This window comes from Accipiter gentilis, chromosome 4 (genome assembly GCF_929443795.1).
Source record: "Accipiter gentilis chromosome 4, bAccGen1.1, whole genome shotgun sequence".
Lineage (NCBI taxonomy): Eukaryota > Metazoa > Chordata > Aves > Accipitriformes > Accipitridae > Astur > Astur gentilis.
In genome coordinates this window covers 19,216,863-19,358,027 of record NC_064883.1, presented here as the reverse complement: position 1 = coordinate 19,358,027, position 141,165 = coordinate 19,216,863, and the positions used below count along the sequence as shown (strand labels likewise).

General features: G+C 38.4%; 3 protein-coding genes across 10 annotated transcripts; 2 read left to right on the top strand and 1 right to left on the bottom strand.

Annotated features, from left to right (window-relative positions):
* Positions 1-21,521: 21,521 nt before the first annotated feature.
* MIOS (meiosis regulator for oocyte development) lies at positions 21,522-35,741 on the top strand. Of its 5 annotated transcripts, none has more exons than XM_049799049.1 (11): positions 21,522-21,625; positions 22,635-24,001; positions 24,210-24,308; positions 25,247-25,504; positions 27,340-27,509; positions 28,877-28,942; positions 29,586-29,744; positions 30,505-30,657; positions 32,003-32,207; positions 33,318-33,447; positions 33,691-35,741. In XM_049799049.1, the coding sequence occupies exons 2-11, from the start codon at positions 22,705-22,707 to the stop codon at positions 33,785-33,787; spliced, it is 2,634 nt and encodes an 877-aa protein (XP_049655006.1). In that variant the 5' UTR covers positions 21,522-21,625; positions 22,635-22,704; the 3' UTR covers positions 33,788-35,741. The 5 variants fall into 5 exon arrangements, with proteins under 5 accessions (XP_049655006.1, XP_049655008.1, XP_049655009.1 ...); XM_049799051.1 differs by having other exon boundaries at positions 21,522-21,629; XM_049799052.1 differs by lacking the exons at positions 33,318-33,447; positions 33,691-35,741 and adding an exon at positions 30,081-30,100 and having other exon boundaries at positions 32,003-32,142.
* A 27-nt stretch (positions 35,742-35,768) lies between these two features.
* Positions 35,769-42,071, bottom strand: RPA3 (replication protein A3). Its single transcript, XM_049799070.1, has 4 exons — positions 41,816-42,071; positions 41,402-41,476; positions 39,195-39,303; positions 35,769-38,697 (listed from the first exon to the last, which is right to left on the bottom strand). The coding sequence occupies exons 1-4, from the start codon at positions 41,912-41,914 to the stop codon at positions 38,615-38,617; spliced, it is 366 nt and encodes a 121-aa protein (XP_049655027.1). The 5' UTR covers positions 41,915-42,071; the 3' UTR covers positions 35,769-38,614.
* On the top strand, positions 42,017-127,162 carry UMAD1 (UBAP1-MVB12-associated (UMA) domain containing 1). 4 transcript variants are annotated; one of them, XM_049799065.1, is made up of 6 exons: positions 42,033-42,049; positions 42,328-42,379; positions 47,432-47,649; positions 49,968-50,085; positions 107,116-107,189; positions 125,211-127,159. In XM_049799065.1, the coding sequence occupies exons 4-6, from the start codon at positions 50,004-50,006 to the stop codon at positions 125,466-125,468; spliced, it is 414 nt and encodes a 137-aa protein (XP_049655022.1). In that variant the 5' UTR covers positions 42,033-42,049; positions 42,328-42,379; positions 47,432-47,649; positions 49,968-50,003; the 3' UTR covers positions 125,469-127,159. The 4 variants fall into 4 exon arrangements, with proteins under 4 accessions (XP_049655025.1, XP_049655022.1, XP_049655024.1 ...); XM_049799067.1 differs by lacking the exon at positions 42,328-42,379 and having other exon boundaries at positions 42,038-42,049; XM_049799068.1 differs by lacking the exons at positions 42,328-42,379; positions 47,432-47,649 and having other exon boundaries at positions 42,017-42,049.
* Positions 127,163-141,165: the final 14,003 nt, after the last annotated feature.

Sequence of the window (141,165 nt, the reverse complement as noted above, 5' to 3'; positions counted from 1 at the left end):
TTTCCCTAAGGAAGACTAAACAAAGTGGGGAAAACTTTTTTTCCCTCCTGCAGAATCCTGACAGACTCTTTTCTAACCTAAGTGAATTTCATGCAGTCAGCCTTGGAGTTCTTTGGCTACTTTCTACCGGATTTAAAACAGAAATACTAAGTCTGTGCACCTTTAATAAGAAACAGGAGCCATGTTGCACCAATGCAGCACTTGGTGGCATCTACCATCGCCACTCCCTGACAGGCACACACATGGCAAAGAGACATCAGCCCTTACTTGAGTTTCCTCCACTGGCTGCTCAGTCCACACGAACTCGTGAACTTGGCAATCTGAGCCCAAGGCTGCAAACCAGACACATCATTTGCTACCTCTTACCAGAACAGAGGGAAAAGATGTGGGTGGCTGGTAGGTGTAGTGGGAGCAGTGAGGACAGGGAAGGGGAATCAAGACAAGAAACTTAAGTAATGTGGGAAGGGAGCAGAAGTACTGCAAAAGAGGACTCCAAGCACTGGAGGAGTACCTGGGTGCAATGCAATAAAGAGAAGTGTCAGGAAATCTGAGGTTACTGTTTTATGGCTGGGAGTGTAGGGGGATGTAGGATCCAAAGAAAACCAGTGTTAGTCACACTGTTTATCAAACAACTTGCTGTACTGGAAGGCAGATTTCATAAATCCGGATACAAATGTTATATTCTTCTTGAAGGAAGTTAAAACAGTTATGAGCAGGGAGGGGAAGAAGCAATCCATTGAGGAGAGTAACATTCTAAAATTCAAATTACCTTCAAATTCTGCAGTATGAAAAACTACAAGGAAGAAGAATGAATGAAATCCTCATTTTTTTATTTTTGGTACAGTTACAGATGCTAATAGTGATGTAGTTGTATGTCTTACAGGATTGATACAAAATTGTAATTTGATACTCAACAATAACAGAGATTCGTTATTATTAAGCAGGCATTCTTCACTGCAGCGCTGGGCAGCACTGGGGATATCTCTGCCACAAGTGCTCCTCTCAATGTATAAAACATACAGTATTTACACTTTTCAAGGATGCTGACAGCACAATCCAGTAACTTTTTACTTCTATACAATTCTCCTTATCTTGCCACATATATCTTCTCTCGACATCCTGTTTTCAGTTAGTATTTGACAGAATGATTCTTTAAAACACAGAAAGTTACAAGGTCAAGCAGTTTCCGGACAAAGTATGCACACACAGCTGGATCTGAGGGAAACAATATGTTGGCAATCAACATGTACACCCATTTTGAGCTAAGTTGGGGTTTTTAACTCTATCATTCCCCTCTTTTTTTCAAAATTTGAAAATTAGTTTATAAATTTTCATACTTAATTAGTTCTGGCATTGTTCACAATCTGCAATTGGTATTATGAATTTTATATCATACAGAACAATTATATAAAGTCATGACTATTACCACTATTATTAAAATGATAAACAGAGATGTATTAAATAATTTAGAACTTGTTCTGCCAATGGACAGTGTCTCACATGTTCTTATTGTGAGAATAACTGAGGACATATATTAAATAAGTGTTTCACCATAATCCAAAGCTTGACATACAGAATAATTATTAAAGTAAAACACAATACAGTGAGTATTAATAAAACAATAACTGGGTGAAGCATCTTGTTAAAGGTGCCAGTAGCAGTTGGTGATAACCCAAAAACAGTGTCTCACCATCTGTGTTCTCTGTCTTTTTAATTTTTTTTCCACCAGCTGATGTAATTCTTCTGCATTGTGACAGTAACTGAAGTTATTTGTCCATTTTCTCGAACTTGCTCCAACAACCGTTTTAGGTATTCATGTTGTAAGAGTCTTTTCACCAAGGTGAGATTCATTCCAATAGGAACAGGTAATATATCTCACAATAAAGTATAATTAGACTGTGGTAATTGATAAGTTGTGACAGGAGTGGCATTTTCCTTAATGTTAATAAAGTTACAAACACAAATGTTAAGAGCGATTACTGGTATCTATAGTTGTATGATCTATAGACATAGAGTCACAAGAGGTTTTTATACAAACACATCCTTTATCAATATACACAAGTACTGTTTCTGGAGTTTCGTTAGAATATATTTTAAAATGACAAACGTTTTGTTCTGTATCAAGGCAAATGTCTTGGGCCTTGATGGTATTGTTGTCACAGATGAACTCTTGTTGTTTTCACACAGTACCTATATCAATATTCACAGTTTGCCATTTGCTTCTGTTTTACTTGCTCCGTACTCTATGCTCTGTAGGGTAGAGTATAGTTCCAAGCTGATTCACTCTCAGTGTAATGATTGGGTGTATAGCGTATATCAAAGCGCTGCATATTGTCAGCACAAAAGCTGTGGCTTTATCATCAGTGGGGTCATAAGTAAAATTGACTAGATATCACCAGGACTGAATTTTTTTTTTCAAATTCAGTCGTATTATTTCAAATTACTTTCCCAATTTCAGCAGGTAAGGTGTTTTCTTCACCCTCCTGTATAATTGCATTTATCATTGATTGTATCTACAGCCGAGTTTGGATATAGCTAAGGGCTAGAGAGACATGACTTTGGATTGTGCTAAGTGCATCTGCAATCAGCTGGTGGTTCTTTTTGTTTATCTATCTTCACTGAGGTAATATATCTGATAATAGCCATTGGTTAGTTCCTGGAGCTAAAAGGGAGGATTCCAAAGGGGGTTTCAATCCACTTAGGTCACTGGTCACTGTGGTCTCCCAGTCCCATTCTAATGACACCAGTTACGTCTCTCCTTGATCATCCTGGAGAGGTGAGGGATCGACTATGTAACCGTGTTAAGCATCCTGTGTAGGAAGTACCCAGGAAAGGTGAGCATGTAGGCCTAATTGCAGAAATGTTAGTCTGCATAGTTTCCTCCACCCGTTTGAGGGAATATGATGGATTAAGCAACACTTGCTGTCGTCCTATACTTTTAATTATGTAAGGGTCGATGTTGCATTTTCTCTACCTGGCCACTTGCTTATGGTCGGTATGGGGCGTGTAATTTTCAGTTAGTACCCAAAAATTTAACTACACTGGAGATAAAATGTGGATCTCAATCTGATGATATTATGTTTGGAGTTCTAAATCTTGGGATTATTTAATTCAGTAATATCTTGGTTACTTCACGAGTTTTATTTGTTTTACAAAGAAATGCTTCAGGCCAACCTGAAAAGGTGTCAGTTAACACTAAAAGGTATCGGTACCCCCCTTTTCTAGGCAGCTCTGAAAAAATCTATCTGCCATATTTTTCCTGGCATATTCCCTTTCTCTATGCTTCCACATGTTATTTTATTCTCAGTTTTGGGGTTATTTTTCAAGCATATTTTATATCTTTCTGTTACTGATTTTATAGTCTGCATCAAATTCCTAGCAACTATTTGCCTGGACAAGAATGCATATAATGTTCTAGTTCCTCAATGTGTTTTATTATGTTTTATCCTTATCAAATGCCATAATGTATTAAATGGCACTACTATTCTTTTTTCTGTTAAAATTGCCCATCCCTTGATGTAAATTTTCGTCTTTTATTTCTCTATTAATCTCAAATCCTTTTCATCGTATTTTGCCTGTTCAGGTAGTGGCAATTTCTTTTCTGGGATTAGACTCAAGGTTATATCTGTTTCAGCCACCCTTCTCGCTTCCTGATCTGTAAGTCGATTACCTTGTTCTTGGGCAGAATTATTTCACTGATGTCCTCTGCAGTGCATAACTGCGACTGTTGAAGCTAACTGTACTGTGTCCAAGAGTTTTAGTATCACTTCTGCATGCTTGATGTTTTTCCCTTGCCCATTTAAAAGTCCTCTTTCTTTCCAAATTGCTCAATGGGCATGGACCACCCTGAAGGCATACTTAAGAGTCTCTCCATACGTTCACCTTTTCCCCTTTTTCCAATTCTAATGCTCTGGTCAGGGCTATGATTTCGGCTCACTGCGCCAAGGTATCTTTGGGAAGCTGCTTAGCTTCAATTTTCTCTTTTTCTATCATGACTGCATATTCAGCCAGTTTCTTTCCATTCTCCACAAAACCGCTTCTGTCTGTGTATAAGTTCATATTTACCTCTTCAAGAGGTTCTTCTTTTAAGTCTATTTGACTGGCACACACTGTCTCAATGGTTCATATGTAGTCATGAGTTGTTGGTTCAAAGTTCTGTTTCTTACTTAAAAAGGATGTAGGGTTATTGATACTTGTTGTCACTATATCAACATCATCTTGCTCTGTAAGGGTAGCCTGATATTTCGAGAACCGTGAGGGTGACAACCAATGCCCTCCCTTTTGTTCCAAGACCGTTGCTACGGCATGTGTTGTATAAACAGTTAATCTCTGTCCTAAGGTAAACTTCCGTGCTTCCTGTATAAGAAGTACTGTAGCAGCAATAGCTCGGATGCATCTCGGCCACTCTTTGCTTACTTCATCTAATTGCTTAGAGAAGTAGGCCACTGCCCTCTTGTGGGGTCCTAATTTCTGAGCCAAAACCCCCAATGCCACTCCTTGTCGTTCATAACAGTAGAGTCAAAAGGGTTTCATCAAATCAGGCAGTCCTAGAGCAGGTGCTCTCATTAGTTCGAATTTCAGCTCTTTAAATGTGTTTCCGGCCTTATGTGTCCATTTCAAATATTTATTTTCTTTTATAAGCTGGTATAATGGTTTTACTAATAGTCCATAATTCAGTATCCCTAATCGACACCACCCTGCCATTCCCAAAAAGGTTCGTAATTATTTTATTGTCTTAGGTGCTGGCGTCTGGCATATAGCCTCTTTCCTTTCATTCCCCAGTCATTGTTGTCCTTGTGATATTTTAAATCCTAGATAGACCATTTCTTTCTTCAAAATCTGGGCTTTCTCCAATGAGACTTGATACCCATTGGTCCCCAGAAAATTCACTAAAATCACAGTCCAATTTTTATATACCTCTTGGTCTTCAATCACAATCAGGATATCATCTACATATTGTAACAGAATTCCTTTTTCCTTCTGGTCTCATCCACATTTCCAAGTCTTTTGCTAATTGATTTCTAAATATTGTGGGGCTGTTCTTGAATCCTTGCAGCAACACAGTCCATGTTAATTGAATTTTTCTCCCTGTATCGGGGTTTTCCCATTCAAAAGGACATAATTTCTGACTCTCAGGTGTAAGAGGAAGGCAGAAAAAGGCATCTTTAAGGTCTAATACAATAAATCATTCAAGATTCTCTCTCAGGTTCGTTAACAAAGTACAGGGATTTGCCACTACTGGATGCAGGTCCTCTACTACTTGGCTTATTGTTCTTAGATCTTGAACTAACTTAGAGGTTTTACCATCCAGCTTCTTTATCGGCAATATAGGGGTGTTGTATTCAGATGAGTATTCTATTAATAATCCATAATTAATTAAATTCTTAATTATGCTTTTAATCACTTTTCTGTCTTCTAATTCCAAAGGATATTGTTTAACTCTCACTGGAGCTGTCCCTTCTTTTGGTTGTATTATTGAAATTTCAGCATTTTTAGCTTTGCCTGGTATTACTGAAGCCCATACCCACGGTATTATCTGATTTATTATTTCTTCCATTATTTCCTCCTTTGGTACCTCAGGTACAGTTAATGCTAGACTCAGAATTTTTACATGTTTTTCTTTGGGTACCCTAAATTCAATATTCCCATCAAATTTAATTTCTGCATTTAACTGTTCCAATAAATCCCCACCTACTAACAGTCTCGGAGTATCCAGTAGGTAGAGAAACTGGTGGATACCCATACTTTTCCCAATTTTATAAGTCAAGGGTTTCAAGAAGTGAGCAGTTTCTGACTGTGCTGTAGCTCCCACTACATCAGTTGTTTGACCACTAATAGGATATAGTGCTTGATTTAAAACTGAGATTGCAGCTCCAGTATGAATCAGAAATTCCAAAGTTGGTCCTTACTTCCCCAGGTGAAATTCTACCAAGGGTTCTGCTGGGGGAGAATCGCTTGGTCCCTGTCATTGATTCTCCACATTTGCAATTGTAAGTGGGGTACCAACACCCTTCCTTAACTTAGGGCAATCTTGTTTCTAATGCCCACATTCCTGACAATAAGCACACTGATTCTCTGCTAGGGCTACATTTCTAGGAGGTGGTGGGTTTCTTATTTCATTTCTACCTCCTGGTCTCCCAAGTGAATGCCTTTGTTCTGTGTTTTTCATATTGCCTGGATTCCCATTAGCCTGTAATACAGCTATCGTAGCATGGGCAATTGCTCTTTTTATTGATCGTTCCTTCCAGGAATCACGATTTCAATATACCTGCTAGGCTACCTCTAACATCTTTTCTGTATCTCTGGCTCCCTGTAGTTTCTGTAGCTTTTGCCTAATATCATCAGCTGATTGCCCCAGGAAGAGATAAATCAACTGACCTCTCCCTTCATTAGATTCAGGACTCATAGTGGTATGCTTTTGCATATTTTCCTTTAATCGATTCAAGAAGTTCATAGGGACTCCTTCCTATCTTGCTTAATTTCATACAATTTAGACCAATTCACAGATTTGGGGATGGCATTCTTGATTCCATACAGTATTCATTTTCAATATTGTTTCAACATAGCTCTGGGCCCATCTTCATTTGGATTCCACCTAGGATCCATCAAGGGAACACGGTGATCTAACCATCCCTGGAGAGTTCCAGCAGTTATCAGGGCTTCTACCTGAGATCTTGCCGATTTCAAAATCAGTTGCTTTTCAGAGTTGTTAAACACCATCTCTAACATTGTGTCTACATCCCCCCAGTCTGAATCTTGTGTCTTAACCATTATCTCAAAAGCCTTTGCAACATTTTCAGGATCATCCCTATAACTTCCCACACTTGTTCTTCAATTCTCAAGATCAGCCATGGTGAAGGGGACCTTTATCTTGACTGGTCCTTGATTTTCCATAGCCTATCTTAAAGGGGCCTGGATTACTGGTCCAGCCCGTGTCTTAGTCTGTCCTGTAACAGGGCTAAACCCTTCTGCCTCTTCTCCCCAACTTGGGCCTTCAGCAACATTCTCATTCTCTCCCGCGTCTCCAATCCTATCTCTAGAGGGTATTAAGTCCTCCCTGTTTTCTAATTTGAGATACAGTTGTCCTATGCTGCAGGCCAAACAGCATCTTTTCATTCTGATTTTTTTTCTGATCCTTTTCTAATGCTAATATCAATAGGTCTGATGGGGCCAGATTCATTCCACAGTCCTTTTGCTATTCAGGATGGTTTCAAAGAATGAAAAACATATCTGCATGTATTACTTCATCCCATTTTCCTCCTCGCCTCAAAAATAACATTAATTGTAAAAGAGTATTGTAATTCAAAGTTCCATTCAAAGGCCACTTTTCACCATAATCCAGTTTATAGAGTGGCCACCACTGGTTACAGTATTCTATCAAAGTTCTCTTATTTGCATTGCCTCCCAGAGTTCCTCCAAGATCTTTCCAATCCAACACACCGAAGGGGGCTCTTTTTCAAAATGCCTCCTGGTTGATTTCCCATTTTAACAAATATGAAGGCACTTAAATACCCAACAAATTACAGTAACAACAATTATCACAATTCCCAAAACAATAGCCAGAACAGTGAATTCAATCATTCAAAATCAAAAGCAATTGCTTAAAACCCAAAGCACACAAGTGCACTAGTACGCATAATATTGAGAACCAACCAACCAAATGCTACCAGCAGAACTCTCACGAGCTGCAACTTACATATAGCTCAAATTATTCAGAAACAAACAGACAAATGCTACCAGCGGAACTCTCATGAGTTGTGACTTATGTATAGCCCGAATGAATGGTCCCCAAATCTGAAAAGAATGCCTTTCTTACCAGTGGTCCGTGTCTGTCCCCGCAGTAGATCTCCGAATCGGTGACTCCCTCCAGAAATTATTCTGGGGCTGGCTAAGGGAGTCCCCGACTTGGTATTCCCTGCAGCCAAACAGAGACTGCCCCATCTGGGTCACCAAAACTGGTGCAAAATCGTTACTCAATACTCAACAATAACAGAGATTTGTTATTATTAAGCAGGCATTCTTCACTGCAGCGCTGGGCAGCACTGGGGATATCTCTGCCACAAGTGCTCCTCTCAATGTATAAAACATACAGTATTTACACTTTTCAAGGATGCTGACAGCACAATCCAGTAACTTTTTACTTCTATACAATTCTCCTTATCTTGCCACATATATCTTCTCTCGACATCCTGTTTTTAGTTAATATTTGACAGAATGATTCTTTAAAATACAGAAAGTTACAAGGTCAAGCAGTTTCTGGACAAAGTATGCACACACAGCTGGATCTGAGGGAAACAATATGTTGGCAATCAACACATACACCCATTTTGAGCTAAGTTGGGGTTTTTAACTCTATCAGGATAGAGTTTCTCCTAAATCAGACAGTTATTGCAATGTTTGATCTCCCTGGCCACAGACACTGAAGCAAGTGGTATTTTACAAACCACTGCCATGATAAAATGGTGTAGATAATCACATTTCCCTGCCTCTTTTCAGTTCCCTTGTAGAAAACCACACGGAAACCATGCCTGCTTTGCTTTTCATTTGGTGTTTAAATAACAGCAATGGAATATGCTAACTAGGAGCTTTTAAGTAAGCAGAGTATATTGAGCTTTTATGTAAGCAGAGTATATTTCCTGCTGTTTTCATTAATTTTTTGGTGAAGGGGAAAGAATAGGGGGAAAAAGAATAGGGCATCACTGACCAGTGAGCATAAAAAGTCTCTGCCTTTATTCAGGTTAGTAGAAGCAATCTTCATCCATCCCGGGAGCAAAGTCTCCCCTATTTCTAGACCAAACACTTCCTTAAGTACCCTCTTTCTGCTTCTCCAAGGGCAGATCCCTTTTTAAAAAGACATTCAGCTAGAAATCACACCTTTGCAAACACCCATAATCTAGTCATGTGTGATGTGAGCCACAAGGGTGAGATCTACATACTAAGTAACTTAGTAAGGTCTTAGCTCTTAGCAAAGATGGAGATACTGCTAATCTGGTTGTGTGCTGGTTTTGGCTGTGGTAGAGTTAATTTTTCTTGATAGTAGCTGATATGGGTCTATGTTTTGGATTTCTGCTGAACACAGTGTTGATTGATAACACAGAGATGTTTTCATTATTGCTGAGAAGTGCTTATACAAAGTCAAGGCCTTTTCTGCTTCTCACTCCGCCCCACCAGCGAGGAGGCTGGGGGTGCACAAGAAGTTGGGAGGGGACACACCTGGGACAGCTGAACCCAACTGACCAAAGCGATATCCCATACCATATGACACCATGCTCAGCAATAAAACTAGGGGGAAGGTTGGCCAGGGGGCTGCTTCTCTGTGACTAGCTGGGCATCAGTCAATTGGTGGTGAGCAATTATTTTCATTTGCATCACTTGCCTTTCTGGGGTTTTATTTCTCTCCCTTTGTTATCTTCCTTTTTGTTACAACATATTACTACTCCTCCTCCTCCTCCTATTATTGTTATTATTTTATTTCAATTATTAAACTGCTCTTATCTCAACCCAAGAGTTTTCTCACTTTTACCCTTCCAATTCTCTTCTCCACATCCTGCCGAGGGTGGGGGTAGTGAGCAAGTGGCTGTGTGGTGCTTAATTACCAGCTGGGGTTAAACCATGACAGGTTGCATGGGAGAGCTGTCCATCCGCCATATGATTGTACACAGTACCATTCCTACACAGAATTGTCAGTCTGTGCATGCTCTGTTAACATGAAAAGTACTGGAGGAACGTGCTGCTACAAGAAAAAAATCATACATGCCACCACCACTCACAATCTTTCCCTACTGCAACCGAGGAAGAATTAGCTGTCCCAGTAGCTGCAGCCTGCTCCTGAAAGGCCCCCTTCCTAGATGCCTCTACATCATCTTCTGTCAGATGATGGATGAGCATGTGTCACCTCCACTGAGATTAATTTTCTTCATTAAATAAATGTTGCCTTCATCATACAAACTGAGACTAAAGAGTTTCAATGGAATACAATCTTTTACACTAAATATCTGTTAATGCTATATATAAATGATAATTACTGGCAGCATCCAGCATCTTTTGGATCAGACACAATGGTGACGATTAAGCATTTCACTAGTAACAAATTAGTCACATGGATCACTCATACTGTTTACATACTTTTTCTCACCTTTATGCATGTTTAGATCAAGACTTGTAAACAGCCTTTCCATCTAGAAACAGATCGTCAGCTACAGAAGAATGCTCTTTCCAGCAATTGTCAAGGTTTATCTCCACTATATGCCAAACCAGAACTGAGTGAATGGATTTCCAGCTGTGTTCAAAGGTTTCTCACTTTTTTTGGACCTACAAACGTGACTCATCTGGCAGAGATCAGAAAATGTTAACATTTATGATTTTTAGACATAACAATTTGACTGGTTAAATACACATTTGTAGATCTCAAAAACATTCAGTATTCAGACAGCAATGGCGTCAAGTTTGGTGGTATTTCTCTGACTAGAAAATCTGTAGATCTGTTACATGTTGTGTGTAACTGGTCTCTGGAAACAGCCTAAGCTGCTTTTCACTACTTACTGTGCTTTGGAAGTACAATAAGGATCTTGACAGTTTTGTCACAGCATTGTAGATTTACAATTCAGAGCTTTATTTTTTCACTAGTCTTGCCAGTACGTAGTTGCATAGCTTTATATTCACTTAGAAATCAAATCTGATGGAAGTAATGCCTCCAGATTTACAGCATTGTTTTTAACACTACTAATACTTCTTGCTAAGCTGTTTAGTACAGCAGTGTTTCAATGGATGCTCCAAACCACATGCTCTCAACCAGATGCTCAGTACATCCAGCTAACAGGACTACTGAATCTGTCTAAATGCACTCATTACATGACCATACTAAAGCTCTGGTCTGCAATACAAAGTTTCATCTGTAAAACTCATGTTATGTTGCTATTGAATTTCGAGTTAAAAAGCCTTTAGTTCCTGCATTCATGCTAACTCACCTCTTCTATTGGAAAATATCAGGTATCAGCTTTCTTTTCTGGTACAATACCTATACTCCTTGAATACTTCCTGCTATTCTCATCACTGCAGCTCAAAAATGGTAAAGAAGAAATAAAATTAAACATACAGAGCTGACAAAGATAAGACATAGCTTCTATATGAAGACAGACAAAGTAAATTATGATTCTGTAACTTGGAAAGACACAACTGAATGCAAATGGAATACAGATCTATGAAAGTATGAAACAAGATGACTATTCTATAATACATGAATATAATATATCAAAGGACTTACACTGGGGAGTAGTTTGGTTGAGGATATTAACCAAAATTGACTGCTCTAAATTTACTTCCCCCCTCACCCCACCCCCCCCAGTATGCTCTTCCCTCAATAAGAATTACAATAGTTACTATAAAGAATAGTAGATTTTTTTTCTGCCTAGGAGACATAGCTAATGGATGCAATTTGAAGTACATATTTTAACCAGTTTTTAAAACCCTGTTCCAAACACTACATATCTCTTAATTCAGTGCCATTTTTATTCATGTTATGTAAGCAAGCCATGATTATTTCCCTTTTTAAAATCAGATTGCAATAAATGTATCAAAAGGATCATTTAGTTGCTGAATTCAATTTATGTAAGCTATAAAGATATTTATGCTACCTAAGTCCTGCCCTCTGGTGTGTCTACATGATAATGCATAATAATAGTATTTCATACTAGGTAACTCATTCAGCATTTAATCAGGACACAGCTAGTAAATAAGGCTACTGTCTGGGCAAAACATTTGTCTCCTTGTAAGAGAAGGTGGAAGCTAAAGACTAAGATATTAAAAAACTAAGATACAATGTTTCAAGGAGGGAGGATATGTCATGGAAGAACTGGTTTTACTCCTTAGTTCCTATCTGATCCTCAGAAACTAAATACTCATTTCACACATTCCTGTCTTTTAGATACCCAGACTGGGGGCTCCAGTACCTGACACATGGATCTTCTGAGCACTACAAAGTCAATGAAAGCTGAAAGTGATCAGTGAATGTATCAGCAAGGTAGTATGATCTGCTGAAGTAAGTACAGTTCCAGGTTGTCAGAGAATTCAAATGACAGTCTTGTGTCACTTAGGAACACATGTAATACTGGCCTTAGAAATGTTCTGCATTAGTCTTAAGGTAAATTACTACTTACAACTGTAAGAAAAGAGAGCAAGGATTAAAACAGTAACCATTCCAAAACAGACTTACTTTAATTCCTGGCAGTCCAGTTCCTGAAATTCCACAATCCCCTTTTGAACCAGGCTCACCTTGTGTCGTCGTCCCCCCCCCCCCGCCCCCCTTTGTGGCTACAAAGAATTATCAGTTTGAAAAAGTGCTTTGGTCAGGCTCAGCAATGAGGAACATGGTTAGAATACAGCATATTTCATTTTCAAATCCTTTAAATAACCCTTTGGAAAGCCTCTACACTTCAATTTATTTTTGTAAGCACCTGGTGACTAAGGTTGCTTATCATAATGTATGATATAGTTCAAAAGACATTCTCTCCATAAGTCAGCTACTGATAGCGATCCAAACTGAAGAGTTACCTTTTTTTTCATGAGTTTCCCTAGAAGAACAGGAGCTCTAAATGTATAAAAAGGCGCGTCCTCAGTCACGTGTATCCTTTGCTCTACTGTTTTAAAATCATGCTTTTTGTTCACAGGTTACCTTTGAACCTTGAACACCCAAACCTTGGGATCCCTTTGGTTCAGGTATTCCTTAAGGACCCTGGATACCCTAAAAAGGTAAGGTAGGAGGTTAATTTCAAAACTTTCACAGATTAGTTTTTCAGTTAATAGAATGAAGTAATTACCTTCAAAAGGAAGTACTGTGTCTGTGAAAGTGTTGCTGTCTTTATTTCAGTTCCGCTTGCTCACATTTCTATGCTTCTCAGTGAATAACAAGGACAGCAACAACAACAGATACTAATGGAACAAGTGAAGTTGAGAGGTTCTTTCAAACTTACCCAACTCTATGCAGTGGCATAGGATGCTCTGCTGTCTAAAACCAGCCATCTTCCTTACTTGAAAGGCTTATTATTTTGAATGCCTCAGTCAATAAATGCCCAAGGTGAAAGACCTGGTGGGCCAGCTGGACCCACTGGACCCTTAGAACCTTTCTCACCCTGAAAATATATGGCATTTGCATACAGTAATTTGCATTAGGATTTTACTATGAAATCGTACAAAATTAAGTGATAATCACAACATATACAAAGAATGAAAGTATGATCTGTACAAATGAAAGAATTTTCAGTAGAAATACTAAAACCTAGTGGAAATAGTCTTGCAATCTGTACCTACAAATTTTGCAATCTCATTGCTGAATCTGTATAATTTGGCATACTTTTAAAAGGACACACATTTTACATAGACTGAGAGAAGTTTGAACCCCAGCTTCAAACTCCATATCTAATTAATACTTTCTCTTACCTAAAATCAGATAAACCAGTACTATCGGGTATGCATCATGACATGGAGGACTGCAACAGCACATCTGAAACAGTCTGCTAGGCTCCATCAAGCAACAACTTTTGCAAGTTTAAGTAATCATAATCTAAAACAGAATTAATGTGAATGACAGCAATGTCAGACTACATACTTTTTCCTGTTTCTGTAAAGGGAAGAGCAGCAGTAGACTTACATCACTAAATTAGAAATTGCTGTGTCTTTAAAAAGTCAAAATTTACATCACGTTGCAATGTGCAAAACTCCAGTAGTATTTCGGTGTTCTCTTTCAGTATTCTTGAAAGGATTTGGCTAGTTTAGCTAGTCCCCCTTGGCCAGACATGACACGAATACAATAAATCTCAGAGGTGGACATAAACTAAAAGAAAAGCCAGACTTCTAGGAATCAAATACAGAAAAGCATAACAAAGTCATAGGGAAAAAAATGTTTCCAATTAATATATCAAAAAACATTAACTAACCTTGGTATACTTTGATCTCTTATGAATTTCAAGAGATCTTTAAAGAAGAAGCTCAAAATGGAGCTTCCACTGTACAAAGTCCCTACATAATTAAAAATTCTTAAAGAACTCACAGACTTGTACATAGAACAAACTTGGAATATTCTGCAGAGTTACAAAAAAATGTAAATTTATACCTCATCCATGAGGAGAAATTGCTGAAAATAGTTTGAGATACATCTGCATGAAAGCAATTCTCACATATATGGTATCAGAATTAAGCAGATCTTACAAGGAATATAAAAGGGACTGATCAGAAGTGTAAGCAATGTCTGAGAGGCCAGAAAATGTATGATTAAAATGAGAGTTGCCAAAAGTCAAGCTGAATTAGATCCTGAGTTATTTCTTTCTTTTTATATGTAAGTTTATTTAGCCATATTAATTACAAGGAACAGGGAAATATAAAAAGCAGCTATTATGCAATAGTGATGAAGAGATTAATAATCATCTAGGTACAGCCTCAAAACTAAACAAATATTATGCATAATATGCTACTATTGGACAAAGGTGCAAATGTAGAGATAACTACAGGAAAACCAGAAGTGGAAAATCACAGTGTGGAAAACAGAAGCAAAGATCCAAGAGCTTAAAAGGCTCAGAAACTTTTCAGAAACCCACAGCATCACTAACCAAATACTGTTCCAGCATTTATTTTGAGATCAACAGAGAAAATATAATTTCTTAGTACGGTAGCATGATCAACTATAAAATGTGTACATCCCAACAGTTTATGTGATCTAGTAACTGTGATACAGTGGTCTCTAAGAAGGTGAAAATCTTCTGCATTCTTAAACACCAAACAGCACTTGCATTTCCATTAAATTTGCTTGGTACCCATCACTAGAGTACTGGCATTTACTGGTTCAAAATATAATTTTTCATTTTTAAATTTCTCTGAATCTCTCTTGTGCCAGAGACACAGGAAAACGCCTCTTCCGTAGTTTGTGTATAAGTTAGTAGTGTATTTGGACCCTCATTAAGACTCAAGAAATGCGTAAGTTGTCAGATATTTAAGCTGCTGATTCCCTAGTACCTAAAGAACTTCCTCTTAAAATCAAAGTTAGATGGTGTGATTATTGCAAGTATTAACTAAACTCATGTCCCATACTTCCCTATGGAAAAATGTTAGGAACTTACAAACTGAAGTTCATCTTTGTTATGAAAAGAACCAGTAGGTGATTATTGGAAACAGATGTGAAAAAGTCATTATGTCCCACTTCAACAGTAGCAAAGGAAGTGCAATGATGAAAAATGAAACAGATAAGCATGAAAATACAGGGTGCCAATTTTGCCTTTGATATACGATAGACTACTCTATTTGAACCACTCTTAGTTTTTCCACACATTTTGGCCTACTTTATTTATCAAAACAACTGCTGAGTTCCTAAAGACTACTATTATTAAGGAAAAAATGCTGGTTTTATGAGGAAAAATGCTTTTAAAATGGAAGGAATATTAGACTGAAATCTAAGCCAACTAATTGTTGTTCCATTAGACCACATTTGTGGCTTAAATTCATGAACCCTGTGAATATATAACACAGGAAATGTAGTTTCTTGGATAATACAAATTCTCCAGTATGTTTAGAGACCAAAAAAAACAGCCAACAAACATTAACACAAATGATGGATCCACATGTTTTTAAACTACAGGCACTGAATACAGGGAGATTACTGGAAGGATGGAAGAATGATGATTTATCATGTTTTCTTTAAAAAGTTTTGCAAAGCTATAAAAACATTGGAAAGACCATTAAAAATTATTTACTGTAATTCAAAAGAGAAAGTAGGAAAATATTTAATAAGGAAGCCAAAGACTATGCATTTCCTTTGTTTTCTGAGAAAAGAAAAAAATATGAGAGGACCTAAAATAAGGAACTAAGATTCTGACTATAACTTTGCCAAAGAAACCATGAAAAATGTGACATTTAAATATTTCCAAGCCACATATCAGCCTTTATATCTGAAGAAGGAAGTTATTCAGAGAGAACCTGAAATTGTCCAATTAGTACTTCAGCTTATAATTTCTATTTCAGACAATTTTAAAGAGAGTTAATAACAAATAAAGGACAAAAGGTAGAAGTGCATATCTGCATGGCTTGCAGAAAAGCAGGTTCTGAAATCCTAATCACAGAGGACCAAGGAAATCTCTTTTTTTCAGGTAATTTTAAATAAGAAGAAAACTTAATTACTGTGAGTGTGATCAAATATTGGAACAGGTTGCCCAGAGAGGATGTGGAGTCTCCTTTCTTGAAGAAACTGAGAAACCAACTGGGCAAGACCCTGAGCAACCTGCTCTAGCTGACCCTGACTTGCTCAGAGGAGTTGGACTAGGTCACCTCCAGAGGTGCCTTCCAACCTCAGACGTTCTATGATTCTCTGATACCAGGCCATACTTCACTGAGAAACTAGCCCATATTTCAGAAATTTCACTCAAAGTACAAAAATGTTCTCATAAGTGTACCTTACTCCCATTGCAAGTCCTCAGCAACTGTGTGGGTTGTCGTACCAAACTTACTAATGTGTACCTCTTTCACCTGACCTTTCAAAGACGATGTTAAAACACTCATTTCTGATCTCCTGTGAATGACATGAAAATGCTTATCATCCATTCCTCTGTTAAACAAACAACAGGTCTGACAACAGGACAAACCATACAGAAATACATCACTACACAGAAGCATCAGAAGTCACAAATCCAATAATGAAAAAGATAAGCAAAGCAAATTTTTGCTTTGTCAAAGCAGAACTGATGACCTAACCATACAGGTTTGGAAAAAACTGACCAAGAACCCAGGCATGCCAGAAACAGCATGCTCCAATTCAGATGTCTCCCTGTTTTAAAGGTCTGAGATCAGCTAATTTGCTTAAGAGAAAAGACAAACAAATGTACATGGCTTAGGGTAGGCATGCTTACCTGTTTAATACCTGTTTTTTCTGCATTGTAATTTTGAGCTGACCATTAACTGAAAATGTTACTAGCTATTTTAACAGCTTTTCTCTTTCATTTAAATAATAAATTATACCCGATTAAGTTAATACCTAAGGGACACGTAAAAACCACCAACAACTTATATAAAAGTCTCTTACAACTCAAAAACTGAAGAAGTATTCCAAATCATCACTTTTTTTATGAAGCATTTATTTTTCTTTATGAAATAATGGAACTTAACCATATGTAATTGTCTATAAATACATTAATATAAATTGTTATGTTATTTATAGTATGGCGTATTGTTTTATTCATTTATCTATATTCATTGGGGGTTGAACTAGATGACCTTTAAAGGTCCCTTCCAACCCAAACTATTCTACGATTCTACGATTTATATGCCCATTAGTAAGTAATTCATTCCCACTATTTGCTGTTACAGTAAAATACTGGATCAATCCTCTCTTTTAGTAGAATATTCATCTGCTTTTACTTTTCATAGTTGTTTTGTTTGGTATAAGAGGTCTCAGAAATATAAACAGAATGTAGGCTGTAACATCATGCAGAATTACTGCAAGGTTTGCAATAAAGAGATTATAGCATAATCAAAATAACTAATACTTAAAAGAAAAAGGTAATTCAGTATTGCCTGCTTCCACCTTAAAAAATTAGTTTAATAGAAGTCAGTTTTGACTTCACCTGGAAGACCAGCTAACATTTTAAAGTATACAAATTGAACATTGCAGTAACAGCTTAATTTCTGCAAGGAAATGCTGACTCATTTGTTTCTCTTGTTAATCTCTTTCATGGCAGATCTTAAATCTCCCAAATCCTTAATGTTCTTCTTTCATAATTAGCAAGAATAACAAATGTTTTTTCTTAGACAGCAAAAATTTGGTTTTGCTAAAAATATTAATTTTGCATAGTATCATAGAAATTACACTGTCCACTATATGGAAAAATGAGTAGTATTGCTTTAAACTGTGCAGAATGGAATTTAGGACTAAAAATTCATGTTCTGACCCGAGTAAATTCTCCTTAACTCCCTGCTCTCTTTCCCAACCTCAACCATTCTGTGAATCTGTGATACTCTGGATTTGCTGTACTGTTTCATCTACTCCAGAGATGCTCATGTCCAGGCAGTTGCACTGAAGTGGAATAGGAAAATTCTGTCCTCTCTTTGTCAACATACAGAACTAGCAACACGGGACAAGGTTTATGAGATCCCTGTCACAGTAAGCAACTCTCTACAGATTCCTGTCTCCCCTCCAAAAAGACTGTAGAAGTTAAAATACCCAATGACTGCTATAACCCCTTCCATCAACTGCCGAGACAGAAAGCATCAGGGACCTGCCATTGACAACAGCTAGTGAAAAAAAAAGCGTGTTGGGCAATTGCTACCAAGGGGACTCTGTTTTGATTTTTCTGATTCAGCACAGAGTTATTTAACAATCACAGCATTTTTGAGACTGCTTGATTGGTTTCAGTCTCTTTGGCTGTTTGTTAAAGAGGAGTTACTTTACCAGTCATTCTGGGACGCTGCAGAAGCTGCCACTTTGGCTACCTGAGTAGTTCACCAGAAATTTCAGCAGCAGGTAAAATGAACTGGCAGGTCCTCAGTGAAGGGAAAAAAATATCACAGCACATAAGGAGGGCCCAGTTGAACAGCTGGCTGTACCAACACAGCTCTGAGCCCCATGCCAGATGTGCAGCAAATTCTTGGCATTACCAGAATGTATTATTTTTTGCCCCCACATGTGTACCATTTAGCAACAAAATTAGATTGTGTATGAAATACATAATGAGCTCTCAGAAAACTGTGAAAGAGTATTTCTATACCTTATGTTTCACTTACCTGAGGTCCCCAAGGTCCTTTAGGCCCAAATGGACGTTCCAGTCCCTACATACAAAAAAAGGAAAGACAAAAAGAAAGTGGTTTTATTTATTAACATTTCTTAATAATTACTAATAATTTGGTTGGATTATAAAAAAATTAAAAATACATTTAAAATAAAACATATTGTCGTGGTTTAACCCCAGTTGGCAACTAAGCACCACACAGCTGCTTGCTCACTCCCCCTTGGTGGGATGGGGGAGAGAAATGGAACAGTAAAAGTGAGAAAACTCATGGTCTGAGATAAAGACAGTTTAAGAGGTAAAGCAAAAGCCGTGTGCACAAGCAAAGCAAAACAAGTCATTCATTAGCTACTTCCCATCAGCAGGCAGGTGTTCAGCCATCTCCAGGAAAGCAGAGCTCCATCATGCATAATGGTTACTTGGCCCTGTAGGAAAAGGCCCTGACTCTGTGTAAGCACAGCTCGGCAATAATGAAAACATCCCTGTGTTATCAACACTGTTTCCAGCACAAATCCAAAACACAGCCCCATACCAGCTACTATAAAGAAAATTAACTCTATTCCAGCCAAAACCAGCACAAAAGTATTAATTCTTAAACATTAACTTAATAAAAATGTTCCATTTAAACAATATGCCAATATTCTACATTGAAATACCCTGAACCATCCTCCTTCATAACACGTCTTTTGTTGCACTTTATAACCCTTCTTAGTTCATTATACTTTCTGATACTTTACAGATGACAAATGCTTGTTTCTTCAACATCATCATCATCATCAATACAAGTTACCTAAAAAAGTTTTATAATCCACTGCAACAGATTCTATGTAGTTTTCTTGGCTACTTTTTTTATGTTCAGGCAGCCTTCAAAACATGCCCTGAATAATTTTCTGTTATCTGATTAAACAGTTACCTTAGCATCCTAATAGCTTCTTAAAAGGTTGTTCAAGACATTTTTTGCCTTTCTTATATATTAAATACTTCCTTTCTAGATTGATGTTTCAATTTTTTTTCTATAATTCCCTCATTCCTGAAGAGATGCTACAAACCCCAGTGAAGACACAAAATTTCCTGTGCCTTCAGAATGTTATCATGTTGCAGACTACTTTTTCTTCCATTTGACAAAACTTCTTGCTTTCCTTTGAGATCTTTATTGAAATACTTTGCTTAGTGACTGCTCCCTAAGAATTTACAAACACTTCCATTTTGTCTTTGATATAGTATGTAGAATGTAAGGAAAAATATTCAGAATTACCATTGACAGAATTTAGTTACGATCCACATGATAAATCTGAGCAATGACAGTAATACCTATTTTGCAGTATTTTCTACTTACATAAGTGAGATAGTTTTGAGTTTATCCTACAGGTCTGGGTAACAAGGCTTCCATTGCTCTTCCCCTGGCTATGTTTCTTTCTGAGTCTACAAAGTCAAATAAAGACTCCTGTTTGGCATCTGTAGGGCTTGGATTAGACTCCACATCCCCCTGCAATTCCCATCACAGAGCACGTTCAAAAACAGGGATGAAACGAAGGACACATCTAGGGAACGTGTTTAGAACACATCTGTATAATTACTGACAGGCTGGGTACCACGGCCTTTTAGTAAGGTTGCCCAATATTTCCTATTTAAGACTCTGGGTTTTGTTATTTATAGCCTTATGTAACTTCAGAAGCATAAGCTGTTACTATTCGTGCCAGATGTCTTTCTGTCTACATTTTAGCCAAAGCAATCCAGTCATTTCCAAGAATGAGGCTAACGAAAAACAGGCGTTTTTCTTTGGTTAAATAAAACCTGCATCCTTAATATTTTAAAGCAGTAGGGTATACTTTGGGAAGTACAGAGCTTAGGGGAGGAGAAAGAAGGAGGTACTTGCTGTAATTCTTAGGCAGATCTACTGAACTTGAGCCAAACTGTAAGCCTTTGAAAAAGGTCATCTGCACCCAGTCAAGAAACACTTGGATTGGAACAGGGACAAGAACTTGGAAAGACATAAGCTAGAGGGATGAAACGCAAAAGCAGCTGAACACGAAGAAAAGAGGGCCACTGGTACCAGGAACCTTGTGTGTCACACCCCGCTTCTGCGTGGGAAGGCTTCTGGGAAGCCATTCCGAAGGCAAACAGGCAACAGCAGGCTCCAAACCGGGTGAGATTTTTGGAGGTTTTGTCACCTCAGTTCATGCCCGTTGCGCTTTCCAGCTTAAGTAACACTGTCTGGTTCCTCCGCTTACTAGTTACTTCCAGGGACGTGTAAAAATTGGTGTGGGGCATCGCTGCCACTGTTTTGCCCTTTTTCCACCTGTCGCTGGCACGCTAATTGAGAGTAACCTTTTCACGAGGAGGCGCTGAACAGCGTCACATAAAGCAGCGGGAGCATTTCAACAAACAAAACCAGCGCAGGCGTCAAGCCATCCTCCCCCTGCTCCGTCGCCGCTTCGCGGTGCGGCCGGCGTTCACTCAGCCCCGCGGTTTCTTCTAACTTTGACTAAGACCCGCAGCTTGCCGGCTTTGATCAGGCCGCCCCAACCGCGCCCTGCGGGTTTACGCCGGCCCAGCTACTGCCAAGCGGGCGCAGCTGGCAGAAAGAGGGCCAAGAAAGAGCGGGCGGCCCGGAGCCGGAAGTGAGGGCACGCCTCCATCCGGCGGAAGGTGCTCTACGTGAGCGGGCGCTCACCCCCGCGCGCCGGAAGCGCAGCGGCTTTCCTTGCCCGGCGCGCCGGAAGCGCCGCAGTTTTTCCTTCCCCGCTGCACTCGCAACCGGAAGCCCCCGTGCGCCTCCTGTTCTTCTTCCTCGGACGGCGGGGCCGGCTGGCGGCGGGTCGCCGCCCCCCGGTGGCGGTGGTGCCGGTGCCGGAGGGCTCCGTGGGGTGGGTGAGCAGCTGCCGCGCCCGGGAAGGGTGGGAGGGTAGCGGTCGTCTGCGCTCTGGTCCCTTCCCAGCGCCGCCGCCGTGTCCCGGCGGGCCTCGGCGGCTTCCTCCTTCCGCGGCTCCGGCGTCGCGCTGCGCCTGGGCAGGGGGCGGTGAGGCGGGCCGGGCTGCGGCCTGGGTGCCCTGCTCCCCCCAACACCTCCCCCCCCCCCACGAGCACGTAGGAGCCGGGCTGGGGAGCAACCAGCAGCCACAGGAGAAGTAAATAACCCTCCCTTTCCATGCTTCCCACTCTAGTGTGTCCCTCTCTCCAATTATAGAAGAGGTTTATAGGATCTGTGGGGTCTTTTTATATATAGGCACGCGTAACAATTCTGGGCATGCGGCTACTGAAAGCATAAATGGAATTTAACAGTAGTGTACATTTATGAATGCTGCTGGGCCAAAAATGAACAAAGACAAGGTAATGTTGGGGCAGAAGGTGGGATTAGGAGCAGTGGAATAAGATGAGGAGTGGGAAGTTGTGTTTCTGCAGAAATCTTCAAAGAGGGCAAGCATTTCTAGGGTATGGAACAGGCTTTAGACAAAACAGACTCTTAATTTTTGTTAATTAGTGCACTTCAATGAGGCAGAGAAATTTTCATCTGCCTATTTCAGGGAGTGGCTTTTTACCAGCAGGACGCCCACGTATCTTGCCACATCACATCTCAGTTAATCCCTTCTTCCTTAATAGTGGGGTGGAGTTTGCAAACACAGCAAATCCTATTGTCGGTTTGTAGGTGGCTATGTTGGTTCTGTCTCAGTAGGCATATACCACTAAAAACAAAGTGTGCTGCGGGGAAAGTGATGCGATGCAGGGAACGCTTAAAGTTTTGGCCTGAAACATATACACGTTAAACCCTTGGGCTAAAAGTCATTCGGAACTGTATTTTTGTTTGTTTAAAGATGATCTCTGATTACAAAGGAATTTGGGGTTTGATAACATTCCTACAAATTATTTTCTCAACAGTTTCCATATGCATGGATATCACCTGAATCTTCTTACAAGAGCTTAAATTGTGTGTAAACTTATCCTAAACATGAGTGGCTCCAAACCTGATATTCTGTGGGCCCCACACCACGTTGACAGATTTGTTGTATGTGATTCGGAATTGAGCCTTTATCACATTGACTCTGCTGTAAGTTCAGAACTCAAGGCAGGGTCCTTGCGGTTATCGGAAGAAACTACAGCTACGCTTTTGTCAATAAATTCAGATACACCGTATATGAAATGTGTGGCTTGGTATCCAAAGTACGATCCTGAATGTCTCCTCGCTGTTGGACAGGCCAATGGTCGAGTGGTACTTACTAGCCTCGGTCAAGATCACAACTCAAAATCTAAAGATTTGATAGGCAAAGAGTTTGTCCCTAAACACGCACGGCAATGTAATACCCTTGCGTGGAACCCACTAGATAGTAATTGGCTTGCTGCTGGGTTAGATAAACATCGGGCTGATTTTTCAGTATTGATCTGGGATATCAGTAGCAAATATGCACCAGAGACTGCAGTTGCTACAGAGAAAGTAAGACTTTCAGCAGGAGATCCGGAAGCAGGACTGGTCGTAACAAAGCCACTGTATGAATTAGGACAGAACGATGCTTGTCTCTCTCTCTGTTGGCTTCCACGGGATCAGAAGCTGCTTTTAGCTGGAATGCATCGAAATCTAGCTATCTTTGATCTGAGGAACACGAGCCAAAAAATATTTGTAAACACCAAGGCTGTCCAAGGAGTGACTGTTGATCCCTATTTCCATGATCGTGTAGCTTCCTTCTATGAAGGTCAGGTTGCCATATGGGATTTAAGAAAGTTTGAAAAGCCTGTTTTGACCTTGACGGAGCAACCAAAACCCTTAACAAAAGTTGCGTGGTGTCCAACAAGAACCGGACTGTTAGCTACTTTAACAAGGGATAGTAATATCATTAGACTGTATGACATGCAGCATACTCCCACCCCTATTGGAGATGAAACTGAGCCAACAATAATTGAAAGAAGTGTCCAGCCATGTGAAAACTACATTGCTTCATTTGCCTGGCATCCCACAAGTCAAAATCGAATGGTGGTAGTGACTCCCAATAGGACTATGTCTGACTTCACAGTTTTTGAAAGAATTTCTCTTGCATGGAGTCCAGTGACATCCTTAATGTGGGCTTGTGGACGACATTTATATGAGTGTACAGAAGAAGGAAAGGCTAGTTCCTTGGAAAAAGACATAGCAACCAAAATGCGGCTCAGAGCTCTGTCAAGGTACGGTCTTGATACTGAACAAGTTTGGAGAAATCACCTCCTAGCTGGAAATGAAGATCCTCAGCTGAAATCGCTTTGGTACACTCTGCATTATATCCTTTATTTTACTGTAGCTTATATCCTAAAGAAGTAATATACCTTTATATGTAAACCAGTTATATGAAATGCATGGATATCTTTAAATATAATGCAACATCCTGTAAATACTTTGCACATGTTAATAGGATGTGACTTTAAATTAAAAAAAAAAAAGTTCTTCAAACACTTGGAAAAAATTAAGCTTCCTATACCTGAAAATACTTATGAAGCAGTATACTGAAGATATGGATCAAAAACTTACAGGAAACAAAGGTCCCTTAGTTTATGCTGGCATTAAATCGATTCTGAAATCATCTTTGGGTAAGAAAGTTCCAACTTTGATAAGTTCTATTATAGTATGTTTACAGAATGATGCACTCGTGGGTCTGTCATTAAAAATTGTTGAAAGAGGCTATTTAAAAATATAGAAAAAAAGTATTTCTGTTTGTGTTTTAACAGTTATATTACAGGAACTTCCAGAATTTTCAGTGTTCTTGGAAAGTCAGTAATCATAAAAACAAAGTATCCTCAGAGGTAAATCTACAACTGAACTATTTCAAACATTTGGGTTTTGACTATGGCGCTGAAAATTCTTGCTCCCCACATAACTATTATACTTTTTGAAGTTCCACATAGGATTGTAGTTCTAGGAAGCTGACTTTACTGTAGTCACTGCTAATGTACTAATCACATTTGTATAACTGTGTTTAAATAGGCTGTCTTGTTCTGTAGCGTTAATCACCTCTGGTGCATCACATGCCTCTCATGCTCAGTAAAGTTTTTATTAGTATAATTTATTATTTGAATTTTTCCTTCTCTATTCATTATGTGTCTTACTAATGTTTATGCTCCTTGGAGCAAAAAACCCCCAACTCTTTAGTGGTGGGAAAGCTTCTAGCACATTCATGGTTGCTAAGAAGAAGAGAACTGGTAGAGCAGGTGCTTGACTGTGTAGTATGTATTTTCAAATTGAACATATTGATAACCCCTGTCAATTCTAACAAGAACCTCCAAAATCTTAGGGGGTAGAGGAAAGAAAAAAGCCTTAATGGGAAATATGTGTCAAATTTAGATGCATGATTTTTAGCAGATCAAAATGATTTTGTGGATGCTGCTACTTACCATGGAGCTTTTAGTGATGTTAATTTAAAGTACTAAAATATGATACTCAGCTTTTGTACTCTGCTTTATGATTGAAATCAAAGTGTTGCAATTTAAATTGTGATTTAAGCATAATTTAACTTATTTTCCATTTCTAGGAACGACAGAGAACCTCAGGCACAGCAGGAGTGGATCTGATAGACAAGCAGATATTATTCAGTATCTGAGTGAGGAGAGATCCTTGGCTTTGCAGCTCTGTGGGTGGATAAAGAAGGGAACAGACTTAGATGTGGAACCTTTTTTAAATTCGTTGGAACAGGAAGGAGACTGGGAGCGAGCTGCTGCTGTAGCACTTTTCAACTTGGACATACGGCGAGCAATACAAATTCTAAATAAAGGGGCTTCCTCAGGAAAAGGTGCGTATTGTGTTTAGTATCTTTTACTTTGACATTATATCACCTTAGTAGATTTTTTTCTGTAAACAGAATTATGGAAGATAGTATGGAAAAGATGCCTGTTGTCTTATAAAATAGTTACTTCAAGTGGTTGTGTTGGAGCCTGAGAATCTGACAGATCCTGATCTTTCACTCCTCAGACTGTCATATGCCTTACTATCTAGTTAAAATAGATTGTATGTTTCAGAATTTCTTATTGATACTATGCTGGTTTTGGCTGGGATGGAGTTAATGTTCTTCATAGTAGCTGGTATGAGGCTGTGTTTTGGATTTGCGCTGAAAACTGTTGATAACACAGAGATGTTCTCATTACTGCTGAGCAGTGCTTACCCAGAGTCAAGGCCTTTTCTGCTTCTCACACTGCCTCACCAGCAGGTGGGCTGGGGGTGCACAAGAAGTTGGGAGGGGACACAGCTGGGACAGCTGACCCCAAATGACCAAAGGGATATCCCATACCATATGACATCATGCTCAGTATATAGAGCTGGGGGGAGTTGGCCAGGGGTTGCGGATCGCTGCTCAGGAACTAACTGGGTATCGGTCGGCAAGTTGTGAGCAATTGCATTGTGCATCACTTGTTTTGTATATTCCAATTCTTCTATTATTATTACTGTCATTTTATTACCATTATCATTATTATTTTCTTCCTTTCTGTTCTATTAAACTGTCTTTATCTCAACCTACGAGTTTTACTTTTTTGGTTTTTTTTTCCTCCTGATTCTCTCCTCCATCCCACTGGGTGGGGGGGAAGTGCGCAAGCAGCTGCCTGGTGCTTAGTTGCTGTCTGGGATTAAACCACGACAGATACATAGCTGAGAAAGTGTTACACTGAGAACTAGTGGGATTCTTTTATTTTAATGGAACTGTGTCTTGGCTAGATGTCATGTATACCTGCTTCCTTTGGGCTATATGGAGCTCTCCACCAGTGCGATGGCTGTGAAATAACTCAAATGTAATATTCAGGGTCTGCAGAAAACATTTGTTTTGGAGTAATATTTGGCAAGAGTTGCAATGTATGACGGAAAAGTTAAGCTACTAGAGCCAGGAGATGGAGGTATTTTTGTTCTGTTTTCTTGCCAGTATTCCTCCTACAAGCGTGGTTTGCATCTGTGTTCTTTTATTAAATTTAAAAGACTATCTTGCCGCTAAAGTGGATAGGTAAAACATGAAGGGAACCTTTAAGGTTCTTTTTTTTTTAATATTGCCCCTTTCTGGTGGGGGAAGTGAATGTGTGCTTTCCATAGGGAAGGTTCAGAGTGGAGACATGCTATTTTAAAAAATAAAATTGAACTTTATGACAGAATGAATATTTAGATGAAATAGATTTAATGTTTTCAGGAAACTTGTTAACTTGAAGCTGCTATATGCAGTTGTCATCCTCCAGCTAGGTCGATTAAGTGATGGCTATGTATGCAATCCTATCTTTTCACTTCTTGTGGATATGAATTATGGTAATGACAATCTTTTCTGATAGTGATAGGAACACATTTAGCAGTTCAAAACTATTTCAAAATACCAGAACCAGTGTGGTGTTGCTTGAAGTATAACTCAGGCTGTCACTCATGTGGGCTTGTAACTTTGAGCTGTTAGCTGAACAGAGGCATTTAAACCAGAAACTAATAAATGCTAGTGTATGCACATTTATTTTAGCTAGTGTTAATTCTGCTGTATTTTGTCTTGCATCTTGACAAAACGTTCTGTTTCAAACTGATGCTTTCAATTACAGTTTTAATTGTTTGGGTTTTTTTAAGTCCATAAATTGAATATTGTTTCACTGGTTGTTTTTAATAAATCAGGTGATCTGAACCTTAATGTAGTAGCAATGGCTCTGTCAGGCTACACGGATGAGAAGAACTCACTTTGGAGAGAAATGTGCAGTACTCTAAGACTGCAGTTGAACAATCCCTACTTGTGTGCTATGTTTGCTTTCCTGACAAGTGAGTCTGGTTCATATGATGGTGTTTTGGTGAGTAAATTTCTGTTATGTTAAAATTCCTTTAAGTAATAGGTGCATATATATACACATACACGCGTGTAAGGGAAGTGCTATATAGTCCATGAATTAATCAGATTAGAATGTATTATTTTCTCCTGATGGCAGATAACGTTTTTTTTCTGCTAAACAGACATCTCATATCAGTGAATGTTACATTAGTGAATGAATCATGCATAAGCAGCCAAAATATCCAATATAGTTCACGCATTCTTTAGGGGAAATTTTTTTAGCATGGAGTTATTAAACCACTAGAAATGCATTATCAAAATAATTGGGGGGGGAGCAAAAGGGGAGAGAGGTTAATAATGGAAATGCACAAAACAGAATAAGTGCAGGGGAGTTTGCAGAACTTTCATCAAGCTATATTTGCATTGAATTGTATTTTATTTTTCATTGTTTACTTGTTAAAATAATTTCACTGTGTTGAAACAGTAAACAGAATAATTTCACATCTTCTGAAATTGGTATAGAATTGCCATGTGAAGAGCAAACTAAATCTTTAATATGAGATGCTTTGGGCCTTTGGGGGAGTAACATGCTTGCTGCTTGGTTAGAGAACAACAGAAATACTTGATTCAATAGGAATTATTTAGCCCAAGGGAGGACTCCTGTCATGCAACAGGGTAATTGGCCTAAACCTGTTGAAAACAAAGTTGTCATATGATGCTTTTAGGGTATTAAAAAAAAATAACATAAGAATCCCAGAGGAGAGAAACCTGAGTGGTTTTTTCTTTCTTCAAGAGAGAATGCTCTTGTTCTCTGGATGTTAGGTAATAATTTTATAGTTGTTTTTTATTGATGAATTGGAAACTGACAGATCATAAGGTGTTTGTTTTTTTAATTTTAATTTTTACTTCAGTGACATCTGTTGAAGTTTGCATGAAAAAGATTTTCCAAGCACATCTCCTTGTTTTGGTAGTGTCAATCACAATTTCTATTCTGAGAATATCAGGAGGGAAAAATATGGGCATGGCTAAGTACCAGAATTAATCTAGTCAAGGATTTTTTTTCTTTAGTGTTGCATCTAGTAAAAGGATTAAAAAGCAGAAAGTAAATATTATTGCATTGCTGCACCTTGAGTGCCAATATACTTGTGAGAAGTCCATGTTCTGGGTGTTGGAGTTAGTTGTACCAGGCTTTCCTGCCATTTGAGTAGATTGTTCTGAGTGCAGACAATCTGATATTTAGTGTTAGCTTTCTTCAGATGTGATGTTTTCTTTGTACATAATCAATTTCATAGTTATACAATAGTACAAATGTTCTGACTTTTACAAACTATGTATTGAAAAAGAAGAAACTTGCATGTGATGGTAGTATTCCTATTTTTCTCTCCGAAGTATGAAAATAATGTAGCTGTACGAGACAGAGTGGCATTTGCTTGCAAGTTCCTCAACGATGCTCAGGTAAGTTTGTGGTTGCATATTTAAGCAAACTGTTAAGCTGGGCTTTATTTAGAGGTGGAAGAAACTCTGGAGTGGAGGGGTGAACAGTGGAAGCAATGAGTCATGAGTGATTTGGTTTTCTCATCACAGTAGGATCTAAGGTATGGTATAATCTGGTCTTCAGTCTGTACCTTCAGCTTGATTTGGTGTTTTTTTTCTTGTTTGTTTGGGTTTTTTATTAGTATTCATGACATGCTAGTTTGTTAAATGTTATTGCATTACCTGTATGTCTGTTTTGCTGAAGAGTATTTGTACTTACTCAGTATTTATTTCCAAATATTTATGTTGTCTCAAATTCAGGCTTGGTTTTACAGCAGGAATGTTTTCTTTTAAATTCACTGAAGTATTTAAAGAATATGTAACCTCCCTCTTTGCACTTCCTATCAGGAGGCTTAAGGTTTCTTGATAAATACTTGAATTCTTGCAATATTGTGGATATAGCCATATAACTTTTTCTGCCTAACGTCCAGCAAGCACCATATTCTGTTAGCAGTGGACACTTATAGAAAGCTATTCAAATCATTAAAAGTTTTGTCATATGCCAACATAAATGAGTTAGGAAGGGGTGAACAGACAGCAAAAGTTAAGTAAATTTTTTTTATAGCTGAACAGGTTTATTGAAAAGCTGACGAATGAAATGAAAGATGCTGGGAATTTGGAGGGAATACTGTTAACTGGGCTGACAAAAGATGGAGTTGACTTGATGGAAAGTTATGTTGACAGAACGGGCGATGTCCAGACAGCAAGCTACTGCATGCTACAGGTTAGTGTTTCACTCAAAAATAAATCTTTATAGAGGAGAACTAAACATAGTTTCTTTAGCAGTATAGTACTAAATCTTGTGAAGTAAAAAGTATTTTCTGTAATAAATTGGGATGGTACATATCATGCCTGTTTTGCAGAATCATCTGAAACACTCAATGTTAACTATAAACATGTATCTTCACTCTCTCTCTCTGTTTGAGGTAGCTTGAGGAGATAGCAGGGGAAAGAGGCAAAAAGAAAACATTGTCCTTTTCACTAGCTGAACTGGGAATACTCATTCCTCTGCTTATTGCTGGTGTGTTTCCTGACAGGTTCATTATTTTTTTGCTTCCAGGATTTTGATGGAGAACTCAGGTGAGATTTTTTGTTTGTAGGCATTGGGTTTGGCTTTTTTTGTGATGAATTTGTCTTGGCCCTTACACAGTTGCAGCTATTGCCAGCACTGTGTTTAACTGCATATGTAACCATCAATGATATAGACTGTGATATGTGACAGAATTTTATAATCCTTCATATGACAGACATCAGTTTTTAGGAGGACAGGGCAGCATAAGTATTTTCAACCAGAGAGGCAGACTGATGGGAACTTTTATCAAACTCACATTACAGTTTAGCAGAAAATTAATCTTTTTCTAGACAAATTACACTGCATTATTTCTCATATCTTGTTGTATGCTTTATAAAGCCTTTTGAAAAAGTGAATAACATGTATTGTGTATCTTCAGTAAGTGTCTGACATTTTTTCCTGCCTGCTTTAGGGTTCTCCATCGGATGTACTTAAGGATGAAAGGGTTCAGTACTGGATCGAGAACTACAGGAATCTTTTGGATGCTTGGAGATTTTGGCATAAACGTGCAGAATTTGATATCCATAGGAGTAAGCTGGATCCCAGTTCAAAGCCTTTAGCCCAGGTAAATGTAATTCTTGTATGAAGTATGACAAGTCCAGAAAGGAAGGCAGCATGGTACTTCTATAGAAAAAAGTTGCTGGCCGCACCTTGGCTTTCATGACGATTCATGTGCAAAAGAAAGATTTCAACTAAGGCTGCCCTGAAAAAGTAGCTGTTTTTTTCAAAATATTTTTTTAGAAAGGACTTGATAACTGTTTTAATAGAGAGTACAGAAATCTGGTAAACAAATCTACGTGTCTTCATGTCTAATCTAGGAAATCAGTTCCCTACCATTTTATTTGTGTTCGTTTTTTTTTTTTTTTCTTTTCTTAAACCTTTTTCTTTCAAATAACAGGTGGTCTTTCAGAAACTAACTTTTCAACACTTTTTCTGGGGAAACTCGTTTTTTTTCCTCCCATGTTGAAAAACAAAATCAGAGACGTATCATCCAGCTGAGTTCAGCATTACTGTGAGAATGATGCTGAAACCAGGGAATTGAACCAAGAACTAGTTCAAATTGGCTCTGTTCTAACTGAAGCGAACCTCAAAGCTATTTTGAAGCCCTTGAACTTTAAACTAAAAGTCAACAGCAGCAACTTTCATTATCAGTTCTGAACATAAGCTAACCCCAAAACTAACGCCCTGTCCAAATGCTATCTACTTAACATCTGGTGGCATTTTTAGCCAACATGGTCTTATCACAGCACCTTCCGCTCTCTCATGTCTGCTAAGTATGTGCATTACAAGCCTTAGGGCCCAAGGGCTTCTAAGGAAGACTGGTTTTGAATTCATATATCTGTCACAGCTGTTTAAGGACAGCTGCATCCTTACTGCTCCAAATGGGAGAGAGTTGAGTTTACTGCTCCTTCATTTATGTGATCAACATAAATAGCCCCTAAGGAGTTTAAAGTATGTGGTCCTTGGTATCAAGTCATAACTTGTGGCATAAGGTATGTAGATAAAGATTCTTAGGAAAATACTCATGTTGGGGACTCTAGAGTGGGTCACCTGACTATAAGGAGGGAGATGCCAGATTTAGTTACATAGTAGGTAGAGTAAACTTAATTTCTTTCATTACTGCAGATATGGCTTTTTATTATCTTAAATAATACCTTTCCAAGTTTTAGCAATTGTGCATGTTTTTATGTGTTTCTGAGGTAACTGAGCATCATTAATGCCTACTCAGGACTGCAGTCCACATCTATAAGCCAAGATGTTAGGAACTCCTTCACAAGTAGCCTTGGCTTTCCAGGGCACTCTCTAGAATATCTGGTAAATTAAGTGTTTGCTAGCTTGAACAAATTCACTCATAGGTGTAGCAAAAGTGGAATGAAACCAAAAAATTAATGGGCTTTTGTTCTCTTTAGGTGTTTGTGAGTTGCAATTTCTGTGGAAAATCAATCTCTTACAGCTGTTCAGCTATTCCTCATCAGGGGCGAGGTTTTAGCCAATACGGAGTTAGCGGTTCACCAACTAAGTCAAAAGTTACAAGCTGTCCTGGTTGCCGTAAACCCCTTCCTCGCTGTGCGCTTTGCTTGATAAATATGGGAACACCAGTTTCCAGCTGTCCAGGTATGACACAGTGGGTTTTAGTTATTCAGCTAGAGTACTAGTTAGAGGCCTAATTAGCAGTTCCTGTTGGAATATCTTCTGTTGCACCTTTTTCTTTCTGTTTATACTCATACTATAAATATTCATACTCATCATTTTGAGTGAGGAAGACCATAATTGAAAACTTCTTTACATCCCATCTGATTTTATGATGAAACCTATGTCTCAATTCTTTCGTGTCAGACAGTATGCACAGTTACTTGGTTCTGACAGTTTTCCCAGTGAGATTATCAGTGCAATTCCATGGTTAGACAGATGAAAAGATTCAAGTATTGTGGTGGTCAGTATTGTGACCTTTAAAACTGTAAGAAATGGGAAGTGTGTTTTCTTGAGATGAATTATAGGCATGCTACAGAAATCTTGGAATGTAAATTAATTGATTTTTAGCTGGAAGAGGAAGAGAGAATAAATTTAAATTTAATTTTTCATATTTTATTTAAATTTAATTTAATTTTCACTAAGTACAAAAGAACATATGGGTCATGCTGTCACAGCTAAGAAATATTATGACTAGAATCTTTTGGTTCTGTATGTCTTGGGCTCAGCATTATACAAGGTCTAAACTAAACTGATTTTGTCCATATTTTTAGGTCAGTCTTGTTATAGGGCCCTGAGCAGCTGTGCAGTTTTCATCTATTGATATATCTCCTCTCATTCTTTCACTGATCTGTGTTATGACTTCTGTATTGTAATTGTTCCAATTCATACCTTAGATTTTGTTGATGTTTCTAAAGCAGAACATTTCACATGCAGTAAAACAGGCCTGTAATTCACTGTAACATAAATCAATCACTGAAACATAAATCACTGTTGAAAGAGATTCTGTCTGTAAAATTTGTTTAATAGGCAAGTTTAGCATGTCCGTAAGATGTGAAACAACAGTTCAGCAATAAAATTCTTGTTTTGGCATTCGACCAGTTCTTAATAATTTTACTGACTTCACTTTTAAAATCAGGCCACTTCTTCACATAATGTTCCTAATTTCAAATTTACTCTGATAGTGTTACTGGGACTGAAACAGAAATTATTTACAAGCATATTTGTGTGTGGGGGGGGGTTGCCTCTGCACAGGAGGATCCAAGTCAGATGAAAAAGTGGATCTTAGCAAAGACAAGAAGTTAGCCCAGTTCAACAACTGGTTTACTTGGTGTCACAACTGTAGGCATGGTGGACATGCTGGACATATGCTTAGCTGGTTCAGGTAAGTTGATATTAAAATCTTTCCATTTCACCTGTGTATGCTGCACTGAGTAGGACATGCCTCCTTTGCTGTATCTATCATTAATTATTGTGTTTTGTTGGTTTAGAACATATGCAAAACTTGACTATGATGCCTAGTGTTTCTGAGATACTACGTCCCTGCATGTACTTAAATGTATAGATTACTAAATTCTTGTTAGTTTTATTTTATATGTTTTTTCTTTTTTCTGCTATTGCTGTCTAGGGACCATACTGAGTGCCCAGTTTCTGCTTGCTCTTGTAAGTGTATGCAGCTGGATACAACAGGGAATCTCATTCCAGCAGAGACTGTCCAGGCATAAATATTGTTTGAAAACGTGGGGCGCTCTGATGGATGTCCATCATAGTCCAAGCATATATTTTAGACAAAGGTCATTTGTGACTTACTGACTATGAAAAAATAAATTGCTATCAGATTAGTAAAATGATGTGTGTCTGACTGTGCTTGGTAGAAACAGGTATTCCTGAAATGAACCTCTGGGTATAGCATATGGTCCTTGTTCAGAGGATTGAAGCAGTTCAATTCAAAAGCACTCCTGGAATTGTGGACTCTTTGGATTTGCTAAAATCCAAAGAACTTTATTAAAAGTTTTCAGGGTAATACTGATGGGCCCTTTTATTTGTTTTTCTAAACAAAGCAGTGTTTCTATGCTGTGAAAGTGGGCCTTCAAAATAAATACCTGGAAAGTGTTCTTCAGAAGATGGCAAAGTGATGCTGTGGATTCCTCTGTTCATTGTTTGATCACACTTTCTTGTATGCAAATGATAATTTCCTTGTAAGTTCATTCAAAGTGCCACTGTTAATTGTATTCTAAAGATTTTTATTTTAAAGAAAAATCCATTTCTTTCTGTTACCAAGTTTTGTTAATAGTAAAGCAATATCTTTGCAATTCAAGATCTTATTTGCCTACGTACCTAGCCGATGTGAATTTTAATGATAAAGAATTTGAGGGGTTTGTCTCCTAGCAATGCTTATATCCTAGAGAAGAGTTCCCTGAAAGGTCATGTGTGTTTCAGTGCAGAATGCAGGTAAACTATAGGAGGTTTCATTTGATTGATTAATTTTTAAGATAGTGCTGTAAAGATCTGAAATCTTAAGGACTGGAGACTTGTAAATATTTAAGTTTTAAACTACTTAATGAATTTTGACTTCAAAAATATTTGAAGACTTTTGGATAATCAGCATTTCCCTGTACTTCTGAAATATGCTGGGAAGTGTGAAATCAACCTATAAAAATCCTGCTTCTGGTCACTAGCAGACACCGGTCTGCTCCCAAAAGGATGCACAATATTAAGTCATTGACCAGAAGTAGTTACGTTACCAGCTGGAACTAAGATTATTAACTTGAGAGTCAATGATATTTTGCTAATACTGTGCTAGGAGCTAATGGGTATTGTTGTCCTTGGTTTGTAGGCAACAAAATTCACACAAATTAGGGGAAAAAAAAAACCTGTTTTAAGGTATGTGATAATAACATCAGTTTATTTGGTGTGTGTTTATTTACCAGTAGAAACAGTATATGAGTTACTTAACACTTGCGTGCTATGAAATACTAAATGGAATGCTAGCAATAAACTGGTACCGTATTGCCAGGACTGTGAAAATCGGTGTTTAAAAAGAGAATATATTGTAATATACCACTTGTTCTAAGATCTCTAGTGTAGTTGCAACAAGTTAGAATGTGGAAACATTTTCTGTAGATGTACATGATTACATTCAGGACTTTGGGTTATATTTTCTGATTTAGCATTAATGTTGTAATACATCTGCTACATTTATTCTCATCTAAATTTCTTGCCTAATTGACAAAGATCTTTTTTAAGTTAAAAATCTAAGAGGTACTTTATATTTGTAGGCATGGGAGAGCAGTTACTTTTTTTTCTTGTTAGCATATTTATTTCACTTTCCAGTATTCTTGCACACTTAATGTTGCTGTTGAAGAGCTCTTCAAAATGTTCTCCACTTATATATGTAAACTGGGGTTTAATGTATGATACCCTATTTATATAAATACAGGCAATAAAACTTTTGCTTTATGGAAATGAGGATTTGTAAGTGTCAAGGATATGTTTTTATTCCTCTGTAGCAACATTTAGTAAATTTTCCTGATAAATTCCATGGCCAGGTGAATGCAACTACTAACATACAATGTCTCATTTTCTTATTTAAAGAAAACTCATTTGTAACATTTTTGACTTGACTATACCTGTTTGTGTCAAATTCTATCATTTAATTAAAGTAGATGCTTACTTTGATACTGAGCGTGTCTTTGAAATGTTTTGGATTTTGAATGTGTGCATATTCTGGCACAGTGCAACTATCAGTTTTGGCTGTTGTAATTGGTAATCAGACTTTCAGGTCCATAATTACACTATTTGCAAAATTTACAAAGTAAGAGGTGTATGGTTTTTAATGGTCAGATTTTTTTCCTTGTTTTGCTTTTAAATTAATAAAGCTGTGATTTTGGGGGCGATTTGTTGTCTTTAAAAAAAAGTACAGCTACAGACATTTTATTAGCTGCAGTTACTTTTCCATTTACTGTTTTCTGCTATCTGCTCAATGGTGGTGGTGGCCTTGCATGCTAAAATGTTTTGACCCTGTGGTTCATGCTGATGACGCTTCATTATTTTCATTCCATTACATGCACCAGCCTTGCCTCCCTTTCCTGATTAAGCACAAACACTTTCTCATACGCACAGGCTGCTTGCACGAGCACAACATGAGTTGTGCTCCATGCATGTGTCCATGCCCGAGCAAGGACAGCAGAACATGTCTGGTGATGGTGACCAGGGTCAGCTGAGGGTCCAGCAATTGCCAGACAAGTCTGCAGTGACACCCCTGACAAGGCTTCTCCCAGCCTCCTGTGTGCAGCCCTAGGTCCCTGCATGGTACTTCACTGCACAGCTGCGTTCTGGTGGCCTCTCTTGGGATCCCCACTAGAACTGAATTTCCCCAAGAGAATTCACCAAATTTTCATCTGTTTCTCCATTTCACACTCACAGACTGCTTTCTGTACCTTAACCAACTGGGACATAAACCTCTCCCAGGTTCCCACCCTTTACTACCCTCATGTCCTCCCAAAGCAGCCGCCAGCTTCCTCTTCACACCTTACTGGCCCTGCTGCTGGCCCTGGTTTTGGTGACATCCCTCTTTGGTGTTTATGATACAGTTGCCCTGGTGACTCCCCTTTGGTCAGTGACCCATGAGGCCACAATTTCCCATTTTATTATCTACGAGGTCTGGCAGCTTCTCACACCTTCATCTTGTTAGTGCAGTCCTAACTGAGGGTTAGCAGGCCCCATGGTTATTCCTTTCCCTTGGGTATCTGCCTGGCAGTTTCTGAAATTGCTATCCTGGTAAGTGCATATATGACCCGAGCATTACTTTTCCTTTAATATCAAGAACATTTTACAGTTCCTTGCATTGCTCTCTTGTTAGAATAGCCAAATAGCCAGGTTACGCCACTTATTCACAAACCTTGGTAGTCTATAGAGAAGCAGATAGTGAAAAGCACATAGTGGAAACTTTTAGTTGTATACTGCTTGCCTAGCCATGTATCATCACTGCAGGACTGGATGAACAAGAAGAGTCTTGACTGACACAGGGGAACTGTAGCATTTTCCACTCATATGTGTTCAAATGTTTACACACAAGACCATCTGTCCAAGGATGGTCTCTGTATGGGGGTAAAGTGCTATGGCCATCTAGTGGTAGACTGTTTTATTAGGCCTGGATAGTCTTGGTAACTAACTGTACATAACATTTTACAGAATATATGTATGTGCATAAAATATCAGTTTTCTAAAGTAAAATAGCACAAAAGACTTTTAAATGCTAGGAACACATGCATGCAGTTATTAAGAATGACACTTGTTTCTACTGAGCACTAAAATATAGCAGTGACAGCACTACAGGACGGAGCATGGTATCATGCCACACGGACCTCGTGTTCTTTGCTGTATGAAACTTGACTCCTACTTCAGAAGGCCGCCTCCTTCCCAGTGACAGTAACTTTGTCACTGTCTTCTAAGTAGGGGGGCAGGGGTGGAATAAATCACCTGTTAACTTGATCATCCACCCAGTTTATAGTAACTTTGATAAATAAGTCTTTAAAACATAAATTCCTTGACTGAAAATGGAGATAACTATAAGCACAAAGCTAGCAATCTTAATAAGGCACTAAATATATCTATTAAGCCTGAAACCTGTTTGTATGAAAGGTTAATGAACAGGCTATTTATTTAAAATACTTTGAAGTATTTTATTTATTAATTCACAGAGAATATTTCCAAAGTTAGATTTTGCTTTGATTGTGTTACTGTAAGAAATGTATGAATTCTGCTATGTGCCTGGATAGTAACAAAACTGGGAACTGTGTTGAAGTTTATATGGTTAAAGTCACCATGACAAGCTGGCTGAATCCTGGTACTTCTGTGTAGACTCCCACCAAGAATGAAGGTTGTGATGGGAAGTCAACTGCATTTGAAATCCACAAACCTTAACTAGACATTGTCAAAGTGTTCAATGTCAATGCAAAAAGCAAGTACCTCACACTCCACTTTGTTAAAATTACCTGTGTCAGGTAAAATAGAACAGGAGTCACCATGTATCACTGAAAACAGCACTCTAACATGTAATATGTGAATAGTTAAATGTAGCCAGATCTTTTTTATTGGAGAATAGACCATTTTCAAGATGCAAAATACCCCTACATGTTCAATAAATTTATATCAAAGCAAATAAATAAAAAATCTTTGTCATAACCCCACCAAATGTCTTCAATATGAGTTTCCTGTGAAGTATCCTACAACCTCTACCAACAGCAACAAAAAGATGCCTACAAAACTTCAGTTTTTAGCAAGTCCAGTCCTGCAAAAGAACACTCTTCATGGATGCAGAAGGGTTAAATATATACAGACAGTGAGATATGCACACAAGCGTTTTTCTTGCTGAATAAATACATTTTCAAAGAAAACCATTCTTCACTGGCAATACATGGCACACATAACACCATCTTTTCAGTATATTTGATGGAAATAAATGCAACTGTTACCATGCTGTCAGGCAAGAAAGCTACGGTACTGCTGTCCCCTCTAATATATATGTTCTAAATATATGCTAAGAAAAATCAATTGCTCCGCCCAGTACCAAACGGGAAGTATTCAGGGAATTCGTGAATAATTTTTAGTGCTTCATTGTAGAGTTCCAGATCTGAAAGAGGGCAAAGAAAATGGTTATGATGCATAAGCTAAGTTCCCCACAAGCAAATGAGAGCATTAAAGCACTGCTTATTTTAAAGCAGTATAGCTGAGCATTCCCAGTCTCCCTCATCCTCCCCAGTTTTCCCCAAGGCAACAACACTCTCATTGCTTGCTTTCTGGAGGGTTATTTTTAGGCCTGCTAGCTCCACCATCGCACAAGGTCCAGTGCAAGGCCAGAAGCCCACAGTCAGGAGTGCAAGAATGATCAGACTATGGCAACTATCTAGACTGGCTCCAGCTTCAAGTCAGTCCCTACAATTTGACAGTAAACCAGTGTATTTTGTATAGAATTTTTCCCATGACACTCTCCTTTTCTACAGTCTACTCTGCATCTGGCAGCTTGAAGAAAGACCTTGTCTGTAAGAAAAGATAATCAGGCTCTCCCTTCTTACTAAAGAAGAGTTCCGAACTCAAAATGAATTTGTCATAATGTATATTCTTACTTACCAAATGGACTTTTATCTTCTCTGAACTGGACATATGACATGCACATGATGGTTGCCTGATTTGTTACTCTTCCCACTACCTCAAGAACTCCTGAGATCTCTTCATCTAGCTAGAAAACATACCAAATATGAAATTAGTGCCACTAAATTAGCTGCTGTCTCTACTGCACTCTCCACAACTGACTGTTCATGACAGATTCTGTTCCATTTCAAACAATACAGTACTACTGAACAGCCCTGTCTCCCCTGCCCCCCAAAAGTCTTGAGCCACTTACAGATTTAGTAACAGCCAATTCAGTACTGACACAAAAAAAATGTGTGAAGAAGCATCAGAGGGAAGATACTGGTTTATAAGTATATAAAACTCTGTCATTTTGTCACTGAACAGAGACTAATCTAGGACACAGAGAGCAGAGAATCCAGATTTTAACACATAGCATTCAAACCTGAGTAAACTATAGAACTCTGTAAGAGCTAAGAAGGTATCACACATGCCAGAGAGCAGTTCCAGTATTCCAGATCCAGGAAGTATAACTGGAAAATATTAAGTAATCTGTCAGTAAGTGTTCAGAATACAAAGACCTTGACAATAACAAGGCTTTGGTTGAACGAGGGGAAAAAAAAGGCTAAAAGTATTATCTTGCTCCAAAATCACATAGGTTGAATATGTTTTCTTTCTTTTTTAAGATACTAATTTTAAGAGTGCAGTACTATTTCAGTAACGTTCTTCCAATATCTAACTCTTACTTTTCACTTTCTAGTGGAGTCTAGTAAGTCTCCTGGAACACAGCAATAGATTCCCTCCCCTCCCCATAATTTTGGGGTTCTCTGTTGAAAGGAGAAACTACACACATGCAAACAAAGGAATCTATTAAAGAGGAAAAAAATTAGAAAGCACTTTGATTAGCAAATCTAGGAGTTCCTCCATTGACATTAGGCAAACCAGAGAGATTAACCTGGCATGTTTTTTCTGCATATACCAGTTTCTCCTACCGCAATGGAACACAGACTGTGAAGTGCCCAGCACTGCAGTTATGCATTTATGAAATTCGACCATTTACTCTGTTATGCAAAGTTGTGAAATCGTTGGTCAGATGCTGACATCTACAGTTTTAACAACCCAAGGCAGGAAACCTTTCCATGACCTCCAGAAAGAAAGAGTTAAGATACAGGCAGAACTTGTAGGAAAGACATTTTCTTTCAGTTTGAAGATGATGTCAGCAAGCTTAACATTAATAAGACAAAACTCTTTGCCAGATCAAACTGCATTTTTCATCAACAAGGACAGGCTCCTGTCTTGAAAGTCAGAGAGTACCATGTGCAATTATTTCACATGGAAATGGCGAGATTTCTCAGCATTAAAGACTACAAACATGGTCAGTTAAGCTAGAGCATTTGCCATCACGGCGAAAATAATTCTTTAATTACAACATTTCATAGAGAAAATAAAACAAACTTAAAAGACAGAAGAGAATGCCAGGGTGTTATACCTTTAGTGGGACATGATAACAAAGGAAACAGTATATTTGTGCAGTAGTTATAAGCATATCTTATATCCATTGCATTAATTGCTTGATTTTAAATTTTTTTAAGAAAGAATGCTTCAAGCTAACGATGAAGTTTACTGGAATGCTATGACAAGTGCTCTAAGAGGCTATAAAAATGTCAACTCAGAAACTGTTGAGAATACCACGTTCTTGGGTTTTTTCGACTACCTTCACAAAATATTCTGTTAGGCATATAAAGGCAATAAGAAAAAGGGAGGAAAAACTGAAATTAAAATAAAGCTAATATACGTAGTAGAATGTATTACACTGTAAACAACGAATAGAGTTAAGACAAAATAGCCAGACAGGGATCTGTCTGACAAGGAATGAGTTCTCTCTCTTAATACCACCTGAAAATTGATGAAGACCAAGGCAGTTCATGAATATGAAGACTGCAAGTTAGCTGGAAGATGTAAGAAGCAGAGGCAATGAAACATGGGTGGAAAAGGGAGAAACCAGGGATTATTTTTTTTCTGACTAAACACATGCAAGTCGTGCAGGTTTCAGAAGAGACAAAACCTCAGGAATAAAGAGAGATATATTTTTTTTTCCTGACCAAAAACTCGATACATGCAAGGCACGCACAGGTCTCAGAAATGACAAAACCTCCGGAATCCACAAGAGGCAACATCTAGTATTTCCAAAGTATTCCTTAACTTACAGGTTCGCTCAGCTCCACAGTCGTATGTTTTCCTTCTCCATCCGAAAGCACGAAAAGCTTCCCAGTAGGATGAATCTACAAAAGACATTAGCCCTGTGCGCTCAAAAAGCAGCTGTCAGCGTTACAGGTTTAGCCACCTCAACCAGAACTGCGCGGCAGGCCTTCCTCCGAAAGATCCGACCGTTACGGCCGCCTCCCGCCCTGCCCCCGGCCTGACCGGAGCCGCCGGCCTCCCCTCGGGCCAGGCCGCGACGAGCTGCGCCACGCAAGGCGACAGCCTCCCCACACGGCGCCCCAGCCCGCAGCGCACCCCGGGGCAAGGCACTACCCAGGCCGGCAGGGCAACTACCCCACCGAAGGCGCCACGGCGCGGCCCCCAAAGGGCAGTAACCCGCCGCCGGGCAGATCACGGACCTTCTCGACGCGGCCCACGAAGCAGACGGGCCGCCCGATGTGCTGCGCCAGGTGGCCGGTGGCGATGCGCGGCCGCGGCACCTCACCGACGTCCTCCATCGCGCCGCGGTTTCCCGCCCTTTGCGGAGGGGAGGGGCGACGTTGCCCCTGGCAACGGGGGGATTGGGAGGCGCGGGGAGAGCGCCGGGGCGGGATTTCCCCTTCGCCTGACGCGACCCGGAAGCGGAGGTGGAGGTTGGTGAAGCGGCGGCGGGGGCGGCATCGGGCGGCCGGGCCGGTGGGTGATGGCGGGGTGGGTCTTGCCGCTGCCGCGGCGGGGAGGCCGGCGGAGGGGGGGGCGAGCCCCGGGGAACCCGGCTTCTCCGGGGCTCGCCGCCCCCCCCCCCCCCTCCGCCGGCCTCCCCGCCGCGGCCCGGCCGGCTCCTTCCAGCCCTATGCTGTCATTTAATCCTTTCCTCTTAAATCACCTCATACTTTCCCTCCCCTAACGGCCGTTTTCCCTCTCCCTTTAGATACTGGCTCCCCTCAGGTCACCGCTGCCCAAGCCAAACATTCCCGTCACCGGTCTGTTAACCCATGCTTGATTTTTACGGGTCGTAGTTGATATTCAAAACGTTGCGTGTTAACGGCGGCGATACCCACGCATTTCCACAGGCAAAAGTATAAATGGGGAGAGGAGTGGCTGGAGAGCAGCCCTGCAGAAAGGGATCTGGGGGTGCTGGCTGACAGCAGGTCAGCAGTCAAGACGGCAAACCGCATGGTGGGGTGCCTCAAACACAGCACAACCAGCCGGTCAAAAGAGGCAACCATGTCACTCTAGTCAGTCCTCACCTTGAGTACTGTGTGCAGTTCTGGGCCCCACAATTTAAGAAGGACGTGAAGGTTCTCAAATGCATCCAGAGGAGGGCAACAAAGCTGGTGAAAGGGCTGGAAGGGATGTCCTATGAGGAGCGGCTAAGGACTTTGGGTTTGCCTAGTTTGGAGAAGAGGAGGCTGAGGGGTGACCTCATTGCTCTCTGCAGCTTCCTGGGGAGGGGAAGTGGAGAGGGGGGTGCTGATGTCTTCTCCCTGCGATCCAGTGACAGGACCCGTCGGAATGGCTCAAAGCTGTGTCAGGGGAGGTTTAGGCTGGACATTAGGAAGCATTTCTTTACAGAGAGGGTGGTCAAACACCAGAACCGGCTTTCTAGAGAGGTGGTCAATGCCCCAAGCCTGTCAGTGTTTAAGACGCATTTGGACAATGCCTTTAATAACATGCTTTAGGTTTTGGTCAGCCCTGAAGTGGTCAGGCAGTTGGACTAGATGATCATTGTAGGTCCCTTCCAACTGAACTATTATATTAATTTCATTTCACTTCATTTCATCATTAAAGAGTTTATGCTCAATCCCCAGGGTTAGAGTGACTGATGGACATAAGACAGAGCTAGCACTGGACGTGACGCTCTCACCACTTCTTGTCTTTTTCCATGTGTTTTCCCCTACTGTCCCTTGCGTGGAGCCGTTCCTCCCAATTGCCCTTGCAGCAAAGGCGGCTAATGGTATCCTGGGCTGTGTTAGATATAGCGTTGCCAGTGGGTCGAGGAAGGTGATCCTTCCCCTCAGCACTGGTGAGGCCACACCTGGAGCACTGGGTCCAAGTTCTGGGTACAAGAGAGATGTGGACATACTGGAGAGAGTCCAGCAAGGGCCACAGTGATGATTAAGGGACTGGAGCATCTTACATATGAAGAAGGGCTGAGAGAGCTGGGACTGTTTAGCCTAGAGAAGAGAAGGCTGAGGGGGGTCTTATTAATGCATATAAATACCTGAAAGGAATGTGCAAGGAGGACAGACACAGGCTCTTTTCAGTGGTGCCCAGTGACAGGTCTAGAGGCAATGGGCACAAACTGAAACACGGGAGGTTCCCTCTGAACATCAGGGAACACTTTTTTTGCTGTGAGAGTGACTGAGCACTGGCACAGGTTGCCCAGGGAGGTTGTGGAGTCTCCATCCTTGGACATATTCAAAAGCCACCTGGACATGGTCCTGGGCAACCAGCTCTAGGTAGACCTGCTTAAGCAGGGGGTTGAACAAGACAACCTCTGGAGGTCCCTTCCAACCTCAGCCATTCTGCGTCTCTGTGATTTCCTTTCTGTTTCCAGGACCCCAGAACCAGCGTTTCAGGAAATACTTGGAAAAAAATCTAACTCTGCTCCAGCTTAAAAGGGCGATCCCAACACTGCCTGTGTGCAAGCTGACTCTTCTAACCAGCTGTGGGCTAGTTCAGCTTGCTAACCAGCACAAAGTGGTTTTTGTTAGTTGGCTCGGTTAGTGTCATGATGGCTTGGCAAGCTGAACCAGCTACCACCAGAAGCTATGCAGAACCAGCATGTGGCCAGGAAGGGGAGTGCTGTGGAGTTATATCTTCAGTGCGGTGTAGCTGGTTGTCATCTCCTGAGTGTCACTATGCCATTCACCTTTTCAGTAGTTTATTTGCAAGAGAATATCCTCATGTCCTTAGCATATCTTCAGATATTTTAAAGGAGAGATCTCATAAAGGTAACAGTTGGAGCAAGATACAGCAAGCTGCTGCAGAGTGGCTCTTCTAGGGCTATTTGTCTGCCACGTTTTAAGGGTCAGCTGTTAGAAAAACATGTTGTAGAAGTTCTTACAAATATGTGTGTATCATCTTTAGCAGCTGTTGAAGGTTTGCGTTCAGAAGATAACTGCAGGGAAAGAAGTAGGTTTCAACCTACTGAGTATTGTATCTAATAACCACCTAGCTTTCTATTTTAGCATTTTCTATCTTCTTCAGGGTTTTGAATGTTGACATCAGTTTGAATACTGTTATTTCACTCCTGGCTTTGCCTTTGTCACCTATGCTTTTATTGTCTGACTGGATTGTGGTTGATTCAGCATCTTTGAGCATTTTATACTGTGGTAATTTGAGCTGCATAGTTCTTGGTATTTCTGCTTCCCTTAAATTTTATGAAAACTTTAAATAGTCACATTTTATGTAAATAAAAAAGTCTTTGTTAGTGTTTTGTTACATACATATCCCTGTTTTGTATTTGTGTTTCTCTTGACACTTACTTTCCTTTCTTCTCTTTTCAAGAAGCACAGACTAAAGTAATATGACTAATATTAATGCCAGATAAAAGAAATGATACATCGGGGGTTTTTTTCTTCTTTACATAGTAACTTACATTAGGCCAAAAGCTTTTAAACTGTTGTTTTGGTGTCACAGAGAAATCTTTTCAACATGCATGTTCTTGACTCTTAAATTGATTGTTTTCATGTCAGAAGCAGGGCTGTACAGGGCTGTAAACATCTTGTTCCTTTTCTGATTGCTACTTTATTGGTGAATTACGGCAGATGCTAGTATGGAAGAGAGAATTGTTCTGATGCTCTCTGTTTTCTCCTTCCATAGATTATATCGTTTACGCTGCTAGACGTGAAATTATTCTGGTTCTTTTTTTGACGTCAGTTTTGAATATTGTTCTGACCTCATTTCATCATTTATGTAATTACTGGCAGTGCCACTGCAATTCTGCTTTGCTGTGTTCCTGGGCATCCCCTCTTTATCTTAGTCTCTGCATCATTTGTGTTTTTAATATTAAATTACCCTTCTCCTCCTGTCACTTGTGAACATGCAGGAAAAAAGCTGAAAAGTAATGCTAAATATGCTAGGATCTTCATTGTATAGAAAAATTTTATTGGATTTAACGTATTGGTTTGGCTCAAAGGTCACTCATACTTCTTGTTGAAGGAGACTAACAAAATGCAGGAGGAATAAATTAACCCCTTTGTGCAGCTCTGTAACTCATCTTTGTCCAATCCCACCTATGTTCTCAGAGCCTCATAGAAAGACAAAATATTTTTTGCAGCCTCACAGAATTGCTGTAGTTCACAGTTGATTACTTGCTAATGACTGAAGCGGTGCCAAAAGCATTATTCTTAACTATCAGCGATTGAGATTGGAGAAAGAAAAAATTGTGTTCACTTTTTGGTGAGGGGGAAACATGAGGAGAAGGGAATTGCATATTCCTACCAAGGGAGATTTTTATCTTTAGGCAGTGAATTCAATTTCAGGTCTCCTAGAGAAATAAAATTAATCCCATCTGGAAAGGAAAAGTGCTGTGCTATATAGGAGAAATTACTGCAGGAACATGGTACTATCTCTGAATGGCGGATGTATTTTCTGTGATTTTGTGCTGACAGCTTTTGAAAAAAATCCCGCAACTGAGAGCTTTTTTTCTCTAGTCTCTGTGACTATGCATCCAGGTCCACAAACTTCAAATTTAATTTTTACTCTGAAATGAAACTTGTGTGGAAACTGGTTGTTCTCGGCTTTCGTTAACTGAAACCTCATCTTATCTACAAGTAGTAAAACTCCAGCCTGATTCTGCAAGTGCTTAAACTGTGTTCTTATCTTCAAGAGCAGGAGTGTTTCCATTCAGCTCTGTGTTTCTTTGTTGGACAGGGGCTTTGTTCTGTTTTTAACATCTAATTCAAGAAATTTAGTGGTTGCATTTCCCGTTGCTGGAGAGATTTATGTTTACTTTTGAAGTTCCACAGTTGATAAAATTCTTAAGAGAGCAAATATCACAAATGTCCCCACATTGCCTGTCTACAGCTTTTCCTTTACCTATGGCATACTGTATATAGCTCTCCTTTTTGTTTCTGTGCCCCCCTTCTATTTTGTTAGTTGTTCTTTGTTATTTAAACTTAATATTGTGTTCAGCAAAGGTACTAAAATACTGCAAGTAGTAGTTGGCAAGCTCCTTCCTACACATCAGTTATGCAGACCTGAGATCTACAAGCACAAGTTTTGTTTCTAAGTGGTGAACACCCAGAGAAGGAAACTGCCTCACTAAGCACATTAGTCTTTTTAATATTTGGATACCTTACCACCTCCCCAACATTCACAATCACAAAATACAACATGCTATTTTCCTACTGCTGGACCAGTGGTTTTAACAGCGTAAGAACTTGAGGCCTGAGCTTGAGGGGACTTTTGTTAGCTTTGTTTGTTTTTCTGCTTCAAGCAAAAGGATGTGTGGGGGTTTTTTTGTTTTGTTGTTTGAGAAATACTGCTGGCAGTGGAATTAAGTTAAAGCTACTTCAGAAACTGAAAGCTACATGTATGTAGGTAAGATGAATTTTGGGGGTTTTAGAAAAAATTGGGATAGCAAGGCTGCCTTCTGTCAATGAAAGGAAAAAAATCTAGTATGTGAGCGTGCTTGTAACATTAATTTGGCTAGATCAAATTGTACTGATTGTTAATTTACTCTGAATTGAAATGTCTGTTGTCCTGTAAGCAGCGAAGTTTAGGTATGTTAAATATGTAGGATTTAAAAAGTGACAAATGCATGGTTTCCTGTACAACTCTTTTGTGCCACATATACACTGATTAAGATGCTTTTCTTTGCGCAAAAAAGAAGGGAAGGGGAACACAATGTGGTAGAGCTGAAAACTGTACAATAATGCAGATGGATCTCAAAGAGAAAAAAATGTGACTGGAGCAACTGCAGCTCTGGCACCTAAAGTGGCTGACTGGAATCTGAGCCTTTACCAAAGCTATCTGTAAGATTTTACACATCAAGTTGATTTTTCTTCTTGTTGTTGCACACTTAGGATGAAGGTAAAATTGCATTTTAAACTGTTCCACAACTGCCTCTCCTTCATACATCATTGGAGCAGAAACCTGACTCTTGAGCATTACAGCACAGGTTTTTACCACTTGAGCTATGGGACTGACAACCCTAATTGGTAGCAGGAGAAGACTTATTCCCCGAGGGCTGAAAAAGGAATATGCTGCTGGCGCCATGTGTTGAGCCTGGGTGTGGGGGAAGGTAAGGAATAAATGAGATAATTTGGAGTTTCTACTGTGTAATCTCCACAGAACTGGAAATACCAGTATTTCACATGGTAAGGTAGGAGAACAAGCAAAAAGGAATAAAGTGCAGATAAGTAACATGTTTTTAATTAATGCATACCTGGGATTGGATGGTTTGTTCTGTTCTTGTGTACTTCAGTGTAGTTTATTTGGTTGCTATAAATTGCACTGTGTCAACATAAGCAAGAAGTAGCTGGCCAGCCTGCGGGTATTCAGTCTTTTAAGTCTCAGGTATCAGTCCACAGTTTGAATTGTTGCTGCTTTTGCCATGTTCTATTTATACACTGTTCCTGAACGCCAGTGCTTACACTTCCTGTATGGGACTTTCTGTGATCTGGAGTATGGAAGTGTTTGCTATCGCTTGTAACAGCAGAGTGAGAGGCAGTTTATATTGGGTGAATAGTCAGTGCTGATTGTGCAGTTAATTGTTACAGGTCACTGGCTACGGCAAAAAAAAGTCTTGCTTATGGTACCATGAATATTTGGGTGGTAAGGGAGGAATTGTGGCAAATAATTAATCCAGGATTTCTACCTTTCTTTATTTTATTTTTTAAAAAATCCAAACACTCCATGGTAGCACTCTTCTCTCTTTCCCACCTTCTAAAGAGTCTTCTTTGTTAAATTTAGTGTGAAATAATGTTACCAAAACCTGGCATTGTACACCTCTTTTCTTTAGACTGGACTCCTTTCCTCTGCTGAAGGTGTCTATTAGATGTTGCTATCGGTTTGTCGTGCCTTCTCCTTTAAATGTTGGTGTCTGCAAAATGAATCCGGATTCTGCCCCTCAAACTCTACTTCAAACTTGAATTACATTATTCCACTTTTCCCAATTTTATATGGGTATTTTAGTAGAGAAGATTTTCACATGCCTTTCTTTGAACCTTCCTTTCTGCATTTGGCACACAGTGTGTTTCAGCCAGATCACAGGCTGCTCCATAGGTCAGCATTGTCCAGTGGTCCGAGTTCAGCCCTCAAGGGCTGGAGGTGAGTGCACCTTCAAGGGGTGACTGCTGCTGTGGTGCCTCTTTCCTTTTCTCGTTGTCCTAGCGCTACGGACAGAGCTGCTGTTGCAGGAGAAGGCTGGGGAGACTCTCAGTTGCTGTGTTCAGTGGTGCCAGTTAGGTAGAAAGTAGGTGGTGGTACATTGGTAGCCATCTCAATAAACTGAACCTGTGAATACGTGCTTTGTGTAGTTCTGTTGGTTGTTCTTCACAAGAGTGATGCTTCCCTATAAAGCTTCTCTTATAACTTTTATTGGAAGAAGAGAAACTTTGTTGAGTCTGTATCTTAAAGTTCAGAATAATTAGAGGATTTGCTTAGAAGAATGTTTCATGATGTATCCATGTTTATGGGGTGGTTCATAGGACTTAATTTCGTAAAAGCTGGCCCAACTGCCTATCTTTTGGCTAATGCTTGTGGGGTTTTTAATATGAATTTGTCCTTTTTAAGCTATTCAGAATTGCTTCTAGGTAATCTTCCAGTCTTGAGAGAGAATAGATACTGAGCATAATCTTTTGCAGTTAATGTTTTTATCCCACTGCTTTCCTTGTTTTGTCCTAGCTGTTGCGAACTCAGAGTTCTTAGCTGCTTTGGAAGATTCTTTTAATGAATCACTGTTACGAAAAATTTGCAACATATGATTTTGTTGCAGTTTCTTTTAAGGGGATCAGTGGTAGCTGTTAATCAAATACACTCAAGTGTTAAGCTGTCTCTAAGACTGCAAACTGGAAAAATGAAAATAGATACTATGCTAATACTGTAGGGGTGGGTGGGTTGGTCTGTATAATTGATGCAACAGACACTTAAGACTGAAAATCTCTAGTGCAATTTGCTTCATTCAAGTATTCCTGCATTATAAAGCTGCATTTTCTGTAGGAGCATGTTTTGGGCTTCAAAGTTGAGATGCTTTAGAAGTAACTCTGATGAGAAAGTTTGTGTAACAACAATTCGAAGTAGCAGAAAAATATGGAAACGTGCTGGATAAATGCTGAAGGGAGCTTCCTTTTTTCCTTTAGAATGGTTGAAGGGTTTTTTTTAATGCTTCCACTCCATTCATAACTTTATAGAAAAGCCTTTTATACTTTACTCCCTTTTTGCCTGTAGAAGTCAATTGCTACATCAACAAGGTAATCTGTCTGAGATACAAAAGCCTGGTATTTCAAATCTGCTAATAAAGATTAAGCTGTAATATCATGTATGTGGCCTTTGGCATGGTGTGAACTTCTTATGGTAAATTCTGTTATATTTATTTAACATGTTTTGTCTTCATTTTAGATAACCACTAAGAAGAGAAAAAAAAGAAAGGAGGCTATGTTCAGCTTCTTCCGCAAAAGTCAAGATTCAAAGAAGGTTACAGTGCCAGAGAGAGAAGCAGATGGATTTGTTATTGTGGGTAAGTGGTGCTTCTGTATAAAGCGCATCTGTAAGTGATTCTTATCATCTTTGAAATGTAAAAATTTGAGATGCTTAGACCAAACGAAATGTTAAGAGAAGCCATGATAAAAATTGTTCAGAATTCTTACTTTTTCTGAAGGAGTTCATATTCTTAGTCTCATCATTTGGACTAAATAGCTGACATTTTATTTACATAGGTATGAACTCTTACTCAAGAACACTGAAAATATAGTTTCTTATTTTCCTCTCATACTGTGAGCAAGGAGAAATTATGACCTTACAAAACAAGAACGTTCAAAGCTGGGGCTTCTAGCTTTATGATTAGAGTTGTGGGAAGAGAATACCTTATTGCAGTTGTTCGAGGACTGGTTTTTTTCAGGTTCCTTCCTTTTAGTGTTACCCCCAAAGTCTCTTTATATTAGAAACCAAGAAACATCTGTGTATTTCTAGTCACATGGCAAATGCAGATGAAAATTAAGCAGTTTAGGGTTTTCAAAGTTTTTTTGTTATTAAAAAATTAATCTGAAGTCTACTTACCGGTGAACTGGCTAAATTTGCAGCTTTAGTCAAGCTCTTTCAAAGTCTTGTAGCATGGCTTGAGCATGCAGAAAATTATTGCTATCATGCTGTAACCGATGCTTTTCTTTTTCCTCTTTTGAAAATTTGTGTTTTCCTCCTTGTAAATCTGTCATCATCAATATTCAGATTCTGCTGCTCTGATTTACTGACTTGTTCTCATCAGGAGTCTTACAGTGTTTCTCTATTTAAGTGTTCCTTGAGCATTTTCAAGTCACAAAAGCCTCTAGATTATCAAAATCTAACAATATGAGAGACTATTGGAACTCTTTCTGAGGAGAATTTACTTAGATTTTTTGTAATAGTTCTCCATTAAAACAAATTGGTTTCACATCTGTGACTCTGTTGTCATGTTTAATGGTTGCCTTCCACTAGATTTGTTCATCTGCGCTGGTTTTGATGGCTACATCAAATCACTCCAGCACTTGCGTTGTGGAAGGGTCAAAGAAGACGCATCGTTGTCCCAAAAAAGTCTGGAGACCATTTAGAGTTTCAAATTCTGTAACAGGCAGAGATTTCTGCACCCAAACGTTGCTTATGTCCCACAATTGCTGGTCCTGACTCTGCATTCAGTTGAGCTTCATTCCTTTTTCCCAAAATGCTGTCAGTGTTTATTTAAACTTTGTTCATATAAATTCATGTTAAATTAATCTATTAAATATAAATTTAAGAACTATAAATTTCACTTGAATCCTCTCTTATTTTATTTCTATTTATTATTATTTTTTGCTCAGACAGAAGTTAATTTAGCAAACTGCAACAAAATGGACTGTAATTTCATCTTGGCTTTTACGGGGCAAAAGAATTGCCGTCAACCTTGTCAGTGGCGCATATGCTAAATGGATGTAGTTGCACAATTATAGGTCACTGAAGCAGATGCTTATCTAGAAGTTTTGTTTGTCTAGGAATAGTGGCAGTCCAAAAAAAACAAACAAAAAAAAAACCAAAAAAAAACCCAAAACAAACCACAACACCTAGCTATTCTGCTAGTTACTTCTTTATTACTCTGATGGGAGGTTCTGAAGCTTTTTTAAACTTAGCTGTAAAATATTCTAGAATACCAGCACTAAATGTTTTTAACAAATCTCAGTAGGATTATAGGACTGTTAGTGTGAATACTGCTGTAGGCAGTGAACACTCTTGAAGGGAGTGAGAATTTAATTTCTTATGTTTTAAGTTCATTCCTAAACCCAGTCTTTCATTCAGAGCATATGAGAACAAAACGCCTAGTTTGCTGATATACTGTGGACATGAGAGGAGGTGCTTTGCTTTTCTTTCCTGGAGGAAAAAAAGAGGAAAAATACATCCTCTAGGAACACTTGCTCCTGATTTCCACTGTCGTGGTCAGGAGAGCTTGTCTATCACAAATCCTTTGCAAGATTGTTCACATGATGCACCACTGATAAGGGCAACCAGGAGTCTTACTGGAAGTCTGAATGAGACTTACCAAGGAAGAATCAAATGCCGTGCCCATTAAATTACAAAGAAATCTATTCAGTAATGTAGTGAGAGTGCTGAGCTTCACAATTAAATTTAGATAATTAAGTGTGATTTTCCTAACAATATTTAATTATTTTAACCTCTTTCTCTATCATCGGATATTTGAAAAAGAGGGAAGAATGTTCAACACTTGATTGAGAAAGATCCACCAGAGCTATCACCCTGTCAAATCTTGAGGGTTTTTTTTTCTATTTTTTTCATAACTCCTCCAAGTCCTGTTATATATTGCTATATTTTAAATCTATTTTTGCTTGTAGAATATCAGTGCATTTGGAATTTCAATATCTGAATTCCTATTCTGTGACTAGAAAGATGACTCATAAAAACACTGGAAGCAACAAAAACAACTTTGCAGCATAGTAGCTGAAAGAAATTCCCTATTTTAGCTTTGGGGGCACATACTGCATGTGTGGGAGTCAAGAACAAAGAATTCATAATTCACTCTCTACAAAATAAATATAAAATGTTATTTTCTACCAGGGACTAAAGCATTTTTATGTCTAACTATGAGTTCACTTACTTTCCAGATACTGGTCATCTCATCTGTTTATAAAGCTGTAAAAGTAGTGTTTGTTCTGTAAAAGCAGAACTGTTATTCTGAAAAGGGAGTAGAGGCTTATGAAATATGCACAACACGTGATTGGTTTTGATGAGTGAATCAATTGCAGAAATACGAAAAATGTTTCAGAGGTTTGCCTGATCATCACAAATTTTTTTTAAAGTTAACATTCTGAATGACAATTCAGAAAACGAGTAAGTTTTCAGTTAGCTTGGGGATCTTGAAGAGTAGTAGTTCTTAAGGAATTTCTCATGTTTTGTGGCTTTTGGCTTTTGTAATATAAAATAAATTCCAGCCTACCATCCATTCCTACTGTTGCTAGCCACAGAGAAGAAGACAGATCAGTGCTAGCATTTTGGTTTGGCACAAAGCTAAAAATCTCCCATCAGATCTCAGAGGTGCATATGACTGGTAGTCCTAATCTCAGTATAAGATCAGGAATTGAAAAACTGAGAGAGCAGTGCTGCTTCCCATGTGTGTTTGGCAAGGTCAGAAACTCGGCAAACATCCACATGGTGCTGATGGTTCCACTGGGGTGGGTGGTGAGTGTTTTTGTTTGAAGATAACTAAGATATCATAGAATCATAGAATGGTTTGGGTTGGGAGGGACCTTCAAAGATCATCTAGTCCGACCTGCCTGCCATAGGCAGCGACATCTTTTACCATATCATCTTGTTCGGAGCCCTGTCCAACCTGACTTTGAACACAACTTCTCTGGGCAGCCTGTTCCAGTGTCTCATCACCCTCATTGTTAAAAAAAAAAACAAACAGAAAGAAATAATTTATCACAGAATATTGTTCTGTATGTGCTCTTTAAAAAATACTGCTAAATGTTAATTTTGTTTTCAGGTTTAGTTTAAGATGCTGATGTGCAGGGTCTTGGTTACTTTTCCAGAAAAATTTGAAGTAAGCCAGTGTGAGGGAGCAGCAAGTGCTGGTGGCTCCACCCTGCAGGTGAGCCTGCAGCCAAGCAAGGGTGCCAAGAGGGCAGGGGCTTGGGCAGAGACCTCACCCAGGAGGAGTGCCGTCCCACCCTTCCTGAGCAAGGACAGCAGAGCAGGTCTGGTGATGGTGACCAGGGTCAGCCGAGAGTCCAGCGATTGCCAGACAAGTCAGCAGGGATGAGGCAGATCAGAGGCCAGGCCAGGAAGTCAGGTCGGGGTTGGGGTTATCGAGGTGCACGGGCAGGCACAGGCATCCCTGCAGGGTGGCTTGGGCAAGGACCAAGAACCTGGGATGAGGCTTCTCCCGCTGCTCTTTGCCTGGATCCTGATGGACGTGCTCAGGCTGCGCTGTGTCAGTGCTGGCTGTGGGCATGGACAGCCAAACGCCTGGGGCTGGGTGCACCTGAGGTGGTGTGCTTGGGGCCAAACAGCCAGGATGGTTGTGTTGTCTCTCGCTAGTGTCTGGAGGCAGCACGGTTCTCTGAGGAGCTCTTGATCTTGAGCCTTGGGCCATGCCTGAGTGCAACTCTGCTTTGCTTACTTTTAACTTGTGTTTTAAAGGCCGATATGTTTCATGGATTTAAGAGTTGTTGGGTTTTGTTTGGTTTTCTCTCAGGGATCTTTTTATGTTGTAAATTGGAATGGAGTAAATGGCTTGAAGAAGCAGCTCAGTTGCTGGTGCTGATAAACCTGATTTGTAAACGTATGTAACTTCTGTTTCTTCCTTGAACTTAGGACAGCTTTCTGTTTCAGTTTTTTAGACTTAAATTTTCAATACTGACCCATGGCTATTGTTTCAGAGGTCTGCTCGCAGCCTCAGGTGCAGATCTCTTAACAGGTAGTAGGGAGTATTGTTATTGACTTATAGGGAGCACTTAACTGTCACCTGAAGGTTGTTTTCTGAGATTCAGCAATTTTGCTGTAGAGTTTTTCAAAGTTTCAAGAGTAAGTACCCAAGGAAAAATGGACAGGCACAGGATTCTCATCAGAGTGGAGTGACTGCCACAGATGCAGGGAGGCTGTGGTCATGGTGAGAAGGGTTGGCAGGAATTTTATATTGAAGATATACTCCTCTTCTGTAAACCTCCCTTTTTCCTAGTCTGCTTTCCTAGATCCTTGGAGGCCATCTCGAACTAGTCGGCAAATTTTGGATTAACACTTACTCGTTATCTTCTCACTATTGGAGCAGGCATGATTTTTGCCTGTTATATTTCCTCTCAAGAGAACATAAATAGTCATAGACATAAGAAATTAAGTGTTTTGAAATCTCTTCTCAGTTAGGACAAGGACTTGTGGTATTTAAGTGAGTCTTGGATCTGTCATGTTAACCAACATGTACCTTCTGTTTCAATGCTGATGTCTGCAGAGAAGGAACTCTACAGAACAAATGTGGTCAGGCTTGCACCAACATCTAAAACCTCATAGAAATGGAGATGGGAACTACTATTTTTCATCCTGTGAGGTGAAATACAGTATAAGGCAAATATTTAGTTCTTATTAAGAAAGTAGAAGAGAACTGGTATTAGATGAAAGGTGAAAAGTTCAGGATTTTTTTTTCGAGAAGCAAGGTGTTGTAGAATTCATCACCACCACATGCTGTGACAAAGTCAGGAACATAACGGGATGCAAAAAGAGTACACAATGAATTTGATAAATAACGATGGATGATAGCAGCTATTCTTATCTCGAGATTTTGATGGTCAGGTATGTCTTAATGTATTAAGACAGTCTCTGCAAGGCATTCAAACTTCGGCTTTATCTTAAATGAGGTACTTGAACCTTCCTCTGATGTATTTGGTATATATATTACTGAGTTAATTAAGTATTATAATTCCTTTGTATGGGATCATCCTCATCTGTAGGCAGGAGCATCCTCACTCAGCTGTGAGACTGAAAAGTATGATTTACAGCCAACTGAATGTTTCCCTTTGTTAACTGCAGTTATATTGCAAAACAAATCCTTAACGAATTGGGACATCTTCTGTACTGAAGATGTAAAAAAGTAAAATGATCAACACAAGTCAGTCTTTTGTTTTGGAAATCTTGAGTGTTTTTCTGAAGACCAATTTTACATATACTTGTTCCCCTCTGACTCCCCATTTCTGTTTTGCCATTAATTTATTCTGCACGTAGGTAGTTGTGGGGGTACTTTTTATTGTGGAAGGAAGAATTGGATAAATTGCGTATTTGAATTAAGGGACACCCTCACTGTCACCCAACGTGTAACAAGGTCTTGCAATAAGAACGTTACTGTTTCCATATTGATCTTAGTAATACAAAACTCTACATATAATTTGAAGATCTCCTTAAACGTTTGCTTCTGGGAGAAGTGTGCAATTTTAAAATCACGAGGAGTGAATCTGTTATGAAAGGGAAATTTAATATACTGATCCTCCCAAATCAAAGGACTACCCTCATACTAGTTTATTCCTGCAATTCAAATAGTTTTTTTGTTTCTTCCCTCTCCTTACACACCTCAAAGATTAAATGCATCAAGAGATTTGTAAAATCTTAGTGTTACTGCTGCTGTTTGTTTTCCAGGAGTCAGTAGTAATGTGTAGTAGATGCCTGTGAATCTTTACATTGTTTTCTCATTAATATTTAAGGAGCTTTTAGCGGTGTTAGTAAGGAAGGCTGGGCTGCTGCAGTGTTTTAAAATATACTATTACATTAAAGAAATGCACAAGGCTTTGTGCCAGTTGGCAAAAAACAATGTCTCAATGTCCTTTCACTTTCTGCATCAATGGGCTTGTATTACGTATTTTTTATATAACAGTAAGTGCTTGTGTAGTTATTTCCAACCTTGCAGTTTTCGAATAACTAAGCTACTATTTCATTATGTTGTTTAAGTTTAAAAACATTTAATACTAACTTTATAATAATCTGGTATTTGGGGAAATCTTCCAATGTTTTTATCTAAAGAATACTATATACATATCAGCCTGTGCCACTGTAAGTGAACAATTTTGATGCACAGCAAGAAGTTACTGTATTAAGTGACCTGTTTCTTGAAGTGCTTCTTTAGGGGATTTATACTTAAAAATCGTTAGTAACTCATTTGGGCATTGAATTTTACAGTCAGAGTTGACTGAAAATGGAGGAGGAGGAATTCAGAAGAAACAGTCCTCTCCTGTTACTGATCCTTAGTTGCATAAGGAGGTAATGGCTACCCTTCATTCAGTAATGAAGTCAAACTAATCCTCTTGGGTACTGATTTTGCACAAAAACAAACTGCGTTTTTCAGTAGTACCGCTAGATGGGGATTTCTCTTGTATTCAAGAGTTGTAGGGCTTTTCTCTCTCCCTTTCATGCACACACACACAAAGTGGAGTAGTAGTAATTATCAGTACACCATTTTATTAGACTGTAGGTTTTCGACAGATTTATAAAAAGCTTTTTAAAGCCTAATATCAAATCTATAATGGCATTCCAACCTAATAAAAATAATGAAGCTTGAAATGTTGACAGCATGTATCTAGATGTTGGCTTGTAATTCCTTCCAAACAGATCTGTTGAGGCCCATGTGGGACCTAAATAACACAAAGAAGTAAATTTGCATATTTTACAGCAGGGGGAAAAAACAGAATGCAAAAACATGAATAATTAGGAGCACAAGCTTCATGCTATATTAATACTGTTGAAAAGCATGTGTTGATTGTATTCTGAAAGCCAGTAGTGATTTGGTTGAGTGAACTCAGTCAGCATCTCTTATGCAGATTAAAGGAACTGGGTTACAGAACAACTGAAATTCATTGTTTTGCTGTATAAGGAGGTATATTTCTTAAAGGAAATTTTTCTTTTTTCTTGGATTCTGTACAGCACAGGGAGTCTTTCTTTTTAATGCCTCATCAAAGCATGTTTTTGTTGACAAAGGACTGTGCAATTCTTCATTTACTTGTACCCCTCTAGATTTTAAAAATAGTTCTCTCAGCCACAAATCAGATGTTAGTATTTTTAGCACTTTAGTCTACATGACCTACTTACTTTTCATTCCGTAAAATTTCTCCTTTTTTTTTTGCTTTCTAAGGCTTGAGCCCCTGAAAGACGTTCGTGATGCTTCCATGCTATGAATTTGATTGTTTTTAAATTTTCAGAAATGCCCTTCTTTAAATGTTAGCATACAGGCCATTTTAAAATCTGACTAATATGAATCATTGTGTTGGCTTCTGTTGATTGCAACATAAGATGTATAACATACTTTTTATGACAAAAACTTATTTACTTAAAAGTGGTAAATAGTATTAAAAGTGATTTATTGATTGCTTTGGCTGAATATTGTCTTGGCCTCTTAACTCACAGCTATCTCAAAAAGTTACTTGGTTTTGGACACTGACTCAAGGGAGTAGAAAAGAAAGAAGACTTCTTTAACTTCTACAGCAGTTTTAATCCTGGGGAGAAAAAAAGAAGTATGTGCTGGTGTATTAGAGAGCTTTATTTTGGGGCTTTATGACAGACAAAAATGCACAGAACCAAACATTTTCAATCTGTCTTTTAAGCACTTCTTAATTTGCATAAACAAAGGAGGAAAATGGTAACATGTACCACTCTTTTTAGAAGTTGATGTAATTGTAAGAGGTTAAAGAGGCATCTGGCAAAAGGTTGTTTTGAGGTCACACATGCATCTGACAGTTTGCTGCCAGCCCTCTAAGAAAATATTGGTTCGGCCTGCGTTCCTGTTTTTCATATTAACTGCCTTCTGACTTGATGTATAATAGTCACTTTCTACATGTCCAGGTCTCCAAACTGCTCCTGAGAGGTTTGGTCCTACTGATATTAACTCTTGCAAATAGTGATGGAAGTAGAATATGCTGAAGTAAGAAATCCTTTTTATTCCTAGAAATTTATCCTCAGAAAAGATGAAGGCATTTCTTGGACATGACTGTTCTACAATGATATATTTACATAGCTGACATAGTATTCTTTAATGTTTGGTTATAGTAGGGTGATTGCTTTTGACACCTGTGTTCTGACAATTTTACTCCCCTACATAGTAATTTACTCTCCACTACTAATGTCTTAGTCTATTGGTCCTTATAGCATTCTTAAAGCAATTTTCAGTTGCAATACAAGAAAGGAAAGTACTGATTGCTTATTGTAAAACAGAGTAAAAATAGCAAAATGTAGAGTAAAAGTAGGGATTTTCAAGTGTTGGTTGTAAACTTTGTTTCCTAGAATATGCTGGTCATTAAGTGTCTTTTAGAATTAAAAGCTTCTTTGGTTTATGATGCAAAGAAAATAGTTCAAGATATAGTGTATTTTTAGCTCAAGTCTGATTTTCCTATATAAGGTGAATTTACAGCTAGGGCTAACTGAAAAACAAGAGGTGGAAAATGAGTTGCAGCAGTGCAAGTTGCTCTTCTGGCAAGTGATGAATTCAGGTTGAAGTCCCTCTTTCAGCAATTTACAGCATAGTTAGAAGATCATTCTTTGCAAAGAGAGCCCTAGTCATTAGCTCATGCAATCACAGCCTGTCTGGTTGGAGTCATTCAGACTTCTATAGATGTTAATCAATGTTAATTTTCTCTGAAGAAAATGTTATGTTGAGCTGATTTTACACACACCCCTCCCTATCTCTGGCAAATAAGTGGTTTTGTACATTTTTTCAGTGGAAGAAGAAAAATTACTTTGCCAAAGATACATTGTCTTGTTTATTTTTAAATAGGTAGTATAAAGGAACTCAAGAAGGTTATGTTCGTGTTTCACAAGTGTTTCAAGTCAGTTGTGTCATAGGCCTTAATATGAAATAGTAATGTAAGTGTAAGGCTTTTCTTTATAAAATGAAGATGGCTTGTCACCTTGTGCATAAAGGTGTGTTTTCTTAAGCTATTCCTTCTTGATACACTAGGTTAAGTACCTTTCAGTAAGGGCCAAAGAAATTAAAGGATATAGGTGATTTATCCAGTTTTGCACATCAGTGCTATTTCATCTACTTCTGCCTTAACACATCTTTAGTGGCTGCCAAAAATGTAATGTGCTTTCTGATCTTTGCACACACAGCTGAATGATCTTCAGCTTTTTCATGCTGCTTTTCCCCCACAAACAAGGGCTGCATGGAGTCAGTTCTGAAATTATTCTTTCTTCCTTCAGTTAAAAATAAGCATTTGCTCACAGCATTGACCATGACTAGCTGGGGAAATTACACAGTAATAATTTTTTGTGACCATGATAATTTCACTTTGTGCTTTTTATATCTTTTAGTAAATTATTCTAGTGCTATTTCCATTGTCATGGGGATGCCCTTCTATGTGATAGTAAAAAATAAAGGGGAATGCGAAGACCTCCTAGAAGTAGTGGGCTGCTTTGTTTGTGCAGTTTGTTTCTTTAACAATTAGCACACACTTTGCTGTTATTATAGTTAACCATGTACATCACAGGATGTAATCACAGTCGTAATTCTGTTTCCTCAATTTATGCATGGTTATTTGCTACAAAAACTTGTGGGGGGGGGCAAAAATGATAATGGGCAGAAAATCATTCAAAAGCTTAAATGAGTTTAACTCAGGAATATTGATACAGTGGGAGTGTTTCTCTGTCTTTCCCCCTCACAGCGGTTGAGATATGTGTGGGACTTCAAATACACTCAGTAGATGTGTACATTCTCTTTGTTTCCTTCTTGTTTTTGTCAGGGTGTCTGTGTGAAGTTAGGGGAATATGGATTAGGTGAATATGGATTTTGTATTTTGTCTGTAAGAATACAAGTACGAACTGTGGAGAGAGCCCTCACAATTGGTAGTATTAAGTTGTCAATGGTGAGGTTTATTTGTTTTGGTGGTTTATTGTGGTTTGTGGTTTTTTTTCTCTTTCAGTTACCCCCAGATTGAGGTCTTTGAGCATGTGACAGCCATTAAACATGTACAATATACTAATTTTTTTCAGTTAAAATGGGCAAGCTTCCTTAAAATGATCCAAAGTCCCAGACCTTTCCTGGAACAAAACAAACAAAATATTTTTGCTGTTAGGCTGTATCATTCTAAAATCTCGCTCCACTAAGATCTGTCTAGACTAGCAACATACTGCAGTTGTTTAGGAGTTTAAGCTCATAGTTTTCCTATTCCAGGGTGAATAAGGGGGAGGAACAACTTAAAACCCACAAGATTAATTTTTATCCCTCTTTCAGTGTGTATGAAACGTCAGTTTTTTGAGAGGGATGGAATCGGACTTTATGGTTATTTCTTTACCATTTTATTTTTTTAATGGGAACTTGCCTACATAATTTCTTCTGAATGTTTTCATTCTTAGGTCTTGCAGAAGGGGAAGGCTATGACTAAGGAAGATTTGATTTACAAATGCATTAGCAAAGCTATTATAGCAGAAAGTAGCCAATATTGTCTTTAAAACATGGATATTAAATACACATACCAATGCACCCTTCATTAGGAGAGATATTTTTTTTTTGCTAGAACTGTTTTATTTTACTAACCCACAAGTTATGTCAGCACTGTTATAAAGAGATGCAGAAGGAGTTTTCCTTAGATTTAAACAAATTTAATATCCTGACTTCAGTTGAATATAAACTTCATTTGGATATACCATCTCTTACAAAAATTTACTCCTGCTTTACCACTGAGTGAACAAGAGGTGAGACCCAGGAAAGAACCAGTAGTTTCCAACTTGTGCATGGTGGTTTAAAAAAATAGGAAAGAGTGAACCAAGAAGTGGAATTAAATATCTCTGAAATTCAGTTTACAAAATGTGTTTTGAGTATATTTGCCTAAAATGACTCACTGGCAAAAGCAGAGACCAGCAGTAAGCTTGAATTCTTGGTATGCTCTGGAGCTGAAGTGTCTGAATAAAGGCGCCGTACATCAGGCGCGTCTGTCCACTTGATTCAAAACCAAAAGCTGAAGTTACAGCATGTTCTTCTTGAAATATGTTTGGTGTGTACTTGTGCTTATTCAAGCATTCATCCGAGAAGCGGGAGACCTCAAATCTAGTTCTGCATAGGCTTAGCGCAGTCAGATGCACATCTTCTAGCACTGAAGTCTAAAATAGTCCATCTGGGAGGACCTTCACTTTTTATATTGACTGCACTGTGGTTCTACTTCAGTAATGCAAGATGTAGGAGCTTCTCTGATACTGCATTAATCATTGTAGTTCCAGCAGTGACCTGGGAATAAGGAGACTGGAATACTGGTCTCTACTCCCTAGCCTGTGTGTGTTGTGGGTTTACGCTTGTTTTTTCTTAAACTGAAATGACTAAAGGTTAAAAACCCTCCACCCCCCCACCCCCCCCCCAAAAGAGCATGAAGTGTGTTGCCAACTCTTAGGCATCGGGCTCAGACTCTTTCTGATTTGTTTTACCTCTGTCCCAGGCAACCTTTCCATTTTGGGTGAACCAGGTTCAGCTTCAAAAGGAAGGGGAGAAAGGTGCCCCAAGCAAATTAAAGAGTAGCTGGCCAGGAGGGCTCCCCTATGGGAGGCAGGAGCTTGAATACCTTCAGACTTCGGGGACCAGATCTCAGGTCCATTACTGCTTGAGTGGGGCAGTTAGAGGGTGAGGGGAAAAGCAGGATCAGCTCTCATTTCCCTTGTTTTAATTTCCAGGGAAAAGGTGCCCGTTATGCCTGGAACATGCTGTGGGGGAGGCAAAGGGAGCGGGGAGTTAAGCTGCTTCCCAATCAGATCCAGGACACTTGTGCTCATGTGCAGAAGCTACAGCTAATGAATTTAGATCCCTAATGCATTTTGTGGCTTCTGAGACAGCTGCTTTTTTAGATTATTGTTTTGAGTGTGCCTTTCCAGGTATCATAGCCATTCTAATCTTGTTGATAGCAAAATGTGTGTACTGTGTGAAGATAATGAGTCATGGTTTGTTACAATATGCTTTTCATTTTAAATAGCATTAAACAGCAGTCAAATTCTATGCTTGCAAGTCTTTGCTATTAGACTAAATTACCTTTTCAGGAGTATTAAGAAACTGTTAGATGAAACAAGGGGGAGAGAAAATAATTGAGGATCATACTTTCAGGTAATATTCAACCTATCACAGCTGCAAATGCATTCATTGTCCATCAAAAGTTGATTAAAAAAAGCCTTACTTGGTTGCTGGGAGGTGTGTCACAGGCACAGTGGTTTGGCAGAAGAGGGTGCATTTTGTTTGTGCGTGGTTCTTCTGCTGGCTTAGTGATCCAGCAGGCATGGGCCCCTGGCCCCCCCGGGAGGCTAGGGCCAACAATGCTGGCTGGTAAAAGAAATGGGATCTTTTTCAATGTAAAATAATAGTAAAAGCTATCCAGCACCTTCTGATTCCAGGTTGGATTATAAGAAGTTATTGAGAACTTCAGATTAGAAAATGTTTTATAAATTTTATTTGCCTGCATATTGATTTTTTTTAAACCTGAAGCACACAGTACTGCTGTGGAAGTTGGTTTAAAGTTGATTGGGGCTGTAATGCAATAGTGGTGATCCGCTCTTTATACTCCTGAGCTAATTTATCTTGCAGTGTTTGGGTTTTTTTGCAGTCTTCTGTTTTAAAACAAAAAGGAAAACTTTTTTTTTTTTCTTTTTTAAAGACCCTCCTCCCCCCAATTTCCTGTGATATCTTTTACTGGTTAAGCAATACAGGCTCATACCTGCTTAATGTCAGCAGGTATCTTTCAGCTGCATGTCTTGCACGCTGACCTTTGTAACAACTACTTTTGAGCAAGAAATGCTTTCTTTTCTAACCTCTATTTGATGAATCAGATGTAAAGTTAAGGATGTCTGTGTTGCTCTTTTGTGTTCTTATTTCAGAAGGTGTGATATGTGTAAGTGGTCTTGTCTGCTACTTCCCTTCTCTCTTCTTTTTCTACCCTCTCCCTTGGGTCCAGTGAAACTTCTGAATCCCCTGGATTTATATTTCTTTAAGTCTTCAGCACATTCCTGGCAGCATAAGCCATCTGTTTGCTTATATTGTGTAGCTAAAGTCAATGAACTTCTTGTTCAGAGAATGAATTATGAAGTTAAGACTTTTCTGGTGAGAACATGTCTAGGCACTTTTGATCTTGACTCTAGAGATCAGGCTTAACATGGGATGCAAATTAACACCCTCTCAGAGGCTCTTGCTTTAAAACTTATATTTCCATTGAACTCTTGATGACTTTCCTCAGGTATACGCTCTGTTACCTTTGCCAACTGGAGAGCAAGCAACAATTACTTTTGTTGTCTGTGTGACTTAAAGTAGCATAAGTGCTCTGATGTGATACCTGGAGTGTTAAGGGCCAGGCTACTGATGTAGTGTTTCAGGACTCCCAGGTATTCTGTCCCTTTTGAGAGGATTGAACCATGTGCTACGGTGACACGCTGCAAGCAGAAGATCATAGTTGTTATACTGTGGATGGATGTATTGGATATATTGTTTGACTTTTGCTTTCAGTTTTACTTTGTAAGTATGTCTGGGATGCTTTTTATTACTGTTAACCACCCAGAAGAACAGAACTGGTGTTGAAATGAAAAAAGCAGACAGTTTTTGAGAGGTCAGGATTTTGAGGGTGTTCTTTAAGATAACTAAATAGATAAATGCTACATAAACTGCCTCCAGAAATCATCTGAAGGGCAGAACATAATGTAACATGGTCCTTGTCCTTCTTTCCTCCCTCCAAAACAACAGCTTCTAGCTGGGAACTCATATTCTGAATTATAAATTGAATGATGTGTATGAAACCTACTTGTGAAGTACAATGCGCAGGCAATCAGGATGAGTAATGTGACCCTCACTGCTTTAGAAACATGCTGAAATGCTAGTCAAGCAGAGACAGAAATATCATGAAGTGCATTTACTTTTGCCAGTTGTTAAAACCCTGTCTACTTTTAGATATTCCTAGTTTCTGATGTATTTAGTAACAAAAGACAGAAGAGGCTTGGCTCTTACACTTGATGGACAAAAAGATACCCAAAGGAAGAGCTTTCTATATTCTTACACTCCCCATATTCTAGTGGGGTACTAACTAATACAAGGTAACTTTTCTTCTTAAATGGAAGCATCTTATTTGTACATATTACTATACACCCTGAAGCTAAGCACCATAGACTGTTTGTAAGAGATGTGGTGAAGAAGCTCAGGAATGGTTTGTAGATTCCCTTGAAACCTTAGGGATGTCTGTTTGGGGTCATGTCTGTGGCCTTCCTACTTTCGCAAGGTGGATTTATATACAGTTATTTTTGTCGGTAAAACTGAGGTTCTCTTGCCAGTGAGCATTATTCACGCTATAGTAATGGTGGAAGTGTTTGGATGTTTTGGATCTTGATGTAAACTTTGTAGACAGATCAAATAAATACAGTTGGAATAAACAACATTGCGAATGGGGGAGGCTTTGTTATGTTTAGTTTATTGTAAACTGAGTGCCTGGTTACGTTTTTTCCCCCTTAAGTTGTGTCCCTATTTTAGCATGGGAGGGTCAGTTGTTGCCTTTTTTCCCCTGCTTACACAGTGTAGTGGAAGTACTAGACTATGGAATTCATCCTTATGGAACACTACTAAAACCTTACTGCATGTGCACCACCTGCTTCTGAACGAAATACTTCTAGCAAGCCATATGTATATGCTTTTCTATTGCCAGTGAATTATTTTCTGAACAGTGAATTGAAGGAATAGCCTCAGTAAAATAAGTGTGTGCACTGGAGATAAATTCAGTATAATATTAAAGTTGAAAAGATTCAAAGCTAAATGTGGAGTTAATCAAGTGAAGCAGAACTCCAGAATTCTTGACTTTTTCCTGTGAGATCTTCCAGGGGAGATCTTCAAGCAGTGGAATTACAGGTAGGCAGAGTAGCAAAAGGCTGAAAAAAACCTGAATATCTGGTCCGGTCTCATAACACCATTTAATTCTTGTATCCTGGTATTCTTCTTCAGTAGAATACCAGGATATAGTCAGATGTGTTAGTATCTTCCATGCTTGTGCCCTCTTGACAACAGGGAATTTCAGGAAGTTAAACATTGCGTATGATGGAACCACTGCAACTAAATCCTCTGTTAATGCCTTAGAACATGAGAGGAAGTGGGAGAGGGACCAAATATGTCTTTAATTTACCTTTGAACTAACTGATTTCAGGTGGCCTGTCTAGTGGGTTCATTTGTCCATGTAAATTAGAGAGCCCTTTTGACTCCAAAGCTAACAAAATTTAAAATGAAGAGGTAGACAGATAGAAAAAGCATAACTTACCGAAGACATGATACAAAGTATTAGCTATCCCTGTTCAGAATTCAGCTTCTCTTGTTCATAAGACACATATCTTACAGAAACCAATAGCTCTTGGCCAGATTCCAGACACTTGGGGGTAACTTTAGGTTATAATTACACTTTACAGCTTCTTTTAATTAAAGAAATAAAAAACAACTTCATGTTGCCAACAATTTTCTTGTGTCTTAAGTGCTTTCATTAAAATAAATATTGTACCAATGTCAAAATTTAATTCTTAAGAAACTAATCTTTAGGAGTTCTTATATATGAATATATTTCACAGAGATAGATGATTATCTGTACAATTTGTTGGTTTCAAGGTTTGGCCACAGTAAAGTTTTCTTTCCCTGTGTAAACTGACAGCAATTTTAGTCTACTTACTCGTATGTTTACCTGTTATTTTTTGCACTGGATATAAGTTGAAAGTTGATGACATCTATTTTGTATGCAGCTGTCTGTGTGTTTTCAATATAGGAGGAAATACAATCAGTTCAGCATGACTGGATTACTATAAATAGTTCTAGAAAATACCTTCATTTCCTTTCCACATTTATTTTTGTCATATGCCTTACCAACTCTTTTTAAAAATATGTATGATGTAATCAAAGCTGAGTGTTATATTTTTATTTAAAAAATTCAAAGTTATGACAGAGTGGTGCCTGTACTTGAGAAGAATAACAATAAAATAGACCCCATCTTATCAAAAAATTTTGGGCATCTTTTGTTCATTGTTTTTTAGGGAGGTAAAGAATTTAATTATTGCAGATAATAGTGATCAAAGCAAGAATGAAATATAATCTTGTCCTAAAACCATAAAATGTTATTTTGGGAACTAAATGCTACATTTCTGCATTAATAGGAAAAAATACAGATTTCAGTCCTTCCCCCCGCCCCCACCCCCCCCCCCAGTGGAAGCTAATTAGATAAAAAAAAATATTTTACAGTATTTCTAACATAATATTCATTTCTAGGTGAAAAAGTTGAAAATTTAAATAGGATAGTTATGCTTTCTAAGTGTATCATCATCTGCTAAACTAGTGTGACTTGCCCGCTTCTAACTAGGTATGAAAATCATGCACTTGGTAGGTCAGATAAATGCAGGCTGCAGTAATATGCAATACATAACGCATCTGAAAGGATAAGCACCTTTCAAAAGAACTCATCGTTCCTTGACAAGCAAACCCCATACAGCCTCCTCTCCTATGGCTTCACAGCTCACTAGCCTTAGCCCTCCTCCCTTACCCTCATTCAGTTCCATCCCTTCTCCTGCAAATCTCTCCTTTAATGGCTTGGCAAGGAATGGCATTTCCAAGACTAGCTGGCGTGCTGCTCCAAAGTCACGTAGCCAGCACAGGGGATGGTAGCCACTGTCAGATAAGCCTAATGGAGTGCTTGGCTTTGGTGGGTAACAACTGACTCGAGAGGCTGCCCACAGCCATATAACCCTTGGTTGCCCGGATTGGGTTTAGCAGCTCTGTTTTAGGGACTTGGTTGAACCTTAATTGACACAGAGCAATGATCACAAAAGTTATTAATGATTAACAAAGGAACACACACAGGCCATCCAACTGCAAAAGCCTTTTATTTTATTTTTTTTTTAAAGAAATTTTAGCCGTGTACTGCTTGAAGCTTTAAAAACCCTAGCTGTTTTTTTGTACCTCTTAACCTGTGAAAGGGTGTGCGTTGTTATTATAAACTAACTTTTTCTTTTGGAGGTATTTTTCAACCTTTAAAAAATATTTTCCTTTGTTGTAACCATTACATAAAACTTTATTATAAGTGGGAAGAGTCTTAGATTTTCATGCCAAGTTGCTGCTATTTTTGCTTTCAAAATTGGGTGGTTCAGCAATGTATTCTTTTTCTTGGTATAACAGTATCATTTATGTATACAAGATATGGTAGATTAGTTTTACATCTACAACAACTCCAGTAGCTATAGCCTAGTTTGTTCCACAAACATAACTGAAGTATTGTGATACTGGACTGATACTAATTCTTTTATTTTGTTTTTTTGATTGATACTATTTTTATCCTTTGTTTAGAAATATTTCACATAACTACCTAAACTCTGGTGGATTTTACCCCAGACTCGGCTTGTTGGTTTTTGTGGGTTTGGTTTTTTTTTTTAAATAAAAGGTAGTCAAGTCTGTACTTGGCTTACCTACTAAGAAAGTAACTTGCAGGAGAGCTGCAAAAAGGTCATGTGTTCCAGTTGAGAAAAACATCAGCACTGATTGCTCCCAGGGACTTGATTCTCACTGTTCTATATGGCAAGTAAGTTTTCCATCATTTGTGCCCATGCCAGGAGAAGATGACAAGCCATCTAGCCATATAAAAGTGGGATGTTAAGGGGTGTGCCTTCCTGTTACGAAACTTGTTGCAATCCCCAAATTCAAAGTAGATTAGAATGTGTGCAAGACATCAAGAACAATGGAAGAAGGGAGTATGCAATAAAATAAATGTGCGGAAATGTAGATTGGTCAGGGTGACTTTGCAGAAATAAAGCTATGAACTTTGCTGTCCCTAAAAGCATCTTGTTAGGTGAGTTCAAAGCCTGTCACTGCTGAGCTCTTGTTTGAATAGAAACAACTATAGGCAACCTGTCTGAGAGCAACCATATGCCAGAAGCTGACTTAAGAGTACGATAAGCCAAGGATGTTTCACAGATGCGTTCTTCCGTAAAACAAAGCTGCTTGCTTTTGCAAATCTCTATACTAGCTAGATACCTGGATGGTTTGGTATCTCAGATTGAGTCCTTTAAATGGAGGAAAGGCAAGCATACAAGAGAAACATATATAAAAAAATAAAAGGGGCAAAAAAAAAAAAGTGTGGGTTTTTAGAAGTCCCATAAATTGGGAGCAGGATGCCACTGCGTTGTTCCTGAGAACACAAGTTGCCACCTGGAATTGTGGTGAAGGTGGTTGAGAATAGATGAATGAAGCATGATACATAGTGGAAGAAAGAAGTTAAGTCTACAAAGGTATGGCTTGATAGCTTCAGAGCCACCTAACTATTAAATCCAAGCATCATCCAAAGAAAGTAGATCCCTAAATCCATTGACATTGTTGGAGAAAATACTGACATAATGCCTGTATGTATACAGATGCATCTGCCTAGCCATTGCAAAGTTGTTGTTTAAGCTGGTAGGTTCCAGGGTGTTTTCAACTATAGTTTAGGTAGTTTTACTGGTATGTTTAAGGTGCTTACTGCTGTTTTTTAAATCAGAACTTTTTTTGCAAGTGGAGCGAAAGCAGTTTTTTCCACAATTAATTAAGTACATGTGCTGTGTCCCACAGTGAATTCAGGTTGGAGAAGGTTGGAAAACTTATTCCAGTGCTAGTACGAAAGATGGCTGATTATCAGCAGACTCAGGTGAAGTTAGAATATTTTATAAGGCTGCAAAAAAATCTGTAGGACTCCAAAAAAGGTAGTCATCATCTGTATTTCTGCCTTAGGTGCAGACTTGTCTTTTTTCTCCTTCCTCCATGTTGACCAAGTTAGCTTTCACTAAGAATTGCCAAGTCTTGATGCGATTAAGTGAGGTTTTTAGAGAGTTAAACAGTTTTGTATACTTGTCACATTGAGATAAAGTGTTGAATATTACCTATAGGTAGTAACTTCAAGTTTAATTTTAGTAAAATGTAAGTACTTAAGAATTCCCAAGTGATGAACAGAGCAGTTGTCACCCTGAAAGTTTACAGTGGCAAGTTTTAGCTTGTACTAACTGAGACTGGGGAGGAGACGTCTTAGTTTATCTGTTCCCCACGGTGACTTGTGAGAATGAAACAGTGTAGTTGGTAGATCTGGTTTGATATTGAAGGAGTTCCTCCATCTACATTGTCTGCATTGCTATATGTCCTTCTAGTGTGTAAACATTGCTAGATTTTGGGGCCTAGAAAATACAGAATAGAAGCAGGTAGCTATTTCTGCTGTAAATTAAAATGTACCCATAGTTGAGACTCGCTCTCAAGTGTGCCACCCACACTTTGAAAGTAGATTTTTGAAAATAGCTGAGTAAGGGCAGAGAAAGTGCCAAACAATTGCCCATTTCCTGAAATCACTGGACAGAATTTGGAGACAAAGTAATACAAAGAAATGCTTAGTAGAAAAGTGAGGGAGCTGCAACAGTTCATGAGATGGATTGTGTTGAGGTCTAGAAGTTGAGTGTAGGTCTGGCATAGAAAGCTTCTGTTGGCTCTGCTGACCAAAGCTTAATACTACTATGAGCCAAGAAAGGTTGGTTGACTTGTCCTTTCACTGTTGTTACGCACTTCAGTTGATGAAGTGTTCTATGGCATTTGGACAATGGTAGTAGTATGGTATTTTGACATCTTTTAAAGAGCGTAAGAAAGGCTGTTAGGAATTCTGTGTCTGTATACTCTCATGCGTTATTGATCCAGGTTTCATATGATATGTCTATACTAATTATGGGTGTTCTTTCATACATTGTTATGTTCCATCCTGTCCAAGTACAAACTGAACTCTAGTTCTGTTTTCCAGTGCCACAGCAGGTAAGTGCAGAGAAATCTAAGTGTTTAGTACAGTGGGTTCTGGAGCAAGAGGGCTACACCTACCCATTTGGCTACATGCTGACCACACTGGTGTCAGAACCCACTTAACTCTAGATGGTCTTGCTGGTTTTGCCTGTTGGTGCATCCAAGGTGAGGATTTCCTACTAACTGGAAGACGTATGGAGTTGTGTTGATATTAGAGGGGGACTTTCTAGGTGTAGCAAAGATCTTTCTAGGTGGAGCTGTTCTAGGGAACAGTTTCCCCTCTCTGTACATAGTCCACCAGGGGGAGATGAACACCAAAATTTTCAAGAAGAAGAGTGTATCAGCAGAGGGTTTGGCTAGGCCAGCCTTTTTGCATCTGAGAGTACAATACCTTGTTGCCACTTCTGTGTGTCAAATCAAGATCACAGAATAGTTTGGGTTGGAAGGGACCTTTAAAGGTCATCTAGTCCAACCCCCCCCCTGCAGTAAGCAGGGACATCTTCAACTAGATAAGGTTGCTCAGAGCCCCGTCCAACCTGACCTTGAATGTTTCCAGGGATGGGGCATCTACCACCTCTTCGGGCAACCTGTGCCAGTGTTTCACCAGCCTCACTGTAAAATTTTTTTTCATTATATCTAGTCTAGATCTACCCTGTAGTTTAAAACTATTACCCCTTGTCCAATCGCAACAGGCCCTGCTAAAAAGTCCATCCTAATCTTTCTCATAAGCCCCTTTTAAGTATCGAAAGGTCTCCCTGGAGTCTTCTCTTCTCCAGGCTAAACAACCCCAACTCTCTCAGCCTTTCTCCATAGGGGAGGTGCTCCAGCCTTCTGATCATCTTTGTGGCCCTCCTCTGGACCCACTCCAACAGGTCCATGGCCTTCGTATGTTGTGGGCCCCAGAGCTGAACGTGGTACTCCAGGTGGGGTCTCACCAGAGCAGAGTAGAGATGTGGAATTGTGGGTTGTTTCTTGTACTCTTGAATAAAGAGCAAGGCCATCACTGTATTTTTAACTTTTGCTGCTATACCTTTGCCCTAGTAAAACCTTGTAGGGAAGAGAATGGTAGAGATACTGCTGTGGATTTTCTTAAGCCTTTCTGCCTTGATGGCATGTGGCTTTTGCAATTGATTTAACTTAAAGTTATATCTTCAGTGTGTGTGAGTTTGTCTATATGGATGAGTCCAGACAGATTCCAGTTCATTTTGCCTGAACTGGGCAGGTTGACTGCATATGGGACTTCCGTACTTTTTTAAAATGCAACAGTATTGAACTGTGCCAGAGCTGATGGACCTGGCTCAGAGGGAAGTTTTGATTACCTTGATGCTAGTGACACAGTAATGGAGCTACATGGTCTGGGCTGGAGCTGCCTTGACTTCTGCCAGTGCAGAAGGGTTGGCAAAGGAGTTTGTCACCATATAGCTATATAGGCACATACTCGGTCTCAAGAGCAAGTGTGTTACTCATTCCTGTCTGGAAAATGATTGGTTTAAAGGACTATTGAGATGAGGTGGTTCTTTAGGTTCAAGAGACCAACAGAACTTAAAAAACCTTAATTTATGACTAGTGGATGCTACAGAATTTATACTGTAGCTTTCTTTACAGTGTCAGTCCAGTAAAGTGTAACACAGGGAGGCTATATTTGAACTAAAGATCATATGTCTTACAATCTTTGAGTGTGTTCAAGAAAAGAAAGTCCTATTAAGTGCCTTTTGGGGGCATTAGTCTTGTTCCAAACCTGTTAGTTTAATCATAAGTTCACTTAAATCTCTTGTCAGCCGGTATCATTTTCCCAGAAGTGATTATTTTTAGTCAAGCATTTTAATTGAAATTAGGAGCTTTCCTTAAAGCTTAGTATTTAACTCAAAACAATTTAAACAGTTTGTCATTCTTAAAGAGCATATGTTGTGATAAATTTTCTTCCTTCAGTTATGTGTCCCATCTTTAAAAACTGAAAACAGAGTTGTGCTTTTTGAGTTTTGTTTGGTTTATATTGCATCTTATCATTGATCAAGTGATCAGAGAGAGATAATTTGATTTTTAGCACATACCATTTCTTTTCCTATGCATTAATAAACAGCAGAAATGGGAAAAATACTTACATGTAGATTCTACCTCATTTTAGTTCTCTATTTTTAATGGCAGATCCTGCACATTATCGAGGCATACTATATTGTCTTACACAGCAGTGTATCTGTATATCTTTTCCTGTTCTTCATAGTTGCTTACCTGAAGTCTGCTGGTTTTACAGTAACGATGTCAACAGTTCTGGCCCACTTTTCAGAAAAATAGATTGTCTGGAATAGAATGGAAATGAACACGAGGATGTTCAGACTTTCCAATAAAATAAAATGTTGACTTCTCCTCAAGGTTATGTTTAGCACTTCCTTAAAAAAAAGAAAAGGTCACAGGTTTTATAGCTGCATATGCTGGATATGGAAACTTTCTTGACTGAGAGAAGTTGAAAAGGCTTGGTTTCTCCTGCTGTGTGATTTTGATACCACTAGTATCAGAATACTATGTTTGGTTTTTACAGATGTGTCTGTAAATGCTCAAAATACAGGCTGATTGGGGTACCTAGGAATATTTAGCCATAGGTGCTCTCATGTTCTTTAAAGATTTATTTTTAGCACTGTTAGCATTAAGACTGCAGTCATTTCCATTTTATCTTGGTCTAAAAGTGTTTCATATTAGTAGCTAACAACAACAACAACAAATTCAAGTTGGAGGGAGGACAGTGTCCCCATGTCCCGTTCCTCCCCCCCGCAATGTGTTAAACATAGCACAGCAAAAGTAGCCAGGTTGGCAGGGCTTGATGTAAAAGTCTTATGGGAAGTTTTCCATTAACTGGGAAGTCCTGTAGATGTCAACTTTAAAGGTAAAATAGTTAAACTTCTATACAACGACATAAATAGTTGTCAGGTATATTTACGTTTGATTTTTTGCCATACTGTATCTGGCCAGCTGATTATAGGAGAGCCACTAAAATTGCAGATGTGGAATATTTTGAAAGGCTCTTTTTTGGGGTTGATTTTTTTTTTCTTTGTTTGCTCAAGGAATATGTTCTTTGACAAATAGCACAAATCTGCTCTAGTGAATGGTTGTACAGTTTATCTGTAATAGTTCAAGCTGTGTTTGCTAAAGATCTTGTCTGATTCTTTACTGTTGTTTGATGTGAAGGACTGCATTTATCATCTTGGAAGGTATGGGGGAATCCAAGCTCCTACCGCTAATTGTTTCCCTCTTAGACTCTTATCCTGATTAGTGAGTTTTATGTTTTAGGGTTTTTTTTATTGTAAATTTGTACGGTAAGCCACATTAGTTCTCCACTACATCCTGTGATAAGCATGTTTAGCTAGCAAAGAACCTCATCCTTGATCTTTTCTTTCACTTTTGTGTTCAGCTGCTCCTGAATAACGTACTAAAAATAAGCTAACTTTACTGAGATCTCTTGTTGACATTTGTGTTCAGTGAGTCATTGTAGTGTGTTGCTATATGATTAAGATCTATTTTGGCTTTTAATCATACATCCATGTGGTGTACTCTTGAAAACAAAGTAATTGAATGTTGAAACTTCTGATTTCTCTCTTACCAATTTATTGAAGTCTAAATCTCTGTATAATATTAAACTTAGTATCTGTCTGCTGTCTGAATGTATTAGGACTCAGCTATAGTGCATTTTTTTTGCAGTAAAGGCTCAGCACTTATATCAGCAATAACATGGATAAGTTTCAGTGATCCAGTACAGACTCTATTATAGACTAAATGGGAATTTTCATTGAAGTGTACTAATTAAGGATACTTTTGTTGCTTTGCGAGAAGACGACATCTAGAATCTAGACTTCAGTTAATTTCAAATGAAGCAAACAAGAGAGAGACCTGTTGTAAGATCTGTGGGGTTTTTAAGAAAGTTTTTGTACATGCAATGTTAAACTTTCTGTAAAAGGATTGTAGGGCTGATACAGAGCATATATGAAGAAAATCAATATATCATTTTCCAAATAGCCTATATGGCATTTTATATGCATTCATGTATAGCATTTACTGTTATCCATGACATTTGCTGTCTTGCATACTATTTTGGCATAAGCTGGCAGGTAGTTTTTTTAGTCCATGGTTGCTTTTTGCAAGCCTGTATGTGTATCGCCTGAAAAGTGGCAGCCACATACATTCCATGTGCCAACATTGCTGGTGTGGCTGCACACAAGTTGGATCAGAGAACTGATCAAGTAATCAGGTACACGTTGAGAGTCTGGCCTGAGGGTGATGATGCAGTCTGGCTGGGATGGAGACGCGGGTACAGAGAGAGGGGGTGATAGCACAGCCGATTTCAGCTTCAGTTTGCACTTAATGTTGGTTAAATTGATTGTGAAACCAGCCCTCAAGGTAAACCTATAAAGCATATGTGTACTTACTACTACATTTTTGTAAATAAACATGCAATGAGGAGAATCTAGTACTTCTTATAAAATGATTATTACAGTTGTCTGAATTTTCATAGTAAATGTTGCTGTTTTTTACAAGTGAGAATTGGAGAATGTGTGTAGGCAATGCAAGGGAGGCTTGTTTTCAATAGTAGTTCTTTTTCTGAAAATTGGTTGCTTTTAAAACTCAGAATAGAAAAAAGTAATTAGAAATATATCTTAGAATTAAGTGGACAATATACTTAACATAAATGAAAAAACATAAATGAAAAATCAGTTTAAGTTCATGTATTACGACTGTATTGATTCCACTAACATAGTTACACAGTAGTTAGCTCTCTTAATGGTCTGGCTTGCTGCTCTTAGTGAATTTCCTTGGTTTTGTATTACCCAGCTAGATCCATCAGGTTAAATCAGTGAGGAGGTAGAGACCATGATACAGCTGTATGCACATCTCTGAGGGGTTTTTGAGTCCATCGGAGGCTTGGTCAGAATTTTCTGTAGGTGCAAAATTCTGTCCTGACACAGTTTAAGGCAAACATGAACCTTGCTTTCTTAGTAAGGAATATATTTTAAGCAGCTGCAAAATTCTTGGTATGAAACCAGAAATTTTTCTTCCATAAAAAAATCATACCAACTGAAAATTCCCAAGTCATTAATTTATGGTTCACTTTGTCAATTTATGTATGACTAAGTAATGGTGGTTTTCATGCAGTATCTTTTTTCTTTCTTCTTGTTTTATTGTTGCAATAGAGTATCACCAAACTGGGTGAAGTACATACTTATCTTCAGAACTCTTTTTTTCCTAGGCTGGTGTACTGTAAAGATTTCAAGCAGTTACACTTAACAGTTTAAAACCAGGACATACTGCTTCATAGAAAGTCTTGCAAAATTAGGGAGCTGTATGTAAGAAAACCCTAGTAAAACTAACTGCTTCCTTATACCGTGTGTCAGTGCTGTACGACACATTTCAAGGTAACCAAAGTTATGTATGTATGTATGTATGTGGGAGGGACCTCCCCATCTCAACTGTAAAAGAGTTGCTGCTCTATTGAACTAATGGAGTTATTTCATTACCGTTTTAATTGTCTACTTATAAAACTTACTGCATGGAATCAGCTTTGAGTACACTTCTTCAAAACAGTTTTTAATGGTATATTCGTACTTTGCAACTTTGCTTAAAATCACACAAATGGAGCAGATTCTTAAATGTCAGTGAAGATGTATGTATTCATACAGTTTTCATACACATGGTATTATACCTCTGTTTACAGTGATCGTAGGGATGTTTTGAAGAATATAAAATCAATATTTTGGGGGTTTTTGAAAAGAAAAAGATTGTCTGATTTGTCTAGTTAGTTAATTGCAACTTCCTGTTAAATGACAGATTGTATCAGTCTGGTTTTTCCAAAAAGTTCTGTTAAACATAGAGCAAAAATAATTTATTCCTTAAAACTGAAAAAGCACGGGTTTTTTTAATATCTATTTGACACATACAGAATGTACAGTTTTAATTGATCAATATAAAGCTTTGGGCTTCGATCTGGTCCTATATGTGAAATTCCAGCATTCACAAAGCTCTGATCACAGAGCATGAAGCTAGGTGTATTGCAGATAGAATTTCTCATCTATTGTCATTTCTCACTAACCTAAAGAAACCATGCAGATACTGACACCATACTTTTAATTTTGATCAAACATGCTTTAAAAGGGTATATTAGTTTGTCAAGAATTAAATCTCACTTTGAGAAATAGATGTACATTAAAAATCTTTAACCAGTTCAACCTTCAAACTGTGTGCAAGTAGCAAATGAGGGAAACTACAGAATGAAAGAAAAATCACCTCCACTTTACTGTATAAGCAATGTTCTCATAGAGCATTGCTCAAGTAATAAATCTTCATATTTACCAAACTTTCATGTAATAGAAATATATGTCCAGCTGATAAGAGTTTGGGTTTTATAGCTTCATTTATGGCCCTATCACTATCCACAGAACTCACAATGTAATAAATGACTCCCAGAAGTAGATCAACTAAATTATAGTTTAATGCAATAGTGCTGGGTATAGTGGAGGAGTGATTACACTGTGCCTGAACACTCCTGCTGGCTAGTCATTAGAGGAAGGGACATTGGATTATTTTCTGATCATCTAGTTTTGAAGTCTTTGCTGAAGCAAAACACTATTTTTGGGGGAGGGGGGAGGGGAGGGAAGGATTTTATTGTGTTAGTACAGGGACTATAGCTTGAAAGGAAGCAGTCCATTAAAGGGAAATACAAGGTAATAAACTGGCTTAATTTCTTCTTTGGACATGGATATGTTAAAGGCCAAAGCAAGACATTTTGCACTTTAGGGATGAAATAAAAAAAAGTTGTACATAGCTTTCAGAAAATCACAGCTGAAGTTACTTACTCTCTTTTTCATCCCATCCCTTTAGTCTTTGAAATAAAGGCTGTATTTCACCTCTGATTTAAACAAAATCATTGCGTAATATTAACTTCTGTTTGGTAATAACTGTGTTTTGTCTAGTAGCCAACTTTATGATCCAGTGTTATGGAAAGTGTCCCTGTCCTGAGAATTTGTCATGTGAAAGATAGGTAAGAGCTGCAAAAATCAAGAAAAATATGAAAGATTGTGGAGTTTTTTTTCTTTTTTAAAAATAAAGTTAGGGTGGTTGTTGCTAAATGGCAACCTGGTGTACATGTTCCAGGGAGCAGAATTTTGGGAATCGTCTTGAAAACTCTTATGACTTTTGTGTTGTAATTTTTCCCACACATGGCTGATGACATCTGGGAGTTCATCAGAGAAACCAGCTGATGTTATCTTCATGGGTACATTGGAAAAGAAAAATAGCAGCAATGCAAATGGTGAAGGCTTATTCAGAGTAAGGAGCTAATGTGGAAAGCATGGCAGCGATATGTAATCAGAAATGGAGCTCAGAATGATTTTGGCATCAGCAGTAATTTGGTAATTGAGTTATCTGGAGCAAATCTTCACAGTTGTAGCTAAAATGATGCCCACACCATGCATAGGGAGAACTTGTAGAGACTAGTGGTGACTACAGATTTTTTGCATTACATAGAGACTTTTTCATTCTAGAGTTACTGTATTAACTGATGGAGTGAGTTGCTAGTTGTCACAGATTTAAAACTAATTTTGTCAACCTGACTGTCATCTTAGCAGAAGGTTTGAGACCAGCCCATTGCATGGGCTTTGGATTGTCATGCCCCAGACTAGCATATGCTTGACCTCCGAATACTGGATTTTCGGACTGAATTGTTACCTGTGAAGATTTTTTCTAATCAGCCATTATATTAAGGCCATTACTACCTTTTAAAGTACAGGAAACTCAATTAGTTCTACTAATTGTTATTAATTTTTCTCCAAGTCATAGTCACAGTATTTTCCAGAGCAAATAGGCCCAACATTTTGCTTTGAAAAGAGATGAAGAACATCAGTATGGTCTTTTCTGCTGCCTGTTCTGCAGGGTTGGTGATCAGCAGCTGTGGAACTGCTTGAGCTACTCCAACTGGTGTCAGATATCCTTACTGTGATAACATGCAAAACTATATTTGAGGTTTTGGCCAGATGGTGTCAGTTATGGAACCGAGAACCAAATGCAGGAAATGCAGAAGTTAAGGCTTGATTACACTGTGTTAACTGTTTATCCATACACATCATATTAACGTCTCTAATTAATGACAACAGGCTATTTTAAAATAGAACTGTTTAAGATGTGACTGTACTTTGCTTTCTGTGCTTAAAAATGATCTTTGCCTTATGCTATGGATTCTTTGCTCTAATGTCTTTGAACTTAAAATTGCAGAAATTTAATTGAATTTGCCTCGTGTTTCAAAAGCAGATTAGTTTTTGAATTTTTAGTTCAGATTTTCTCTCCCTAAACCACAGTATGGGAGAACATACTTACATGTTATATTGAAAGCTTCTGTATGTCTCCTCTGCTTCTCAAAGGAAATGTTGAACAGTTGTAACGAGGTAACCTGATCTCTCAGTAACTGGTATAGAGTTTGTCTTTCCAAATTATTTTTTGGTTCATTTAGGTTTTATTTTACATACTTTGTATGTTTGTTTGGTAAAATGCCTTTAGGCAAGACAACTTTTACAGGTAGAGGTAATATCTCCTATTAGCCATGAGTATTGTTAGACAAACTAGACTAGCAGTTTGGAGACACCAGCTCTTCTTCAGGTGTGAAAATGAAAGCTGCTGCTCCTCAGCCAGATAGCATCCAAGACAGTTGTTCAAAATGTAGGTAAACTAAACCATCCTGGGAAGGAAAGAGAGTTGATGCTTTTGAAAGGAGAGGAAGAGCTAGTGGGGAGGGAGGAAAAGTGATAGGGACACAGATTTTTATGGGAGGGAGAGGTTAGTAGGGGATTGAGATTTAGAATTGCTGTAAAACAAAGATCTCTCTTGAGGCCATGATTTTTAACATCTATCAGAGAAAATAACAGATACTACTTCTAAACTATGTGCAAATCTGTAGTCAACTTCAGACGGTCATTCTGCACTGATATTCCATTTTCAAAGCTTAATTGCTTCTGGTTTTAGGCTTAAAGGACATCTGTGACACAAAGCCTGATATTTCTGTCTACTCTGGTTGATCTAATAAGATACATTATCTTTGCTTACAGACTTTGTCCTGCCTGAGTTCTTAAACCTCTACAACTACAACAAACCACCACTACAGTTATTTTTTAAAGTTGCTTGTTATTTGTCCATACTCCGACAGAGATTTATTTTATTCTGGTAGTTGTCTGAGACCATGTGTGGGAATATTAAGAGGTCATCTTGGATATTTCCCCCTTCAGTCTTTCTTGACCACCATTTTACATTTAACATAATCTACTATTTGGGTTCTCCAACAGGTTAGGCTTGTTTTTCAGTGAGATAAGTAGACATAATTGTTATTATCCTAAAGATAGGCCCACTGTATTGTTACTGGGCCCAAAGAAAAACATGCACTTAAACTGGCAAGTTGAGCTCATTTAAAGTGCCAGCCCAATTTAACTTCTCTTGCATTCACACTAAATGCAGCACTTGTATTTGTGTGTTGTTTCCAAGCCAATTATTCGCATACGTTTAAAAAGCAATCAGATCTGGTCTGTTAGGTCAAGATAATATGAACATAAATGCACATTCTTACAAATAAGCTGCCCTAAAATATAAAGTAGAAAAACAAATGTAGTGTGAAATGCTATGTAAAACACAGGCATGGCATAATTAGCAAAGGACAGTAGAAATGCTGTTTGTTAGGACTTGAATAGTAACAGTCAATTAATTTCTCACAACGGGAAACAGCAAAGCATTTAACAAAGAAACATCATCTGTCTCTACAGCATAAAGACTATACAAAGAATCACAAAACTGAGACAATTAATAGGTCATAAGTCATGAATTAAAAAACCAGAAGGGACTGACTTCATATTTCTTTTCAAAGCAATCTGTCTCTGTACATTTTAATAATTGATAGATTTCAAATTTTTTTAAATAGTATATGAATGATGGTATTTTATATGAAACAAGCACATACACAGTGCACAGGCAGGTATGTATGTTGTGGTAAATAACATGTAAAATGTAATTGTAGGCTTCATAACCTAGGCATAGCCATCATTATTCAAACTAACTGTAAAAAAACTCAGATTATCAGTTCAAAGTTAACTAGTAAGGATATGATTAATGTTTCTTCCCTTCCTTTTCCTCAGTACCAGAATAATGGAAGTGATCTAAGTTGCATAAACAGAGGCAAAGCAGCATTGTGTTAGATGCAGAGAGAAACCAGTTATAAATAAATCAAGAGCTCAGGCTCTTGTAATGAAGTCAAATCTTATGATAAAACATTTAGCACTTCTACTTAAATACCTTGAATTGCCCCCAGAAAGCCTCAGTGACCATGTAAACTCACTAGGCTCCAGTTTAGGTACCTTCATTGAATTCCTTGTATTGGGTCATGTGGATATCTGTGACAAGCTTATAGACAGTAGAACCTTTCTTCTCCTATTGTAGGCTTGATCTTGCATCACTAAAATTAGTTACTTTCCATAGGACCAGGTTCGAATCCCATGAGAGGATACAAGGATATTTTAAGGGTAATACAATTAAGGTAAGAAATAACATTATCTGGAAATGTTTTGTTACCTGGAATTTCTGCCTTACTTCTCTACAGCTTTTCCAAACATCATATGTCAGGGCTGTTGGGAAAGGTACAACTTTCCATTTCATTCCCGAGAGTATGTGGGGATCTGCTTAGCAATTTTTTTGAAATTGGGATATTTTGAGAAAGGCTGATGCCAAATAGATATTCAGTAGATTTTTAATAGGTCTGCTAAGTTGGCTAGTGATACAGTGAGGTTTTTTTGATGGTGCTGCTTTTTACTCTTGTTTACTTAGTATTTTGAAAGTCTTGTTACAGAGCATACGTAACTTGGTATTACTCCTCCGGTTATTTGGAAAAAAACCCTGAAATCTTCCCTCTTCTCTTTCCCCACCCAACAAAAAAAAAAAAAAAAAAACAAAAACCAAAAAAAAAAAGGAAGAAAATATTTGGCCTCCTTTAAAATAGAGAGATGAAGGCTAATGTAAATCTATTCCAGAAACAGTGGATAAGGAAGGAATGGGGCGGGGGGGGCGGGCAGAACAACTTGACTCTGCATTGCCTCTTTTACCCACAGAGGAATGTTGCCAACAAGAATATGGACTTGCTGGAAATTAAGTAAAGTGATCCTTCTCAGAGCACAAAAAAAGTAAAATAAATATGTCTGAGTTGCTGTTTTTTATGAAGTTTTTTTTATATCTGCTTCTGGGCCAATGCAGCAACACAGTATTCATTAGTCATGGCAAACTAGTCCAACAGTCATACACAGAGTGTAATATGCTTGATGTAGTGGTGCTGCAGTCAGATATGCCCATATAAATGTTGTCCAACAGTTAATGTTTAACTGGTTTGCCTTTGGTTTGCATGTTTACAACTGGTTTTTTCTTCTGCAATGTTTTAAGACATTTGTCCACTGTAGAAATACTTCAAGTGTAATACTGGGGAGCAGTGGCAACATCTTGGAAATTGTGAATGCCCCAAAACACTTGGTAATAAGAGGTTGAAAATGTACTGGTATCTCGAGGAATTATGGAGACAAATGCAAATGAAATTTAGGGTATACACAATGTGACATTTGTACTAAATCCCAGGCTGCAATTTAAAAAAGTAATTTGGATTCTATTGGACATGCATAAAGTGTTTTGGGGTGTTTTTTTGTTGTTTTGTTTTTGTTTTTTTTTTTTTTTTTTTTTTTTTTTAAATTCCCCTACTTCATTTTCAGCAGAGCTCTAATAGTGTTTTCTTCTCTGTGGGGATACTACTCTGCCATTGCAACTTTAAAATGCCAGCAGCTTCTGCTGCAAAGGATTTTAAAGAAACTTTCTACTCTAGGAGTCATTTCAAAGCAAGAGGAGGAATTTGAAAACAACCCTTCATATATGCCCCTGGAGATACACCATCACAAATATTTAATATAAAATGGCTGACTTCTAGTGCCAAAGACATGGTGCTTTTTGATTGGTATATTTGCATATTAAAACCTTGTGCAGTAAACACATTATTGTTGCATTATGTGTGATAAGTGATGAAATTTTAGAGCTCAGTGAATTGCTCATTTTCAGTTGGTCTGCAATAAATGTCTGTCAGTGTTCACATGCATACCCTTTCTGAGGCACAGCCTAATACTAGCTTCAAGTGCCATTCTTATAATGTCGTTCTGTTTAAAAAAAAGAGGAGAAATAATTTATGAATAATGGGAGAATAATTCTGTGGGGCTTTGCCCAAGAGGCTTCCACTTAAGGTGCAGATAGGACTGAAGAGTTCATTTAACAGATCACTGTCACCAAAAGGGACTGGATTCTTCTAGCCTGCACCTGAGTCAGTCTAGCCATTTGTCTGATTTCTTGGTGATTTGATTCATTTCACTTAGGTGATGAAAAACAAGTCGTCGTCCCCCGTGCTTTGGGGTTTCCTGCCTGCTTAATAAACTGAACTGTCTTGCTGAAGCGTCAGATGAACAGCAGAGACAGTTTGAAGGACCAGCTACTTTAGTGAGGTCTTACCTTGGCTTAGCTGTCTTAAAACTACAGGCTAGTAATAACTGCATGGTACATAATTTATGAGAAACAGAATCATGTTACTTAAGGTAAATACTCTGTAAAACCAGCTTGAGATACCATTTAGAGGTCATGTGTTTTGAGTTGCAGTAAAAATGCAAAGATGTTCTGCTGCTGTTGAACAAATATTTGAGCAAAGATGGAAAGCAGGAAGTGGCATAACTGGGAGATAAAAAGGCATGGAAGAGCTTAATTAAGAGCAAAAGAAGACAAGGTATTGAACGAAGGGGTGCCTTTTTTGTTCTACTAACAATAGCCCTCAAAGACAAATACTGCTGCCGATTTAAGCTCTGTCTAGTCATCCAAAGGAACAGGGTCTTTCCAAATGTTGATTCCCATTTGTCTTAACTTTTACATGGGCCCAAGCAGCGATATCATACATTTTGCTGCTGTACCATAAATATATAAATATTTTTTAAAACATTTATTAGTGTATTTTATTAGTTAAATGGGAGCTTGCAGGCAGTACTTTGTTGATTCTGCGTACTAGTTACTTCACTTCTCTAAAATGTGCTTGTGGTAAAATCAGCCCTTGCCTGTTCTCTGAAGTGCTGCAAATTTAGTGAGAAGTATGAATGAAAGCGTGCAGAAGCCACTTGGCCACCAGTCTAATGCTGGAGAGAGGAGGTCACTGTGCAAGCTGAGTGGTGAGTGTCTGTGAAATTTGAAAGTGGAAACCTGTCCAGGATGGTGACTCACGTAACATAGACCAAAGTCGTCACACGCAAGCTGTATTACAAAGACACTGTGCTTTTGCTTTCCTCTACTGCCCTATATGTCACTGAGTTCAGTCTCTCAGTCTTGTCTTCCAGCTCTTTAGCTTGCCACTCACAGTGCCTATTTCTAGACTTACTTACCTTTTCAGAACAAACTTGTGTCAGTAACTGAAGTGTGACACCAACACCACCCCACCACCCCCCCGACTCTATCACTTTACCATTATCAGTACAAACTGCAAGCTATAAAACACATCCTGACTTTCTACACAGCCGGTGCTCTAAGCTGCTCCCCCATGTCCTGAGTGTTGCAATCCCTGGTAGGACATCAATAATAAGGGAAGGAGAGGGTAAACATTATGCAATATGGAAAATGTTCCATTGCAGTGAGAAGAAACTAGTGTTGCTTTGCTATATATATGTCCATTTATTGATAATATTAGTGTGGTAGTACTGAAGCTAGTCTATTGCCTCTTGACATTGTCTCTTTCTTACAGTTTTCCACACTGAAAAGGACTTTTATATGGGTTTTTTGTAATGGAAAAAGTGTTGTAGCTTTTGAATCTGGTGGTATTATACTCTCAAATATCAGTATCAGCACTGCTACTTTCAAATTAATGGAAGTGCAGGTGATTGAGAACAAAGGGTTCATGTGATTTAGATGGTTTTAATCCTGGATTATTTTAGTCAGAACTCAACCTTAAAATATAGTAATACTAAGTGGGAGGAAAATGCTTGGGATTTTATTGTCTTTCATAGTAAACGAAAATGTATCTAGCTTGTTTAAAACATTTATTAACATTTAATTCCTAACAAAGGTTATGATAGTATCCAGTTGATTCCATTACTGCCAGGGTGTTTTATCAAAGCGGGAATTGAATCCAAACACTCCTCACCCCTTGAAATACTGTTAGGTCTGCTTATTTCTGATTCTGTTCTTATTTTTGATCTGCACTTTGCAGGTTGTGCCTTGCACTTTGTCACAAAATCCCTGTCAATCTTAAATAGTTGGGATTTCCCAAAAGGTACTTTATAGCCTTGTGATACCCAGCACAAACTTTCAGACCTGCCAGATGACTAACAAAATGACTGCTGTATATGCGTAGTGCATTTTGGTGTTCATGAAAGTATATTGATTGTAGTTAGTTTTTATTTTACATATCTAAATGTCTTAAGTTTAGCTTCCTTCTGAAGCAGCTATGTATGAAGAATATATATTTGAAAATGTTACTTAAAAAAAGCTTTGAGGACTTACTTCGATTTTTGACCTTAGTTTGCATGGTCCTTACTAGCTTGCTTTTGAGCCCTTAAGGAATGCCACCTGTTTTATCTTACTAACATTGCTGTAGTAGCAGGTCTTCCATCTGAGTGAATAGGCAAGTATTACAAAAGTAAAAACTACAAAACAAGTTTCATAATACTCTGTTATGGTTAAACCAGCTTTCTTTAATTTGCCTCCTAAAGCTGATTCTGCATTTATTTTAATTCAAAACTCCCAGACTAGGTAATGTTCTTGATGAAACATTTATTAGATTATTAAAGATTAGACTTTCTTCTAAGTTTCTCATTCTCCCCATCTAGAAATACTCAGTTGCCATAAGAAAATGGTGACTTGTGATATGCACACATAATAGACATCAAATGGGTTTTTCATTAAAAACTTGTAATGGTTTTCTCCCCTGTACCCCCTCACTAATGAATTCAAGTGAGACATTTTCCTGCTGATACAAGGCCAAGGCCCATCTGTGATTGAAAATAAGGATTCAAAATGGGGGAACAGCCAGCAAATAAGTAACTTTGCCTCTTTATAGAAACACTGTAGGGCTTGGAGGAGACAAGGATCCTAGAACTTTTTCAAGTAGGCATTATTAGGAGATCTAGTACAATGAGAAATGACTTTTTGAAGAAACTAAAAAAAAAAAAAAAGTTAATATAGGCTCAATATGTAGGGCCACTCATTCCCTCCTTGTATGTCAGTTATCCTGAAAACACCCAAAAAAAGTTATTGAGAGTGAGAATTACACTGCTGTTTCTGGGAGGGCTGGAATTATTGTAGTCCTGACTTCTAGGTATTTTTCTTGTGATTTATTGCAAAGTCTTGCTGAAGGTTTTTCTACAGTTGGAGGCTTAATTTCTGTCTGCACAGCTGCCTTGTTCATGAAATCTGTGAAAATGTAATTATCTTCGAGACGTGTGTCATTTGGTTGAAATAAGTTGCTTGTTCCTCTTAGAAGACCAGACTGAAAGAGAGGCTGTTGCATGCATTGTGTTGAACGTGGTTCGGTTTGTCTTTCTCATTCTTAATCTGGCCTGAAAATTGCTGGAAACTGTACTTTGGGGAAAAATTTAAATACCCTCTCAACTGGGTTACAATGTTTAGAGAAGTGCACATAATTCTCCAAACACCTGAATTTCAGAAACATTTTCATGTTAGAGGAAGGGCTGGGGAACACCAGTGCATTGGGTCCATTTACCTGGATTTGGCAGGTTCTGGAGCAAATTGAAGTCTTTTCCTTGTCACTTTGCATGGCCTCCAGACAGCCTGCGTCTTCCCTGTCTTCTCAAGTAACAGAACTGAAAATCAGGAGTAGGGCAGGATTCTTCCTTTGGATACATACGTATACTAGAGTAAAAATCAAATGTAGTTTCAAATCATTAACTTTTGCTCTTAGAAGTATGATTTTTCAATACTTATGCTATCTTATATGCAATCTTACCAAAGTGAACGTACAGTTTGTCAGTTACTAGGGAGTAACTTCTATAATGAAACTGGTAGTTTTGCTTCCAGAAGTTCAAAGGTGTGCTGAGTTTAACTTCCTCAAAGAGTAAAAAAACCAACAGCGTGGAAGTGGCACAATAACTTTGTGACAGGGGCTGTGGGAGGACCATTATAAATCCTTATTTTTCTTAGGATCAGAACTTGTTTATAGAAAAACCAAAAAAAACCAAAAAAGCCCCAAACAAATCAGTTCTGTACTATGAAAAGTGAGGTTTTCAAACCGAAAGTAGTGTTTCCATTGAAATTGAAAATTATCATTTGCAGATAAACATTACTTTCTCTTCATCTTTCACAGTGTCTTTTTTTGTTTACAGAACAGTCTAATAATAACCTTTAAAAACAATTTACAAATCTGTTAACATTTTCATATGGACTGTTGACTTGTGAAGCCAAATCCACCAACTAGTTCTTAAAATACTGAGATTATTTTTTTTAAGAAATACTCAAGAGATATTCAGTGTTGTTAGTTATTACTCTCAGACTACATTAAAAAAGCAACAAATATGTGAAATTTGCTTGTAATCATTCTAAAATGCTAGCCTAAAACCAGTCCTCATTAATTGGCAACACAAAATCAAGGCTTTTCCAACTCCCAAAGGTAGAATGAAAAGTAAGGTAGACTAAGTTTTGGGGTTTTCCTCTTTTCATATGCTCAAAATGGTAATATTCTGAAGCCTTGTGTAATGTCTAGTCTGTACTTAACCTGGTGTTTCTAATCTAGCTCAAGTACAGTAGGCACAAAGGCAAAATAAATGAAACGGTGATAGGGAAGATACAGACGGTATTTTAAAGAAAAATCTTTAATGAAGCTCAGCTTTTTTTTTTCCATTACTGGGAAATGAGTGAATTTAAACACTTTGAAGGATTTGGTTCTCATTTTTGCATTAGTCAAGATTAACTTAGAGAAAACTCCTGAATACTTTCATTTGAATAAAATGGGAAATGTTTTCAGCTACATACAATTTGTTTCTGGCTAAGACATCAAATAAATTTCATGTAGCCAAATAACTAAAAAACAAAAATCTGACTAACCATTCACTATTTTTGAAGTATAAAAGTTAACTTAGCTGTAAAGTATTTCCTGGACACATGGTAGCCTGACCACCGAGAAGGTGTTATTAGGATATTGTAGGAAACCTATGTAATGGTTTTGGTTCTGATATTTTAATGAAATCAGTTTCAATAAAGTAGAAAAAAAAAATTTCAGCATTTTTGTGGGTACATTTTGTGTGTCATGTTTTTTATTATTATGAACACTTAAATTTTGTTGTGGTTACATAAAAAAAGAGGCGACACATTCAAAAGTTGTGCATCACAAGTTGTACTAAACATGACTTTTATCCAAATTACATATTATGACTTAATTTGCTGCACCTTCACTGTAATGAGATTGTTTTATTTCATATGTTGTAGAGAAATATACGTTCTTGGAGAGCAAGTGGTGAAGAGTTGATTGATATTTTGTCTTAATGAAGGAAATTACAATTTTTTATTATTGTGTTAATGTATATCAATAATAATAATAATAAAAATTTCCATGAGTTACCCTGTCACTGAATATGATATTCAACAGCTTCAGGAGTGACCAGCTGATTAGTGATATCTTGGTTTGTTGGGGTTTTTTTAAGTTAAGCATTGCAGTTCCTTTTTAATACATCTCCAAACTTGCTGTAGGTGGTCATTAAAAGTATCTACAGGAACCCGTGTGGTGTGTGTATGCTTGGGGGAGGGGTTGGTTTTGGGTTTGTTTTTTTATTCATAGAGGAACACTGATGTAGAAATCAAAAGCTCAGAGTAAAAAGAAAACACTTGTTTCCAGAATAGTGAAGACTTTTTTTTTTTCGTAAAGTCTTTGAAAATTTGGAAGTAGTGTGGTTTGTTTTTATTGTGAAAACTCTCAGGAAGAACAATTCAGAGTCGGTGCCATTCTTCCCAGCTGAATGGCGCTTGGTTTGTGAAACGGAGCAGCTGCAGTAGTTTTAGCTTGGCTCACAAAACCATTTGCTTTTTAATCAAGAACTTCAGATTCTGTGGTGGTTGTTCATGATGGAGATGGCTAGCTATGCCTTGTGAGACAGCTGTAGTATAATTGAGACAGACTATGTGAAGCAAATATAAATGCTGGATGGATGTCTTAAAAGCACAATATTCACTAAACTGTAACTGAATTTTTAAAAGGATAAGAAGCATTTATACAGGCAAGAATTTACTACACAATGAAACATGTTATGTATAGTGAAGTTCTTGCATATATTGCATAAAACAAGGTTTAAGCCCTTAGCATTAGCATTCAAGTTATACAGTGCAATAATCCAGGTTTTGCTGAAGTGTGTGTATAACTGCATAATGAGAAATGCCCCACTTCTCCAGAAACATTATTACAAATATAGTTGAGGTCTCTTTCTTAAAGTGTCTGGGATGCATTGTTTGTCTGAATGTAGGTACGTATGTCACACGTTCATACATATGCTTATTTTAAGAAATAAAGATGCTTGTATTTTATCAAATGGAATAGAAGGCTACTGGATGTACTGAAAGGAGTCATTAATCTTTGATAGCAGTTATGGCAGTTACACATTCGGAAAAACTTTTTAAAGCAGGTAAATACTGGGGAAATAAGTGTTCCATCTTGTATTATTTTTAAAACCTCAGACTGACAGTTTGTATTAGAAGGGAGTTTTCTAAATAGCAGTTTGACTAAACAAAAAATATCTTGTTTCACTTCACAAATCAAAAAGTGCTGCCCATATGTTAAAAAAAAAAAAAAAAGTCGAGTTTTAACATTTTGTAGTAATTTTATAGTCACAGTTAATAACTATTTTGAACTTGGAGTAGCTAGTTGTTTCATGCTGAACTTCTACATTCTTCATATAAGTGAAAAGTTTGTTATGGATTAATTACACAGATCAGAATGTTTCACTCTACAGACAGGCTATTTCATTCTCTTGCTGCCTTTTACATAAAGTTTAACTTAAGTTTTATAAAAATAACTATTCCCAAGTAATATGAATGGTTCTTGTGGTAGAATATGATGTTGCTCCTAGATGTTCTCCTTTGTTTTCAAACACTTTGTCCCATTTTATGTTTCCAATGTGTGCACTCTCAAACCTCTTTGATGCTGACTAATTGGGGGGGGTGGGAAGACAATGTAAAAAGGTTAATCCGTTACACTTGTATTAACGAGTCAGCTGGATCCCCGCCATTCTCTCTTTTCTGATTCACTTAGCACTGATTAGCACAAATGACAGTTTTGTGGGAAGCAAGCTAGGAGGATGGTAGGTAATGCAGCCCTCAGATGTGAACAGCCTGGTCTTGGGTTAATACAGGTAAATAAATCCAAGACATGTAGGTTGAGATAAGAAAATAATCCTGTTTTCCTGCTGGACCCCTGGGAACACTGAGAGTGTTGGTAGGGCTGGGATATTTTAAGCTCACACGTGGTAGATCAAAAGGTGGTCAGGTTGTTCTCTGAACTCCGTTGTCTGATGTGCTGCTGGGGATTGGAGCTTTGGCTATACTCACCTGACATGCATGCATTAGAAGTAAGAAGGTGAAAGAAAGTCATTATTTGCATGTGTGTGCAACTGAGAGCCCCTTTCTTAATTCTGAGACCTCTTGTGACAAAGTTTTGAAAAGGTTTGATTGGGTATTAATACAGCAGTAGTGTTTCTGTGGTCTGTCCTGAGCTTTTAATTTGTGTTCTGGGATGGTAATAGACACTAATTCTAAGATGTATTGTATTTTCATTACTTTTGATTGCAACTATAACTGTAAATTGATTAAAGATGCAGATGGGGAGAAGGAAATCATGCTTCAGAACACACTTATAGTCCAGTTACTTTTTGCAGTGTTTTTTTTATTAATTTAGAAACAAATTCAAGCAAGGCAAACTCAGAATCCATCTCTTACACCTTCATTCAACATACACACTGAAGTCAAGGTGAAGCATCGACTCCTGTCACCTGGTGCTTCTGGCTTTGATCTTCCCATGATTAAGGCAGAGACCCCTGTTCCTACCTCATTCCTTCACTGCAGGCATCATTTCACCTGCTCTGATGGCTAAAAGAAATCACGTGCAGGGTGGCTGCAATATGGGATGGACCTCAGGTAAGTAGAGGAGGGTTGGAGTGTCTCTTGTGCCGGAGCATTTTCTTCCCACATGTCTTCAGTTGCTGGGATGCTTTTTATGCTGACATCCCGTATCTGAAACTCTTCTCGCTGTAGCAGAGCTTGTCTTCTGATGACAACCTTTCAGAACAGCTGCCTAGGTTCAGTCTACCCTTCATGTTGGAGAAGGGTATAGAAATCATGGATTAGGTCACTTAGAGGAGTGTTTGACATCAGATGTCTTAGTTTGGGAACAATTCTTTCAATTTAGTCACTGGATGGAAAGATGCTTCCCTGCATATGGAGCAGGTGTTTAACATAGGTACCTCCTGGTCACCTTTTGGGAAGCCTGTTGGCAACAGCTCTGTGGGGAGTCTGATCCCCTAACTTAGGGGTTTATGTTGCAGCTCTTCTCCTTTCCCAAGAAATTAGCTCCAAAACATTCTATGCATTTGTATGCCACACCTACATTTTGACAAACTCACAACAGGGACAGTCCTCTAACCCCCAAGTTGCTTAGAAAGTTTGAGACTGGTTGTTTTTGAGGCCTTTGTTCCTAATTAATCCCTTGGGGCAGGACAGTTGTCCTGGTTTCAGCTGGGATAGAGCTAATTTTCTTTCTAGTAGCTGGTATAGTGCTGTGTTTTGGATTCAGTATGAGAAGAATGTTGATAACACACTGATGTTTTCAGTTGTTGCTAAGGAGTGTTTAGACTAAGTCAAAGATCTTTCAGCTTCTCATGCCCAGCCAGCAAGAAGGCTGGAGGGACACAAGAAGTTGGGAGGGGACACAGCCAGGGCAGCTGACCCAAACTGGCCAAAGGGATATTCCATACTGTGTGACATTGTGTCTGGAGGGGATCGCTGCTCGGGAACTGACTGGGCATCGATCGGCGAGTGGTAAGCAATTGCATTGTGCATCACTTATTTTGTATATTCCAGTCCTTTTATTATTATTGTCATTTTATTGTTGTTATTATTATAATTATTAGTTTCTTCCTTTCTGTTCTATTAAACTGTTCTTATCTCAACTCACGAGTTTTACCTTTTCTTTCCGATTCTCTCCTCCATCACACTGGGTGGGGGGGAAAGTTAGTGAGCAGCGGCACGGTACCTAGTTGCTGGCTGGGGTTAAACCACTACAACTGTAAAGCAAAGGAATATTTTTCTAACCACAAAAGCTTTAAAGTGAAGTAGTATGGGATATCTCAAAGGCAAAATCCTGTATGCTGCCTCTCCCATGTCTGATCTTATTCATTTAAGAGTTGTTTGGCCAGTGGCAGTTTTGCAAGTGAGAATAATCTGATTTTATCAGCTTGCTGCTGCCCAAAAGTAAAGGTGCTACTTTCCTCCACTTCAGTGAGTCTTACTTTGCTCCAACTCTGGTGTTTGCTGGACTTCGTTAATCGGCTCAGTTACCAGAAAAAGACAGGTTAATAAGCAGAAAATCTGATGTTTGTCAGAGTCGATGCAAGGGCCTTTGAGTGAGGGGAACAGGAATTCCTCTCCTTAGTGGCAGTGAGTGGTTAGATCCGCTCGTGTGGTCACATGTCACCTTTATCCAGGCAACAATTAAAGATGACTGATCATATTGCATGCAGAAATAGTTGCTCTGTTGAGAAAATCACCATGTCTTAGGCTAGCTCTACATAGCTGAGCTGATCTTTTGCTCCTGTGAAGGAGGACCAGGTCCTTCATCCCACTTCAGACTCTACACTCTTGCCATTTAATTTTTCTGCAATTTTGTGAACCATCTTCTGAGTTAGTGTTGTGCTGTTCTAGTAAGGTGAATTGGTTTGAAGGGGTTGAGTGATGGAGCAAGGGAAGGTAAGAGAGAAGACAGAAATGGGAGGTATGAACCGAAATGCATCCTTGCGCATTGGTGAGCTGCTCAATTGCCTCTTAGTGTCTCATCACTCACTACTATTCAGATACCTGATAGGGAGCCAGGTCTGCTTACTAAGGTGAGAGCAAATTCAGCCAGCAGAAACAGTTCTTCTGGATTAGAGAGCTGAGTGGACACCCTGAGAAGCCAGACCAGCCTCAGAACAGATAAGGGGAATGGCAGGACCAAACAGCTCAGAACAGAGAGGAAAGATGAGTCCACGTGTTTTGGCAGCATTGAGTTGGTCTGACGGCAACCATGTACAGTATCTGTCCTGCTGAGTGCTTGTGTGTGTAAACCTCTACGAACTAGGCTTGTTGTCCTCATCTCTTCTCAAAGTAGATACAAAATCAGTTGTCTTCCAGACAGAGGCCATGTCTTTGGGGAAAAAAGGGGCTTCATTTTGTGTTCATGATCCTGGTGTGGGTTTTTGTTGGGTTTTTTTTTTCCCCTTCTAGTTTTTCTGCACATCAGGCTGCATAATGATTGTGGGCAGGCCACAGTGTGAGGATTTCAGGTTCTGAATGTAGGACACATTCCCCAGTAGAGCACATGTAAAGCAGTAACTGCATCATGGAAACTGAATTCTCTCTTGTTTTGTGAAAATCATTAATCTGTTCTAGCGGCTGCCTATCAGATATAGGAGTTCAGGTCTTTGTGACCTAGAATTTCATCTGCCAATTTTCAACCAGTTGAATAGGTATCTGGTAACGCAGCCCTTTGTGCATGGGATGGATTGGTTTGTTGGCTTGTTTTATGGGGAGACACCAGGGTGACATTGTTGGTCTGTGCTTTTCTCTTGAGTACTGAGTTCGAAATGGTGGTGGTAAGGACTATGGCTAAAAATGGGGAGGAATTTCAGTATGACTGTTTTCGGTCTCATCTTCGCAAAATTCCTCATGTTCAAGGTTCAGGTAAGTGCATCTTAACCAGAATTTATAAAAATTGCATTACCTTACCTATTTTTTTACTGCTATACCCACAAGAAATTAAATACTTGGATGGATTCTTTGCATTGACCAAGTAAGATTTCAGATTTTTCATAAAATTACTTTGCCCATAGTAATTCTTAAAGCCAGTTTACAGAATTCCTGAAAGATGCGTCATCCAGACTAATATCGTTTGCTTCCAAAGCTGGCTCCTTGAACATGGCAGTTCAGCTTTGTGTAGTGGATGTTCACTTGTCTGGTTCCCTGGGGCTGACAAAGTAAACATCAATGCAAATTTCTCATGAGGAGAAAGCAAAAGACAAAACCAGTTGCCTAAGTTGACCCCTTGGGAAGAAAAGGAAGAAAACTAAAAATGCATACTAATATCTAGTTTCCTACTGATAATAACAAAAAGGAGCCTTTGCTACTATAATAAATTGTTTGGGGTTTTTGGTGTGTTTAAGAATTTCATTGTGTTTTTGATAGCACACCATTCGATGAAACTTCCCAGGTTGATATGTATAATGCCTAGAGTGGAGACTACGTTTAGATCCAAAATACTGCCTTCTGTTTTTTCACAATGGAAAGCAAGACTGGTGCTATGATAGGGTATGTTTCCACCGGACAGCTGAGCCACTTGACTCTCTGAAGAATGGGTCATCCTGCTTCTTGCTCCTAGAAGCAGGATTACTTTCCATCACCCTTGTGCCAGCTCTGCCGGCTCATTTGATGTCTGTGATTCAGCTCACTAAACTGGCAGAAAACTAACCCAGCGAGAAAGAGAGTATGTATTTATTTTTTCTAACCAGTTCAGTGAGCTCAGGTGGCTCGCAAGACCTCAGGAAACTCTGGGAGCCTCCGCAAAGGACAGAGCGGGAGCGCTGGGGCTGGGGGGAGAGGCAGGACTGCTCATTTTGGCAGTACAGAGCAGTTAGCCTGACTCAGCCGTGTTGTGAAAACTCACCCTTGGGTAATAATGTTCATACTACAGGTTGACTGACAGTTCTTCAAATAGTAGCCAGAAGGGAGTTACCAGATCTGCGCAGTTTGTTTTGTAGGGTGGCCTTGTTTGTTTTCAGTGTGTTGTGTTTTGAAACAGATACTTAACGTATTCTTATCATGTTATTGCATGAAAATGTTCTGCAAAAATATTACATGTGCAGGGCGGACCTGTCTGGGAACTTGATGTTGAGCAAGTGGGTAAGGAGCCACAGAACCTGGAAAAATTTGTACTTCAGCCTCTGGGACAATCTGCCCATTGGCTTTTGAGGAATTCAGAAACCTTTGTACTTCTGGTCTGCTGAACCATGCAGGCTCGAAAGCCTGAGACAGAGAGTGGTCCTTCATCTCTGAACATCAGAAAGTTTTTGTTAGAAGATCTGGTAGCCCCTGTTAACACAGCTGACGCATCCCCATGGATCTTGAGTGCCCATAAGCCTAGGGTTTCCCTGAAACCCTGGCTGCAGAGCTTGAAACCCACCGCAGCTCATGCCGCTGGCTCCCAAGGCCTCTGGGGAAGTGGGTGGTTGCCATCTCAGGAAACAAGAAATGTTCTTTTTTTGAAAACTGCCTGTCTGCCTTTGTGCTCTTGAAGCTGGCGTGATTGTACGTGGGTGTTTTGTTGTTCGTTTTTTTTGACAAATTGAAATGTTTTGGTTTCAGCTGGAAAATGCCAGTTCTGTGCAGAGTTTAGGGGAGGGACCAATGTACAATGTAGGCATAACTTGGCATAAGTGACCGTAGCCCTCAGACAGTTCCACAGCATTAACAGATGATGATAAAAGTTACAGCCAGCTGTGACTTTTCTTCATTTTCTCCATGTATGACACGAATATGGTACAAAGTCCTGGCAGAATTTTTTTTTTTTTTTAATGACTTGTGCAATATTTGAATAATTATTATTTTTTTCTCTTTGCTTTGTGGGCAATGTTAATGTCACTTTTTGGTGTACATGCAAATTTTTGGACATTTCATTGAAAGATGCAGCCAAAAACATATCAGCTGGTCTTTTGCATCTGTTGCCCTTGTATCTTTGTAAATGGATATTTTAACATGGTGGGGCTTTTTTAGACTTTGTAAACTAAATTTCTCTGTTCAGAAACTCTCATTCATTTCTCTTTCTGCCCAAAATAACTTCTGCCCTGCTCTTCAGATACTTTAAAAGAATTCTGCTAGTGCTTTTTTTTGTGCTGATACTTAAGGTTTTTTCCTAACAGATCTCTACTACTACATTTGTGTAATATGCAAATGCAATTGAAAGTCCAAACAATGGTTAGAAAAGTTTTAATGCACTGAAGCCAGAAATACTAAAAATCTGTGAATATTTAATGTTATTTATCTCATTGCCTTTAAAATCAAGCAATCTAGTGATAATATGTTGAAGTGAACATTTCCATGTTGTTTACATACAAGGCAAAAGTAAACCAGAAGTTCCGTTAGTGTAGTTTCTTCTACAAAGCTGGCTTTAAAATAAAGTTCCTAGAAATACTAAACCAGCTTAAAGCACAAAAGTAATCGGAAAATAACACTTTAATCCTAGTTAATCCACATTATTGACCTATGTGCTCTAATAAATAAATAAATAAAATTATGTAGTCCTTTAATCATCTGTGTGGAGCTGGTTATTCATGAGAGTGGACTGATCCAAAGATTAGCTACTGTGCTTTTTTTTTGCTATTTCTGAGGACAGGTTAATTGGATTTATGTTTTATTTTGTGAGGAGACTGCCTACTTCTTAACCTGTTTTGTTTGTTTGTTTTTTGATTTTTAGATCCCCTTCCTAAGTCTGAGATGGTGGTAGTAATACAATGGAATTAACAGTATAAATCAAAAGTAATATTTCAAGGAGTTATGGAGGTATTTTGTTTGTTTTATTGAATTATTTATTGAGATTGCTTTTGGATGTAGGCTTTCCTTTTTTTGATATTCAGAACCTTTGTGTAACAATTTTAGGTATGTTTATAAACTTGTACTTGTTACTACAGAAAATCCAAACAGAGAGTTTATGCTTCTTTTTAGAGGAAAACAAAATATGCTGTGTTCAGAAATACTCTGCAAGCATGTGTCAGAAATTCAAAAGCAGCAGTGGATGTACCATAAGGTTTTCTGCTCAGAATTAACATTATATAGTCACAGTGACATAAGATTGCCAGGCTGTCATCTAGAAGATAACTTTCAGAAAAATGCGGGGAGGGAAGCTTTTTGAGCTGCAATATTTGTAAGCCTTCTGATGGAAGCTTAGATATTGTGATTTAACTTCCTGCATCGGATATGTTGGTACCTGTATGTCACACAGACACATATAAACTGTCTATCAGTGTATCTATATAACTTTGTATGTGGTGTTTATGTTTTAAATTAATTCTGCTTAACTTTGTTTCAGAATTGAGTGGGGGCTTCCGTACCTCTGAGAGGATGGTAGCACTTTAAGTATTACATTATTATTATTTTGGAGAAGATTTCTTATGTCACATAAAAGTTACCTTAAATGAGTGTTCTGTCCTATGCATTAATTCTTTTCCCACAAAGTATTAACTCAGCTTTCTGGTACTTTCAGAGTTTCTAGAAGATGTGATAAAAAAGTTCTTAATAACTGATAATAGGCAGCTGCCCACACATGAGGGCTAGTTATTGGGATGAGGTTGTATATGATCATCTGTTCATCACAGTGCATCCCACAGCAGCTAGTGGGACAAAGACGTAAAAAGCCCTAATATGGGTAGTCCAAATGATTGATTTACAAATTTTCCTGTGGGATTTTCCCCTCTTCTGCATTATGTAAAAATTATTTCTTGTTTAAATGTACCTGAAATGCTATCAAGATAGAATAAAACATGGCATTCTGTAGAATAGGAGAAATTATGAAGTTCAGTTTCTCAAGGACCTCCTTGAGGACCTCCTAGGCCTTCTACCCCACTACAATAGCTGTGGCTATTTCCCTGCATTATTACAGTAGTCTCCCTTGCCTTTATTCCCAGTGACCAACCGCAGCAATATTTGCCAACTGACCTGCTAGCAGGCCAAGAAGAACAGAGAGCTATGGGTTTTTCCTTCAGCAGGGGCATTACTTCTGGTCTTTTTTTACTACCCAGCTGCAGGTGATTATATTCTGCAAACATCTCCAAGTCTTCTATCTCTGTGCCAGTTTCAACCACATTTGACGATGTTTTCCTATGTTGTCAGGGACAGAAGATTGGTCAGGTAACTCTAATTCCTTAGGAAACCAGCTTAAATTTGCATTATTTGTTTTCTGACATAATTTGTATTTATGTAGCAAGCTTCGTATGCAAATACTAGGCTATCAGCACCTAAGTTGTTGACAGGCAAATAACTTTAATGCATGCTGGACCTACTGACATGCAAGTTACACAGTGTAACCAAGAGACTGAGCCAGCAGACCATACTGCAGATTTTTAAGTGCTAAGAAAATCTCTGTCCTTGTCAAAGTGGGCTTCAATGTGCTGTTTTCATTCTGGACAGGATTGCCTTTAGAACCACATCAAGAATAAAACAGGAAGAGGGGAGTCCTAATCTCATAGTTAAGTGAGGATAGTGAAATAATCTTAATTTCATAGTGAAAAGTTGAATGTTATAATAAATATTTACCTTTTGAACAACATTTGAGCCTGTAATCTGAGATAGGTTTTATAGGTTGCTTTAACTAGTGACAAGAAAATGATACTGCTAAAATGTGTTTAAGGGGAGGTTGCTTGCCAGCAGTACTCTGTGTGAGCTGTGCTATTGTCTTCAACTGAGTTTGTTGTTGTTACTGATGTTTCCCCGAAGCCTTTTACCGCTTATCAGGAACTGAAGTGGTAAAGACTTTTATTGTTTTGAGATTAAACATTCTATCATCCTTCCAAGCAAAGTAAGAAAATGCAGGAAGGATTCTGAAGATCATGACTGTCATATTCTCATCAAACATAAAGACAACAAAGTTACACAAGAGAAACAGAACAAATAAAGGCAAATAATATTGTCTTTATCTCTGTCCCTTGGAAAAGCAAAAAGGATCTAGTGGGAGACTGCAACTGTGGAAGAAAATCTGCCTTGTAGTCTGCTGTTTCTTTTGCACTTGTTGCATACCAGCCCATCCATATAGCAAAGTTGGGTTATGCTAAGTGTAGGCATCTTTCACTACCCAGGAAGCAGATTGGGGAGTTATAAATTAACACTAAACTTCTCCAAACATCTAAAAATTTAAGGGTCTTCTTGTTTTATTCTTAACCTTAAAACAATGTACTTATTCTGTGGGATGACTGAGCTAGTGTAGATGACCATGACAATAAACTAACACTCAGTGATTATGTAAACAATAAATATTAAAAAAGAGAGAGGTAAACAGCTTATAAAACATTTCTTTTTCAAAAAAGTGGATTTAATGGTTTACTTCCCCAGAAAATAGGATTCACTTGGCTTTGGCAAGTTGCATTTGTTTTTATGTGAAGAGGAGGGGCTTAACTGACAGATAAAGTGAATGACAGGAAGATTTAAAGGTACTCTGGGAATGTCAAGAACTGCGACTTAATGCATGTAGAGACTGGCCTATGGCATCTAATCTATGCCTTCCAGGCAGTTTTGCAGATTATTTTTTTTAGGGACAATGTTCGTGATAAATGCTAACATAAAATAGATATGCTGGGGGCTTATCCACAGAACAGTATCAGTTGAACAAAGGAAGAGTAGTCAATAGTTTTGAGGTTCTCCCTGAGGCATGGGCACACACACCCAGATAAGCACAATTGTTGAGTCAGAAGACTTAAAGAACATACACTGCTCTTGTGTAGCTTTTGTTTTCAACTGTTTTTTTTTTTATAAAATGATTGAACATGTCATAAACCCTTACGTGGATCTGTACTATGTCGGTTGCTTCAGTACTAAGGATGTATTGAGTAGCTGATAAGTCATATCACTTGCTCATTCTGATAGCAAAACTAGATAAGAAAGGTGCGGCAGCATCTAGGGTAATGAACTCAAGAATGGGATTTCCAAATAGCAAGATGGAAAAGTGAGATCTACTCAAAGATAGACTGTGGTGAGGGGGTTCAGTGTTTTTGTGGGTGACTGAGAAAGGCTGGTATGCACGTATAATGGAGAAGAAAGTACTTGCATGGATGCAGTAAATCAGAATGAGATTGATCATCAGCATTTCTTTACGCTTGACTTGAAAGTATCATCAGTTAAAACCAAAGTAAAATAACATTTCATCATGGGGATCCTGGCTCACGGATGAATGAATTCTACAGCTTTCTTCGAATGTGACTGTGGACCTGGATGTAACAAATAGTCGAGGGATAGATATAACTGAGAGTCGAGAGAGGCTGTGGAATCTCCATCTTTGGACACTCAAAATTCAGCTGGACAAGCACCTGAGGAACATAGTTTCACTTTGAGATTAGCCCTCAGCTGAACTGGAGTTTGGACTAGTGTAACCTCCAGGGATTCCTTCCAACCAAAATTTTGCTAGGAAACTTTGGCTTTTGATTCATCAGCTTTCTGAAAGAGTTGGGCACCTCTTAAAAGAAAACATATATAAATGGGTGTTGGGGGAGTTGGAATGATTTAGCCTCAGTGAACTGGTTGGAGATGGAGTTAGATTTAAACTCTAAAGGTCCTTTGTTTTAGGATCCAGGAAAGCTTTGAAAGAAGTCGAACTTTTAAGAAGTTGGAAAGACAAAAAAGCACAGAAATAAAAAGCTTTTTGCAAACTTAAAAGGATGTAGATCTGAGATACTGAATCCTACAGGAACCTCTAATCCTCTCATACTGTTTTTCTATTGCCGTCTTCCTAAAGTTTTTGTTTGGGGGGGGGGGGGGGAGTCACCGTAGGGGAGTTTTTAATCTGTAGTTTGCTCTGATCTTGATGGTGGGATGTGGGTTGAGGAGACCCTGACAGAATTGTTTAGGAAAATGGAGACTCTACATTAAGATCACCTGAAGAAGGGTGGGATACCAAAATGAAACTCGGTGGCAATTTGGAGTGCTACTCCCATAACCTTCAGTGGCATGTGCTGTAGTTGCATTTGCTATTCCTCTTAACTGGGAAAGCATTGAACCTTGTTGCTTCATGTCTATAAATGCAAAAACATTTAGGATAATGTTTACCTTGTTAGAGTTTCCCCCCTCCTTTTTACAAGTTTGAAGAAATCAGTCTTTCAGGGTTCTCACTCTGCAGGGTTTATATAGATTTTTCTCATGGTTTGTCAGGATAGAGAAGACACTGGTAAGTTCTACTCCCAATCAAAGATTTATTTGTTGGACCCCTTAATACCCAGCTATAAAAACACTGTTGAAACTCAATATAAGGCTGCCAAAGACTTACCATGTGCCTGCTTAGGCTAACACAGACCTCTGCCTTAGCATGGGCTTACACAGACTTCCTTCTCATTCACCCTTATACAGCATAAACTCTTAAACTCTTGTTTTGCTGAAAGTTGCAGCTGTGGAAAATCTTTTTTGCTGATATATTGGATTTTTAGGGGGTATTATTAGCTTGTTGAAATGAAACTGCTGTTGATATGAAAAGCTTTAATATGAAACCAGGATGAGGTGACCTGAAACTAGGATGACTTCATTGTTTTGCCAACTCTACAGATTCTTATAAGGCTATTGTATCTTGGCCATGTGCACATGGAAGCTAATGAGGATTAATGTGTAGGTTTTATAGCACTAACGCTAGACAGAATGGTAGTCCCACTTTTAAGAAAAGAGAAGAACCACCTATCCATCAATGTCCCATCTCTCGCATTGAAGAGGACAGCAACTGACCAGTGCCTTATTTGATTTAGTTGGATCGTTAAGTAGTCTGTTAATCACCAATGGGAACTGTCAAATTGCTTATAGAGTATTATATTTTGCTATAATTGTGTACAATCCATTCAGGGGGGTTGGACTAGATGATGTTTAAAGAGCCTTTCCAACCCAAACTGTTTTGTGATTCTGTGCTCATTAGCAAAGATTTCTAAAGTTCTTCCCTCTGTCTTCTGTTAATTGTCTTGATTCCATAAAAACAGCACAATTTTGTGTTCTGGGTACTGCCATCAGTGTTCCCTGGTACCACCCCACTGCAGTCCCCAGCTCACTCATTGGATAGCAATTGGCTGGTAAACATACTTGACTGATATTCTGGATTGGCAGCTCAGCACTCCTCTTTGGTACTCGTGTAGCTATGGATCCTTCTTGAAAGGAACAAGGGTGACTGAGATGAGGCTTGAGGATGGAAATGGCAGTGAGGAGAACAGCAGCCGCTGGACACGCATTGCTGATTGCCCATCTGCTGTATGCACAAAGAAAGGAAAAGAATGTTTTCCTAATAAGCTTGCAGTGGTGCTGGAAGTAAATGGAAGCTGTGAGACCCTGGCAGTCGGTGCTGGAGAAACAAGCAGGGCTGGGGAGAGACTGAGCAGACACGCATTACATCGCTGCTGAAAGGAGGTGGAGGCTATTTAAATAAGGCTGAGAGAAGAGCAGGGCTCAGAAACGTGATAGTATCAAATCCCTTCACAGGGAAGTAGGGACTCCTGAGACTCAGACGTTCAGATGGGAGAGGGAATTACAGTACTTCTTAAATACCTCCCTAGACTGAAAATGGTGCTGCTATCGATGGACTGAAGCCTGAAGTGCTGTTAGTTTATTCTGGAGCAGGATGACTTAAAATTGGTGTGTCTGGCCTGTCTTTCTTTTTTCCTTATCTCAGGGAGAGAGGGGAAGATTTATGAGTGGGAGAGAGGGGCAAGAAACTGCAATAAAACCTTGATGCTTCCACAGAGTCAGCCTCTCCTGTTTTCAGATCCTACTAATCCTCTCTTAAAACTTTTTGTCTTTTTGCTTCCAAGTAGAAGCCAGAAAACTCTTTGTTCTTGCCATTTCTATGCAGGATAAAGAAGATAATTACAGACAACAAAGAGTTAAACAACCAGCTAAAATATAATGGAAAATAGCCGTCTTCCTTTTGAAGCTGTAGGTGACATTTGAAAATCCATGTATTTGGTAGCTAGTCACTGCTTGTTGTGTTGCACGTGCTTCACTGTCTCACAGGATTCTTGCACAGTCCAGAACAAACGGCAATCTAAGTTACAGAAGACTCGAAAATATATTTGCAATTGGTTTTAATTTTTTAAACTGAGGGTGGGATAGACTTTTAAATGCTATCTGTTGATCAAGAGACTACACGGCTTGAGGATAACAAAATACTGGAAGAGGAAAGAGTATAAATAGAAACGCCACTTCCTTGTTGAGTAGAAGCCAAACTTGTGGCTGATCCTTTCTATAGGAGAGTTCACTGAGGTCTGGTTAGGCAGCTGAATGCAGATATCTGAAGAAACCAAAAATTCTGAGGTCAGAAGGGGAACGTACATAGTGTATACTGAAGACTGGACTGAGTATTTCTTTCCTGTGCAACACCTGGCTGCAGTTCTTGGAAAAAGAAGATATCGGTGGAACTCGGAGAGTCGGTGTAAATCCAGCACCAGCTCAGTGAAAGGAGAAATGTATGTCTGACCTTTGAGTGCAATGCCATTTAATTGGGCCTGGAAGAGGCTTAATATAACTTAAAAACAGCCTCCTAAGGCTGAGGATTTGAAATATGGGCTTCTCTAGACAGTAGGATAAATATGTCTACTGCTCTCTTTTCAAACTTGAAAATATTTTTCCATTGATAAGTAAGGGAATATTTTACAGCAATAAGCATGATTATTTTTTTCCTGATAAATTTTCCTAGTAATGTCCTGCATATTACAGATTATGCTGCTGATGTTTAAACCATATTAAACTGCATGGAGCACCCTTCATTTCTAATTCTTATAGTCTCTAAATAGTATATGATATTTTTAGATCTATGACTTATAATTTTTTTTTTAATAGGAGTTTTGTGACTAAAACTTTGCATAATGTTTTTAAAGCAAGGGATATATGAGCCAGAATCTAATTGTTTTGTAAAATGAATAATTTTGTCTGTTATCTCTTAATTAAAATACAGCTTTAAACTTGCTCAAGTTCAAGCAAATTAATTCAAGAAATCTTACTTATACAAGAGGTTAGCCTAGATGATTATGGTGGTCCCTCTGGCCTTATCTATGAACATATTTGCAGTTCAGTTCTCATGAAGAATTTTTTTAGGAAGTGATGGTGGGTATTTGGTAGCCCTTCCTACTAAGGTCATGTGTTTGTGATTTTTTTCAGAGCCAGATTTCAGTTGCTTAGTTTGGCAAAATTGTAATTACATACCTATTTCCATCAGGATTGTGTAAGGGGAATTGTTTGGGTTTGGGGTTTTTTTCAGTGGGTGGGGTGGGGGGGGGTGGGGGTGGTTTGGGTTTTTTCCCTAGTCAAAAACTATCAACCGGAATGTGTGAAGTGCTCAAAAGAACCCACCCTGCTCCCAAAGGTCTGTGCTCTCATGGGATGTTTGTCCATTTGGTGTTTACCTTCATCCACCTTCCTAACATGTAGGTAGACGGGAAGAGGAGATTGCAGGGTTGCAGTGGAGAAGAGGAAAAGCCAGCTCAGAGGGAAGCATTTGAAATGCTGAGCCTGAAGAGGAAAGCGAAACTGTGACTTCCAGTTAAGGGAAGAGATTAGAATTCAGATCAATGGAAAACCAAGGCAAGCTGAACAAAAAATTTGGGAGTGGCTAAACAAGATAGGTCAGTTACGGCAAGCTGGAAAAGGTTGGGAACTGAAACAAGCACAGGAGGTATGTGAGAGTTAATTCATTATTTGGGCTGGTTAGAAGCATGACTAATCTGTTTGGATATTTGAGATAGGAACTGGTGAAAGTAGTACACCCAAAATACAGATTTCTCTGGAAAACTCTTCTCTCCTAGTGGACGTCTTGGACAGCTTGGTATGCAGCTGCCTATAACTGTTTTAACTCCATTAACTTAAAGAATAAGTCTATACAAAGATTCATGGCTTATCCTTGCAGGACTGTATGCCTGAAAATTTGGCAAGATGTTGGGCGGGGGTTTGTTGGGTTTTTGGGTTTTGGTTTTTTTTAGCAAATAAAAGGTCTGTATTAAAGGTCAGTTTACAAAGGCAACTTACTTTGTGAAACACCATAGACTTTGCTACATTTTGGCCTCCTTAAGAACTTATGACCTCTGGGAGTTGGATGGCAAAGTTCTAAGTGAAAAAGTTTCATTTTTCTCCAAATGAGCTGTTCCTTTCCAGTGAACATTTATACATTTTTGACCATTTGGTCCTGATTTCAAAGATTTCTTTTCATCTGAAGGTAAACGAATCACAGGAAGAAAGTATATTCTGGACAGTATTAACACACATGAATTTGGTCTTTGCATATAAAAACTTCTGAGTGCTTTCTCAGGAATGGTACGTAAAGACAAGGAGTAAAAAGTTGGTTCCTGTGTTTCTTAAGTCTTCAGCGTAACTCTTTTTCAGTATGTTTATGCATACACCCAACTTTACCCAATATGAGTCATCCCACTGACTTCAATTAGCCGTCCCTTTCCTACTGACTGGCTACACAGCTCTTCCCTTATACACTTGATGAGTCTTTGTCCAGCTTGCTGCAGTCTACTTGCATCTTCACAAGTCTCCATGCAGCCAGCATGAGTTCTGTTGACAAATCCTGATTTCAGGGAGGGTTATCCTGTGGAGTCTCTCTTCCTGCATCCTTCATGGAATGTAGGACTAGAAGAGAACACAAAAGGTCATTCACCTTCCTTGTCTTGGCAGGATTGAAACCATTCATGACAGATGTTTCTTCAACCTACCTCTGAAATCTTTTGGAGATGGATCACTGTTTAGAGAGACCACCATTTTCTTAGGTTGTTTCAAGTGCTTAATTAGCCCTACTTCTGGAGAAACAGATCTAGCCTAAATGTGGTACAATTTAAATTTGTTTGCACTCTCATCCACACCAAACGTACAAAATATATGTCTTGCTGTCCTCTTCATATATCTGTTAACCATTTTCACGCCTCCCCAAGTCTTTGCAATCTTCCATTGCAGAGCGCAGTTATAAGACCTCTAATAATTTGTCTTTGCAGGCCTCTCTACTTCATTATGAATGTGAACTAATGGTTTGCATAATTTATTTTCATGGCTGTTACTTACCTCATTACCTTACAGACATTTACAAATTTTGTTTTTCACAGGATTGTGGGGTGGAATTGAAGATTAACTGACTCCTTATCTCCTTTAGTCTCCCCCCTGCTTTTTTTTTTTTTTTTTAATAGATGGTGTGAATACAAGAGTTTTGATGTATTTTATGCAGAGAATTACTAGTTCACTGAGAAGCAATTTTCAACTCCAGAAAAGATCTTGAAAAGTGTAGACATTAATGGAATTAATAGGCATTAATGACGTGTAACAAAGATAATTTATTGATGACTCTCAAAATACACTGTTAGGAATAATACTGGGGTATTAAAAAGCGTGCCTGATGACTAAATATTACTGCTTGTTTTCATAAGATACTTTACTAAATATGCATTGTACCTGAAGGACCTGACCAGTCAGTCCTTGGGGGCTGGTGACAGCATGGAGCAAGCATGTGTGGACCTGGGTGTCATTGACTTCCAGGCTAACTGGGCATGGGCAGAAACTGGCTGCTGTTCCCAATGGCTTCTACTGCGTGCACCAGCTCTAACTAAACCTCTGGAGAAAATGGAACAGGACAGCCAAAAACGCAGGCTTAGCGAAGGAGTTAAACTACAGTAACTTGAACCCTTTCATCTAGAATTGTTGCTACAGAACTCTTTAAGGATACACTTTCAAAATACTCCATTACAGAAAGCAGTATCAGTTCAAATAAAAATAAAACCAGAATTATGGTTTTACTTTTTATTATTTTTTTATCAGAAAGATGACCAAGTCTTTCATCTTTGTAAGTTATCTCCTCTTACAAACTATTTAATGAGTAGCACTAACAGCAGAAGGAGATGTTCCACAAAATCTTTACAACTTCTTGTACACCCTCCCACCAACAAAGATTGGAGAAGATAGGCTAGGTGGATGTTTGTTTACAATATCTGAGGAATAAATGCTTGGGTTTTTGTTTTACTACCTCTACCTTTTCAATAAAACTAATAATTTACCTTCTGTCTTCAAAATAAATTTAAATACTGTTGTCTCTATTGCTGTGATCTGCCCATCGTAGATTGGTACCAGCTGCAGCTTTTGGGATAAACCGAATCATGTCTCCTCAGTAAAATCCTGGGCAGAGGTAGCCACGTCTATGCAATGGGAGGAGGTTAGTGCCCAGCCTGCCAAGTAGTTATTGTCCCAGTACAGTCAAACCTAGGCGATTTCTCTCAGTATGCTGCGTCTCTCTTTCAGCATTCATGCACAGATATCCTCTGTATGGAAATGAGGTTACAAATAAGAATAGAGTAACAGTGCACATGTCCTCCTAGCCTGACATGGGACTGGGATGTGACAGAGTGTGCACCTGGTATTGCCTTTGCACCAGATACTCGTACTGCTATGTCTCCTTTGTTTGACATTTTGCCAGTATTAGAACTTAATGTTCCTAAAGTGTGCAAAAATAGGAGCCCTACTTTTTTTCTTTCTTTTTTTTTTTTTCTCCCCTCTGAATTTTTCCCTTTAACTAATTGACACAGATTTATTCCCGGGTTTTGCAGACCACTTCTCAATGTTTTTCTCTTTTCCCGTGTTCAAAATTGTAAAATAGAAATGTGACAACAGAGTTCCCCCTTTGCCAGGGAATTGTATAATTTGATTTTCAGAAGACTCAAGACTTATTCTATATAAAATATGAAGGATTTCAGTGATTTAATAGGTATTTTTTTACTTTGCTAGGTGACACAATTGATGATCAAAGTAGAGAGTCAAAGGATAAAACTTCGTTTCCAGAGACCAACCAACCTCCACAGGTAGGAGATTATTTCCTTGCACACATAATGAAACTTCCATAGCAGTTTATTTAAGAAGCATGAATGTCCTGCAGGAGAAGCTTTCAACATACGCACATCTTCCATAGACTGAGTGCCTACTCAGCCTTCCTTGTCATCTATCATAAAAGAAGCACCGTTAGTAATTAGATGGCAATGTTATCAAGGCCACCGATACTGACTGGAAAAAGAAAGAGTAAGAAGGCGGGGCTGTATGGCATTGCTGAGTATCTTATTTTTATACTTGAGATGTGCAAGCATGAAACTGTAGCTAGAATGTTAATGAATTGTATAGAAGCATTAGTGTGGTGAGTAGTGATGGAAAATGTCAAACATTTACATAAGTCACTTATTTCCACAGCTACCATTGTAAGTAACACGTTGTAAATGTGTGAGTATAATAGACTGTCTTTATTGTTGCAGTTCTGTTTCAGTACTGCGTGGCTGTAAATCTGGACTTGTTTTTATTCATCTGGTTTATTTAATATTTAATTCATGTATACCAAAGAAGGCTTTTCAGAATATTTCTTCGTATGATGTACACATATTTTCTTCTTTGCCTTCTCTGAAAACTTTTTTGAAATAAGCATGAGCCTGTTTTCCATTGTCATATAGTTTTAGATATTTGCAAGATAACTCTGAGACATTTTGCTTGGACTTCTTGTGCTTTTGCGGTGTTGGGTGTTTTTTTTTGCTTAACCTATATTTTCTCTCTCTCTTTCTCATATCTAGCTTTGGAACTAACTCTCTCTCTCTCTCCCCCCTCAGTGCCATTTTAATATTTATCATTGCTAAGTCCCTTGGTATATCAGAGGTGTGTGTGATAACGTTGCATCTTTAAGAGTGGTCAACGTGTGTGTGATCTGTAGTGTCCTTTTTTTCATTTCAAATTAAAAACTGTGTCTGATACAGAAATTTTTAATTCATTATAAGTAATGAGTGGTTTACCTTCTGATAATGTAGAAGTATGAATTAGTTACAATTAATTGCAAAATTTTATTCTGACTTCTGGATCCATGCACATCTGAGCCAGGGTGTTCTGCAGCTGAAGTCCTGCAATTTTTGAGGCAGTATAATGCACTGATGTCGTGGTTACCTACTGCACAGACATAGTTTCCCTTAATGCGATGTTCTTGCTAGGTATTGTGAACTGCCGGTTATTGTAGCATCAGTGGTTTGTTAAGTTCTGTGGAATTTCAGTAAAACAGGAACTTGCGTAGATTTTAAGTGTTTATGAGTTAGAGGAAAGAAGCAAAGTTTTCAAAATAAAATAGCAGATATTACAGTGAAGATGATAAAAAGATTTATTTTAACCTTTCTATTAAAGACTTACATGTCACAAAAATACTTGTATGAAATGGCTTGCGACAACATCAGTTAAATTATGATACAGCATTTGGTAGTATCTAAGTTATTAATTCCAGTCTAGATTTTGGTATTTGGACTTCAAGTTTACTTGAAGGAATTCTCAATTTTTCAAACTAAATAGAGTAACTGAGGATCATGGAAAAGAAATGGATACTTCTGGCCATTAGGAAAGTAATATTCCTATTTGCAGTGGTGAGTATATTTTTATAAATTTGTGGGAGAACTCTACGGATTTAGTGAAATTGGAAAAGCGTTGTATTCCATAATCAACATGTCATTGAGACATAGGACATTAATTGAAATAATAAACTTGTTAGCATTAAAACAAGGATACTTCATAAACATAGTACAGTATGTTAAACAACATTTGTTAGACTGCAAAGTAGTATCAGATATTTGTCGTGCAGAGTTGAACAGAAGAGTGTTTTGTTCTTCAACTGCATCTTTTAATTGCTGGAAACTTGCTTTTGTTTTTAATATAAACTATTTTACAACCTATTAGATGTAGACTTTGTGGAACATCAAAGTGCTTCTAGAAATGAGATTTAAAGAAGAATGAAGTAATACTTTGTTCATGTGTCACTTCCTTATTCAAAAGGGAAATGAGGTTGAGTGAGTTTTTGAAGAAAGTATCTTCTGGAGTATTTTTTGAAAACTGTCGTCATCTTTGGAATTTCCCATTTACTTAGGTACTATTGGATTTGTTTGCTGTACAATTACTGAATTCTCAAGTACATATTTTTGTATAATCTTGCATAAATTATTTAAACTAATGCACAAATAAAAGCTTACACCAAGATCGTCTTGCTGTAGCTAGCAACATATAACACAGCCTCTTGTAACAACTGCCATACCTGCAGTCTGTGTTAACTTTTAAGAGGTTTTGATATTGCACGCATGTTAGAAGAACTGCAGATATTTAGAAACTTGTTGGAGGAAGAGTGTTCTCAAAGGCCAACTTCAGTCCAGACGTTTCATCTTCTGCTGCAGAGAGTGGGAACAGAACTCTTGCTTTGAACAGTCGCATGTGGAGCATCCTCTCCGTCTCCACAAATACGGATGGAAGTTTGGGAGGGTCATCTCCCGACGCCGAGTCAGTCCTAGGGAGATGCAGGGTAATGAGTGCTCTGGGCCTAATCAAACACGTACAATCCTGCTGAAGTTGCTTCAGGCTCATGAACTAAAAGTCATATGCGCATTTAAGTGCTGTTCTGGATTGGGGCCAAAATGCTTAGCGCTCTGCAGGGCTGAGAACTTAAATTAGTCTCTTTGTGTAATACAAAGCTTCTAATTTTAACTGCAACACCATCGTAATAGAAAGAGATATTACGGTTTTATTTTTTCATGCTTGTGAGTTTTCCATTATTACAGTACAATTTCCAGATAATTCAATCTTTATCTGCTTTCTGGGAATTTAAGGTTATAGAAAATAGCAGAATGGAAAGGTTAGTTTTGATATATGAAGAGTGCTAGAAACCCTAGTAATGTGGTGGGGTTATTTTTCATAATGAGCTATTCTATTCGTAAAGCAGATTAGTGCAACCATGTATTTTTGTCCTACTGTGAGAGCAATTATGTAGCATATCTATTAGGAGACATAAAAAATATTTTTGACAGATGGTATGACTGTGAATTAGGATTTATGAAGATTATTGTATGTCCGACGTCCAGGACACCTGGGATTATTAAATTGATGTAAGAAACAACAACAAAAATTACATTTCTGGTAATAGCTGCAGTGTTTTGTATCTCCCTATTGTCACCCTAAGAAACAGCTCGTGTTTATTTGATATTGCACTTCTTGATAATCTGACAGGCGCTCTTTAGCCAACAGATGTCAGCAGATTTAATGGGTGAAAACTGTACCAGTAAAGGGTATTAAAATAAACTACCAAAAATGAGAGCTGTCTTTGGATTGTAAATTCAGATTTTTCTTTTGCTATGTTCTTTTTTTTGTTTTGTTTTTCTTTATAGTCCTATTTCTCCCTCAGATACTTAATAGATATTGCCTTCTATCTAAGGAGCTTGTTATATGTTTTCTAGGGCAAGAGAGAATCCCCCAAGGGATTGCTTAATCCATAATTACCTAATTTATATGTTGTTGTTATAGCCACTCTTAATTATATACCTTGCTGTGATACTTATCGTCATAGGACATAGTTTTATGAATTGCAATAGTTCTGTTATGGTTCTTGTGCCCTTTCTTTTCATAATTTGCTATTAAAAACTGAGAACATAGCAGGTAGAAAGCCTGTGTTTCCTGAAGTAAATTTAAAATTATCTGTGGTTTTCTGCATATAGATACTGGTGTGCACCATTTTGGGCAAGTATATAAATAAATTAGAAACAAATATTTTCATATCTGAATTGGCAGATAATATCCTCGTTAAATTGATGCTTTGTAAATCTGCTATGTAAGGATTCTGAATAGATGTAAACAACAGTTTCCTAGGCATCTGGTTAGGGGTCATATTAGTCAATTGGAAATACAGAAATACTATGAGTTATAAAATACCAAGGAAGAGATAATGGGAGTTGTGAGTGCACAGAGTAGGGGAAAAGATAAATTTAACTTTTGTTTTACTCTTCTAGAAAAATTAGCAAGTATTGCTTAAGTTGATAGACTTTTAAGATATCCTTTTGAGCAGATTGCCAGATATAATCCCAGGGCATGAATAATGCTAATGTTATCTTGTTTTCCTTCTAAAAAAAAATAATAAAAATTAAAACTAATTTATTCTTCCAGACCTATTATTGCCCAGTTTTTACTAAAGCCTGGCTGTCTGGATTATTTTTACAAGTTACTGGAAAAGGAGCTATTACTGATCATGTCTCTGTTCAGTCACCCAACTCTTAGGTTATGGTTCAGAGGGTCCCACATTTAAAATCTCGAGAAGGGTGTTCTGGACTGGATTTACTGCATCATTTTAAATTCTCTACATGTGCTTTAGAGAAGGTGGTTTATATTTCAAAATTATTGGCCAATGTTTGTGTTCAGTTTGCTCCATTTTGACAAATTACGGTGTCAGTAGAAAATGTTGCTGCTTAGATTGTGTGGGGTTTTTTGGTTGTTGTTTGGTTGGGGGTTTTTTTGGTGTGTGGTTTGTTGGTTTTTTTTAAGCTCTCATAAGCTAGAATTCTAGTCATGGCCTGGTTAGATTAATTGCTTGTCATATGTCATATTAACTCCAAGATCTTTTTCACATATAAAGCCCTTAAAGCATGTTGGTCCATATTTTCTCTCTTCTTAATTGGGTATGTAAGCAATAATCACTTAATGAATTTATCCACTCTTAGAAGGGACTGGAATAAGACTGTCTGCAGCAAGTCATCAAGCATGTACTTTTCTCTGAATGCTGGTACCATCATAAAAAAGATCTTATATTTTACTCAATTATTGTGTGTGATCATAAGCTATAGGAAGTGAATTTTTAACATTACCTTTAAAGAAGGATGACTACTTTTCAGTCTTCATGGCTGCAATGGACATCATCTTTCTTAGCTCCCTCCATCCTTTGCATGTATAGTGAATAGATTGCAGTTCTTTGGGGGATCCATGTGGAGCCACAGATTGAAAGTACATGTGAAGTAGAGCAGCCATATGATAACAAAGGCACAACATATGGTTGTGATCTTACTGAGAAGGAAGGTAAATAGCCCAGTCAGGTAAAAAAATCAACTACTACATATTACAACTCTTACTATGCAATAGCGTATTTGCTTTATAAGGATTCATTATATTGTAATGTTCATATTGCTATCTGTTTGCTAATTGACCGAAATATTTCACAGGTCTTTTCATACTAGGAAGATCTTCAGAATGTATGGATCAGGGGACTTCTGTCTGCCCTCAACAGTTGGGCAACTTAGCGGGAGGGGAGGGTATATGTACATATTATATATAAATATATTAGGTATATGTACATACATATGTAAAATTTAAGCAACATGATAATCAATAAGAAAGTCTGCTTCTGCATGTCACAAAGGATTAGTTGCAATGGCCTCAGAAATAACATATTATAAACTCTGATTTGTGGAATCTATTGACCCAGGGTCAACCAGTAAGACCTGAGGCTGTCTTGTAAGACTATCACCTTGTAGGCTTTTTCTCAGTTCTAAAGTGAGTAGTTAGACTTGTTATCTGTGTAACGTGATACACAGCTGGCGTTATTTCAGATACTTAGTAATCATAGTAATGTCAAGAATGCTATGTCCATTGTCTTTTTCTTAAAGGGAAACTTTATATTTTTAGATAAAGGGAACTAGAGTGGGAATTGAGGGATGTGGATTAATGTGGCTGTCACCAACTTCCTCTCTGAACTTAGAAAACAGTTCATTTTCAAAAAAGTAATGCAGCACTCTCTTACAAAGCACTTTTCTATAGCACTTTGCAGGTATGAAATACCTTTGTTTAACTTCAGTTGAGATTTCATTACGACAAGAACTGAGGAAGCCTTACAATCTTTTAAAATGGGACTTGAATATTCTGTCTGGCCAGCAAATACACTTACACACAACAAATTGATTGGAGCATCCCTCCCTTCTACAGCCCTGCCTGTGGAATCTGGAGTTAGGGCTGTGGTCAATTTGTACAGTTGGTGAGGTATGAGCAACAGAAGACAAAATCACCTCCTGTAGGGAAAGAACGACACACAAGCATGGTATATTTTCATCATTTAGTGCCTATAAATAGCAATGTATGTACCCACATGTAAAAAGTTCATAAAATAGTAAAATTGGCCTGATTGGCAGCCTCTTCATTTTGACAGCTAGGCTTTAGGAAAGGAACATATACTCCAAATAGTGACCAAGGCACATGTATCCAGAAGCACAATTTGCATACCTCCCTATTTAGTTTGGGAGAGACTCACTATATGCTGGACTTAATTGTGTGCTTATTCAGTTACATTGGATGGTTATTTGTAGCAGGAGATACTCAAATTGGGTGCTCAGATGTTGCCATCACATTTTTTAGCCTTTCTCTAATTTTGGGATCTTCTGACTCGCTTAATCCCCAGATAAAACTGCTGATTATCCTCTATCCTTGTCCAAACACACGCGGTTGGACTAAAAGCCAGCAATGCTGGTTCATTTTGCCGCTGTCAACAAATTGATTGGTCAGTCATCCTGCCTCTGGGAGCAATCCTTCTGGGCTTTCCAAATATTAAAATTGATCTAAAATGCAATGTAGATCATACATCACTTGGTGAGACTGTGTGTTAATACAGCCTGATGGTACAGTGATATTTACAACATGATGGATTAGCGTAAAATGGTGGCTGAAAGACTGTAGAGTAGGGCTGCTTATTAATAATTACTTTAAACACCAAGTAAGGAAAATAACAATGTCTTTAGGTTAGTTTCACTGCCACTTTCTGGGGAAAAAAACCCCAACACAAACCCCACCACAAACAGCAGTGGGCAGTCCATTTTAATGGAAAGGAAATAGGACATGAAAACTGCCTCATTTCAGTCCAAAATGCTAATATGGATAAGACAGAAATATGTTTTTCTGCACTTTCCATTAGTGTGGTTTGGTCCTTTCACCACAATGTGCTACTGCTGTAATTTCTGCCTTAAAGAAATCCCCCAAACTTCACCACTCCTCAGTCGTATCAGACTTGTGAAAGACTGTGCGTTGCGTAGCACAGTCCAATTTTGTTCTAAGCTCTTTTAAAAAATACAAGATAAAATGGAAATTATTTGTTTGCAAATTTCTGTTCTTTGCTTCCAGTGTTACAAATTTTAAGAATACTTTTCTAGTATTGTAATGCAACTAGTAGTCCTGCTTGATAAAACCAAATCTATTTTAAAAGCCAAAAAAGTACCCTTCTTCCTTTTCATTATGGTCCAATTATCATCCACAGTGAACCAGGAGGCTGAAAGAGGCCACCTTAATCAAAAGAGATGACAAATATTTGTTTCCTTTTGTTTATTTATTTAATTATTTGGTCCTTTACTGCTTTGAGAGTCATGCTTTTATTCCTGCATCTCAAAAGCCTAAGCAGTAGGTGCTGAGGATAACTCTGTCTTGCTACTGTTTGTAGATTGAAGCTTTACAAACTGGCTCCCGGTAACTTCTTTGCTGAAGGTGCTGTTGATAAGTGCTCCAGCTACAGACTGTGTATGGAGGAACTTAAAGTCAAATATCCATCCTTCCTTTCTCTTACTGACTTGAATCTTTATGGAGAGAGCAGGTGGAAAGTTGTGTTAGGAGACACTCGCCTAATTCACTTTTTTTGGCATTAGAGTATTTTAAATTTGTAAATAGGGCACATTGCTAGTCTTGCTGCATGCTTGGATTTTAAGCAGCACAATAAAAACCTCAGAACAAAGCACTTAGTACAGCAATTTTTATTCACACATCTGCCTGAGGATCCATTTATGATCTTCAAGACTGAGGAGAGAGACTGTTAGTAAGATCCAGGGGTTTAGTCGGCTAACAGAACTTCTGAAAGCATGGCTGAGGACGTTGTTTGCAGGTATTGCTGGAGGAAGATTCACCTGGGTTCAGAGTAGTAGTTCTTTTCAGTTCACTCTGCGTAATTAGCTTTCTTGTGAAAATCAAATCCAAGATCATTTCCTTTTCCTTTCCTCGTATTGTAGATGGAAATTGTTATCCCTGTCTTTTTCCTCTCACAGATATTAAGGTTCTGGGGGGACATTTCACGGATGTTGCTGACGACCTCAATTACTCAAAGAGAGATTTCCTTTTCTTCTCAAAACAATAACTTATGATACACGCAGCTTTTCTCAGTTGTTCAAATTTGCTGAAAAATTTATTTACTTCTTTTTATGAAACCATGTTTGCTAAATATTTTCTTACTAGTCTTTTATGTTTAATTGTCGAAGTTCTTTTCTTATGTAGGCAGCTTCCTTTCCCATTCAAGTCTTTGGGTTTTCATACACATAGTAGAATAATGAAAGAATCCGGTATTATCCCTGTTTTTCAGAGGTTCTGCTCCGTGAACATATACCATCTCAGAGAAACTGTCATCTTTTTTTCTGCCATAGCAGGTTACCATGTTGGAGCTTCTACAATAGCAGGGGTTGGGAACAAGAGGTAGAGACATGGAGGCAGAGACCCTATTTGTCTAAACTCCTTCTATTCAGGACATCAGCTTCCCAAAAAGTCTTCAGGATGTTTTTTTTGCTTGGAGCAGTAGAGAGAAACTAAAATCTTGTTGTCATTAACTACATTGACAAAATGAAGCTGCTAAATTAAATGGATTATTTAAATACTGCTTATTTCAATATGCTGTTAAAGTTTTATAGAAAATTAATTTCTTACTATATTCTCTGGCTATATTGAAGTTATATGAGTTTTGTATTACATCAGGAATGAAGGCAGCAGCAAAATAAATGTGACTACTTTGTGCTTCAGTGTTCTAACTGAAGTTAAAGAACAAATCCATTATCAGCATTTATCAGACTTCTCTATTTATCTTGCAATATATTGACTTGTCCTTCACTTCTGATTTGTGGCTGTGGAATGCACTGCTGGATGTCTACAACTGCCTGCATTTCTGGCTTGCAGTTTACTTACTATAGTAATTTTCATGAACTTTTTAATCTTTCAGTGTAAGTGCTACAGAAAAAAAAAAACAAAAAAAAAAAATTCTGGCCTACTTAGTAACATTTCCTGGCACTGGCAGAAGCACAACATGCTGAATATTGTTTAAGTTGCTTATTATAATGTATGAGATCTTTGCTATGAATAGCTTGCATAGTACTTTGAAGGAACAGAGGAACTAGATAAACTGTTTCTTACTGAACCCACACCTCTCTTTCTTCCAAGATTATTCTTATCATAATATTCATCTTGCAGAGGGGAACGTTGTCCAAAATTCACCTGTTAGGACAGTGCCCTAAGCTCAGGGTCCTCCAGAGAGGTACAGGGAGGCAGCAAGAACAGGAACCCTGCTACTGAAGGGGCACAAATGCTGATACAGCTCTTCAATTATCAGATTCAAAAGTGCCAAAATTGGTTGGGATAGAAGGAAAGGTAAGAGTATAATTGTTTTATTTATGGTGTGAAATTAAGACTTAGCATTTTTAATAAACATTTAGACACCTTTTCTTCTTCCTTCTTATTTCTGCTTTCTCTTAGTTCTGCGGTCATTCTTCATGTTGCATCTTATCCCTGTTTGTTCACAATTTTACAGTTTCTCGTTACAGATGTCCTCATTTGAGATGTTATGGTTCTCTGTCTTTAAACAATTATTGAATGAAATAAATAATAGGAATTAGGAATAAAGGAATAAAAGTAGGAAATAGGAATAAATATATCATTATACAATTTTGGTTATATTAAGTTCAATATATTTGCTAAATTTATCACCAGTCCCACTCAGATATTTCCTGTGCCCAATTGTTATTATAGGGGATTGAGTAAAAACAGAACCATAATCTTGTTCTGGTTTGAGTCTGCACAATCGTTAATGAAGAAAACCAATTTTTTTCTTCTAGGATCAACAAATGAGATAGTTGGTTTAGACACTAGATACGCAGTCTTTTGTGGGACTTAAGAATAGTTTTCAGGGTAGAATTACATTCTATAAGTGTTTCATAATTAAAATTCACAGGCATCTCTAGTATTTACTAGGATAATTAAACTAACACTTTAACTGTGGAACATTCAGAGTATCCAGAGCTCAAATGGCAACCTCACAATTCCTCCCCTCTGCAGAGTTTAAGTTTTAGCTGTTTGAGAGGGCAGGGAGCATGTACTAATTATAGAAAGTTCATTCTGCATTTAAAATATCCAATTGTTCCTACATTAGAGAAGAAGTTAGTTCTGAATAATTACACTTTTCTAATTGCTTTAATGCCAATGAGTATGTACAAATGTACATCATTATTGATACAGAAAGCGTGGTTTAACAAACATTTCCCTACTGTTCTTTGCAGGCCAGGGTACTCTGTGGGGAGCTTTGCTATAATAATGACAAACTGTAGAATGTCGGCGGTACTTTTAACTGTTTCTTTAGAATTTTGTTCTTTAAGATTTCAGCAACATTAACCTGACCTTGATTCTGTTCTAGTCTAGGAAACAGCTAAAAAACATGTTTTAAAGAGGAAAATTAAAATGAAAAATATCTAAAATGTATGTCACAAATCAGTAAAAATACTCTTAAAAGCTTATTTTAAAATCTGGTTCTGTTTTCCTCTGAACAGCAATATTGATAAATGGAGAAAAAACATGCTGCCTACTAATCACACAAAATTTGTACAGGTAGCAGGAGCTCTTTAAGAAAGACAAATTACTGCTGTATTACAGAATGAGAGTCATAAGAAGCTGGGAAACAAGAGCCCAAAGCAAATGAGAAAGCTGATTTCCATTGACAGCCATTCTTGCTTCTAAAAGCCTCTCCAAGGACTTGATCTTAGCCCAAAGCTTTCAGCGTGGAAGTCTGCCTATTGCAACCACTGACAACACCAATCTGGAGCTAGTATTACAATCTCATTCATTGCATTTCTGTTAAGAAAGAAAGAAAGTGACCAGAAGTCATTTGGGTACAGCAACGAGCTACTGCAAGGTCTCCAGTGCTACTTCTTCCATCTACTTTTGTTCTCCCAGATAGAAATAACTTTTTTCTTGAGTTCCTGAAGGGGATGCTGACTGAACTTTTGAGCGAGCCTTGAAAGAATAGCAGCTTTCATGATTCACGTGAGGTTTTCCAAACCATCTCAAGGGCACCTGTTTTGCGCTTGTCTGGGTGGGTTCTTCCCTCCTTTCAGTTCTGTAAGGATATAGGTCACATACTTATTGGTGTGTTGGTTGTGGGGGTGTTTTGTTGTTGATGTTTTGGGTTGGGGTTTTTGTGACATTTAAAAACTGTCATGTCATGTACACTTTTCCCCCTCCAACAAGGCTTTACTGATCCTTTTTTTCTAGCTTAGATTTTTTAATACAAAGTGCTAAACATTGAGTGCCTTGTGAATATTTTTTCTTTTCCCTGCTGTTCCTCTTTGCCATTACTCTTCTTATTTGCAAAGTGAATCGTCCTCAGTGGAGATGCTCACTCTGGAATTCCTACAAATTTTCTAAAAAGGCCCAGTGAATACCCTAAAAAGCTTCAGCTGAAACACAACTGGAGGAACAATCCCCTAAGACAATTTCCATTTCTAGATACGTCAGAAATAACTGCGTAATGCTAAATAAATTCCGAGATACATTATGATACAATATTTGCTCTAATACTACAAAATTGCCTGAAATAAAGATAATATTTCTGTATCACCAGTAGTGTTGTAGGTCTCTGTCATCATTATGATATTTACTAAATATTCTGGAAGACTGAATGTACTTTTTGTTTCTCAAGGCTGTCTTTCTGAGGAAAATGGTTCTGCTTCTGGAAAAAAAACCACAACTTTTTACAGAAAGTACGAATTTCTTTAAATCACTCAATTTTTGTTAGAAAACCTTGTTCAGTAGTTTAGATGATAATAATGCTAGCAGTGATCTTTGATTCTGGTTCAGAGCACTGTAAATCCAGCTTCTCAGTACATTGTAAACTATGCATTTTTTCTTCCTTACGAGACTCTTGGCAGACTTATGGTTAGCACAGAGATGCAGCAAATTAGATGTTTTTAAACGCAGCTGAGAAACATTTAAAAAAAGAAAAAGAGCTAAACGGAAGAATTTACTTTAGAGGATAATTCTGTACTTTGTTAGTTTTGAAATAACATCTAACACCCTTGCCATCAGAGTGCAATTAGTATCTGGTGGCCAGCTACCATATATGTTTACATACTGTTTTCTTTTATCCCTGTTCATTTGGATTGCAAACCAAGAATGAAGAAGACACCTTGCTTAGTTGAATTAAATTTGATTACCATACCTTCTCTAATTTTAACTGATTTTTTGACTCCCTGGTGTTTGGTGAAATGTAAATTGTTTGGTGATCTTCTAAGTGTATTCAATTAATATTTCTCATGGCAGGATTGTGTGTCATAGCATTTGGCAGTGCTTTGTTTAGCTAATGTCCAGAGAATATGCTCTGAATAGATTGTATTCTGGATAAATAAGTTAGGCATTTAAGTAGAAATCAGTGTGACTAATGTGGGATATCAAATTCTCTAGGACTTGCAGTTCTATATATGCTTGAAGAATGCATGCGTGAAAACATAAGCCATTTCATAACCTTGACTTTGATTGCATCACATAGCTTTGTGCTGGTGTTTGCATTGTAACCAGCTTGGGTGATCTCAGCACTGATGTGTGATTGATGTTCTCTACCAGAGTGTCCAGTTCTTCATTACGTTGCTGCAGTCACTATAAAGGCCTGCTGGTCAGGTTGGCTTCATCAAGGTCTTTTCACTGATGTGGATTCTCCAGCATATGAGTGAAATATGTCTTAGCCCATTTAAGGGATGTCTTTATGATTTAGAAGTGCAAAAATACGTCTAGCTTGGTAAGATCTTGCACGAGGCCAATATCTAAATATCACTGCAAGAGTGCTTAGAAACAATTCTGCATAGCAAAGGGCAATGATTGCCTGTAATGACTGTGCTAGGCAGAACTGAAAAATTACTTCTTGCAACCTGAATTGTTCAGGACAGGAACTTTTTTCTTTTTATGTAGATGCCTAATAGATAATATAACATATGCCATAATGCATATGACACATTGTGTACTAGGTAAAGGGATGGGTTCCACAACGTTCAAGGAGTTAAACTGCAAACGTGACGGTTTTACCACAGCCTATCTTCAGTTAACTTTCCAGGTTAACTTTGGCCAGCGTTTTTCTACCATGTTTGTGTTTTGCATACTGCATTAAAGAATCGTCTTCTGCAGGTTTTGTATTTTTCCCATTGTATAATTTGTTCGGATGTCAGTTCAATAATAGTAACATAAAATGTGATTTGCTATAAATGAAAAAGTGAATGTGAACATTTTAAAACAGTGAAAAATAGCCATTTTCATGGGGGAGACAGTAATGGTTTATGTGTGAAACTGAAATAGGAAATCTCAAGTCCTTTTCTCATTTATGCTGTAAACTGATCTTACTGTATTGGACCCAAGACCTTCTCATGAAGGGTTGGGTAGACCTGGATCCAAAGACTGTTGGCTCTGAGATCAGATTATGGCATTTGTTATACTGACCTGACGCTTTTCTTTGTTCCTGGCTTATCTGTACTATGTTGCTCCCAGCCATTTTGGGCTTTATTTATGAAACTGTTTTGGCTATTAAAATAGTATCAGAATCTATAGACTATTACAAACCTTGCTGACAGTATGCAGAGATTGAGTATGGTAAAATGATGTTTAAGAGTAAAACAATTCTAGTGTAATTCATCCTTCCTTACTGCAGTCTTGCTTTGAAGTGTGGAGTGGGACTTGAGAGTAAGAAAAGCTGGTTCTTTGTCTATCATTGTCAATACATGATATGTTCTCTGTGCAGAAAAGGTTTTAATTTCTGGGGCTGCCCATTTGGCACCCTTCTAACAAATGTAAGGTTTCTAGAGGAAAAAAGAAGATCCAAGATGCATTGTGCTCTCTCCGATTTTTTGGTTTTCCTCCTTGAAGTTAGTTTTGCCATGTGATAGTCTAATTTGGAATGTAAATTGAGTTCATCCAGCTTGTGGGACAATTAAGATATAAACAGGTGCTCATAAAAGTATAATTTGCCAAAAACCCCCCACATTAGCTTCTAGGGATTTCTGATTATCATCTGAGCTACGGGTATAGGACAGCGAGTGAGGGATCATTTTTACCTGGAATGTGGGAGTGGGGGGAGGTAGTAGGGTCTTTGAAGATCTTGCTTAATTGATTCCTAGGTGTAACTTTTTTCCTGTTTTTAATTTGGAGCTTTCTGACTCTGCTTACCCCTTCAGAATATGGGATTGATGTAATACAAGCAAATATCAGCACCTCAACAAATGCTTCACAGGTTATTTCTTTCAAGAGGGTATGTCACAAATTTGTGCAGAGTAGAAATTCAGGAAAGCGTTTAAGTTTACAGCAGCTACAAATTTAAGTACTTATTTGAAGTATTGGGAGAGGGGGTGTTAGATAAATATCATCAACATAAATAAATGTTCTGTGTGTTTGGCAGTGTTCTTAGCAAGAGAATATGTCTGTACCAGAAGATGTTTATGAATTTTATGATGCACACCTTAGGCCTATTTGGCCATGACAAGAAGGAAGACTTCCTCTAAGTGTTATCAATTAGCAGTAGAAGATAAGATCCCTTGTAAAGTGGGATAGGCTGAAAGAGTTGAGGTGGTTAGCCTGGAGAAGAGCAGGCTCCAGGGAGACCTTACAGCAGCAGCCTTCCAGTACTTAAAGGGGGCCTACAGGTAAGCTGGGGAGGGACTCTTTAACAGGGAGTGTAGTGATAGGACGAGGGGTAATGGCTTTAAACTGAAAGAGGGTAGATTTAGATTAGATATTAGGAAGAAATTCTCTACTGTGAGGGTGGTGAGAGACTGGAACAGGTTGCCCAGAGAGGTTGCGGATGCCCCATTCCTGGAAGTGTTCAAGGCCAGGCTGGATGGGGCTTTGAGCAACCTGGTCTAGTGGAAGGTGACCCTGCCCATGGCAGGGGGGTTGGAATTAGATGATCTTTAAGATCTCTTCCAACCCAAACCATTCTGTGATTCTGTGAGAGCTGCTCATCTATGACTTGAACATAACTGTGCTGATTAGAACAGACAAGTACAAGAGATTTTAGGGTTTTCGTGAACTTACAGACTTACAGTGCTGTTGCCTTTGGTTTTTTGCTCAGAGCTTGGAAAGCTGCAGTAGGAGAACTATGGGGGCTATCTTCCTGACTTCTCTGCTAGCTTTCCTATTTTCTCTGCCCTCTAAAGATACCAGAATCAGTAAGGAAAGCCAAAGAAATCTTTATCAACTCTTGCCTGTGCTGTTGCATGTAGCTTTCTGAAGAGCTGTTAGCTACTCATAACAATAGAGAACTGAGAAAAGGAAAGCTAGGGAAAATAAAGAACAAGAAACTGTAGGAGTTATGTAGTACAGACATGTCAGTATTATAGTAGCTTAGAGAATATTGTTAAAGCAGGAGAAACCCAGCAACATACCCTCTCTATCTCCAGAAGGCTCTGAAGTGGCCTAGAAGAATAGGCAAAGATGGGACTACTCTTTCCTTTTTGATATAAAATAAAATGTTTTACAGTAATTAGCCTGAAGGTGGTCTGAAAGAGAGGGGGAAAAATCAAATAGGATTTGTACTGGGAAGTGAATCCCAGCAGCTCAGTAGGAAGGTGCTTTCCTCACTTGCCTCCTTTGGAGCTCATTCACTCCTCTTTTGCATTGGTTCATAACCAGTAACATTAGTAGTTATATCTAGCAGTCATTGTTTTTAATAAAACTTCTTAACCTTAAGAAATTTTACGTTATTATTCTGCGACATAGTAGTAATGGATCTTGGGAAGTTCAGAGTGTGCAGCACCACTAACCCCTTCTGTCCCAGTAGCTTATGGCGGAGCGAGCTTCCTCTGTCACCTAAGACAAGTACTGACTCTGGACTGACTTAAATTGGCAAGGTTATTGTCGTGGTTTAACCCCAGCCAGCAACTAGGCACCATGCAGCTGCTCGCTCACTCCACCCCCACCCAGTGGGGTGGGGGAGAGAATTGGGGGAAAAAAGGTAAAACTCGTGGGTTGAGATAAGAACAGTTTTAATAGGACAGAAAGGAAGAAAATAATAATTATAATAATAACAATAATAAAATGACAATAATAATAATAAAAGGATTGGAATATACAAAACAAGTGATGCACAATGCAATTGCTCACCACTTGCCAACCGATGCCCAATTAGTTCCTGAGCAGTGATCCCTCCGCCAGGCCAACTCCCCCCAGTTTGTATACTGGGCATGATATCGCATGGTATGGAGTATCCCTGTGGCCAGTTTGGGTCAGCTGCCCTGGCTGTGTCCCCTCCCAGCTTCTTGTGCCCCTCCAGTCTTCTTGCTGGCTGGGCATGAAAAGCTGAAAAATCCTTGACTTAGTCTAAACACTACTTGGCAACAACTGAAAATGTCAGTGTGTTATCAACATTCTTCTCGTACTGAATCCAAAACATAACCCTATACCAGCTACTAGGAAGAAAATTAACTCTATCTATCCCAGCTGAAACCAGGACAATTATCTATTTCATTGTTGACGGTTTAATAGAAAGTTTAATGTTTGTTTATCTGTCCTGCTAGATGAAATGTTGGGTTGTGTAAGGAATGACTAGTGCTCAGGTTGCGTTCAAGTCAAATCCAGTGAGTATCTTTTACCTGGCTAAATGCCTAGCTGTGTTACATACTCCCAAGCAGGAAAACAACCAACCCCACTGCCACTCCACTGCCCAAACTGTCCTTCTGTCAAACAGCCACAACATCAGGTGTTCTGTAACAGCCATGATCTCTAACATTCAACTCCAGCACAGGTCAGATCTTGAGCACCACAACTCCCCTAAAAATCATGGTATAATTTAGGATGAAAGCGACCTCCACACAACTAGATCCATTTAACTCTTATAATCAGTTGAACACCAAATTAGCGTTTAAAGCTTTCAGTGCTCTCCCTTCCCTAGTAACTGTGTAAGCTTTGGATTTTTCTTGCTGTGCGCTGAGTATGGAGGGTTGAAAGGAAGAAGTCGGGACTGCAGTCAGAAATTCATGTCTAATGTTCTTGGCTCTGACATGACTTGTTAAGCACTTTTGAACAAATTACTGAATATTTCTGTATATGTCCTTATACAAAATAGAAATCCATATAACAAACATCTTACTCCTAGAGATGATGTGAGAGCTATCAGTTTGCTTAGTATTTTATTGCTGTAAGTAGTAAAACAAGTTAGATTTGATTTCTAGAGGCAGAGTAAATAGTCTTTTCTTTGTTTTTAAAATAGTAGAAGTTTTAGGCACTTAATATTAAGTCATATTGGTAGGCCAATATCAAAGCTTGCAAGTCTATTGGGTCCAGCATCCCATCTGCTGACATTTTCTGTAAATGATATTGTCTACTTCTATATGGCAGGGGTTTGTTTATTTATTTATTGTTGGGTTTGGTTCAGGGGGTTTTGTTGGGTGGTTTTAAAGTTTTGTTAACTCTGTTTTTCTATAAAGCACATATTTGGCAATGCATATATTGACATATATAATAGACCTCACCAACCATTTCAAATTGGAAAACAACATCATTAATACTTCAGAATAACTGGGGTGGGAGTGTTTTCCAATCATCAAAGTTATGTCTTTGTTAGACAACTTCTGAAAAGGAATGGGGGAACAAAAGATGGAGCTTCATCAGTTTATGAAAGGAATTATATGAAATAACTTCCCCTAAACAAGACTGGACATAATGACAGAAAGTCCCACCAGCCTCATGGGTTTCATAAATGCAGAGTAGCATTAGGTGGAGAAATATCCCTAATAATTAAAAAAAATCAATTGTTCTTTTAGGCTTAATTCAAGTCAGCCTGATCTAAAGAATTATATCAACATATATCAAGAACTGCTATTTTAGTTCTACCTGAACCAAACTCTGAAACTGATTTTATTTATTATTGTATTTTTTGTTTTCATTTATTAGTAGGTCATGATGGTTCCAAGTACAAAGCCTTAGCTGCCTGACTTGTAGTGTCTAAATTTCTGTTCTTCTGTTCTCTTTAGATAAATACAGGGCACCGATCACAGTTGACTGTGTCAAGCGCAGAGGTGGGAAATGAAAGGAGTCAAAATTTGGAAAGCAGCCCTTTCATGTCAGATCTTCTGAATGACGTACCCTTTGCCCTAGCACCACATGTGTTAGCAGTACAGGGCACCCATAATGACGTTCCTGACCGATTGCTCACCTACGACATCAATGATAATTTATCAAGATTTTGGTATGACTTTACACTTGAAAATTCAGTGCTTTGTGATCTGTAATGTTTTCTTTATTTTTTTTCTGTCTGTGTCAAGGAACAAGTCTTAAGGTGAAGATAAAGACTTACTTTAATCAACTTAATATTTTGGGGGTCTGCCACTGGTATATCAGATGCATTGCATCAAAAGGATTGTTATTCACAACTGTGTTATATTTCTTAGCTTTGAGTGAACTGTAACTTACTATGTTAAATATTCTGTTTATCTCCAAAGAAATCAAGCAAAACTGTTTCAGCCCGAGTAGGAGACTGGCTGTTGGTATGTACTTCCAGTAGGTAGGCTGCAGACACAAACATTTCGTAACTTTAAGATGAAGTCTGCGCACATCTGCACTGTTTTGTTATTTCACTCAGATACTAAACACATAAATCCTGTTACAGGTGTTAAGATCACCTCTGATTTTCTACAGATAGAACTCAGTATTTACGCTAAAGCAACGATGCTTTGCACTACTGGACAGACAGCTTTTCAGTTAAACCAAGTTTTAAAACCTCAGAGCTATTTATGAGTGCTTAAATAATTATGAAGATTTAATAGAATTGGTTAAAACCAATTTCAAAGTGAAAATCAGTTGCTGCACTTCCTTTCCAGCAGATGGTATTTTTGTCCCATCTCATTTTGTGCCTGGAGAAGTCCTCCCCGCCTGCCTGTTGGCTGCTGTTTGTTCTCATTACCACATGTGTTCCTGATTTATACACAGATCGGCTTTTCCATTTTAACCTCTTTGCCCCCTGAAGAAGGAAATCTCAGGACACGTACTTTTAATGGTCACACCCTTCTTTTTTTAATTTGTGTGCCAGAGATACAGATGGCAATGTTTAAGAACAGGAAAACATTACATTGTTTCTTATCCAGCTAAATTAAATGGCTAAGTACCTAAACATGCATTCTCGCAGACCACTATGTCCCCTGCTCGCAAGCATTGAGCATGTTTTTCCCAACTAAAACCAGAGCTGCTGTTGCATGAGCAACAGCTCTCTGATGTAACATCACGATTTGTGATGAATAATGATCTGTGTCACACAAAAGACTACACTTGTTTTCTCTCTCGGGGTAGAATATTTATATTGTGCCACATGTTAGTGGATATTTTCATATATTTTCTATGCTCTGTGATAGCTTAAAATACTTATATTTTCAGACTTGCATCCTCTTACAGTATTTGAGATAAATACTGTAAATGATGGAGAAGTTACATTGTGAATACGTCTTATGTTGTTATTCATGTTTTAGATTTTTTTAAACGTATGTATTTAATATTTTTGACAGCTATGTTCCTAAATGTTTTGAAGTTATTGTTTCAGGGAAAGTATTTGTGCTGCACTCCAATAAAAAAAAAATGCAAAATAATAGTAATACTAAATAAATTTATGTGTGAGAGTTATTACTCGGCTTCACCTGTATTGTTTACTATAGCTGTGACCATTCAGACTTAATGGGAGCTTGAACTTGGAAATTCAATTTGGAAATCTTGTCAGTGTCATTTAAAAATCGGGGTCCTTTTAATCAAATATATCACACTTTCATCTGATATATTCTGTGTCCTGTGTTGGTGACTTGCAGTGGTGTAGGTGGCATCTATGACACTGTTCTGAGTATAGTATGGCTGTGAGCTGGGAAGTACTCAGTCTTAGAAGGAAGAGTTCATTTTATCAAATCGTTTAGAACTCTTTTGTGTGCTGAGTTTTCTAGTTAACACATCTGTAGCACTAAACTTAAATTTCGTGATTGTTTTATATTTTATCATTAAAAAAATTAATCATTCTGCAAATAGCGTGTTTCCATTCAAGTTGTCCATTTTGAATATGAAATGTTTCTGCAGCTCAGGTGGTCTAGAAGCAGAACTGCAAAACACTGTTGAAGACTGAACAAACTTACAATACTTGTTCTTTCCTTGCTAGCCGACTTAGCATATAATTTTTTGCATTCATTTTTTGCTTACAGTTAGGTAATTTATCTAAAATAATTACATCTTGTCAGAATTGTGCTCTATTACACTCACAAGCATTCTTTCAAAAGAAAAGGAGAGGCAACGGGGAGTAGGGAGGAGGTCGTACTCACCCATGATGAGAAATGTGGATGGTAGGTTAAACATTTGGCCTTCATCCTTAATCATGTTCCATAAAGGGTAAAATTTACACCTAGCAAGAGTACTAGTAATGAGCAAGGGTACTGGGAATGTGTCTCCTGACTGCCCTCTCTTTAGCAAGGGCTGGGGCTCAAACCTCTCCCTTGCTTGAGATCATCCATAAAAAGTGGATTGAAGCCTAATGTTATCCAGACAGCAAAGGTGAATTTCTTCCCACTGGGATAAGAAAAAAAATACACTTGAACTGTTATAAATTAGTTAGATTTATGGATATTACTATTTGCCCACTAACAACATGAAGATGGCACAATCCTCAGAAAATAAAAGATTTCAAAGAGTCTTAGTTCATAAAGACTGTGAATTGCTTGTGTAAGGTATGTTTAACGTCATATGCTAAGTGATTATTGCATAGAATATATGTGAATATACACATATCTGTCACTGGCAACAAATACCAGATGTTTCTATATATTGTCAAACATTTGACCACCAATGAAGGAATATAGTTAATTTTTTAAAAAAATCTTAAAATTATTAAAATAGAATCAACATTGGTATTAAAATAGTAAACCGTCCTGGCTGTCCTTTCTGTATATTCTGTATATAATAATGAGAACTTGAATAGAATTGTATGCATATATATGTAAATTGTTTAGACAGAACTGAAAGATATTTCATAGCCGATGTCTTGATTCTGATATTAATGACAGGTTGCCAACTCCAGAACTAGTAATGAAAGATGGAGGTGTGATCCTGGGCCAGTGAAGTGCTGTAAATGGGAGCTTTGTCACTGCCATTAGTGGGCATATTACTAGGCCTGCACTCCTTTATTAAATAGTTTATTTAGAGTTACTTTAGTTCATGGGAGACTTTGAGTTTCATTTGCAGTTCTCTACATTTTCCCTGCAAGAGATGTACTTTGTGCTGTGTGATAGCTTCCTTATGGAACTTTCTAATAAATCAAACATAACAAGACACTTCTTATTTCCTCTGGAAAAGTTGTAAATACAGGCTCTGGAAAAGTCTAATTTTGAATGTAGAAAAAGGGGAGTGAAGCCCACATGTTCAAAGGTAAATCAAAGAGTAATTGCATCCAGAGCAGCCCCACAGAAGGCTGACTGGAAGCTGGTTCCTACAGACAACTCCTTGGTGACAAACTCAGAAGTGGAACCAGACAATGCTGTGTCCGGCAGGTCAGTCAAGGAGGTGGTTACAGATCCAGTTTCTGAAGTTTTCTGTGAAGTGTGATTCAAACCCTGATACTGTAGTACTGCAGCTCGCAAATATACGCTTGTGGAGTCACAGATGAGAGTTTTTGACCCTAGAGCAAATAAAGGAAAAAGGCAAAGAGCATATTCACCGTGGTAATTACAGTATCTCAAAATAACACACAGTTTATTGCATTTTTAGCTGGAGAACCTGTTGTGTTCACAAAAGCAGTAAAGCAGCCTCCTGGGCAAGATGATTGGGTTGTTCTGAACAAGAGCATAAAAATTATGCTTGAGAAACCGCTCTCCTCTCCTCCCCACAACCAACCTTTTGTTATGACATAAGAATTTATCTTGCTTTGGGTTTTCCCTGCTCAGCCTAGTGAGTATGGAGAGGAACCAGAAGTGCAACTCCTAGGGGTAAGTCCTTCCCTTCTTAGGTAACTGCAACTCTTCTACTGATGATAGGGCAATTCCAGATTAACCAGATTTCCTTTTGAAGCTGGAGAGTGTCTGTTACAGCAACAAAGAGGCAGAAAATCCTCCTTAAATTCCAAAGGTAGGCTCCTGTTTGGTGCTGTAGCAAGACAAATAAGTCCAGGTTGGGTTTGTTCAGCCCACATGCTTGTGCTGCAGCATTCCATCAGCGTTAAGCTTGGCATTCTTTAACAAGCTCGCCAAGTTAGAAAGGGGTATGTTAGGCCTGATTTATTCCTATTGTTATGTCAAATTCCTTAAACTAAGGAAAATTATTGATCTCCCTGTATCTTCCATTGAGACCATGTTCTTTCTTTACCAGTTAGATATTTATGTCCTTTGAGTCTCCTGGAGAGCTACCTCTTTTTTTTTCAACATCCTTCACAGAGATGAGACTGTTTTCTGAAAAGAGACCTGGGCGTCACTCTGCAAAAGGGATCTGTTCCCACAGACACTTTCTTAGCCTTCCTTCTGTCTGAATCACAGCCATCCGAAAGAAGAAATGTAAGTATTTATGCTTACTGGAAGGGGAGAAAAGTTTCTACCTTGTGCCCGTTGTGTTGGTGGTCAGTTAACTTGGAAGCATTACTGCCCATAGAGTGAAACTGAGATTTTTGTCAATTCAGAATTTCATCATTTTCAGATGCCAGGAGTGTAAGAAGTAAACTTGATCTTCTAGGCATGGCATCTCCCTGTCTGTTTAGTTCTGGAGCACACATTTTAGGTTCTGTGTACAGGTATGTAAAGTTTTTCTTTGCACAATATGATGCTAATGAGTAAGACTGTCTGAATTCTCCTGCCTGTGCTGCCGGGCCAGCTGAATGATCTAAAAAGCAGTAAGATCCAAAGCACTACATTGACCTCTGTGGATGCAGTCCCTCGTAAGACAAATCTGTGTGGAGAATTTTTTTTCCTCTATGTATAAACAGCTTTAAGCATTCAGTAGAACTTCTAAAAAATAATAATTCAAACTTTATTTTCTGAAACATATTAATGGAGAGCTTTTCTACCTTTATGGTGAGTGCAATAGATCTTGACTAAGCCTGGCTATTCTATATGCAATTACTTCAAGGCTGTTAAAATTTATTAGTTTTTTACAGATACCTACCTACTATAAAATGGCAAGGTTCAACTGTGTTCGTTACTTCTTTTAGTAGTAGAGAAGGAAAAATACGTAGTAAAATTACATCAAACTAAGGAAGGGGAGGGGGAAAGGACAGATAAAGCAGTTTTCATTGAACATTATTTCTGTAGTAGCTAACATTGGCTGTAATGAAAGTATGGAAACTAAATGAAGTGCGGGTGGTAAGAATACGATGACACTATCATATTGGTTATCTGAACTGGGAAGTAAATCAGTATTATGCCCCGTTGTCTTTTTTTTGTGTACATGTAGTAGATAGCACAACAGTCCCTAATGCTATTGCCTCTGTACATTAACATAAATAATGGGAGAGTAACGATGGATCACATACTCCTTTCAACATCTCAGAGCAGATACTTCTTTTTAGTCTGCAGCCTTCCATGTAGTAGTCTTTCTCAACTGTTTTACTCCAAAAAAAGTCACAGAATATTCTACTAAAGTTTACTTTCTGACGAGGTATCAGGGTAGCTCAGAGAGCTTTGCTGTATCACAGCTCAGTGGTTTGTCAAATACATCCCTCCTACAGAAGCAAAACAGTCTGAGCACGCTGCATCATTTGTATAATAAACCAGGAGTTGTAAAGCTTTCAGCATTGTACTGCAGGTTATGATGAGATGTTGGAGAAGCCTTTTTTTAATTCTGTAGCAAAAGAGAGTATCTAGCAGTGGAAGTGGAAGTTATGACGACCCCAGAAGGATGCAGCAGCTGTAGAACAGAGACAAGAGAGGGCTTAGTTCTGCCAGCCAATTCAATTCACTTTTCCTTGCTGCAAAGATAAAATAAACTCTTGAGATCAAAGATCTCATTTACAAGGCTGTCCTCTTAAGTCAGTCGACACATGTACTTCAATAACAGAACATAAAAGAAACTGCTCACAAGCAAACAAAAAAAAAGATGAGCCTCAATTATAAACATCCCTTACCCAACTGTTTGTGGATATCAACATTACAGTTAGAGTAGCCACTCGCATCCAAATGTTCATGTAACTGTTCTGGGAGGTCAGCTTTGGGCATCCATCTAAATCTCATTGGAAGAGAAGTCTGAAGCAGATGGGCTCAGAAAACAAAGACTCAGGTGAAATGGACCATCACGGTGAGAAGGGAATTACTTACTTAAAGCAACTGATACTTGTTAGAACTGAAAAAGACTTTGGGACTTTAGTGTGACCACTGTGTCACCCTTTTTAAGAAGAGATCTGCTATTTGTCTCTTCTCCTTAAGAAAATAAAGCAGTGTGTGATGTTTTGGAAACTGTACTGTAATTTCCTTTTTCAGCTGTTTTTAGAAACTACTGGTGCATCTGCTTGGCTTATTCTGCTCTTAAAGGCATTTTTAGATTCCTGTGATTTGATTTTGTCTATTATATGTTTAGATAGGGCTTTTGTCAAAGACTTGATATTTATCTTACTAATTGATTCAAAGGATCTTTTTGTTGTTACTTGACTTTTATGTCTTTTGTAGTTTGGCTAGTTCTCCTTCAGTGGTCTCTCAAATAAAAAACATTTACACTTCTCCCTCTGCTTGATAGGGTGGGATAGAACATATGCGTTAAATTTATCCCAGAAAGGACTGCCAGATTTTATTTCAAGTAGTATTACAGTACTTGCAGATAGTATGTATCAATCTTAGTATAATTATGGCTAGAATTGGACACTCAGGGTTAACATATTCTCTCTTTTTTGATGTAGTTCAACTCATGTTCTAATTTAACTCATGTTTTGGGGGCAGGCAAATTAGGAAGGCAATTGATATTGGATTAATAGAGGGATTTTAAATTACTTCCTTTTTTATATGTTTACTGCATGTAGTGTGCAGTATAGGCATCCACTCAATGATAAAGTTAAAGTAACTGCTTCAAAGCTAGAAGTTGCCATCATGTTTTTAAATGGCATCAAATAAGAGGCTGTTGACTGAGAAATGGAAATGTAGTGTTTTGCTGTAGATCTCTCAAATGCTTTACAGTAGAAATCAGTATTGAGATTCATCTTGAATCTTAATGTCATAAATTAAATTGAAGACAAATTTTAAATCTTAGGACAGCTGTAAAAAATAGAGTGAATGAACAAAGATGGCTGATGCATTTTTGTTTACTTAGAGGCTAGCTAGCGAAATTATCTCTATTCATGTTGCAATTATTTCCATAAAAAAAATTTGTATGGCAGGCTATTGTTCTAGTTATTGGTCTGTACAAATCTGAGAGAATATTTAGGAATAAAGCCATTTCCCAGGATGATAGGTTTGGCCAAAACTGTTCGCCTTCATATTTAAGACCTCTAAGTCTTCTCAAACTAGCCCTCTTCACCACCGCCTCCAGCGGCTGTCTCTCCTTCAGAGGAAAGCTGCACCTGTTTTAGAAATACCAGTCCGATGCCTCCTGGGGGATACTCTACTCCATCCAGCTGGGTTTGGACAGACGGTTTGTTTCTGGGATTGGGGTAGACAGGCATCTCAAGGGTGATAGTCCTTGAAGAAAAGGATGTTGCACAGCGATACCGTGTGGGTAAAAGCAATGCAGACTTGACCGACTTCCATTCCTATCTCCTACGTGACTAGCCATGCAATGACGGAGAGCTGACACAATCCCTCTAAGCGTGCAGGGTGGTGCTGAAGCCCCACTCTCTCTTCTTGGGAAACAACTTACCTTTAATAACTTTGAACTGAGCAAGATCATCTTCTGGTGATCCGCCAAGCTTGGCAGGTTGCCTGAGCCATTTCACCCTGCTTAGACCAAAAGGGGAGATTTAGGCCAAGATGCTGAAGACTATCTCCTAGAAGAGAAAGTCATCCCAAGAGCGATCTGTTCATCACAGACATCAAAAAGAAGTCAGATGAGACTTGCTCTGCGAGGATCTCCTGTAGCAATGGAAGTCTCTGGCTATTTGTAAGAGTATGTGCACAGTAACTAAACAAATCACTTTTTGGTATTAGATGGGTTTGTATATTCTTGTCTTCCTGGCACAAAGTAGGAAGAAAAGTGTTCCTAGTGTGTCCACTGCAACAGCAACCTAGCTGTACAAGGATTATTTTCTCCAAAATAAAAATAACTGTTACTTAGGAAGAAAAAAAGCCAACTAGTACACCCTTCTTAAATAGATGAGGTAATTTAAGTGAAGGATAAAATCTTACTTGGAAATTTGCAAATAGATTATTCTGGTTTTAGATAAATTGCAGTTAACTGAACAAGGCCTTTTTGGCACCTACTGCTTCATCTTGCTTCAAAGAGTTATTTTGGCTCGTACACAAACTAATATTCTGCTTCACCAAAGAAACAAACTATGAAGATAGTGCTGAAAAAGTTCTCCTTTGAAACACCATTTGCTTCTGATATACCACTTCAGTCTGGAAATCATGACCCAGTAATTTGTCAGTCTCCAAGAGAACAGTCCACTCTCTTTTAGGACTTACTCCGAAACTGGTATCAGAAAAGGTAATCTGTGCAAAACCATCTCAGCAAACTGGATCAGCGTAGGCATTGCTGGAGCTTTAGAAGACGAGAGAAGGCATCCCCACAATTGAATGTAGAGCCTTGGTGACATCAGAAGTTAGAATACCCTACGCTTTTCATCGGGTGGGGGGAGAAAAAAAGAGGTGGCAGCTTGGCACTTTGCTCTTGTTTTTAAAAATAGTGAGGGTCTACTTTGTAATAGCTGACAGAAATGTTTTTGAGAACACAGTAACTCAGCAACACTTGGCTTACTCTGTTTACTTTTTCCCTCTGTATTTATCTATTGATCTTAAACTGCTCTGACCTAGCGAATGCCTCTTCTACAGTGTTTACTACGTTATTAAGATGGTGAAATTTGGGGTAAACAGAGAAGAGTGATGATTCTTATCTGACAATTTCCTCCCTTGAATTTGTCCCTGATACATCCAACCTGGACTCGTAGGTGCCCTTCGTAAGTGCCTGGTGGTATGCTGGCTTGGGCCAGGCCAGAAGGTCCAAGCGGGGAATTTCTCAGATACAAATCTCTCTTCTCTGCTTCCTCCATGCTGATGTGCCTAATTACAATCCCAGTCATCCTAGTTTCCATCTGCTCGCAGGAGAGGAAGGCAAGAGGAGCTCTTTGCCCAGCTTCAAGATGAGAGTCACCCTCTGGCATGTCTGTCATTGGCCATCTATGCAGGGAGCTAAGCGTGACTGCTACTGCCAGAGATGGCTCCAGCAAAGTGCCTGGGAATGGAATGAGTTTCTCTCTCTCTCTCTCAGCCTTTTTGTCCTACTTCTCTCCTGAAGAATTATTTTTGCAAAGATCAGACCCGTCGTTAACAGTGGAAGACTGTATTGCAAATGGGAAATCATTTACTTTTAAATAAGTATTTTGATTTGTTCAAAGTGTTTAAGTCCCGACAATGTGGTCTGGGAAAGGTTCAGTGGGCTGTTTCTTTGCTCCAAATATAATAAAAGAGCTGGTCCGTTGCCAGCCATGGAGGAGGGAGGAGGAAATTAGAATATGCAACTTTTAAGCAAAAAGTCAGATAAAAATAAAACTTCATTCTGTAGATACAGTTTTAGTTATGAAGTGAACAGCAGTTCAAAGTAGAGAGATGTAGAGGAAGTTAATTTATAATGACCACTTCCTAAAATGGATCGAGGTGGAATTCAGAATATACTGCTTAGTTGTAGGCCAGCAACCAGTGTTTTTCAAACTGCTGCTTTCTCCAAATGTGTGAGAAAATGGCCTTGTGAGTTCACAAGTTGGTGCCTATATCTTGTCCTCAGCATAGAGATATTTTATGCACACACACACACAAAACAGTTCTGAAAGGAAAAAGAGAGTTTTGCACAAACTTGGGTTTCAGCAAAATTATTATAATTTACATCATCATAACTGAGAACAGGATTTGTCCTAAAGGTTATAGCAAAATTAATGTAAGAAGTTAGGGCAACAGAAATGTGTCATAAACTCAGGCACATACACAGAGAATGTAGATATGTATGTGTGTATATATGTAGGTATAGATACATAGATATACAAGTTGATTATTCACAAAGAGATACATTGTGTGAGATTGGTCTTCAGTTTCTCCAGAAGAATTTTCTTATGTCCTTTCATTCAGACGTGAGATGCTTCCTATGACTCTATTGTCTGGAAACCTGTGTTGTTTTGTTGTATCTGCTGTTAATAACGCAGTTACCAGCTAGTCCACATGAAGTAAAAAAAAATATTTTTTTAATGCCCTGTGAAAAATAGTACTTGAAATTTTCCCAATTGTAACTTGTATGAAGGGGTGAAGTGGCTATATACATAGATGAAGTTGCAGTTTCTAGACCTGAATCTTTGCTGGGATCATGGGAACCATATGCCTTTAAGAACTACTCTCTGTCCTCATAATTCCTTATTATAGGAAATTGCAGTTGGCAGCAATCGGGTTAAGTATTTAAATATTTTACATTTAATTGAGGGGATTAAATTCACATTTCCAATTTAAAATGTTTTCCCATCTTAACTACAGAACCTGGTTGTATGTTTTAAAGCCTTTTAAAAATGTTAATACTGACTTAGTGTGAAAATACTTGATTTCTTGAACACAAAAGAAAACACATTATCATCTTTTTCTTGTTATTTAAAGAAGGACACATTCTCTAGCAGGCATCAAATTGTTTATTATTTTGATTGGTGCCATCTCTTCACTGCCCTTCTCCATCCCTCTCCCAGTGATTGATTTTAAGTGTCACATGTGGAGAAAATCCTCATAATGAAAGAGCTGGCAGAATCTGGTCAAGAAGAGTGATCCTTCTTGGTAGGGGATCACATCCAGCTCGTTTTTTGTAGTATACATTTTCCTACCTTTTTTTTTTTTTTTTTTTTTTTTTGAGTCTAAGTGACTTAGATATTTCCAAGAACGAGGCTGGGGGAAGAGGAATTGTAGTGACCTCTCCTTTGAAGTAAGATTTAAAAAAGGACAGGGAGAAAGTCTATTAAAATGTGGCTGCCTTCCACGCTTTTTCAAAATGTGCTGTTTGTGTCTGCAATGCCTGCCAAGGAGCCCGTCTGCGTCTTGTGTGTTCCAGTCAACGGCGCACACCCTGCAATTGCATCTCCTCTCCATTTTCGGGCAACTCCGTCTCACCTTTCCTCTGCTCTTAGCAAATATCTGAGAAATTCACAGGTATAGTCTTCCGTACCTTTTTCATGACGGTTTCAGCCATCAGGCTGGTGAGGCAGCTGAACCCCAGTGCTGTCATAGCCCAGGTGGGGCGGCAGTTCGAGCCAACATGATGGATTTGGGGGCAAGAGCTGGGTTCCTGTTGTCCTAGGGTTGTTTTTCTTTTTTAAATCTAGACAATTTCAGCCATTTAATTCTAATCTAAAAGAGCATTAAGACTGCAAAGCTAAGCATGGGAGTTCTGCTGCTCTGGGGGGAACAGTCTGCATCTGGAGTATTTCCAGAAGCTCAGCAAAGTGACTGTTACCGCAGGGTTCCTAAAAGGCGGCCGGCGTAGGAGCTGTGCTTTGTAGGCCAGCACATTCAGCTAATTGCCTCTCGCTGCCATAGATTGGAGCCTGCAGCCCCTCGCTGGGTTCACCTGCTGTTCCTGGAGACAGAGTGATCATTGATCTCAGTGGAAGCAAGGAGATCAATTGGGAGCCAGGAGCTTTTTTTTCTTAGGAAGGCAAAATTTTGCTTCTGTGACTGGTTGTTGTTCCCATTTCCAAGCTCCTGCTGGATCTGAATCCTGCTTCTCACGGACACAGACTTCCACTTCACAGTTGCTAGTAATTATACATCTAATTCAGGGGTCAGAAAGGCCTACTTCTTGCCTCAGATACACACCCAAATTGTATCCTGGGTGCACATCAAGACAAGGCCGTAGCGTCTGCTATTTTTTTCCCCATGTTGCCTTCATTTGGAAAGAATGTGTGTGGGTAGAGGAGGAGCTGTGGTGCATTTCAGCAGATCCCCATCTGGACCATCAGAGATCCAGGCCTGCAGGACACAGCATCCCGCATCCCACAGCATCCCTCCCCCAAGTTCACATTCGGCAGCAATCTGATGGCCTTCCTGAGGGGCTCTTGATCCTCAGCGTTAAAGACTTGCCTTCCTCCTCTGTTTCAAGCAGAGGGGTATGCGTTCTACCTTTAGAGGCTGGCTATAACGAACAAAAGGCTTTAAGAAAAACAATCCGAGAAGGATCATTCGAGTACAGTCTGTTCATAGTCAAAATAAAATACCACTGGAAAACAAATGTTTCCAGGTGTTGCTTGGAAAGAAGGATGAACTAAGTCTGATGTCATGGGCAAACAAGTCCTACACGCTTGGCTTCACCACAGCATCACCGCGGCTCCCTCCGTGCCTCAGGCGGACCGGCACGGTCTCCGCACGCCGTGGAAGCGCTGCTCCTCGGCGGGAGGCACTTGGGCAAACATTCACGTCCCGCTAGGACCAACTCCATTAGGCACTTCGAAAGCCAGCAGAGCCAACTTAAAAAATCAATCTGCTGCTTCCTAGGGGAACTTGTGAGCTGTCTCAGGGCGTGCACGGTGTAATTGCAGTTTCTTAACCCGCTGAGAAAGGGTGCAGTGGGAGCAGCGGGTAATGGAATAGCTGGGTTTAAAATTCATACAGGATGGTTGCGTCTGCGGTGGACAGGAGGTTTTCAGAGAATCCTGAGCCCTATCCATCCTCTTAAATGGACATCAGTTTAAGATGATACTCTGGGTACCATGCTTCGTTAGTACTCAGAGTAGTAACGCTTCTCATTAGCCGTGTCCACGCTACAGCAAGTAACACAGCCCAAGAGGATTGGGTCCACAGAGTAACAAAAAACAAGGCTGAAGGCTTAACACCCGCTTTTACAAGCATTTCTAGTTTAGACTATTGTTGCTCTTGCCCTACGGGCCGATTGTCCCCTGGATTCCAAAGCACATCTTTCAGTTTAGTTTAATTCAAAAGGAAACCAGCTTGCATGCTCCAAGATGGCTCCATGATTCAGATGGAAACACGGTAAGTTGGAATTTTCTGGAGACGGACTCCCAAGCTGAAATGCTAACATATATGCATCCCTCGGGTTTAAATAGGATTTCACTGCAAGAACTCGGCAAGCACAGACTCGAGCTAAAGAGATGCTGAATGTTCTTGTGAAGTCATAGGCCAGATACACTACAATAAATGATTCTGAAATGGCTCTTAATTCTCCATGCTTTGCCTTTTATACACATAGTGGTTGGGGAGGCAGATTTTGTATTTTGTGGAAGAGTTTTTTAAATGATTATTCCCAATTGAAAGAAAAACTCATCATGGGGTGAAACATAAAAAAGGTCACTTCTGGGTTTGCATTACTTAAAACTGTAAAATAATGTAAAAAATCTTTTCTACTTTTACTATTCATTTTTGCCAAAGTAATTTTGAAAGCTAGAACAAAACGTTGAAATGGATAGTAATGAAAAACTCTTCTTTTCCTTCCAAGTAGAAAGTTGCCGGAAGAGTAAAGCATGTGAAGAGTTTAAATTTTGATGACTATTGACTTTCCAGTGGAAAATATTCTCAGTAAAACTGATTAGTTGCCTCTTTAAAAGTAAGGGGGAAGATAAACAAGGCTTAGTCAGAAAACGTCTTCTGTATCCAAAAGGAAAAGCAACTGTAAGATTTTGAAACCTCCTCCAGGTTCTTTACCATCATTATCTGAGATAGCCTTCAAATTTTGATTGCCACCATTAGTAAGCTTTGTGGTGAGTATTTTTTAACTGGAAAAAGAATTAGGAATGTGAATTGTGTTTTGTGTGCGCTGCACATGCTTTCATAACTTTTTCCTAATCACACCATGAGATGTAACACGGCCTGGTAGTGCCTACGAAGGGTATACTATTCACTACGCAGCCTTCAGATGTAGCTTTATATGACTCCTATGAAGATATATGCAGCTTTATAGGACTTCTGTATTTATGTGACTCCTGTATTGAGGAGGTTTATATTTCTTTTCCAAACACAGTCATCTCACCTAATCCACACTGTATCGAACAATTTGAAAATAACATTATTAGTTGGAAGGTAGTCACCCACAGAAAACATAATCACATTTAATTTTAGAAAATAAGAATAAATTGAGCATGCTGCCTGGATTTCACTCGCCTATTTGCCTTTTACAAAAGGATATATGGGCTATGGATAATTTATAAACAAACAGTATTATATTATTGATCTCTAATCGCCATGGTTACTGGGCTCCTCCAGTTTCATCTTGGCTTCTGTGTAATTAAACCTTGTTGTACAGCAGTGCAAGCTAGATTAGGCTGGAAACAGAGGAATTGTTACAAAGGACAAAGAAGGAAATTTCCTTTATTTTGCACCATGGCATAACTGGCAAAGCTGTTTTGCTTCTGCATATGGAACTGGTGAAACAAAAGCAATGTTGTGCTCAAACACCAGAAACCGAGTGCTTGCGAGTAACAGTGCACTGAAGTTAAAGGCGTGCTGCTTGGACTTAGGTCCCAATCTTCGCCCATGGTATTTGTATAGACCTTTTTGGCCCTTTCCACCTGTTGTCATACTGGGATCTGTAAGAATACCCTCAGCTTGAGAGTCGCTCTGTTCTAACATGACTTGAAAGTAGCGGTAAGTACTCAGGCTTGTCCAGTTAATTTTTTAAACATTTTTTCTTCCTTCTTGCTGTATGAAAGACCCATGAGAATGTTGTTGTTGTTTAAAAAAACCCAACCAACCAAACAAAAAACCAACAACAACCTGAAAATACCTACAATATTAAATACCATAAAAGTGAGCTTTTCCCCTGCCTCTATTTTTCAGTTACAGTAATCTTGGACAGTTCTTGGAGCAACAGTATGGGAAAGTTTAAAGTAAACTTCAGTGAAGTTTACTTTTTTAACAAATGTGTTTTGAATACTCTTCTATGTCACCTTTGAACTGACCTGAAGCAGGTTAGTCCTCTTCTAGATAACCTTGAGTCCAAGCTATCAAACTACTTTACAATGCAAATAAGGAAATAGTGGAAGAAGCTTTTGCATCTTGAAATAACTTTCAAAAAATCTTTCTTTTAGTCTCCATACACTGATTATGCTTTCACTTTTTCTTATCAGACTGTTTATTTTAGTTTCTGGATTTGATTTCCCCTAGCTTCATCTTTGTGGCATATTTATCCTGTCGCAAGCTGTTCCCTGAGGTTGTGGATACCTGCTTTCCAGTCTGACTGCAGAGGTAACTGCTCTGAAGGGCACACTCGCCTTTACCATGGCAGCTACCAGAGGGCTCACTGGCTGCTCCTTCTCCTTGCATTCCTGCATATTTTCAAACAGTAAGGCACTGCCCGTTAGCCTTGTCAATATTTTAATACTCTGCAGCCTCTCTCCTCCCTTTCTGTTTCTTAAAGGCCACGGATTCCTTCCCAAATAAAGCACGTTGATGATTTTTTTTTTTTCTTGTTCCACTCTAGGTTCGCTCCCAAATATGGTACTTCTGGCATCTATCGTATCTCTTGAGGCTCCCAATGGAGTGGATGCTCACAACTAGTAGCAGATATTAAAAAACAAAAATGGGATTTACAGAGAAGTTTTACGGCATGTTCTTCCACATAATCCATTTCAGAAAATACAGCAGAAATGAAAGGGTTTAAATATACAAAACCCATAAAGTTGTTAAACCAAAACACTTAGGTACCGCTGTAGCCACAGAAGGACCATAAGCAACAAAGAAATCCACATTTAAAACGCAAAGTACATACAAGACTATAGAAAACAAAACATTCAGCGTATGGAAAGAGGGCTTGTGGAAATAGGGGTTTGCAAAGTGGAGTCTGTGGAAAATTACCATGAGATTTATGTATTAA

Bases quoted from the DNA above. Each gene is read 5' to 3' on its own strand.
- UMAD1 (XM_049799068.1), top strand. From the start codon at position 50,004: ATGTTCAGCTTCTTCCGCAAAAGTCAAGATTCAAAGAAGGTTACAGTG. The intron at 50,086-107,115 runs GTAAGTGGTGCT...TTACTTTGCTAG, and splicing joins AGATGGATTTGTTATTGTGG to GTGACACAATTGATGATCAA. The intron at 107,190-125,210 runs GTAGGAGATTAT...TGTTCTCTTTAG, and splicing joins AGACCAACCAACCTCCACAG to ATAAATACAGGGCACCGATC.
- MIOS (XM_049799049.1), top strand. From the start codon at position 22,705: ATGAGTGGCTCCAAACCTGATATTCTGTGGGCCCCACACCACGTTGAC. The intron at 25,505-27,339 runs GTGCGTATTGTG...TTAATAAATCAG, and splicing joins AGGGGCTTCCTCAGGAAAAG to GTGATCTGAACCTTAATGTA. The intron at 30,658-32,002 runs GTAAATGTAATT...TGTTCTCTTTAG, and splicing joins GTTCAAAGCCTTTAGCCCAG to GTGTTTGTGAGTTGCAATTT.
- RPA3 (XM_049799070.1), bottom strand. From the start codon at position 41,914: ATGGAGGACGTCGGTGAGGTGCCGCGGCCGCGCATCGCCACCGGCCAC. The intron at 39,304-41,401 runs GTAAGTTAAGGA...TATGTTTTCTAG, and splicing joins CTGTGGAGCTGAGCGAACCT to CTAGATGAAGAGATCTCAGG. The intron at 38,698-39,194 runs GTAAGTAAGAAT...GCCCTCTTTCAG, and splicing joins AGAAGATAAAAGTCCATTTG to ATCTGGAACTCTACAATGAA.